Source organism: Oncorhynchus gorbuscha, linkage group LG16, assembly GCF_021184085.1.
Source record: "Oncorhynchus gorbuscha isolate QuinsamMale2020 ecotype Even-year linkage group LG16, OgorEven_v1.0, whole genome shotgun sequence".
In the NCBI taxonomy this organism is placed as follows: domain Eukaryota; kingdom Metazoa; phylum Chordata; class Actinopteri; order Salmoniformes; family Salmonidae; genus Oncorhynchus; species Oncorhynchus gorbuscha.
The window spans coordinates 77,624,302-77,768,480 of NC_060188.1; the positions used below are offsets into that span (position 1 = coordinate 77,624,302).

The 144,179-nt window shown below is 44.0% G+C and overlaps 4 protein-coding genes across 5 annotated transcripts; 2 read left to right on the plus strand and 2 right to left on the minus strand.

Moving 5' to 3' along the window:
• The first annotated feature begins 29,553 nt into the window (after positions 1 to 29,553).
• LOC124000013 (zinc finger protein GLIS3-like) lies at positions 29,554 to 65,698 on the plus strand. The gene is made up of 10 exons (XM_046306095.1): positions 29,554 to 29,983; positions 35,647 to 35,794; positions 35,955 to 37,104; positions 43,157 to 43,318; positions 49,889 to 49,999; positions 50,487 to 50,628; positions 51,916 to 52,048; positions 58,930 to 59,096; positions 64,624 to 64,806; positions 64,912 to 65,698. Exons 2-10 carry the CDS (start codon positions 35,670 to 35,672, stop codon positions 65,043 to 65,045), a joined length of 2,307 nt encoding a protein of 768 aa, XP_046162051.1. The 5' UTR covers positions 29,554 to 29,983; positions 35,647 to 35,669; the 3' UTR covers positions 65,046 to 65,698.
• A 932-nt stretch (positions 65,699 to 66,630) lies between these two features.
• LOC123999104 (transcription factor RFX3-like) lies at positions 66,631 to 107,430 on the plus strand. 2 transcript variants are annotated; one of them, XM_046304516.1, is made up of 17 exons: positions 66,631 to 66,764; positions 83,939 to 84,033; positions 84,206 to 84,297; positions 85,725 to 85,998; positions 86,835 to 86,909; positions 91,503 to 91,684; positions 92,351 to 92,470; positions 93,269 to 93,393; positions 95,680 to 95,795; positions 96,186 to 96,301; positions 98,123 to 98,277; positions 98,386 to 98,483; positions 98,638 to 98,787; positions 99,024 to 99,232; positions 99,384 to 99,537; positions 99,662 to 99,704; positions 102,349 to 107,430. In XM_046304516.1, the coding sequence occupies exons 2-17, from the start codon at positions 83,944 to 83,946 to the stop codon at positions 102,639 to 102,641; spliced, it is 2,292 nt and encodes a 763-aa protein (XP_046160472.1). In that variant the 5' UTR covers positions 66,631 to 66,764; positions 83,939 to 83,943; the 3' UTR covers positions 102,642 to 107,430. The 2 variants fall into 2 exon arrangements, with proteins under 2 accessions (XP_046160472.1, XP_046160473.1); XM_046304517.1 differs by having other exon boundaries at positions 85,725 to 85,992.
• A 3,799-nt stretch (positions 107,431 to 111,229) lies between these two features.
• LOC123999105 (mothers against decapentaplegic homolog 4-like) lies at positions 111,230 to 130,293 on the minus strand. Its single transcript, XM_046304518.1, has 12 exons — positions 129,967 to 130,293; positions 128,909 to 129,306; positions 128,520 to 128,694; positions 128,390 to 128,419; positions 128,089 to 128,295; positions 127,660 to 127,791; positions 126,047 to 126,154; positions 125,705 to 125,755; positions 125,388 to 125,571; positions 123,617 to 123,785; positions 113,939 to 114,077; positions 111,230 to 112,018 (listed from the first exon to the last, which is right to left on the minus strand). Exons 2-12 carry the CDS (start codon positions 129,158 to 129,160, stop codon positions 111,807 to 111,809), a joined length of 1,659 nt encoding a protein of 552 aa, XP_046160474.1. The 5' UTR covers positions 129,161 to 129,306; positions 129,967 to 130,293; the 3' UTR covers positions 111,230 to 111,806.
• Positions 130,294 to 131,048: 755 nt separating this feature from the next.
• LOC123998827 (bone morphogenetic protein 10-like) lies at positions 131,049 to 136,223 on the minus strand. Its single transcript, XM_046304023.1, has 2 exons — positions 135,723 to 136,223; positions 131,049 to 135,144 (listed from the first exon to the last, which is right to left on the minus strand). Exons 1-2 carry the CDS (start codon positions 136,078 to 136,080, stop codon positions 134,081 to 134,083), a joined length of 1,422 nt encoding a protein of 473 aa, XP_046159979.1. The 5' UTR covers positions 136,081 to 136,223; the 3' UTR covers positions 131,049 to 134,080.
• Between the last annotated feature and the right edge of the window lie 7,956 nt (positions 136,224 to 144,179).

A 144,179-nucleotide genomic window follows, 5' to 3' on the forward strand; every position in this document is an offset into this window, starting at 1 on the left:
TAATACCCTCCTGATTAATGCCCTCCTTGCCATATTCTTTCCATTTTTTTTTACAATGGATTTAATGCTGCTCCGTGGGATGTTCAAAGTTTCAAATATTTTTTTAAATCCCAACCCTTATCTGTACTTCTCCAGAACTTTGTCCATGACCTGTTTAGAGAGATCCTTGGTCTTCATGGTGTCACTTGCTTGGTGGTGCATCTTGCTTAGTGGTGTTGCAGACTCTGGGGCCTTTCAGAACAGGTGTATACAGTGCCTTGAGAAAGTATTCGGCCCCCTTGAACTTTGCGACCTTTTGCCACATTTCAGGCTTCAAACATAAAGATATAAAACTTTCTTTTTTTGTGAAGAATCAACAACAAGTGGGACACAATCATGAAGTGGAACGACATTTATTGGATATTTCAAACTTTTTTAACAAATCAAAAACTGAAAAATTGGGCGTGCAAAATTATTCAGCCCCTTTACTTTCAGTGCAGCAAACTCTCTCCAGAAGTTCAGTGAGGATCTCTGAATGATCCAATGTTGACCTAAATGACTAATGATGATAAATACAATCCACCTGTGTGTAATCAAGTCTCCGTATAAATGCACCTGCACTGTGATAGTCTCAGAGGTCCATTAAAAGCGCAGAGAGCATCATGAAGAACAAGGAACACACCAGGCAGGTCCGAGATACTGTTGTGAAGAAGTTTAAAGCCGGATTTGGATACAAAAAGATTTCCCAAGATTTAAACATCCCAAGGAGCACTGTGCAAGCGATAATATTGAAACGGAAGGAGTATCAGATCACTGCAAATCTACCAAGACCTGGCCGTCCCTCTAAACTTTCAGCTCATACAAGGAGAAGACTGATCAGAGATGCAGCCAAGAGGCCCATGATCACTCTGGATGAACTGCAGAGATCTACAGCTGAGGTGGGAGACTCTGTCCATAGGACAACAATCAGTCGTATATTGCACAAATCTGGCCTTTATGGAAGAGTGGCAAGAAGAAAGCCATTTCTTAAAGATATCCATAAAAAGTGTTGTTTAAAGTTTGCCAAAAGCCACCTGGGAGACACACCAAACATGTGGAAGAAGGTGTTCTGGTCAGATGAAACCAAAATGGAACTTTTTGGCAACAATGCAAAATGTTATGTTTGGCGTAAAAGCAACACAGCTCATCACCCTGAACACAACATCCCCACTGTCAAACATGGTGGTGGCAGCATCATGGTTTGGGCCTGCTTTTCTTCAGCAGGGACAGGGAAGATGGTTAAAATTGATGGGAAGATGGATGGAGCCAAATACAGGACCATTCTGGAAGAAACCCTGATGGAGTCTGCAAAAGACCTACGACTGGGACGGAGATTTTGTCTTCCAACAAGACAATGATCCAAAACATAAAGCAAAATCTACAATGGAATGGTTCAAAAATAAACATATCCAGGTGTTAGAATGGCCAAGTCAAAGTCCAGACCTGAATCCAATCGAGAATCTGTGGAAAGAACTGAAAACTGCTGTTCACAAATGCTCTCCATCCAACCTCACTGAGCTCGAGCTGTTTTGCAAGGAGGAATGGGAAAAAATGTCAGTCTCTCGATATGCAAAACTGATAGAGACATACCCCAAGCGACTTACAGCTGTAATCGCAGCAAAAGGTGGCGCTACAAAGTATTAACTTAAGGGGGCTGAATAATTTTGCACGCCCAATTTTTCAGTTTTTGATTTGTTAAAAAAGTTTGAAATATCCAATAAATGTTGTTCCACTTCATGATTGTGTCCCACTTGTTGTTGATTCTTCACAAAAAATACAGTTTTATATCTTTATGTTTGAAGCCTGAAATGTGGCAAAAGGTCGCAAAGTTCAAGGGGGCCGAATACTTTCGCAAGGCACTGTATATACCCAGATCATGTGACAGATCATGTGCCACTTAGATTGCACACAGGTGGACTTTATTTAACTAATTATGTGACTTCTGAAGTTAGTTGGTTGCACCAGATCCTATTTAGGGGCTTCATAGCAAAGGGGGTGAAAACATATGCACGCACCACTTTTCCGTTTTTAATTTTTCTTAATTTTTTAAACATTATTTTTAAAAATTCACTACACCAGTTTGGACAATTTTGTGTATGTCCATTACATGATATCCAAATATAACATCTATTTAAATTACAGGTTGTAATGCAACAAAATAGGAAAAACACCAAGGGGGATGAATACTTTTGCAAGGCACTGTATGCTGCTGGAAGCTCACCACACAAAGTTCAGAATAGTAGCCAGTCGTCCTCACTACAAGCACTCTGCCTCAACAGTGCTGTATTCCTCTGAACCCATGTTCAGCAATCAAGTGATGATTTGTTTTGGCGGGTTTAGTGTGTGAGATAATAAATAGATGGAAAACACTTTTTCACAAATAATCATTATCTCATGAACACATAACAGACAGGTGTTCTAACAACTCAAATCAAAACAGGAGTGAATCAATAAAAAAATCTATAAATCTATATTTTTTCAAAGTGTTCAAGCCTAACATACACCAGTTCATGATGCAGTGGATGTGGTTTACAGTTCCTGTCTCTCCTCAGTTGGGAAAAGCATTTGCTATGTGAAGAGGAAAATAAAGGAGTACATTACTATAACAGTTGAAAAGATAATTAACTAGGTGAGCCTAAGGGCTCTTACAAAATGCATCCCCAAGCAAGATCAGAGAGCAAGAATGACCCCCAGCTCCCGCAGACCTGCTTACTGATACAGAAAATATGATTGCTTTTCATATTCCACCGCATCTTGAACATTTCCTATTTTACCTCCAGGACAAAGTGATGCCCAGAACACATTAAAATAGGTGGGTTGTGGGAAAAGGGGCAGGGCGTGTGGGCGTTATTAGATAAATGTATTTTAATCAACAACATTGAAACATAATGAAACATAAGTAAACATAATGAAGAAATTAAATGCTTGATATAAGAATCCACCGGAAACAGACTGGAGGTGTGTTTGTACAGCTTGTTCAATTTATATGAAAATGATCCTACCAAAAACCATTTGAAGTGCATAATATATTTCACAAACTTGTGTTTCTCTGTGCAACATTCGTTTCCACATGGCACATTTTTTAATGTTTTATTATTCTTTATTTAACCAGTTGAGTTGACTGAGAATACTTTCTCATTTGCAGCAACAACCTGGGGAAAGTTACAAAACATACACCTAGTTACTGTACATACCAAGATATAAGCAAGAAAAACACAATACAATAATGAAATCAATATTAATAAATACATAACATCAATCACAGAATCATAAAAAACAAATACATTGTTTCTTAAAAAGGTCCTCACTTAGCCATCTGAACAGCTTCAGATGCACCACTTCATTCAATTTCAGTGAATTCTGTAGACCATTGACAAGACACATAAAGATGGTCTTGGTCTGGTCTCTCATTGGCCTGGTCTCTCATTGGCCTGGTCTCTCATTGGTCTGGTCTCTCATTGGCCTGGTCTCTCATTGGTCTGGTCTCTCATTGGCCTGGTCTCTCATTGGTCTGGTCTCTCATTGGTCTGGTCTCTCATTGGCCTGGTCTCTCATTGGCCTGGTCTCTCATTGGCCTGGTCTCTCATTGGCCTGGTCTCTCATTGGTCTGGTCTCTCATTGGTCTGGTCTCTCATTGGTCTGGTCTCTCATTGGCCTGGTCTCTCATTGTATGTGTCCATGTGAATGTTGCCAGTAACAAACAAGCTGTTCTGTACACCCTGCTGTACGTGTGAGTGTAAGATAGATTGAGGTTTCCGCAACATGCCACCACTCTCTGTATGACACGTTCTACTGTCACCTCTGTGTAGCCTGGGTTGTACAATGACCTAGTCTGTCACTTTGTCTCTCTTCATTAGAGCCACAGAAGAGGACGACGAGACAAAATACGACATGCTGTTAACGTAAACCCCCTGTGGAGCGTGGTCTTTGACCACATATACATTCTGTAGAAACAATGCAGGCTCACTGACAGACATAGAACAACATCCTGTTGGTGATTTACTTGTACGGTACAGAACACATTCTGTCAAGTACAAGAGTATCTCTTATGAGCTTCTTAATGAGAGGAGCTAGTCTTATTTCTCTCCACCGCAGTGTATGGAGCTTCCCTGGGACAGAGGTGTAATTCAGTCCCACTAATGGTGAGGACTAGAGGGAGTGGAGCCAGAACACCTGTGTCTGTCTGCTGGATGAAAATGAATATGGTGAAGATGGATAACATATTCACTCTACTGGTGGGGAATCATTACAGAAGTCATTTGGGAATCGCTGAGACTGCTGGAGTTATCTGTGCACGGATGTAGATACAGTAACATTGATGTTGCTTATTTCAACTCAAAACCAGATCTACAACAAATCACCGTTGACAATGCAGTAACTAAAGATAATAAAAGCTTGAACAAAAACACACAAGAAATAAACATAAGAATAAGAAATAAGATGATGCACCAATTCAGGGTTAAGGTTAGGGGAAGGGTTAGATGAAATGGTTAAAAGGTTAGGGTTAGGGGAAGGGTTAGATGAAATTATTAAAAGGTTAGGGTTAGGGGAAGGGTTAGATGAAATGGTTAAAGGGTTAGGGTTAGGGGAAGGGTTAGATGAAATGGTTAACAGGTTAGGGTTAGGGGAAGGGTTAGATGAAATGGTTAAAAGGTTAGTGTTAGGGGAAGGGTTAGATGAAATGTTTAAAAGGTTAGGGTTAGGGGAAGGGTTAGATGAAATGGTTAAAAGGTTAGTGTTAGGGGAAGGGTTAGATAAAATGGTTAAAAGGTTAGGGTTAGGAGAAGGGTTAGATGAAATGGTTAAATGGTTAGGGTTAGGGGAAGGGTTAGATGAAATTGTTAAAAGGTTAGGGTTAGGGAAAGGGTTAGATAAAATGGTTAAAAGGTTAGGGTTAGATGAAATGGTTAAAAGGTTAGGGTTAGGGAAAGGGTTAGATGAAATGGTTAAAAGGTTAGTGTTAGGGGAAGGGTTAGATAAAATGGTTAAAAGGTTAGGGTTAGGAGAAGGGTTAGATGAAATGGTTAAAAGGTTAGGGTTAGGGGAAGGGTTAGATGAAATGGTTAAAAGGTTAGGGTTAGGGGAAGGGTTAGATGAAATGGTTAAAAGGTTAGGGTTAGGAGAAGGGTTAGATGAAATGGTTAAATGGTTGGGTTAGGGGAAGGGTTAGATGAAATGGTTAAAAGGTTAGGGTTAGGGAAAGGGTTAGATAAAATGGTTAAAAGGTTAGGGTTAGATGAAATGGTTAAAAGGTTAGGGTTAGGGAAAGGGTTAGATATAATGGTTAAATGGTTAGGGTTAGGGTTAAATGAAATGGTTAAAAGGTTAGGGCCTATCCACAACAGGTCAATTTGATAGAAACACAATTATTATTATTTTTTGTTTGTTTAAAAAAAAAGCACCTTTATTTAACCAGGTAGGCTAGTGGAGAACAAGTTCTCATTTGCAACTGCGACCTGGCCAAGATAAAGCATAGCAGTGTGAACAGACAACACATTTACATTACATTTACATTTAAGTCATTTAGCAAACGCTCTTATCCAGAGCGACTTACAAATTGGTGCATTCCCCTTATGACATCCAGTGGAACAGTCACTTTACAATAGTGCATCTAAATCGTAAAGGGGGGGGTGAGAAGGATTACTTATCCTATCCTAGGTATTCCTTAAAGAGGTGGGGTTTCAGGAGTCTCCGGAAGGTGGTGATTGACTCCGCTGTCCTGGCGTCGTGAGGGAGTTTGTTCCACCATTGGGGGGCCAGAGCAGCGAACAGTTTTGACTGGGCTGAGCGGGAACTGTACTTCCTCAGTGGTAGGGAGGCGAGCAGGCCAGAGGTGGATGAACGCAGTGCCCTTGTTTGGGTGTAGGGCCTGATCAGAGCCTGGAGGTACTGAGGTGCCGTTCCCCTCACAGCTCCGTAGGCAAGCACCATGGTCTTGTAGCGGATGCGAGCTTCAACTGGAAGCCAGTGGAGAGAGCGGAGGAGCGGGGTGACGTGAGAGAACTTGGGAAGGTTGAACACCAGACGGGCTGCGGCGTTCTGGATGAGTTGTAGGGTTTAATGGCACAGGCAGGGAGCCCAGCCAACAGCGAGTTGCAGTAATCCAGACGGGAGATGACAAGTGCCTGGATTAGGACCTGCGCCGCTTCCTGTGTGAGGCAGGGTTGTACTCTGCGGATGTTGTAGAGCATGAACCTACAGGAACGGGCCACCGCCTTGATGTTAGTTGAGAACGACAGAGTGTTGTCCAGGATCACGCCAAGGTTCTTAGCGCTCCGGGAGGAGGACACAATGGAGTTGTCAACCGTGATGGCGAGATCATGGAACGGGCAGTCCTTCCCCGGGAGGAAGAGCAGCTCCGTCTTGCCGAGGTTCAGCTTGAGGTGGTGATCCGTCATCCACACTGATATGTCTGCCAGACATGCAGAGATGCGATTCGCCACCTGGTCATCAGAAGGGGGAAAGGAGAAGATTAATTGTGTGTCGTCTGCATAGCAATGATAGGAGAGACCATGTGAGGTTATGACAGAGCCAAGTGACTTGGTGTATAGCGAGAATAGGAGAGGGCCTAGAACAGAGCCCTGGGGGACACCAGTGGTGAGAGCGCGTGGTGAGGAGACAGATTCTCGCCACGCCACCTGGTAGGAGCGACCTGTCAGGTAGGACGCAATCCAAGCGTGGGCCGCGCCGGAGATGCCGAACTCGGAGAGGGTGGAGAGGAGGATCTGATGGTTCACAGTATCGAAGGCAGCTGATAGGTGTAGAAGGATGAGAGTTAGCTTTAGCAGTGCGGAGCGCCTCCGTGATACAGAGAAGAGCAGTCTCAGTTGAATGACTAGTCTTGAAACCTGACTGATTTGGATCAAGAAGGTCATTCAGAGAGAGATAGCGGGAGAGCTGGCCAAGGACGGCACGTTCAAGAGTTTTGGAGAGAAAAGAAAGAAGGGATACTGTTCTGTAGTTGTTGACATCGGAGGGATCGAGTGTAGGTTTTTTCAGAAGGGGTGCAACTCTCGCTCTCTTGAAGACGGAAGGGACGTAGCCAGCGGTCAGGGATGAGTTGATGAGCGCGGTGAGGTAAGGGAGAAGGTCTCCGGACATGGTCTGGAGAAGAGAGGAGGGGATAGGGTCAAGCGGGCAGGTTGTTGGGCGGCCGGCCGTCACAAGACGCAAGATTTCATCTGGAGAGAGAGGGGAGAAAGAGGTCAGAGCACAGGTTAGGGCAGTGTGAGCAGAACCAGCGGTGTCGTTTGACTTAGCAAACGAGGATCGGATGTCGTCGACCTTCTTTTCAAAATGGTTGACGAAGTCATCTACAGAGAGGGAGGAGGGGGGAGGAGGATTCAGGAGGGAGGAGAAGGTGGCAAAGAGCTTCCTAGGGTTAGAATTTAGAGTGGTAGAAAGTGGCTTTAGCAGCAGAGACAGAGGAGGAAAATGTAGAGAGGAGGGAGTGAAAGGATGCCAGGTCCGCAGGGAGGCAAGTTTTCCTCCATTTCCGCTCGGCTGCCCGGAGCCCTGTTCTGTGAGCTCGCAATGAGTCGTCGAGCCACGGAGCGGGAGGGGAGGACCGAGCCGGCCTGGAGGATAGGGGACATAGAGAGTCAAAGGATGCAGAAAGGGAGGAGAGGAGGGTTGAGGAGGCAGAATCAGGAGATAGGTTGGAGAAGGTTTGAGCAGAGGGAAGAGATGATAGGATGGAAGAGGAGAGAGTAGCGGGGGAGAGAGAGCGAAGGTTGGGACGGCGCGATACCATCCGAGTAGGGGCAGTGTGGGAGGTGTTGGATGAGAGCGAGAGGGAAAAGGATACAAGGTAGTGGTCGGAGACTTGGAGGGGAGTTGCAATGAGGTTAGTGGAAGAACAGCATCTAGTAAAGATGAGGTCGAGGGTATTGCCTGCCTTGTGAGTAGGGGGGGAAGGTGAGAGGGTGAGGTCAAAAGAGGAGAGGAGTGGAAAGAAGGAGGCAGAGAGGAATGAGTCAAAGGTAGACGTGGGGAGGTTAAAGTTGCCCAGAACTGTGAGAGGTGAGCCGTCCTCAGGAAAGGAGCTTATCAAGGCATCAAGCTCATTGATGAACTCTCCGAGGGAACCTGGAGGGCGATAAATGATAAGGATGTTAAGCTTGAAAGGGCTGGTAACTGTGACAGCATGGAATTCAAAGGAGGCGATAGACAGATGGGTAAGGGGAGAAAGAGAGAATGACCACTTGGGAGAGATGAGGATCCCGGTGCCACCACCCCGCTGACCAGAAGCTCTCGGGGTGTGCGAGAACACGTGGGCGAACGAAGAGAGAGCAGTCGGAGTAGCAGTGTTATCTGTGGTGATCCATGTTTCCGTCAGTGCCAAGAAGTCGAGGGACTGGAGGGAGGCATAGACTGAGATGAACTCTGCCTTGTTGGCCGCAGATCGGCAGTTCCAGAGGCTATTTGAGACCTGGAACTCCACGTGGGTCGTGCGCGCTGGGACCACCAGATTAGGGTGGCCGCGGCCACGCGGTGTGGAGCGTTTGTATGTAGGAGAGAACAGGGATAGACAGACACATAGTTGACAGGCTACAGAAGAGGCTACGCTAATGCAAAGGAGATTGGAATGACAAGTGGACTACACGTCTCGAATGTTCAGAAAGTTAAGCTTACGTAGCAAGAATCTTATTGACTAAAATGATTACAATGATACAGTACTGCTGAAGTAGGCTAGCTGGCAGTGGCTGCGTTGTTGACTTTGTAGGCTAGCTGGCAGTGGCTGCGTTGTTGACACTACACTAATCAAGTCGTTCCGTTGAGTGTAATAGTTTCTACAGTGCTGCTATTCGGGGGCTAGCTGGCTACACATGGAGTAAACAATTAACAAGTCAATAACACAGTAAAAAAAAGGGGAGTCTATATACAATGTGTGCAAAAGGCATGAGGAGGTAGGCGAATAATTACAATATTGCAGATTAACACTGGAGTGATAAATGATCAGATGATCATGTACAGGTAGAGATATTGGTGTGCAAAAGAGCAGAAAATTAAATAAATAAAAACTGTGGGGATGAGGTAGGTGAAAATGGGTGGGCTATTTACCAATAGATTATGTACAGCTGCAGCGATCGGTTAGCTGCTCAGATAGCTGATGTTTGAAGTTGGTGAGGGAGATAAAAGTCTCCAACTTCAGCGATTTTTGCAATTCGTTCCAGTCACAGGCAGCAGAATACTGGAACGAAAGGCGGCCGAATGAGGTGTTGGCTTTAGGGATGATCAGTGAGATACACCTGCTGGAGCGCGTGCTTTGTTGCGGGATAGAAAGCCGACTCTTGATTTGATTTTCGATTGGAGATGTTTGATATGGGTCTGGAAGGAGAGTTTGCAGTCTAGCCAGACACCTAGGTACTTATAGGTGTCCACATATTCAAGGTCGGAACCATCCAGTGTGGTGATGCAAGTCGGGCATGCGGGTGCAGGCAGCGATCGGTTGAAAAGCATGCATTTGGTTTTACTAGCGTTTAAGAGCAGTTGGAGGCCACGGAAGGAGTGTTGTATGGCATTGAAGCTCGTTTGGAGGTTAGATAGCACAGTGTCCAATGACTGGCCGAAAGTATATAGAATGGTGTCGTCTGTGTAGAGGTGGATCAGGGAATCGCCCGCAGCAAGACCAACATCATTGATATATACAGAGAAAAGAGTCGGCCCGAGAATTGAACCCTGTGGCACCCCCATAGAGACTGCCAGAGGACCGGACAGCTTGCCCTCCGATTTGACACACTGAACTCTGTCTGCAAAGTAATTGGTGAACCAGGCAAGGTAGTCATCCGAAAAACCGAGGCTACTGAGTCTGCCGATAAGAATCTGGTGATTGACAGAGTCGAAAGCCTTGGCAAGGTTGATGAAGACGGCTGCACAGTACTGTCTTTTATCAATGGCGGTTATGATGTCGTTTAGTACCTTGAGTGTGGCTGAGGTGCACCCGTGACCGGCTCGGAAACCGAATTGCATAGCGGAGAAGGTACAGTGGGATTCGAGATGGTCAGTCACCTGTTTGTTGACTTGGCTTTCGAAGACCTTAGATAGGCAGGGCAGGATGGATATAGGTCTGTAACAGTTTGGGTCCAGGGTGTCACCGCCTTTGAAGAGGGGGATGACTGCGGCAGCTTTCCAGTCCTTGGGGATCTCAGACGATATGAAAGAGAGGTTGAACAGGCTGGTAATAGGGGTTGCGACAATGGCGGCGGATAGTTTCAGAAATAGAGGGTCCAGATTGTCAAGCCCAGCTGATTTATATGGGTCCAGGTTTTGCAGCTCTTTCAGAACATCTGCTATCTGGATTTGGGTAAAGGAGAACCTGGAGAGGCTTTGGCGAGGAGCTGCGGGGGGGCCGGGGCTGTTGGCCGAGGTAGGAGTAGCCAGGCGGAAGGCATGGCCAGCTGTTGAGAAATGCTTGTTGAAGTTTTCGATAATCATGGATTTGTCGGTGGTGACCGTGTTCCCTAGCCTCAGTGCAGTGGGCAGCTGGGAGGAGGTGCTCTTGTTCTCCATGGACTTCACAGTGTCCCAGAACTTTTTGGAGTTGGAGCTACAAGATGCAAACTTCTGCCTGAAGAAGCTGGCCTTAGCTTTCCTGACTGACTGCGTGTATTGGTTCCTGACTTCCCTGAACAGTTGCATATCGCGGGGACTGTTCGATGCTATTGCAGTCCGCCACAGGATGTTTTTGTGCTGGTCGAGGGCAGTCAGGTCTGGAGTGAACCAAGGGCTGTATCTGTTCTTAGTTCTGCATTTTTTGAACGGAGCATGCTTATCTAAAATGGTGAGGAAGTTACTCTTAAAGAATGACCAGGCATCCTCAACTGACGGGATGAGGTCAATGTCCTTGCAGGATACCCGGGCCAGGTCGATTAGAAAGGCCTGCTCACAGAAGTGTTTTAGGGAACGTTTGACAGTGATGAGGGGTGGTCGTTTGACTGCGGCACCGTAGCGGATACAGGCAATGAGGCAGTGGTCGATGAGATCCTGGTTGAAGACAGCGGAGGTGTACTTGGAGGGCCAGTTGGTCAGGAAGACGTCTATGAGGGTGCCCTTGCTTACAGAGTTAGGGTTGTACCTGGTGGGTTCCTTGATGATTTGTGTGAGATTGAGGGCATCTAGCTTAGATTGTAGGACTGCCGGGGTGTTACGCATATCCCAGTTTAAGTCACCTAACAGAACAAACTCTGAAGCTAGATGGGGGGCAATCAATTCACAAATGGTGTCCAGGGCACAGCTAGGAGCTGAGTGGGGTCGGTAGCAGGTGGCAACAGTGAGAGACTTATTTCTGGAGAGAGTAATTTTCAGAATTAGTAGTTCGAACTGTTTGGGTATGGACCTGGAAAGTATGACATTACTTTGCAGGCTATCTCTGCAGTAGACTGCAACTCCTCCCCCTTTGGCAGTTCTATCTTGACGGAAGATGTTATAGTTGGGTATGGAAATCTCTGAATTTTTGGTGCCCTTCCTGAGCCAGGATTCAGACATGGCAAGGACATCAGGGTTAGCAGAGTGTGCTAAAGCAGTGAGTAAAACAAACTTAGGGAGGAGGCTTCTGATGTTGACATGCATGAAGCCAAGGCTTTTTCGATCACAGAAGTCAACAAATGAGGGTGCCTGGGGACATGCAGGGCCTGGGTTTACCTCCACATCACCCGCGGAACAGAGAAGGAGTAGTATGAGGGTGCGGCTAAAGGCTATCAAAACTGGTCGCCTAGAGCGTTGGGGACAGAGAATAAGAGGAGCAGGTTTCTGGGCATGGTAGAATATATTCAGGGCATAATGCGCAGACAGGGTTATGGTGGGGTGCGGGTACGGCGGAGGTAAGCCCAGGCACTGGGTGATGATGAGAGAGGTTTTATCTCTGCACATGCTGGTTGTAATGGGTGAGGTCACCGCATATGTGGGAGGTGGGACAAAGGAGGTATCAGGGGTATGAAGAGTGGGACTAGGGGCTCCACTGTGAACTAAAACAATGATAACTAACCTGAGGAACAGTATACAAGGCATATTGACATTTGAGAGAGACATACAGCGAGGCATACAGTAATCACAGGTGTTGAATTGGGAAAGCTAGCTAAAACAGTGGGTGAGACAACAGCTAATCAGCTAGCATAACAACAGCAGGTAAAATGGCATTGACTAGGCAACGGGGCCGACAGATAGATCAAACAAGCAGAATGGAGTACCGTGATTAATGGACAGTCCAGCGTGCATCAGCTATGTAGCCAAGTGATCAGAGTCCAGGGGCAGCGGTGGATGGGGCAGGGGGGCTGGACTGGCGAGTGTTATCCAGGTTTTAAAAAACTAACAGTGACTAAGTAGCTTGTAGCTAGTTAGCTGGTTTGCTTCTGAAGGTTCTTGAGTGTGTTCTAAAAATAAAAAATAATAGCGATGCCGTATCACATTGGGTGAGGCAGGTTGCCGGAAGGTATAAACAAATTTTTAAAATCGGGAAGAGATGGAAAGTACATATGGGCCACTGCGATGCAGACGGTTAGCAGGCCTGTGCTAACAAGCTAACAGATTAGCAGGCCGGGGTAAACAAGGTAGTAGTTAGCGGACCTGGGTTAAACAAGCTAGCAGTTAGCATGCCGAATTAGCAAGCAAGGAGATAGCGAGGGCTAGAGAGTTAGCCTTTGGAGGACGTCACGATGGGGTGAGTCTGTTTATTCCTCTTCATGCAGTGACATCGATAGACCGGTCGTGGATCCGGGTATAGAAGCCCAGGAGTATGCTAGGAACACAGGAGCTCTGGCCGGGCTAGCTTCAAGCTACGTGGGTGGAAACGCTAGCCAGGAGTAAACAACCAGGGTTGCGGTTTAGCTCGATAGCTAGTTGTGAAGATCCAGCTGAAAAAAATGTTCCGTTTGCGGAGGGAATCCGGGGATAAAAAATAAATAGGTCCGTTATGCTCTGGTTAGCGTCGCGTTGTTCGAACTGGCGAGAGCTTTCCGAGCTAAAGGTTAGCTGATGACCGGTTAGCTGAAGACCGCTAGCATAGCTGGTGGTTAGCTGGCTAACTTCAGTTGAGGGTTCCGGTTCCGAAGTAAATATAAATACTTTAGGAAAAGTAGCTACATTGGGTGAGGCGGATTGCAGGAGAGTATTTGGAAGCTTAGGTTTAGCAAAATGTTTTTAAAGATATGCGAAGAAAAATATCTAAAACGAAAAAGAGACGATATTTACAGATATTTACAGAGAGACGATACGACAGGACGACTTACTGCTACGCCATCTTGGATACGGGGAAATGGGAAAATGTGCGTATTGTTTTTATGCAGATTTTGGAATATTTGCGTAAAAATCGTCAATTGGATGCAAACCTAGCTATTGAGACCCTAAAGACTCTGGCAAGTGTGCTAGTGCAGTGTCATTTTGATTATGCCTGCACAACATGGTTTACCAGCAGCTATGTATCTGTGTACTGTGTCTGTATCTATGTACTGTGTCTGTATCTATGTACTGTGTCTGTATCTATGTACTGTGTCTGTATCTATGTAATGTGTCTGTATCTATGTAATGTGTCTGTATCTGTATCTATGTAATGTATCTGTATCTACGTAATGTGTGTAACGGCTGTCGTAGGTGGAAGAAGGAAAGGACCAAGGTGCAGTGTGCTACATGTTCATTATCTTTTAATTACACTGAACACTAGAACAAAAATAACAAAGGGAACAAACAAAACAGTCCTGTCTGGTATAGAGACAGAGACAGAAAACAACTACCCACAACTCAAGGGCGAAAACAGGCTGCCTAAGTATGGTTCTCAATCAGAGACAACGATTGACAGCTGCCTCTGATTGGGAACCATACCAGGCCAAACACATAGAAATACAAACATAGAACAAAACATAGAATGCCCACCCCAACTCACGCCCTGACCAACCTAAAATAGAGACATAAAAAAAGGAACTAAGGACAGGACGTGACAATGTGTCTGTATGTCACGCCCTGATCTGTTTCACCTGTACTTGTGCTTGTCTCCACCCCCTCCAGGTGTCGCCCATCTTCTCCACTTATCCCCTGGGTATTTACACCTGTGTTTTCTGTCTGTCTGTGCCAGTTTGTAATGTTTGTCAAGCTTACCAGCGTTTGTCCTTTTCGGCTCCTCTCTTTTTCTCGTCCTCCTGGTTTTTGACCCTTGCCTGTCCTGACCCTGTACCTGACCGCTCTGCCTGTCCCTGATCCTGAGGCTGCCTGCCGTCCTGTACCTTTGCTCCACCTCTGGATTACTGAACTCTGCCTGTCCCTGACTCTGAGCCTGCCTGCCGTCTTGTACCTTTGACCCTACTCTGGATTATCGACCCCTGCCTGCCTTGACCTGTCGTTTGCCTGCCCCTGTTGTTACAATAAACATTGTTACTTCACACAGTCTGCACTTGGGTCTTACCTTGATACCTGATAGTCTGACACTGTATCTATGTACTGTGTCTGTATCTATGTAATGTACCTGTATCTATGTAATGTATCAGTATCTATGTAATTCTATATGTATTGATGTAAAAAATAGGGACCACAATGGAAATAAGTCCAGGCTTTATTTGCAATCCCAGTCACTTTTAAAAATCTTTGTACTGTGTATGTACTATATATGTGTATTTTTTCCCCTGACAAATACAATTAATAAATCAATTCAAACTGTGCAGCAGCCATTTGGTGAATGGAAAGAGTCATCTGTTTCAAAACACCAAAAAGTTCAATGACATCCAGAGATTGTCAAGCCAAGCCTTTGATACTGGGTAGACCTACAAGGTAGGGAGAGAGGTTTGTCGAGATTTACATCTATTTATTGTGGTGTTGAAAATGCAAACCATGATATTGTAGTGCCCAAAGTCGGTATGCTTTGTTTATTCGTTGTGTGGTGCATTGGCACAGAAACCTGTTGTCGGAAAATGTGTTGTATACATTTTATATCATGTATAGGCAACTCCAGTCCTGGTGGGTCAGAAGGGAGACACAATCCCCCCCCCCATCCCCAGTAAACACAGCAAAATAAACTACACTGAACAAAAATGTTTTAAAAAACATGCAACAATTTCTAAGATTTTACTGAATTACAGTTCATATAAGGAAATCAGTACATTTAAATGAATGCCCTGGGCCCTAATCTATGGATTTCACATGACTGGGAATACAGATATGTGTCTGTTGGTCACAGATACGTTTTTTAAGTAGGGGCGTGTCATGTTTTGTCATTGATTATCATGTCTTGTCCCTGTGCTTCCCCTTCTATTCGTTTCCCTCTGCTGGTCTTATTAGGTTCTTTCCCTCTTTCTATCCCTCTCTCTCCCCCTCCCTCTCTCACTCTCTCTCTCTATCGTTCCGTTCCTGCTCCCAGCTGTTCCTCATTCTCCTAACTACCTCATTTACTCTTTCACACCTGTCCCCTATTTTGCCCTCTGATTAGAGTCCCTATTTCTCCCTCTGTTTTCCGCTTCTGTCCTTGTCGGATCCTTGTTTGATGTTCGCTGTTCTTGTCCTCGTTCCGTCCTGTCATGTTTTTTGCCTTCTTCAGATGCTGCGTGTGAGCAGGTGTCTAGATCAGCTACGGCCTGCGCCTTCCCGAAGCGACCTGCAGTCTGTGGTCGCATCTTCAGTTGTTCCCCTCTACTGTCTAGAGGGTTTCAGTATTCCTGTTTTGACTTGGAATAAACTCTGTTTCTGTAAAGTCGCTTTTGGGTCCTCATTCACCTGCATAACAGAAGGATCCGACCAAGAATGGACCCAGCGACTACGGATTCTCGCAACACTGCCGTCGAGATCCAGGGAACTATGCTCGGCAGACACGAGCAGGAATTGTCTGCTGCTCGTCATGCCGTTGAGACCCTGGCCGCTCAGGTCTCCGACCTCTCAGGACAGTTTCAGAGTCTTCGTCTCGTGCCACCAGCTACTTCCTGGTCTTCCGAGTCTCCGGAACCTAGGGTTAATAACCCACCATGTTACTCTGGGCAGCCCACTGAGTGCCGCTCCTTTCTCACCCAGTGTGATATTGTGTTCTCTCTCCAGCCCAACACATACTCTAAAGAGAGAGCTCGGATCGCCTACGTCATATCACTCCTTACTGGTCGGGCTCGTGAGTGGGGCACAGCTATCTGGGAGGCAAGGGCTGAGTGTACTAACGATTATCAGAACTTTAAAGAGGAGATGATACGGGTTTTTGATCGTTCAGTTTTTGGGAAGGAGGCTTCCAGGGCCCTGGCTTCCCTATGTCAAGGTGATCGATCCATAACGGATTACTCTATAGAGTTTCGCACTCTTGCTGCCTCCAGTGACTGGAACGAGCCGGCGTTGCTCGCTCGTTTTCTGGAGGGACTCCACGCTGAGGTTAAAGATGAGATTCTCTCCCGGGAGGTTCCTTCCAGCGTGGACTCTTTGATTGCACTCGCCATCCGCATAGAACGACGGGTAGATCTTCTTCACCGAGCTTGTGGAAGAGAGCTCGCGTTAACGGTGTTCCCCCTCTCCGCATCTCAACCATCTCCTCCCACCGGTTCAGAGACTGAGCCCATGCAGCTGGGAGTTATTCACATCTCGACTAAGGAGAGGGAACGGAGAATCACCAACCGCCTTTGCCTCTATTGCGGTTCTGCTGGACATTTTGTCATTTCATGTCCAGTTAAAGGCCAGAGCTCATCAGTAAGCGGAGGGCTACTGGTGAGCGCTACTACTCAGGTCTCTCCATCAAGATCCTGTACTACCTTGTCGGTCCATCTACGCTGGACCGGTTCGGCAGCTTCCTGCAGTGCCTTGATAGACTCTGGGGCTGAGGGTTGTTTTATGGACGAAGCATGGGCTCGGAAATTAGTGTAGTGTCAACAACGCACCCACTGCCAGCTGGCCTACTTCAGCAGTACTGTATCATTTTAATCATTTAAGTCAATAAGATTCTTGCTACGTAGCTTAACTTTCTGAACATTCGAGACGTGTAGTCCACTTGTCATTCCAATCTCCTTTGCATTAGCGTAGCCTCTTCTGTAGCCTGTCAACTATGTGTCTGTTTATCCCTGTTCTCTCCTCTCTGCACAGACCATACAAACGCTCCACACCGCGTGGCCGCGGCCACCCTACTCTGGTGGTCCCAGCGCGCACGACCCACGTGGAGTTCCAGGTCTCCGGTAGCCTCTGGAACTGCCAATCTGCGGTCAACAAGGCAGAGTTCATCTCAGCCTATGCCTCCCTCCAGTCCCTCGACTTCTTGGCACTGACGGAAACATGGATCACCACAGACAACACTGCTACTCCTACTGCTCTCTCTTCGTCCGCCCACGTGTTCTCGCACACCCCGAGAGCTTCTGGTCAGCGGGGTGGTGGCACCGGGATCCTCATCTCTCCCAAGTGGTCATTCTCTCTTTCTCCCCTTACCCATCTGTCTATCGCCTCCTTTGAATTCCATGCTGTCACAGTTACTAGCCCTTTCAAGCTTAACATCCTTATCATTTATCGCCCTCCAGGTTCCCTCGGAGAGTTCATCAATGAGCTTGATGCCTTGATAAGCTCCTTTCCTGAGGACGGCTCACCTCTCACAGTTCTGGGCGACTTTAACCTCCCCACGTCTACCTTTGACTCTTTCCTCTCTGCCTCCTTCTTTCCACTCCTCTCCTCTTTTGACCTCACCCTCTCACCTTCCCCCTACTCACAAGGCAGGCAATACGCTCGACCTCATCTTTACTAGATGCTGTTCTTCCACTAACCTCATTGCAACTCCCTCCAAGTCTCCGACCACTACCTTGTATCCTTTTCCCTCTCGCTCTCATCCAACACCTCCCACACTGCCCCTACTTGGATGGTATCGCGCCGTCCCAACCTTCGCTCTCTCTCCCCCGCTACTCTCTCCTCTTCCATCCTATCATCTCTTCCCTCCGCTCAAACCTTCTCCCACCTATCTCCTGATTCTGCCTCCTCAACCCTCCTCTCCTCCCTCTCTGCATCCCTTGACTCTCTATGTCCCCTATCCTCCAGGCCGGCTCGGTCCTCCCCTCCCGCATCGTGGCTCGATGACTCATTGCGAGCTCACAGAACAGGGCTCCGGGCAGCCGAGCGGAAATGGAGGAAAACTCGCCTCCCTGTGGACCTGGCATCCTTTCACTCCCTCCTCTCTACATTTTCCTCCTCTGTCTCTGCTGCTAAAGCCACTTTCTACCACGCTAAATTCCAAGCATCTGCCTCTAACCCTAGGAAGCTCTTTGCCACCTTCTCCTCCCTCCTGAATCCTCCTCCCCCCCTCCTCCCTCTCTGCAGATGACTTCGTCAACCATTTTGAAAAGAAGGTCGACGACATCCGATCCTCGTTTGCTAAGTCAAACGACACCGCTGGTTCTGCTCACACTGCCCTACCCTGTGCTCTGACCTCTTTCTCCCCTCTCTCTCCAGATGAAATCTCGCATCTTGTGACGGCCGGCCGCCCAACAACCTGCCCGCTTGACCCTATCCCCTCCTCTCTTCTCCAGACCATTTCCGGAGACCTTCTCACCTCGCTCATCAACTCATCCCTGACCGCTGGCTACGTCCCTTCCGTCTTCAAGAGAGCGAGAGTTGTACCCCTTCTGAAAAAACCTACACTCGATCCCTCCGATGTCAACAACTACAGACCAGTATCCCTTCTTTCTTTTCTCTCCAAAACTCTTGAACGTGCCGTCCTTGGCCAGCTCTCCCGCTATCTCTCTCAGAATGACCTTCTTGATCCAAATCAGTCAGGTTTCAAGACTAGTAATTCAACTGAGACTGCTCTTCTCTGTATCACGGAGGCGCTCCGCACTGCTAAAGCTAACTCTCTCTCCTCTGCTCTCATCCTTCTAGATCTATCGGCTGCCTTCGATACTGTGAACCATCAGATCCTCCTCTCCACCCTCTCCGAGTTGGACATCTCCGGCACGGCCCACGCTTGGATTGCGTCCTACCTGACAGGTCGCTCCTACCAGGTGGCGTGGCGAGAATCTGTCTCCTCACCACGCGCTCTCACCACTGGTGTCCCCCAGGGCTCTGTTCTTGGCCCTCTCCTATTCTCGCTATACACCAAGTCACTTGGCTCTGTCATAACCTCACATGGTCTCTCTTATCATTGCTATGCAGACGACACACAATTAATCTTCTCCTTTCCCCCTAACCTCTCATGGTCTCTCTTATCATTGCTATGCAGACGACACACACTAATCTTCCTTTCCCCTTCTGATGACCAGGTGGCGAATCGCATCTCTGCATGTCTGGCAGACATATCAGTGTGGATGACGGATCACCACCTCAAGCTGAACCTCGGCAAGACGGAGCTGCTCTTCCTCCCGGGGAAGGACTGCCCGTTCCATGATCTCGCCATCACGGTTGACAACTCCATTGTGTCCTCCTCCCAGAGCGCCAAGAACCTTGGCGTGATCCTGGACAACACCCTGTCGTTCTCAACCAACATCAAGGCGGTGGCCCGTTCCTGTAGGTTCATGCTCTACAACATCCGCAGAGTACGACCCTGCCTCACACAGGAAGCGGCGCAGGTCCTAATCCAGGCACTTGTCATCTCCCATCTGGATTACTGCAACTCGCTGTTGGCTGGGCTCCCTGCCTGTGCCATTAAACCCCTTCAACTCATCCAGAACGCCGCAGCCCGTCTGGTGTTCAACCTTCCCAAGTTCTCTCACGTCACCCCGCTCCTCCGTTCTCTCCACTGGCTTCCAGTTGAAGCTCGCATCCGCTACAAGACCATGGTGCTTGCCTACGGAGCTGTGAGGGGAACGGCACCTCAGTACCTCCAGGCTCTGATCAGGCCCTACACCCAAACAAGGGCACTGCGTTCATCCACCTCTGGCCTGCTCGCCTCCCTACCACTGAGGAAGTACAGCTCCCGCTCAGCCCAGTCAAAACTGTTCGCTGCCCTGGCCCCCCCAATGGTGGAACAAACTCCCTCACGACGCCAGGACAGCGGAGTCAATCACCACCTTCCGGAGACACCTGAAACCCCACCTCTTTAAGGAATACCTAGGATAGGATAAGTAATCCCTCTCACCCCCCCCCTTAAGATTTAGATGCACTATTGTAAAGTGACTGTTCCACTGGATGTCATAAGGTGAATGCACCAATTTGTAAGTCGCTCTGGATAAGAACGTCTGCTAAATGACTTAAATGTAAATGGAAACATGACATTCCTCTCAGACAGTTAGGGGGAGCCCACGCCCATGTTCGCCTTAGATGGTAGTCTTCTCCCCAGTATCAGATGTGAGACATTACCTTTAACCCTCACAGTATCTGGTAACCACAGTGAGACCATTTCCTTTTTGATTTTTCGTTCACCTTTTACACCTGTTGTTTTGGGTCATCCCTGGCTAGTATGTCATAATCCTTCTATTAATTGGTCTAGTAATTCTATCCTATCCTGGAACGTTTCTTGTCATGTGAAGTGTTTAATGTCTGCTATCCCTCCTGTTTCTTCTGTCCCCTCTTCTCAGGAGGAACCTGGTGATTTGACAGGAGTGCCGGAGGAATATCATGATCTGCGCACGGTCTTCAGTCGGTCCAGAGCCAACTCCCTTCCTCCTCACCGGTCGTATGATTGTTGTATTGATCTCCTTCCGGGGACCACTCCCCCTCGGGGTAGACTATACTCTCTGTCGGCTCCCGAACGTAAGGCTCTCGAGGATTATCTGTCTGTTTCTCTCGACGCCGGTATCGTGGTGCCTTCTTCCTCTCCCGCCGGAGCGGGGGTTTTTTTTGTTAAGAAGAAGGACGGTACTCTGCGCCCCTGCGTGGATTATCGAGGGCTGAATGACATAACGGTTAAGAATCGTTATCCGCTTCCCCTTATGTCGTCAGCCTTCGAGATTCTGCAGGGAGCCAGGTTCTTTACTAAGTTGGACCTTCGTAACGCTTACCATCTCGTGCGCATCAGAGAGGGGGACGAGTGGAAAACGGCGTTCGGTCTCGCTAATGCTCCAGCTGTCTTTCAGGCATTAGTTAATGATGTACTGAGAGACATGCTGCACATCTTTGTTTTCGTTTACCTTGACGATATCCTGATTTTTTCTCCGTCACTCGAGATTCATGTTCAGCACGTTCGACGTGTACTCCAGCGCCTTTTAGAGAATTGTCTCTACGTGAAGGCTGAGAAGTGCGCCTTTCATGTCTCCTCTGTCACATTTCTCTGTTCTGTTATTTCCGCTGAAGGCATTCAGATGGATCCCGCTAAGGTCCAGGCTGTCAGCGATTGGCCCGTTCCTAAGTCACGTGTCGAGTTGCAGCGCTTTCTCGGTTTCGCTAATTTCTATCGGCGTTTCATTCGTAATTTTGGTCAAGTGGCTACCCCTCTCACAGCTCTTACTTCTGTCAAGACGTGCTTTAAGTGGTCCGGTTCCGCCCAGGGAGCTTTTGATCTCCTCAAGAAGCGTTTTACATCCGCTCCTATCCTTGTTACTCCTGACGTCACTAAACAATTCATTGTCGAGGTTGACGCTTCAGAGGTGGGCGTGGGAGCCATTCTGTCCCAGCGCTTCCATTCCGACGATAAGGTCCATCCTTGCGCTTATTTTTCTCATCGCCTGTCGCCATCGGAACGCAACTATGATGTGGGTAACCGCGAACTGCTCGCCATCCGCTTAGCCCTAGGCGAATGGCGACAGTGGTTGGAGGGGGCGACCGTCCCTTTTGTCGTTTGGACTGACCATAAGAACCTTGAGTACATCCGTTCTGCCAAACGACTCAATGCACGTCAAGCTCGTTGGGCGTTGTTTTTCGCTCGTTTCGAGTTTGTGATTTCTTATCGCCCGGGAAATAAGAACACCAAGCCTGATGCCTTATCCCGTCTCTTTAGTTCTTCTGTGGCTTCTACCGACCCCGAAGGGATTCTCCCTGAAGGGCGTGTTGTCGGGTTGACTGTCTGGGGAATTGAGAGACAGGTAAAGCAAGCACTCACTCACACTGCGTCGCCGCGCGCTTGTCCTAGTAACCTTCTTTTCGTTCCTGTCTCTACTCGTCTGGCTGTTCTTCAGTGGGCTCACTCTGCCAAGTTAGCTGGCCACCCCGGCGTTCGGGGTACGCTTGCTTCTATTCGCCAGCGGTTTTGGTGGCCTACTCAGGAGCGTGACACGCGCCGTTTCGTGGCTGCTTGTTCGGACTGGGCGCAGACTAAGTCAGGTAACTCTCCTCCTGCCGGTCGTCTCAGACCGCTTCCCATTCCTTCTCGACCATGGTCTCACATCGCCTTAGACTTTATTACCGGTCTGCCTTCGTCTGCGGGGAAGACTGTGATTCTTACGGTTGTCGATAGGTTCTCTAAGGCGGCACATTTCATTCCCCTCGCTAAGCTTCCTTCCGCTAAGGAGACGGCACAAATCATCATTGAGAATGTGTTCAGAATTCATGGCCTCCCGTTAGACGGCGTTTCAGACAGAGGCCCGCAATTCACGTCACAGTTTTGGAGGGAGTTCTGTCGTTTGATTGGTGCTTCCGTCAGTCTCTCTTCCGGTTTTCATCCCCAGTCTAACGGTCAAGCAGAAAGGGCCAATCAGACGATTGGTCGCATATTACGCAGCCTTTCTTTTCGTAACCCTGCGTCTTGGGCAGAACAGCTCCCCTGGGCAGAATACGCTCACAACTCACTTCCTTCGTCTGCTACCGGGCTATCTCCGTTTCAGAGTAGTCTTGGGTACCCGCCTCCTCTGTTCTCATCCCAGCTCGCCGAGTCCAGCGTTCCCTCCGCTCAGGCTTTTGTCCAACGTTGTGAGCGCACCTGGAGGAGGGTCAGGTCTGCACTTTGCCGTTACAGGGCGCAGACTGTGAGAGCCGCCAATAAACGTAGGATTAAGAGTCCTAGGTATTGTCGCGGTCAGAGAGTGTGGCTTTCCACTCGTAACCTTCCCCTTACGACAGCTTCTCGCAAGTTGACTCCGCGGTTCATTGGTCCGTTCCGTGTCTCTCAGGTCGTCAATCCTGTCGCTGTGCGACTGCTTCTTCCGCGACATCTTCGTCGCGTCCACCCTGTCTTCCATGTCTCCTGTGTCAAGCCTTTTCTTCGCGCCCCCGTTCGTCTTCCCTCCCCCCGTCCTTGTCGAGGGCGCTCCTATTTACAAGGTACGGAAGATCATGGACATGCGTTCTCGGGACGTGGTCACCAGTACTTAGTGGATTGGGAGGGTTACGGTCCTGAGGAGAGGAGTTGGGTTCCATCTCGGGACGTGCTGGACCGTTCGTTGATTGATGATTTCCTCCGTTGCCGCCAGGGTTCCTCCTCGAGTGCGCCAGGAGGCGCTCGGTGAGTGGGGGGGGTACTGTCATGTTTTGTCATTGATTATCATGTCTTGTCCCTGTGCTTCCCCTTCTATTCGTTTCCCTCTGCTGGTCTTATTAGGTTCTTTCCCTCTTTCTATCCCTCTCTCTCCCCCTCCCTCTCTCTCTCGCTCTCTCTCTCTATCGTTCCGTTCCTGCTCCCAGCTGTTCCTCATTCTCCTAACTACCTCATTTACTCTTTCACACCTGTCCCCTATTTTGCCCTCTGATTAGAGTCCCTATTTCTCCCTCTGTTTTCCACTTCTGTCCTTGTCGGATCCTTGTTTGATGTTCGCTGTTCTTGTCCTCGTTCCGTCCTGTCATGTTTTTTGCCTGATCAGTGTGCGCCCCCAAAAAATAACAAGTTAGACAAGCCTACTGGGCTAAAAATGGACCAGCCCATTAGGCATTTGCCAGAAATACCAGATGGCAGGTCCACCACTGCACCTGCATCCCACACAGCTCTACTGGACAGATGGGACATGGAGGAAGAGAGAAATAATAGCCTATGTCTTTATCAAGCCTTATAAGACAAGACCTGTATAGAAAGATACTGTAGTCATCATTCTACTGCTGGAGTTAGAAAGTGATGTAAAGCACAATCAGGGTGAGATACTGAGATAAAGGTAGCTAATTACTGTCTTAAAAGGATAACACAGCTTCCGGTTAATCAGATGAGGTGGATGTCATCAGCAGTACATACACAACTGTGTTATGGGAATGTTCTTTCCAACATACAGTAAGAAGTCTCCACAGTATGGACAGATTTGATTTCCCATCTGACACTTTACCAACTCCAAGTCGATTGCAAATAGGTTTTTAATTCATTCTATGGCCATACAAACATGCTGTCATACTGTCAAGACATTCAAGAAATGTTAACATCCAATCTCACCAAGTCAAATGCTAGTTATTACAGTATGACCTTGGATGCAGATTGTCATTAAAAGTTTGCTTCATCACATGCAATGTGTCTGAAAAAAACCTTTGAACAGGCCTAGCTAGTGTCATTGTCAGGTGGCCTCGTGGGAGTTCCTCCACTCCAGTGAGGGGTAGCTAGTATGACTATATGGTGCAATTAGAGGGGTGATGTGATGGGTGTCCTCCAGGTAGTGTCCCAGTAGAAGTAGGAGGAGGGGGGCTATTAATGACCATCTGCTCAGAGAGCGGCTAGTATCACCTCTTTAATGAAGATGAATGTGTAGATAGGAGGGCCTGACCAGGAGGTGCCATGCAGGGGGCTAATGACACGTGGAGGGTCCACTGCCCAGGCTCCCTAATGAGAGAGATTGGAACCTGAAGACTTAATACAATCAGCATCAGACATAATGTTACAGAGAGATTGAGTAGACCCTGCATGACTTTACACTATTCAGTGAGCATCAGCTACACACTTATCAAACACAACTTTTGATGGCCTGTCACATTTAATGTGATGCCATGTCTATTAGTCAAGAGGTTGAATATGTTTGAAAGTGTCAGATAAGGATGTAAAAAGTGTAAAGTTTTATGTAACGGTGACATCTCTTTTTTAAGTGGTTACGCCTCTAGTTTGAAGTGATGCAGCATTTGTATTATCATTTCAAAGTTCATGCTCAACACTCAACATTCCAAGTAGAACTACTTGGAATGTTGAGACTCATCTCCTATGAGTGCTCATATTTACTCACTGCATCGAGAGGAGTCAAATGAGAACTATGTTCAACCCAAGTTCAATTCAATTCAATCTAAACTTCTGTAGGCCTACCTAATTCACAAGCAAGCCAATTGATCATTTTTTAAAATAATTTTGTTCACAAACTCATCTGGCACAGGTCTTGCTTATTTTCTCAACTACCTCTCAAAACTCACAATAGCTCTGGGAAATTGCAGCTCCAGCTCTTTTATGTTTACACATCCACAGATCACCACTGCAGTGGAAGAAGATGATGAACAACACTGTGCTTCATGTTTCAAGTTACTGGATTTCCATTCATATGTATACAAAGAAGTAATTCCATACAAAAAACATTTCATGAGCTGTGAATGTCAATTTCAAAGCTTTTAAAACAGAACAAATGTCTATTATCTTTTCATTACGTTTTACAAAAATACTAGTTTCCATTGTCTGCCTTAATTTAGGTGTAGTGCTGGCCCGGGAATCCTGTCAGATTGGCAGAGGGAGTAGAGGAGCTGAAGGATGTCCAGTACACTCTTTAAAAGGGTTGCAAAAGGGTTCTTCGGATGTCCCCATGGGAGAACCATTTTAAGTTCCAGATATAACCCTTTTTGGTACCAAGTAGAAAAGTGGAAAGTGTTCTATATTGAACCCAAAATGGTTCTACCTGGAACCAAAAATGTTCTTCAAAGGGTTCTCTTATGGAAACAGCCGAAGAACACGTTTAGGTTCTAGATACAGTAGCACCTTTTTTTCTAAGAGTGTATTAGGCAACATATCAGAGGTCCCATATAATTGTGCTGTTAATAACATCCAAAGAGAAGTGAGTTTACAACACATACCCCCAGGCCTGACCCTGCAGGCCTACTGAAATGAAAAACAAGCCTTTGCCCCGACGGCTGTTTTCAACACGAGCTGTTCTGTCAGCAGTATTTTATTAGAATCATCCTGTTCTCAAAGACAACAGTGAGAACAGAAAACACATGGCCAGAATGAAAGAGTAGCGGCTTCTGTCTATGCCTCTGCATCCATCTTCTGACTGCAATCCATACATTTTCCTCAGTTAGTGGTCATTCTGTTGCCCAGGTTATAAGTGAAATAGAGTAAGATTGATGGATGGAAGTGAGAGACATTTAGAAGCCCATCTCTTCCTCGCTCATCCCTGTCTGGAGGATTATACCTGGAGGGACTGCCTTCAGAGGGCAGAAGGATGGATGCCTTACACTCCTCCTTTACATTGGCATTCACACAGTGGATGGCATCATCCATACTTCAGAGGAGCAGAGAGAGAGAGTTTATGGCCTTTAGAGTGATGATGAGGCATTGTTTCCAGGGAGGCTCAGAGTGCCAGCACTTTTTAACACCTACTCCACACCGTTGTTTACAGTGGAAAGCCACTCATGATGGGCTCTCGAGTGGTGCAGTGGTCTAAGGCACTGCATCTCAGTGCTAGAGGCATCACTACAGACCCTGGTTTGATTCCAGGATGTATCACAACCGGCCGTGATAAAGAGTCCCATAGGGCGGCGCACAATTGGCCCAGCGTCGTTAAGGTTTGGACCAGGTAGGCCGTCATTGTAAATAAGAATGTGTTCTTAATTAACTGCCCTGCCTAGTTAAATAAAGGTCAAAAAGATTACTGTATGTTACAGGTTGTCTGACATGGTATAAAAAAATCCATCCTTTATGTAATGGAGTTTTGTTGGAGTATCTATTGAATATCTCTTAAGTATTCTTGATTTTACATTACAGAAAGAAAAAAATAATGACGGTAATTTTTTAATGTAGTAAAAGGTATGATTCAAATAAATGGATAACTTTAAATCACTACACACATTCCCTCTGTCTCACTCTGCCTACACTAACAGGGTTGAGTCAGCCTGTAGTAACCTTGTGTTTGACTTGTATTGTCATTAGCAAATCAAACGTGGATTAATTAGCCAGCAGTCACGCGGGATGTGCATTACAGTAAGTGACTATTTTAATATAACTTCAAGAAAAATCGCCAATAGTCTTTCACATTGACACCAGTGCTTGCTGCTTTTGGAAGTGCTGCTACTGTCATTAAGTATGGAATGATTGGTTAAGTGTCAAAAAGCCCATAAATGCATTAAGTACAAATGGATCTCTTTCCGGAAATGGTTGTCACCCCTTTCCCTCCTCTACACCCCCCCTCCCCTCTCTCTTTACCAAAGTATACACTCGTTTACACATAAACTGTTACAGTATATACTGTTTACATTCACAAAAGCAGTTTAATGTGTGACACAGAAAACAGCAATATTATACCTAGACCATCGCTAAGCTACTGTATCTACAGTATACAATACACAAATACATGGTTAGAAAGAATGCTGAGTTTACCCCAAGGGTTACATAAACAGTAAATACCATCTACAATGGACATAAACCCTATCGTAGTGTTCCTGCTGTATCAGTGTTTGTAGTGAAGACAGAGTCTGCGTTGTTGCTCTGTCCCCAGCCCTACTGCTGTATCAGTGTTTGTAGTGAAGATTGAGTCTGTGTTGTTGCTTTGCCCCCAGCCCTACTGCTGTTATATTCTGCCACGCTCTGACATTTACAAACCCACCGTAGCTAGCTTAGCCAAGGAAAGGAGAGGGAAAGGAGAGGCCAAATCACAGTGGGATCAACGGAAGGTTGCTGCTTGAAGGAAACAAACCCTGAAAGTACATAGAATTGTCATGATAATCTTGTAAACAACATCCAATCATATAGTTGACCTCCACAGGCTGCAAATGTTGCCATTTCATGTATTTTAAGAGCTATGTCTGTCCAAAAGGGACACTTAAATACTGTACTACTAGACTCCTAAACCATCTCATTGGTGTACTAACAGTAGCCCCTGCTGGTAAGAGGAAGAACTTTTTACATACAAGGATGTTACAGAACAGAAAATCATACATAGCATACATCAGTCCTGTGAGCTGATTAATATTACACACAGTACTATTCATATGCAATTAATTATTAAATGATAAATGGGGAATTCATTAATATTGACAGCAAGAGAGAATAGGGAAAGGGACGTGTGAAATACACAGGAGGCTGGTGGGAGGAGATTTAGGTGGATGGGCTCATTGTAGTGGCTGAAATGGAATAAATGGAACAGAGTCAAACATGTGGTTTCCATATGTTTGATACTGTTAAATTTTTCTATATCGTTGCCATTACAATGAGCACATCCTCCTATAGCTCCTCCCAACAGCCTACTCTGGTGGAATCCTGTTCGTTGAGGATGAATCATACTTCTACACTCCACTAGATATCCTCATCACACTGACTTCTTTCTGAAAGTTGACATCGAAGTGATGAGGCCAAATTATCATTCTGCCTCACTTCCACTCTAATACACAGCCTAAAATTCACAATGCAGTTACAGTGCAAATGCAATATAAGTTATCATTCGACATGTATTTCCCCAGTAATACTCTCATTACTTTACCTGCATTTTCTTCTTGACACTTAAACATGTTAAATCAGAGAGGAAATGGGGGCTGAAAGATGACCCACTGATCATAAAAGGCATACTACATGCCTGTACACCTGAGAATCTCAGAACCTCCCTGATATCACACTGATTTGGCAAAAATTATTCTATATCTATGGTACCCACATACGTCAATGTCCCCAATATAGTGTTTGACCATCTCCCTGTCTGAGACAACATAGAAAATGCATTTATTTATTTGTTTATTCCCCTTACATTTCTCTTGACACTATTATTGACTGTGTTGCCCTTATCCAGAGGGTTCCTCCTCTATACGGGTTACCAAACAGACTACTTTCAAGTCACCCTAGAGTAAACACAATTGTTGCTATGCCAACTCGGAGCAAGATCCACAGGGTAAACACTCGAGACGCCAGGAGAAAAGTAGTTAACAATGGAGCCTGAACTGAGGTTGGTGGGGTTGGTGTGGAGGGAGTTTTTGACTAGATGGGATACAGCTTTTGGTAGATTTGACTTTTCGTAGCAGGTTAGCAGAACTTACGCAGCAGGTTAGGAGAATTAGGTTAAGGTCAGGAAAAGGGTTAAGGTTAGAGAAATGCTCAAATTTTAATTATTTTATGTTAATTTGACAAAAGCTGTATCCATTTATAGCCATGGCCATGGAGGGGTACACTCTTTAAAAAAAAAAGTGCTATCTAGAACCTAAAAGTGTTCTTTGGCTGTCCCCATAGGAAAACCCTTTGAATAACCCTTTTTGGTTCCAGGCAGAACCCTTTCCCCAGAGGTTTTTTTTACGAGTGTGGACTGGGAACATTTCTAGACGGAGAAATTCATTTCCTTATAGCTAAATAAAACAGGCTTAAAAACATTACCTTTATTTAACTAGGCAAGTCAGTTAAGAACAAATTCTTATTTTCAATGAAGGCCTACCCCAGCCAAACCCAGACGACACTGGGCCAATTGTGCGCAACGCTATGGGACTGTCTTTTTTTCATTCATTCTTTCTTTCTCTCTATCACACAAGCACAGAAAAATACAGCGAGAGAGAGAGACAGACAGACAGAGAAAGATGACACTTGTCTTTTTCATAAAACATATTCATCTGACCAGCTCTGACCTGTGAATGAACTCCCATGAATATGAAAAGTAGGCTAGGCCACATCGATCATATGATGTAGCCTAATATTCAGCAAATTGTCAATAATTTGCCCAGTTGTAAAATACTACCAACGGCTTTTGGATTTGCATAGAGCAGTTACAGAACGTCCTCTTCAAAATGGAATCATATCTATCACACACAAGGGCAAAACAGTAACCGATACACGTCCCTGCTGGAGATGATGACTAAAACGAATAGCCTACGTAGACTACAAACAAGAGGAGAGCGCGTGCCACTAACTTCCTCACAATTTCTCAAACTCTCAGAGAACATAGAGGGGTATAATATATCTAAACAACAGCGTGGTGATATCGATAAATTATTGTAGAACCTAGATACATTATTTTATCGAAGTCATCGTCACCTTGCCTTTTCCAGTTTCCAGTTTCTACTGCGCGCGAATTCACAGAAGATAGTTTAAGTGAATACTTTTCAGGTGAGTAAAAATGTCAGTGGCTGTATTTCCAATTCAATGGTTTGGCATTGTCATTGACTTTAGTTGACTTTACTGTAAACGTTAAATCTGCGTAATGTATTAATACTACAAACGTATAAAATAGTAAATTATTTTTCTTTAAAATGACTGTTAATAAATTCTAATCTACCAAATTACACATTTTGCAAATTACGTAACGTTAGCCAACAGTAATTAGAAACTGCAATTGGTTTTGTATACAGTTGTTTTTAATTAAATAACATGTACGATTTTATTGACCATAGCCTGTCATGTGTGTTGGACAGAAAGTGCATTAGTGAATTTATTAGGTCTGTATCACCTCTTGAATACACTTATTTTGCAAATCCTATATTATTATCCTTGTTCATAAACAGTTTGGTCCTAATCACCATATGTGAACTTAGAATTTATATAAGTGTATTACATTGTAGACATGCTTGAAAATGGATGCAATATTTTGCTTTTGTAGGTGAGAGAGTAGAGTAGACTATATGTGACAGGTTGGCTTGATACAGTCTTATGTAGCAACATTTGAAATGGTTTTTTTCATTGGATAAAAGTAGAGACTCAGAGTTAGAAAATGGTATATCAAACACTACAGTTAAGGGAGAATGGGGAAAGTAATTCTGCTTTGAATGTTGATAAACTTGTAACCTCATTTTTGAGAAAATGGACCTGGAATGTTTTGGTAAACCTACTGGAGAGCTCTTTCTTGTCTACACCCATTCAGCATTATTCACACCCTCTTAAGCCTTAGCCCCACCCCTCTTTAAGGATTAACATGAGGCCATCTACTAAACAACCAAAGATTTAAAGACTAAAGGCTGGTTAATACTACGTCTATCGACAGTTGATGCAGTGACATCATGAACATTCTATTGTCGTCCGACATCAAACGTGTTGTTATCGTTATGAAAAAGTATAAACACAAAAACTACAGACTTGTGGTCCAAAATAGCATAGCTAGTGTATATCAGCACCAATAAACCCACCCATTTAAAAATGTATTTAGTATATGTCAATCTAGCAAACCAGGCAACTAAAAGCAACTTTCTAAACAATATTTTGGTTAATTTCTAGCTTGTTAGCTAGCTAGCTAGCTAGTTCAAATAATAGCCATTTCATATAGATGACAACATCTTCACTTTAGCTCAGTTGTCTAAAATATTACAAGAAAATAAACTCACAACAAGATCATTATTTACAAGTGAATGGCCAGCCAATTACAGAAAATAGCTTACCGTTGTGAGTGTGATGAAATAAAAGCAGGGCATTCTACCAGAGAATTTTAGAATTTGGACACTGTCTCGTTGACTTTATATCCTAATTTGATTTTGGTGCAGGTCATGTTCTTCACATTACCGTCTCTGGTAAACACATACTATATCAAATAAAATCAAAGTTATTTGTCACATGCACAGGATACAAAAGGTGTAATGAAATGGTTACTTTCATAAGGGAGTCTTTAGTTTAGACATGTAGCTAGCTAGCTAAACAATTAACCATAATCCCAATTCATAACATTACTACCCTGCATGCATCTGCGGGTAGCTAACTAAACGGGTCCAATGTTAGCTAGCCAGCTAACATTAGGCAATAACTAGCAATGCAAATGTCTTTGAGATATGAATAATATTACTATACAGATCATACATGTCACATTAGCTAGCGAGCCAGCCAGCTAACGTTAGCTAGCTAGCTAACAGTACGCTTTAACTTGAAATGAAAACAACTTTCTGACTAAATCAGAAATATATAATATCTGAAAATGTAGCTAGCTAGACTATCTTACCCGTATACATGGATGGACACTTCTCCCTTTGTCACTGATGCCATGGTTGCCCTTAGTTTTAAGATGTAATCCGGAGACACAACAGCCTTTTGTTTGTTCTCTTTTCGACTCCCTCCACATATTTGCAATCAAACGCCAGAATTTTCTCCATCTCCTTAGGTATCATCCTCTTCTTCCACCAGACATTCCACTGAATTCAAAACTCAGTCCTCCAGAAAGTGGAGAGCAACATGTTCACAGTTATTACCTACACATACTGAGCAGCCCTTTGCTATAGACAAAAGCGTGCTACATGGCAGACCAATCCAAACTCATCTCTTGACAAGTCCAGCCCATTCATTATCTCAGCCGATCATGGCTAGCGGGAAGGTTCCTCTCTTTTTTCCGTGGTTAACAAACTAGGCTTGTAATTTAACAATGCTATTTGTATTTACAGATGGCATACAAGTTTGTTATTAAGGCATATGAAAGTTCACATGTTCCAGAAAGCATTTCTGACAAAAAACACACTTAGATAAAAATAAAAATAAAAAGTTTACATTCAAATGCCTCCCCTGTGAAGTAGTGACGCGTGATATATGCCTAGTTTCCTGAAACGAGTCACATATGGCAACACCTGGGTGGCAGGTAGCCTAGTGGTTAGAGTGTTGGACTAGTAACTGAAAGGTTGCAAGATCAAATCCCTGAGCTGACAAGGTAAAAATATGCCGTTCTGCCCCTGAACAAGGCAGTTAACCCACTAGGCCGTCATTGAAATTAAGAATTTGTCTTGCCTAGTTAAATAACGATAAACCACTACTCCCAAGTACCCCTCAGCACCAGGACAAGCTTTGGTTCCTGCCCTGAGCCTCCGCAAGCAGGTGTTGACCAATGGGAAACAGCCAAATGTTTTGGGTGTCTTATAGATGTCAGGGCAAAAGTTCCTACCACTAATCAGTGCTTGGCGTCTGACTGCTCTGACTGGTGTCAAAGGTAATTTCTTGAAAGCCTTGTAATAAACAACGTTAAATACAGAGTAATACATTGACACATGGGTAAACAGCCAATGATGATATCCTGATCTTCTATGTAAGATAACTGTTATGGACTCGAGCAGTCTCAGATTTTTCCCCATCAGTAGGATATAGTGTGACCTTAATGACCTTAGAGCAGTGGTCATCACTCAGCATGTTAAATGCTGATACACTTGTAAATGAGGATGTCACTCCAAATAAGTTTGAAGTGTCCTATTGAAGTAACCAGTTGTGGTTTCCTACCATAAACTATTATTTAAAACTTAGATATTTTGGATATGCTCTGACAGGACCTGTGATGAGGAACTCTTCTTCCTCTCAACTGAAAGATCCCAGTGTGCACATGTCATAGAACAGTAGACAGGCTCACAGTGATATGTTGTAAGCAGAGTTGTTCAATCAGCCCCTCTCTTCTCCCCTCTCTTCGAAGTAGCACTGATTTACTGTACATTGACCTCTTCATACTTCACTTTACCTGAATATCGTCTGCCCACCCTAACCTCCAACCCACCCTAGACCTCCTTTGTCCCTGGCCTGTTTATTGATAATTAACCAAGCAGAAAGCTTGTTCTCAAATGACCCAAGGAGGAAAAAGAGGAAGAAAATAAATCTCATCTGTAATGAACAGAGCAGAAAGCAGAAAGTGTCTCTGTTCAAGTTTGTTTGGTGGAATTTCAGGATTCATAACCTTCCCCTTACAGAAAAACCACATGATTAAACATGTGTTTTTGGAAAATATTTCACGTGATCACATTTTATTGTGTAGTTTCATGTTATCACGTTGCTTTACATGTTCAAATCTTATCACATTAACTTCGCATAAGAGCACATGTGATCACAGGAAAACATGTTTCTGGAACAATTTACATGTGATCACGTGAAATTCATGTGGTTTTTCCGTAAGGGTCTACTGAACACGACAAAAACCATTAGGTTTGTGTTTGATTTCTGTTGAAGATGTCTGTCTCACGGGTCCCTGGTGTGCAAACACAGGTTGCTGTGTTAATATGGTGAAGTGAACTGTGATGGAGAAGAACAGACCCTGAACCATGGATTCATTGCATCTCTATCAAAGTCAGATACTGACAGTAAAAACTAGAAATGTGTGTCAGATACATTTTAATATATTTTATTGAACCTTTATTTAACTAGGCAAGTCAGTTAAGAACAAATTCTTATTTACAATGACGGCCTACGAAAAGGCAAAAGGCCTCCTGCGGGGACGGGCTGGAATTAAAAATATATTTTTTAATTATAAATATTGGACAAAACACACATCACGACAAGAGAGACAACACAACACCACATAAAGAGAGACCTAAGACACAGTATGATGACTGGTTGGATGCAAATGACAATGCCACAACCACATTGTAGAAGACTGCAGTAGTTCACTACAAATACACACAAGTGAGAGTTCTCCACAACCTTCTTTCTATTATATAGACAAGTTGTCTTGTCTATAATTTACTTAGAAAAGCTTAATTCTACCATTAATTAACTTATGAAAGTGGTTATTTTTAATCTTGTTTCAACCTGTGTTAAAAAATGTTGAATGAAAGACTTTAGCACAAGCAACAACACTGCAATGTTGAGGCTGGAGTGCTCAGATATAGGCTTCTGATTCAATTTGATTTTTGTAATACAGGGATAAAAAGGGATCTTAGGTGGTGAGCGTGGTAGGAGGCGTGTGTCACAACTTCGGTTCCTCTCCTTGTTCGGGCGGCATTCGGCGGTCGACGTCGCCTTCTAGCCATCGCCGATCCACCTTTCATTTTCCATTTGTTTTGTCTTGTCTTCCTGCACACCTGGTTTACATCTCCTACTAATTACATGTGTATTTAACCCTCTGTTCCCTACATGTCTGTGTGGGGTATTGTTTATTGTTGGCAAGGTTGGCACGCTTCCGGCTGGTTTGCGCCGGGTTTTGTTTTATTACCCGTGCTTTGTGGCAGCCGGTACTTTGTACTTGGGTTTTGTACTTTTGCTGCCTCATTTTGTTTCCTTGGGCATTTTGTGTTGTGACACGGCTGGGTTCTGTATTATGATTGCCTAAGTAAAGTGCTTTGTCCATTCATCTCTGCTCTCCTGCGCCTGACTTCCATCCACCAGCTGCACCCACCGTTGACAGCGTGGTAATGGGCGTGGCCGGCACGGCTGAATTTTAGTGTGGAGAAATTTTTGAATTTGCCAAATTCCTGCAATTCTATACATTTCAACATGGAGCTGAGATAACTTTTTTTTATTTATCTCAGCTCCATGTTGAAATGTATAGAATTGCAGGAAATTAGCTTCAAATCTTTTTTTATTTTTGAAGCTAATTTCCTGCAATTCTACAAATTTTTCCATGGAGCTTTGAGAAAATGTTGCAATTCTATGCATTTTGCCATGGATAATAATTATGTGTTAGTTTCCTCAAACATAATAATAAAATCAATACTGCTAAATTCATTGTTTTTTAAATTTTCAATTCCCGCTGACTGTCTAGCTTTTCAAATCAAATCAAAATCAAATCAAATGTATTTATATAGCCCTTCGTACATCAGCTGATATCTCAAAGTGCTGTACAGAAACCCAGCCTAAAACCCCAAACAGCAAGCAATGCAGGTGTAGAAGCACTTTTATTTTGGTGATTGTTAATTCTCAAATAGTATATTATAAAAACATATTTTAGTCGTTAAAGTTTACACTGAAAGTGTTTCTCCAACCCATAAAATGTCATATTTCTTTTCACTGTTTTGATTTGTAAAGCATATGGTCTATTTTCCTATGTACCTGTAGAATATGACCTTGGTGATGAACCCTCAACCCTCTAATGGTGAACTTGTCTCTACCAGGTTACTTTGTCTCAGGACCAAGTATGCAGGTGTTGGGCCAGAGCCTGGGTCCAGTATCTCCTGTCACGAGTCAGTCCTACACCTCTGTGCCTCTGGTACCACACCCCCAACCCCCACAAGGCCTGGTGGTACCGTACACAGATACCAGGTGAGTCAACCTCTGCACCACTCTAGGTGAGGGAGTATACCACCATACTCTTGTCATTACACTGATTTCTGTACTCTAAACAAAGTCAACAGACAGTACTATGTTAAACAGTTGCGTTACTCATTTGTGAGATTCCCTTGTACTTCTATCCTTTCTTCAGGTCCTTGTTCTCCAGAAACTCCCTGGCATCCACCACCCTGAGCCTAGCAGAGACCCACTCAGTTCTGAGTGGCAGACAGGAGTGGCCCTATGGCTACCTTCCTCCACTCTGCCCACAACAGGGTTCCACCCAGGCCAGCAAGGGGGGTGAGCTGCTCATCCTGCCCCCTGGCACTGCCATATCTGGGGGCACCACCATCTCCAACTCTGCCTCCCTGCCCTCCAACCTGTTTGGGGGAGATGCCAACAGCCCCCGGCAGTACTCAGCCCACTCCAAAAAGAGGGCCCTCTCCATCTCACCTCTGTCAGACGGCTATGGCCTTGACTTCAACTCCATCATCCGTACCTCGCCCACCTCGCTGGTGGCTTACATCAATGGCTCCCGGAGCTCTCCGACCTCCCACCACACCCTTTCACCCCTCCAGCCTGAGGTCTATGGCCACTTCCTGGGGGTGAGAGGGAGCTGTATCCCCTATCCTCAGACTCCAGGCCTCAGCCTCACAGCCGCCACGCTCGCTCTGACCCCACTGAGTGACCCCCAACTTGAATTGGAGTGGCTGGAGCAGGGCAGGACGCTGGAGAGCCAGATGGCTAACATGGTGGTGGAGCAGCAGTGTCTCCCAGAGGAGGGAAGAACACCACAGAGGGCTGCCAGTAACACTAATGACCTGGTGCCATCTCTAAACTTTCAGCTTGAGTTGGCCACCATCATCAGATCAGATAGTCCACCGCAGGGCCCCCCACCTCCTTACCACTCTCACTACCAGCACCGCCACCTCCAAAGACCTCCTAGCCACATCCAGGGTCAGCCCCAGTCCCAGGGCCCTGTCTCTCAGCCCCCCCCAGCTCCCCCTGGGCATGGGACCAGCCTCGTGCCACATCCCCTGTCCCTCTTCCCCATGCTGGAGGAGGGGGAGCTGGAGGACTACAGTGGGGGGCACTGCTGCCGCTGGGTGGACTGCAGTGCTGTGTATGACCAAAAGGAGGAGCTGGTTAGGCACATAGAGAAGCGCCATGTGGACCAGCGGAAGGGCGAAGACTTCACCTGCTTCTGGGCGGTGTGTCCACGCAGGTTCAAGCCGTTCAATGCCCGCTACAAACTCCTCATCCACATGAGAGTCCACTCTGGAGAGAAGCCCAACAAGTGCACGGTACATAGCAAATCAATCTCTGGTAAAGGCCTCAAAACTGCCTTTAAAATGCAAGTGTGTATCTGTTTAATCATCCACTTCAGAATCCATTGGCTTTACCTGAACCCAATTTTACCTCAGCTTTACATACCATCCCCCTTATGCATAATGGTTAACATCCTTTTTTCCATAACTCCTGTCTACTGTGAGTCAACCAGCCAGGGAAATAGACATCTTGAAGTACGCATGTTGTACCTCTTTAATGCCTTTGTGTGCTCTGATGTACATTTGAAGGCTAAAGGTTGGGGTCAGAAATTTGGTCTTTCTCCTTTTAACTGTTGCCATGGGCTAATTAGCCAGCTCTGTGAAAATTGACATGAGAGTTGTAGTTATTAAATCAGCACAAAGACAGTGCAGTGCTTAATATCTGGCAGGGTACCAGTCAGTAAGCCTCCTGCTCTCTCTCTCTCCCCGTCTCCCCCCCTCTCTCTCCCTCTCTTGCTCTACCAGGCCTGTCAGTAGCCAATAAGACTTATTAGTGCCAAGTCAGGTACAGACTTGGCTGGGGTTCTGTGAAGGTGATCCCCCTGGCCCGGTTCTGATCGGTCTGGTTATATGGCCAAGCAGAGAGACAGTTGAATGGAGTTAATCTGAAAGCCATGTATCCTTGGACCTGGTTCTGATGAGGGAATTGGCTGGATTCCCCCGAGACAGGTGCTCCCAGGCCTAGTGCTGCTGCTGGTGGTTCTCTTAAATGTGCCACGTTTTGGTTCTCTTCACTAGTCTCTATCGGTTGACAGATGAGTTGTACTACACTGTATATTAGAGCTGGGCGATATGGACTAAAATCCATATTTCGCCCTAAATTACCTGAATTGATGCGATAATGATATAACAATACATGTATAACATTAATATGCATTATCCTTTGAACTACTATGACTAGTTTTATGGTTGTTGCCATCAATTCTAGTACAATCACCCATATTAGCAAACTTATTTCAAACGTATTTACATTTCTCTAGTATAGGCTACTTATTGCATTGAACGATATCAGCAAAATGCCTGCGATAAGTGATTGGTGTCGTTAATTTTCAGTTAATCGTCCTAGCTCTACTGTGTTGTAAATGCAGTTAAAGGTATACTTCAGGAGCAATAGCGGCAAAACATCTATGCACATTAGTTGCAGTAATGAGCTTGGGCTCTGTTTTAGGATCATCGAGCTGGATGAGTAGAGTTAACTAGGTTTCCAAGGAGAGAATATCACACTCATTCTCAAGATCACAGTCTGGATGATTGTAGAGATACCCCACACTCTCAACCCCACTGGGAACATACTTGAGGTTCAGATGAGGAATAGACCAACCATTTTCATTCCTTGTCTTGTTTCGCCGCTTCTTGGTTAGTCAATTATTAACTGGATGCATACCTGTGGTCGACCTTTCGCTCCAAAACACTCACAAAACACTGCATCCCACTGCTTGCTTGCTTCTGAAGCTAAGCAGGGTTGGTCCTGGATGGGAGACCAGATGCTGCTGGAAGTGGTGTTGGAGGGCCAGTAGGAGGCACTCTTTCCTCTGGTCTAAAAAATATTCCAATCCCCCCCAGGGCAGTGATTAGGGACACATTCATCCCCCTCCTCTCCCCTGTAACTATTTCCCAGGTCGTTGCTGTAAATGAGAATGTGTTCTCAGTCAACTTATCTGGTAAAATAAAAAAATAAAATATTAGTGCTAACCAGTCCCGTTGCTATGGAGGCTGCAGCTGTAGTCGGATGGGTCTGTGTACCATGTAATCTGACCCCCTACCCAAAAACAGAATAGACATTGGATGTGTCAGAAATGGTGCCTTATTCCCTATTTAGTGAATAGAGTGCCCTTTTGTACGTACAGATGTAGGATCTTCATTTGACCCGTATTGTCGCAACAAAGTAATTCTGCAGCAACAGGATTTCAACATTTAGTCCATAATGTTGCTTGATCAGTGGTTAGGCTAGCCAAAATTAGACTACATGAAAAGTGGAATACTGTTACTATAACTGTGTGTTATTATGGGTAGAATCTTACATTTATCACCCTGTTGCTGGAGAACTTTCGATGTATTTGAGGTTTAAAAAAGCTTACGAAAAATGTATCAACCCCTACAAAAATGTCCATTAATTATAATCCACATAATAATTCACATTTCCTGTTGCTTCAGGATTATTTTCCTACTGTAGCAAACTGGCTCAAATTAAGATCATACATTTATATCCATAGTACACCATCCCATCATCCCAGGTTTGACTCGGCAGCATAAGATAAAAAAGTAGAAGATGGTCAGTACATTATTGACAAAAACAGTCAGAAAACCAAGACTTATTGAACAAAAACAGTCTAAGCAATGACTTAGACAACAGAGCCTCTCACAGAGAGGGAGAACCAGGTCTTAGATGCCATGCCAGCCAATTGTTCAAGATTTACGCTCTGGCTTATTGTGAGGAATGATTGACAGGAATAGGATTGCAAACAGTAGTCCTATAAATCTACCCCAATTCTTGTATTATTTTTAACTTAACAACATGAATTGGGGTATTTAGAATATTGTATAGGTAGAGAACATTGTAAGGAACAAGTCTGTGTCAATAACTCAGTTTTGGCAAAAATGCAGATAAACCCTTCCCACTGGGCACAGATACAAATTCAACGTCTATTCCACGTTGGTTTAATGTAATTTCAATTTTTTTTTTTTTTGGAAACAATATTGATTCAACTAGTGTGTTGCCAGTGGATTATCATTCCAAGCTCTCGATATGTTGACTGGTGTATATCTGGAGTTACCCGTTTTGATTGATTGGGCCTCAAAGTATGTCACTTACGGTTAACCAAAAAAAGGCCTTCATTCATATGCCATTTCCCTTTCATACAGTAAAAAATCTGATTGTACATTTTATTGGTGTTGGGTGTTCTATTCTGCACCAGGTTCAAATGAGTAATAGGTTCACTTGTGTAATCACAGTGTGCATTTAAGTATATCAGTTGTTCAGTTGAAATAAGACATTCAGACTGAAACCCCAGTAGTTCCGTGTTAATCCACTTAGTTCCTTACAATGGACAGCTTGAAATTCTAGTTCTGCCCACACCACCACAGAATGCAGGCCTGGTGAGATTTCTGGTTTGCCAAGATTTTTAGCGGCATCTCTACAACCGCAAGGAGGGAAATAACTTGGCACCAAAAAAAAAAAAAAAGATTCAGACTTCAAAGTAGTTCAACAACCCAGCTTCTTCTCAAGTTTCTGTTTTTAGCTCTTGTTTTAAAGTAACTGTCCAGTGTTTCCGGAGTTCTATGAAATATGACCTAAAATTAATTACAATATGAGTGAAATAGTTTTTCTATGTAAAAATGGAAGATTTTTCTGTGTTTGAACGGTGTGGGTGTATCCCAACAACAGAATGGTGTGGGTGTAGACCAGTCAGTAAAAATATTTACACGAGTAGACCACTGATTGGCCATCTCAACCAATGAGCCATCATTGTGTTCTATGTGGAAATAGAAAGGATTTTTTAAACGGTCTGTTTGAGATACAAATTTGAGGTTGGGTTTTTTAAGTGTTTTTTCTCCAATGCATGCTTTGGCCACAAATATGAGTGTAGGATGAGTCAACATTATTTGGGTATGAGTTAACAGAATATTAACTTTTTAAAAGTGAGATTTTCACTGGACAGTTACTTTTAAGACCTAAAAATCTCATGCACTAAACTTTTACATTTAAAGAAGATGATAGCAGACAAGAGGATAATTTGATTGAGAATGAGGAGATGATATGTGAGAGTGAAGTGAGACATGAGAGTCTGAAGAGGATAAGAATGGGAGTTGAGCTGTAGATAAGAGTATGAAAAACGCCATTTGAAGATGTGAGATGTGAGAGAGAACAGCGAGAAGAAGTAAGTGAGGAGAAGTGAGAGAGTTGAGATGTGAGAGAGAGAGAAGAGAGATTGGAGATGTGAGAGAGAGGGTGGAGATGTGAGAGGATGGAGATGTGAGAGAGGGTGGAGATGTGAGAGAGTGGAGATGTGAGAGGGGATATGTCAAGAGAGTGGAGAAGAGAGATTGGAGAGAGTAGAGAGAGGCTAAGGCACTACTGTGGGCACTAGACTCACTCTGCTGGCACGATGTGGGCGGGTCATTGCTCCCCAGGGCATAGGCTGTCAGGAGGCTGGCTGTGGCATTTAGCTCCACCGAGGAGCCATGTTGCTTTCTATTCAGACCCTCTGTCTCTCAAAGCAGATAAAAGGGGACTATTAGCTTTATTAGAGGGGGGGGGCACTGCTGGGCTCCTGGCAGTATAGTTGTGTGATGCTAGTTCTTAGTTTTTTTCCCATCCCCAGGTTGAATGACTATTTATCCTGTTCATTCTCCGTGGCCTGTGTTTTTCTTATGCTAGCCGGTCTGAATGGTCCGATGCTGATCCCTTTCTCTACATAGTTGTTTTGATTGTCTGGTCATGGGGTACTTTTCTAGGTTGCCACTGTATTAGACAACATTTGGACAGAATATCCTGCTGTGTGTGAAGAAGACTTGTGTAAGACTGGCTTTCTCCACTTTTGTAATACACAACGGCTGTTAGGTCATGTCCCCAGACATGCAGGGCATGGTAAACACCCACAAGGAGAGAGATCGTCATCGTTGCATGGGAGACTCCATCTGTAAGCATTAAAATGCTGTTGTAAATACCCCCAAATTCACACATTTACTATGATACAGTCATGCAGAATCAATTTTCTATCCCTAATAGATGGTTGAGCACTAATAGAAGGCATATCCGCATCCCTCGATTCCTCTTGAGTTACTTAAGGCTTATAAAATATATCCTTTACTCCATTCCTTTGACATTAAGAACATATGGTTCCCATCAGACGGAGTCATAATGGCTTTACTGGAATTTAGTTTTGGCATAATGACAGTACTCTGCTGGTGGTTGTGGTTTTGCTCTGCAGGGTGTATGTTTGTGCCTGCTGTTTTCCAACTTCGAGAGAGAACATTTGCGAGTGTAGTGTCTCTGGAGTAGGTAGTGCTTTGCCTGTACTATACGTTAGATATGTGAATTTCATGAAGATACTGTCCTGCAAGATGATACCAGCAATGTTGATTCAGATAGAGTTCAGAAGAGAAATAGAGTTTGAAGTTAGCGCTATGTTATTACATTTAATTAAAGGAATGGGAAATATGTCCCATACGAATGCGATGAGTCAAATATTAAAGGAACTGTATTTAGTCAGTTCAGACTGAGGGAGAGGTATAGCTATGCAAGGAATCCAGTCCTGGAGGAACAATAATAAAATGGGTCACGGTTCCGTGACTTTACTCTGTGATGCTGAAGTAAGAACATTCCAAGCACCATGACCGCAGAGAGCGCAAAGTGCTAGGCTTGGCTTACAGTAAGAAACTGTGATGATTCACATGTTTTGAGGGTGAAGTCATTGCAGTGAGGTGGGTAGTACTGCACAAAGGAGAGCTATTCAATTCTGCTGACTTGAGTTAACTACACTACTACTGTATCTCATAGCTTGTGACAGCGAGTGCAGTAGACCTGGGCAGGGAGCAAGTTATTTTGGCAAGGAACAAACCTCTCTACCTTAGCCCTTCTACCAGTTGGTGGTAGCATTTTTCTACAATGAGTTACTCTGTCATGTAGCTCCTACGAGACCCTAGAGACAAGATCGTTTTTACAGACATTGAGGTCTGTTTACACACAGATACTGAACCCTGCTGGTTACATTGACAACCTCACCTCTTATATAGTGTTTGTCCGTGTTGTTTTTTCCCGGATATTGTTTTGTGGTTAGTGCTATCTGCAATCCTTGGGTTGTCCGTACCCTAAACCCTAACCTTAACCCCTACCCTAACCATAACCTAACCCTAACCATTTTAAATGTCAATTTCAATTGGGTATTGTCAGAGTTGGGACATCCCAAGTATCCCAGATAGCCTGAACTATTGATTTGTGGCCCACGATGTACAGTATAGTTTCATGATAGGTATACTAATTGTACACTATCACTCCTGTCCCTGTGCCCTATGTGTGTGGTTGCAGTTTGAGGGCTGTCAGAAGGCTTTCTCTCGACTGGAGAACATGAAGATCCACCTGCGCAGCCACACTGGAGAGAAGCCTTATATATGCCAGCACCCCGGCTGCCACAAAGCCTTCAGCAACTCCAGTGACCGAGCCAAGCATCAGCGCACACACCTGGACACGGTGAGTTGAGTGGCATAACTCAGACAGACACACATATGGTGGGACAATGGCGCCGGAGGAGATGGCTGCCGTTTTACGGTCTCCTAACCAATTGTGTTATTGTGTGTGTTTTTTCGCAACTTATTTTGTACATAATGTTTCTGCCACCATCTCTTATGACCGAAAAGAGCTTCTAGATATAAGGACAGCGCTTACTCACCTAATACTGGAAGAATATTTTTTCTTTAACAAGTCGGATATAAAGGACTTACTTCAGACACCCGACAAGACCCTCATCCCCGTCATTCGCAGGAGAAAGAGACAGCGATATCGGGGACGTAGGTTGTGTTGCCTTGTAAGGATCCGATGGCGAGAGGGTAATCTGCCTTTACCATCAGTCCTATCAGCCAACGTTGTTATCATTGGATAACAAAATAGATGAACTACGACCACATACAGTGGGGAGAACAAGTATTTGATACACTGCCGATTTTGCAGGTTTTCCCTACTTACAAAGCATGTAGAGGTCTGTAATTTTTTATCATAGGTACACTTCAACTGTGAGAGACGGAATCTAAAACAAAAATCCAGAATATGATATTGTATGATTTTTAAGTCATTCATTTGCATGAATTACATACGTACATACCCCAGCCAGAAGCCACGGATTACAGACAACTTGCGCACTGAGCTAAAGGTTAGAGCTGCCGCTTTCAAGGATCGGGACTCTAACCCGGAAGCTTATAAGAAATCACTCAGATAAACCATCAAACATTGTGTGATCTCGCTCTCCGTAGCTGATGTGAGTAATACCTTTAAACAGGTCAACATTCACAAGGTTGCAGGGCCAGGACGGATAACCAGGACGTGTACTCGGAGCATGCGCGGACAAACTGGCAAGTGTCTTCACTGAAATTTTCAACCTGTCCCTGACTGAGTCTTTTACACCAACATGTTTCAAACAGACCACCTTGGTCCTTGTGCCCAAGAGCCCTAAGGTAACCTGTCTAAATGACTACCGACCTGTAGCACTCACATCTGTAGCCATGAAGTGCTTTGAAAGGCTGGTCATGGGTCACATCAACACCATTATCCCAGAAACCCTAGACTCACTCCAATTTGCATACCGCCCCAACAGATCCACAGATGATGCAATCTCTATTGCACTCCACACTACTCTTTCCCACCTTGACAAAAGGGACAACTATATGAGAATTCAATTCATTGACTACAGCTCAGGGTTTAACACCATAGTGCCCACAAAGCTCATCACTAAGCTAAGGACTCTGGGACTAAATGCCTCCCTCTGCAACTGGATCCTGGAATTTTTAACGGGCTGCCCGCAGGTGGTAAGGGTAGGTAACAACACATCCGCCACGCTCATCCTCAACACGGGGGCCCCGAGGGGTGCGTGCTCAGTCCCCTCCTGTACTCCCTGTTCACTCATGACTACATGGCCAGGCACGACTCCAACACCATCATTAAGTTTGCCGATGACACAACAGAGGTAGGTCTGATCACCGACAACGATGAGACAGCCTATAGGAAGGAGGTCAGAGACCTGGCCGTATGGTGCCAGGATGACAACCACTCCCTCAACGTGATCAAAACAAAGGAGAAAAGAGTGTACTACAGAAAAAGGAAGAACGAGCACACCCCCATTCTCATTGACATGGCTGTAGTGGAGCAGGTTGAGAGCTTCAAGTTCCTTGGTGTCCACATCACCAACAAACTATCATGGTCCAAACACACCAAGACAGTCATGAAGCGGCCACGACAAAGCCTATTTCCCCTCAGGGGACTGAAAAGACTTGTCATGGGTCCTCAGAACTTTAAAAAGTTATATTGCTGCACAATCAGGAGCATGGTTGCATCACTGCCTGGTATGGCAACCTGAGTGGTGCAGCGGTCTAAGGCACTGCATCTCAGTGCAAGAGGAGTCAACAGTCCCTGGTTCAAATCCAGGCTGAGTCACATCTGGCCGTCATTGTAAATAAGAATTTGTTCTTAGTTAACTGACTTGCCTTGTTAAATCAAAAAATATACAGTTGAAGTTTACATAGGTTGGAGTCGTTAAAACTCATTTTTCAACCACTCCACAAATGTCTTGTTAACAAACAAATACTTTGTGCATGACACAAGTAATTTTTCCAACAATTGTTGACAGACAGATTATTTCACTTATAATTCACTATCACAATTCCGGTGGTTCAGAAGTTTACAAACACGAAGTTGACTGTGCCTTTAAACATCTTGGAAATTTCTAGAAAATGATGTCATGGCTTTAAATGCTTCTGACAGGCTAATTGATTTGAGTCAATTGGAAGTGTACCTGTGAATGTATTGCAAGGCCTAGCTTCAAACTCAGTGCCTCTTTGCTTGGCATCGTGGGAAAATCAAATGAAATCAGCCAGACCTCAGAAAACAAATTGTAGACCTCAACAAGTCTGGTTCTTCCTTGGGAGCAATTTTCAAATGCCTGAAGGTACCACGTTCATCTGTACAAACAATAGTACGCAAGTATAAACACCATGTGACCACGCAGCCGTCATACTGCTCAGGAAGGAGAGGGGGTTTGTCTCCTAGAGATGAACATGCTTTGGTGCGAAAAGTGCAAATCAATCCCAGAACAACAGCAAAGGACCTTGTGAAGATGCTGGAGGAAACAGGTACAAAAGTATCTATATCCACAGTAAAATGAGTCCTATATCGACATAACCTGAAAGGCGGCTCAGCAAGGAAGAAGCCACTGCTCCAAAACTGCCATAAAAAATCCGGACTACCGTTTGCAACTGCACATGGGGACAAAGATCGTACTTTTTGGAGAAATGTCCTCTGGTCTGATGAAACATAAATAGGACTGTTTGGTCATAATGACCATTGTTATGTTTGGAGGAAAAAGGAGGATGCTTGCAAGCCGAAGAACACCATCCTAACCGTGAAGCACGATATTGGCAGCATCATGTTGTGGGGGTGCTTTGCTGCAGGAGGGACTGGTGCACTTCACAAAATAGATGGCATCATGAGGAAACTAAAACTATGTGGATATATTGCAGCAACATCTCAAGACATCAGTTAAAGCTTGGTAGCAAATGGGTCTTCCAAATGGACAATGACCCCAAGCATACTTTCTAAGTTGTGGCAAAATGGCTTAAGGACAACAAAGTCAAGGTATTGGAGTGACCATCACAAAGCCCTGACCTCCATCCTGAAGAAAATATGTGGGCAGAACTGAAGAAGCGTGTGCGAGCAAGGAGGCCTACAAACCTGACTCAGTTACACTAGCTCTGTCAGGAGGAATGGGCCAAAATTCACCAAACTTATTGTGGGAAGCTTGTGGAAGGCTACCCAAAATGTTTGACCCAAGTTAAACTATTTAAAGGCAATGCTACCAAATACTAATTGAGTGTATGTAAACTTCTGATCCACTGGAAATGTGATGAAAGAAATAAAAGCTGAAATAAATAATTCTTCCTACTATTATTCTGACATTTCACATTCTTAAAATAAAGTGGTGATCCTAACTTACCAGTGGATTTTTACTAGGATTAAAAGTCAGGAATTGTGAAAAACTTGAGTTTAAATGTATTTAGTATGTAAACTTCCGACTTCAACTGTATATTACAAAGGCACTACAGAGGGTTGTGCGTACGGCCCAGTACATCACGGGGGCCAAGCTTCCTGCCATGCAGGACCTCAATAGCTTGCAATGTCAGAGGAACACGCTGAGCTGGCAAAACATGCCCTGGCTGGATGCCCACTCTCGCATGGCACTTGCGGGGGGCTGGCTTATAGCGCACCGGGCTATAGGTGTCTGGTTAGACTGTAAACACTCCTTCCAGACTCACATCAAACATCTCCAATCCAAAGTTAAATCTAGAATTGGCTTCCTATTTCGCAGCAAAGCATCCTTCACTCATGCTGCCAAACATACCCTTGTAAAACTGACCATCCTACCGATCCTCAACTTCGGCGATGTCATTTGCAACATAGCCTCCAATACCCTACTCAATAAATTGGATGCAGTCTATCACAGTGCCATCCGTTTTGTCACCAAAGCCATGTCACCATATACTACCCACCACTGCGACCTGTACGCTCTCGTTGGCTGGCCCTCGCTTCATACTCATCGCCAAACCCACTGGCTCCAGGTTATCTACAAGACCTTGCTTGGTAAAGTCCCCCCTTATCTCAGCTCGCTGGTCACCATAGCAGCACCCACCTGTAGCACGCGCTCCAGCAGGTACAGTATATCTCTCTGGTCACCCCCAAACCAATTCTTCCTTTGGCCGCCTCTCCTTCCAGTTCCCTGCTGCCAATGACTAGAAGGAACTACAAAAATCTCTGAAACTGGAAACACTTATCTCCCTCACTAGCTTTAAGCACCAGCTGTCAGAGCAGCTCAAAGATTACTGCACCTGTACATAGCCCACCTATAATTTAGCCAAAACAACTTCCTCTCCTCCTACTGTATTTATTTATTTATTTATTTAGCTCCTTTGCACCCCATTATTGCTATCTCTACTTTGCACATTCGACCTCAAATGTACCATTCCAGTGTTTTACTTGCTATATTGAATTTACTTCGCCACCATGGCCTTTTTTTCCCTTTACCTCCCTTATCTCACCTCATTTGCTCACATTGTATATATACTTATTTTTCTACTATATTATTGATTGTATGTTTGTTTTACTCCATGTGTAACTCTGTGTTGTTGTATGTGTCAAACTGCTTTGCTTTATCTTGGCCAGGTCGCAATTGTAAATGAGAACTTGTTCTCAACTTGTCTACCTGTTTAAATAAAGATGAAATAAATCAAAATAAATAAATCAGCATTTGTGGGTTTGATTTCAGGCTCAAAATGTCCAGCAACAGAACTTTCTTCTGAAACTCATCAGTCTATTCTTCTTCTGGGAAGTTATTCCATGCTATTCCATGCGAAAGATTGCCAAGAAACTGAAGATCTCCCTTCACTGAACAGCTCAAACTGTCTGTAATCAAAATATAAAGAGGAGTGGAAGGCCCTGGTGCACAACTGAGCAAGAGGACAAGTACATTAGTGTCTAGTTTGAAAAACAGACTCCTCACAAGTCCTCAACTGGCAGATCCATTAAATAGTACCCGCAAAACACCAATGTCAACGTCAACAGTGAAGAGGCGACTCCAGGATGCTGACCTAGGCAGAGTTGCAAAGAAAAATCCATATCTCAGACTGGCCAATAAAAAGAAAAGATTAAGATGGGCAAAATAACAGACACTGGACAGAGGAACTCTGCCTAGAAGGCCAGCATGCCAGAGTTGCCACTTCACTGAGTGTTTTAAGGGGACTATTCAAGGAAGTTACCAGTAGAGGGCTTGTGAAGCGTCTGTTTCTCAAACTAGATGCTCTAATGTACTTGTCCTCTTGCTCAGTTGTGCACCGGGGCCTCCCATTCCTCTATTTATTCTGGTTAGGGCCAGTTTGCGCTGTTCTGTGAAGGGAGTTGCTGCTCCAGATACTCGCTAGTCTGAAGAAGGCCAGTTTTATTGCTTCTTTAATCAGAACAACAGTTTTCAGCTATTCTAACATAATTGCAAAAGGGTTTTCTAATGATCAATCAGCCTTTTAAATTGATAAACTTGGATTAGCTAACACAACATGCCATTGGAACACAGGAGTGATGGTTGCTGATAATGGGCCTCTGTATGCCTATGTAGATATTCCATAAAGAAATCAGCTGTTTCCAGCTACAATAGTCAACATTAACAATTTCTACACTGTAACTCTGATCAATGTGATGTTATTTTAATGGACAAAAACTATGCTTTTCTTTCAAAAACAAGGACATTTCCAAGTGACCCAAAACTTTTGAACGGTAGTGTACATATTACCTCAAATACCTTGACTAACCAGTGCCACTGCACATTGACTCTGTACCGGTACCCCCATTTGAGCACGATTTTCTTCTTCCTCCTCTGAGGAGGAGTAGGAGAGATCAGACCAATGCACAGCATGGTAAGTGTCCATGTTGATAATTTATATCACAAGAACACTAAACAAAATAACAAAGGAGCATGAACGAAACAAAAACAGTCCTGTCTGGTGTAGACACAAAACAGAAAACAATCACCCACAACTCAAGGGTGAAAAACAGGCTGGTATGGTTCTCAATCAGGGACAACGATTGACAGCTGCCTCTGATTGAGAACCATAGCAGGCCAAACACAAAAATACCAAATCATAGAAAAACTAACATAAACAACCTACCCAACTCACGCACTGACCATACTAAAACAAAGACATAACAAAAGAACTACGGTCAGAACATGACACCATTATATAGCCTTGCTACTGTTATTTTACTGCTTGCTCTTTAATTATTTGTTATTTTACATTTTTTACTTAGCCATTTTTTACTTGACACTTATTTTTCTTAAAACTGCATTGGTGGTTAGGCTTATAAGTCAGCATTTCACTGTAAGGTCTACTACACCTGTTGTATTCGGCACATGTGACAAATAACATTTGATTTGATTTGAAAACACACATGGAAAGCCAAAAGTTGTTGGTTTTGTGACAATTTACATTTTGTGTCTGTGTGTTTGTGCAGAAGCCGTACGCGTGTCAGATCCCTGGTTGTGTAAAGCGCTACACTGACCCAAGCTCCCTGCGCAAGCACATCAAATCCCATTCCTCCAAAGAGAGGCAGTTGAGGAAGAAGGTCAGTTTGGAGCTGCCTGGACTCTGCTCTTAACAGTTATACCTGATAATCAGCTCCATCACACTTTGCAGTCAAAGTGTGACTGCAGTCTCAATGTCTATTTAGACTCTTTAGACACACTCTCACTCTCTCTCTTTCACTGCCTCTTAGTTTCCCCTTTTACTGTACGTGATGGGGACACATTCACTCGTACAGTACACTATGCCTACAAGTTAGTTGATTTGCTTTGCTGCGTTGTAATACTCAGACTATTAAAGTTCCTATTGATAAAAATCATCCTCATTAACTCTATCTTCGAGTTAAGGTTATGTAACCATAGATACTGTACAACCAGCCACAGGAGGTGAGTTGTTTCTATTTTTTTTAAAGTACAGTTTACAAATGTGCGCTCCCACATTCACAGCTTCTTTCATTAGCAAGTTACTTTATTCTCTGCTTGCATTTATGCTGATCTCTGTACATCTGTTTCTATGTGATTGATCTTAAGCTGAGGTCATCTATTGACATGAGCCAAGAGGCATTAACGGACTGTCTAACCATCCAACCCCTGCTACCCAGCCTCTCTCCTCTGGACATGATTAACAGCAAGCTGGGCCAATCACCAATACCTTCCCTAGATCTCTACACAGGTAAGCATTTTTCACATGCATTGACGGTGCCTTTAGTACAGTAGTTCTGGAAAATATAGCCTTACTAGAATGTGAAGGCCATGGTTTCATACACTGTACATAAAGAAGTATGTGGACACCCCTTCAAATGAGTGGATTCGTCTTTTTCAGCCACACCCGTTGTTGACAGCTGTATAAAATTGAGCACACAGCCATGCAATCTCAATAGACAAACATTGGCAATAGAATGGCCTTACTGACGAGCTCAGTGACTTTCAACGTGGCACCATCATAGGATGCCATCTTTCAACAAGTCAGTTCGTCTAATTTCTGCCCTGCTAGAGCTGCCCCGGGTCAACTGGAAATGCTGTTTGTGAAGTGGAAAGTCTAGGTCAACAACTACTCAGCTGCAAAGTGGTAGGCCATCCAATCTCACAGAACAGAACCGTAGAGTGCTGAAGCGAGTAGCGTGTATAAATCGTCTGTCCTCGGTTGCAACAATCACTACGAGTTCCAAAGAAGAACTGTTCGTTGGGAGCGTAATGAAATGGGTTTTCATGGCCAAGCAGCCACACACAAGCCTAAGATCACCATGCACAATGCCAAGCGTCTAACTGAGGGGTGTAAAGCTCGCCCCCATTGAACTCTGGAGCAGTAGAAACACGTTCTCTGGAGTGACGCTTCACCATCTGGCAGTCCGGCGGACAAACCTGGATTTTGCGGATGTAACTGTAACGTTTGGTGAAGGAGGAATAATGGTCTGGGGCTGTTTTTCAACAGTTTTGGGAAGGCCCTTCCCTGTTTCAGCATGACAATGCCCCCGTGCACAAAGTGAGGTCCATACAGAAATGTTTTGTTGAGATCAGTGTGGAAGAACTTGACTGACCTGCATAGAGCCCTAACCTCAACCCCATCAAACACCTTTAGGATGAATTGGAAAGCCAACTGCGAGCCAGGCCTAATCACCCAACGTCAGTGTCCGACCTCACTAATGCTCTTGTGGCTGAATGGAAGCAAGTCCAATGTTCCAACATCTAAAGCCTTCCCAGAACAGTAGAGGCTGTTATAGCAGCAAAGGGGGGAACCAACTCCATATTAATGCCCATGATTTTGGAATGAGATGTTCGACGAGCACATACTTTTGACAAGGTGTCCACATACTTTTGGTCATGAAGTGTATGTTCTTATACTCCTTAGTTTGAGTCTGAGTTAGAGGCTTATGCAACGGGTGTGGCTGAAATAGCCGAATGCTGTGTGTAGCATTGTTCGGTGTATCCATATCTCTCCTTTGTTGTCTGTGTTTGATAGATCTGCTGACCAGTGGGCAGTCTAGCCACTGTGTGTCTCTATCCATCCCTTTCCCTCCAGCTGTTCCACAGGGCCAACCCTCCTCAAACAGCTCACACCTGGCTCTGCTGCGCCCCCAGCAGGATAGTTATAGGTATACAGCCACACAGCATAAAGACTGTTATTAGTCTTCTAGTCTTTTTATTTTTTTATTTAACCTTTATTTAACTAATCTATTTGAGTTCACCACATATGTTTTTTCAGCTATGAGGCAATTCTAGAGTTTGTTTATTGTCGTTGCCGGTTTTACATTTATATGGGGAGGGAACTTTTGCATTTAGGATAAACAATTATTATGCGTAAAATTGTGTTTTTCCTATGGTTAGGTTATGAATTTTCATAGGCAGCTGTCACAACCTTGTCCATGCTAAACTTCCCTGACTTCTGTCACTTAGTATATATTGCCGTTGTGGTTATGTCGAAATAATTTTCTAAGACATTTATGGTGAGACCATTTCCATTTTAAAACTATATGTGCCTAATATACTGTAATTCTGTTTTAAATGTAAAAAAGTGTAAGAGACAGTCTTGAACTAGAAAAGTGGATACCATTCATCATAGTCATATTTAGTCACATATTTATATCGCTGTAATGAAGTATTCTCACCATAAATGCAATAATCAATTTATAATAAACCAGTGGATGCTGCTGAGGGGAGGACGGCTCATAATAATAACTGGAATGGAGTTTAATGGATGGAACGGAGTGACTGGAATGGTATCAAACACATGAAAAACATATTTTTGATACCATTCCATTTACTCCATTCCAGACGTTGTTATGAGCCTTACTCCCCCCAACAGCCTCCACTGTAATAAACATATAGGAGAAGGAGTCATGCAAGGATGTCTATAATTGCATTCAATGTTCCTTCCTTGAGACTGAGAATTCAGTCATTTTTCCAGGTCTTGTGTAAAGTTTGAAGAACTTACATTTCATGTGTTTCACAGTTATGACAAGTGCTGGCTAATGAACATTCTGAAGTCATTGCCTTAAGAACTGTCTTTCTGTCTCACTCCCAATGATTTATCAAATCAAATCGAATGTTATTGGTCACATACACATGTTTAGTTGATGTTATTGCGCGTGTAGCGAAATACTTGTGCTTCTGGCTCCAACAGTGCAGTAATATCAAACAAGTAGTATCTAATATATACACTAGATGACTGACAGGGGGTGCTGTTTTGAAGCCCTCGCAGCTCTATCTTGGCACCACCGCCGGTGTAAAAAAAGATTTTGGAAGCTATAGAAATGCATTTTTAATGTCAACATTTGTTTTTGCCATGTTTATTCTATTACAGACACCTTAATGCATACTTTTAAATTATATTATGTAAGATAAACATAAAGATAAAAAAGATATATTCATTTTTTTTAAACTTAGTATAATTTTTTGGAATGTTCTGTTACTGTCCTCACTACAACAACAAAATACTTAAATATATGTACTAATAATACAAAAGTATGTGGACACCCTTTTTAATTTGTGGATTTGGCTATTTCAGCCACACCGGTTGCTGACAGGTGTGTAAAATTGAGCACAAAGTCATGCAATTTCCATAGACAAACATTGGCAGTAGAATGGCCTTACTGAAGAGCTCAGTGACTTTCAACGTGGCACCGTCATAGGATGCCACCTTTCCAACAAATCAGTTCGCAAAATGTCTGTCTTGCAAGAGCTGCCCTGGACAACTGTAAATGCTGTTATTGTGAAGTGAAAACCTCTATGAGCAACAACGGTTCAGCCGCGAAGTTGTAGGCCACACAAGCTCACAGAACAGGACTGCCTAGTGCTGAAGTGTGTAGAGTGTAAAAATCATCTCTCCTCGATTGCAACACTCACTACCGAGTTCCAAACTGCCTCTGAAAGCAACTTCAGCAAAGAACTGTTCATCAGGAGCTTCATGAAATGGGTTTCCATGGCCGAGCAGCCACACATAACCCTAAGATTACCATGCACAATGCCAAGCGTCAGCTAGAGTGGTGTTTAGCTTGCCGCCATTGGAGTCTGGAGCAGTGGAAACATGTTCTCTGGAGTGATGAATCACGCTTCACCATCTGGCAGTCTGATGGACGAATCTGGGTTTTGTGGATGCCAGGAGAATGCTACCTACCCCAATGCATAGTGCAAACTGTAAAGTTTGGTGGAGGAGGAATAATGGTCTGGGGGTGTTTTTCATGGTTTGGGCTAGGCCCCTTAGTTCCAGTGAAGGGAAATCTTAACGCTACAGCATACAACATTCTAAATTCTGTGCTTCCAAATTTGTGCCAACAGTTTGGGGAAGGCCCTTTCCTGTTTTAGCATGACAATGCCCCAGTGCACAAAGTGAGACCCATACAGAAAGGTTTGTCGGTGTTCGAAAAACTTGACTGGCCTGCACAGAGCCCTGACCTCAACCCCATCAAACACCCTTGGGATAAATTGGAATGCCGACTGCAATTCAGACCTAATCGTCCAACATCAGTACCCAACCTCACTAATGCTCTTGTGGCTGAATGGAAGCAAGTCCTCGCAGCAATGTTCCAACATCTAGTGGAAAGTCTTCCCAGAAGAGTGGAGGCTGTTTAGGCAGCAAAGGGGGGGGGGGGGCTAACTCCATATTAATGCCCATGATTTTGGAATGATATGTTCGATAAGGTGTTCACATACTTTTGGTCATGTAGTGTATAATTTTGTCTTTGAAAAATGTAATTTAAATACTGTAGAATTCTATTCATTCTACTGCTCCTTAAGGGGACTTCAAAGCCTCTCACTGACCAATACATAGCATCAGCAATCGAGGCTTTATATACATCATTGCTCTTTCCCCTTACCGATTAACAGCGTTCTTGGTATTCTGCAGGGGACAATTATATTTTTATATAGTGACAGACCTTACCTAGTCCTGTTGAAATCTACAGTCCCTTCAACATATTCTATTGATGGCTCCTGGCAGATACTTTTTTTTCTGTCTCAGTGTGTCTAAGACATTGACGGGCAGATACAGTGGGGCAAAAAAAGTATTTAGTCAGCCACAATTGTGCAAGTTCTCCCACTTAAAAAGATGAGAGAGGCCTGTAAATTTGAATGATAGGTACACTTCAACTATGACAGACAAAATTGGTCCTTCTGTAGCTCAGTTGGTAGAGCATGGCGCTTGTAACGCCAGGGTAGTGGGTTCGATCCCCCGGGACCACCCATACGTAGAATGTATGCACACATGACTGTAAGTCGCTTTGGATAAAAGCGTCTGCTAAATGGCATATATATTATTATATTATTATTATATTATTATTATTATATTATTATTATATTAAATAAATTCCAGAAAATCACATTGTAGGATTTTTAATGAATATATTTGCAAATTATGGTGGAAAATAAGTATTTGGTCACCTACAAACAAGCAAGATGTCTGGCTCTCACAGAAATCACTTTAAGACGCTCCTCTGTCCTCCACTCGTTACCTGTATTAATGGCACCTGTTTGAACTTGTTATCAGTATAAAAGACACCTGTCCACAACCTCAAACAGTCACACTCCAAACTCCACTATGGCCAAGACCAAAGAGCTGTCAAAGGACACCAGAAACAAAATTGTAGACCTGCACCAGACTGGGAAGGCTGAATCTGCAATAGGTAAGCAGCTTGGTTTGAAGAAATTAACTGTGGGAGCAATTATTAGGAAATGGAAGACATACAAGACCACTGATAATCTCCCTCGATCTGGGGCTCCACGCAAGATCTCACCCCGTGGGGTCAAAGTGATCATATGAACGGTGAGCAAAAATTCCAGAACCACACGGGGGGACCTAGTGAAGGACCTGCAGAGAGCTGGGACCAAAGTAACAAAGCCTAACATCAGTAACACACTACGCCGCCAGGGACTCAAATCCTGCAGTGGCAGACGTGTCCCCCTGATTAAGCCAGTACATATCCAGGCCCGTCTGAAGTTTGCTAGAGAGCATTTGCATGATCCAGAAGAAGATTGGGAGAATGTCATATGGTCAGATGAAGCCAAAATATAACTTTTTGGTAAAAACTCAACTCGTCGTGTTTGGAGGACAAAGAATGCTGAGTTGTATCCAAAGAACACCATACCTACTGTGAAGCATAGGGGTGGAAACATCATGCTTTGGGGCTGTTTTTCTGCAAAGGGACCAGGACGACTGATCCGTATAAAGGAAAGAATGAATGGGGCCATGTATCGTGAGATTTTGAGTGAAAACCTCCTTCCATCAGCAAGGGCATTGAAGATGAAACGTGGCTGGGTCTTTCAGCATGACAACGATCCCAAACACACCGCCCGGGCAACGAAGGAGTGGCTTCGTAAGAAGCATTTCAAGGTCATGGAGTGGCCTAGCCAGTCTCCAGATCTCAACCCCATAGAAAATCTTTGGAGGGAGTTGAAAGTCCGTGTTGCCCAGCAACAGCCCCAAAACATCACTGCTCTAGAGGAGATCTGCATGGAGGAATGGGCCAAAATACCAGCAACAGTGTGTGAAAACCTTTTGAAGACTTACAGAAAACGTTTGACCTCTGTCATTGCCAACAAAGGGTATATAACAAAGTATTGACATAAACTTTTGTTATTGACCAAATACTTATTTTACACCATAATTTGCAAATAAATTCATTAAAAATCCTACAATGTGATTTTCTGGATTTTTTCTTCTCATTTTGTCTGTCAGTTGAAGTGTACCTATGATGAAAATATACAGGCCTCTCTCATCTTTTTAAGTGGGAGAACTTGCACAATTGGTGGCTGACTAAATACTTTTTGACCCCACTCTATGTGTTTTAATGGCATCACTGATTGCATAATGTCCGTCTCTCTGACAATGTGTCAGACAATGGTGAATAGATGGTTATATTTCTCATCCATCCTGTTAATGTGGTTTGGTTTTTTAAACGTGTTCACATCTACTTTCTGTGAAGAGAACCTACAGGCCCAGTTGCATCTGTTGGGCAAGCAACTTGCTATTTTCTATTCATTTTGAGTTCCCATTGGCACAGTCCCTGTAGCCATGACTGATTCAAATGCCTCTCCCCTTTTCTCTACTTTTTTCTCATCTGCAACAAATAAGTACTTAAACATCGGTTGTCATGGCTTTATGGCAGTAGCCTCATAGTTAGAATAATCTGATTAAAATAAAGCACAATTTTCTCCCATTGTGAAAGACTCCAATAGGCTTTTTGTGGCACGCTGCATCTGAGCTGTGAAGAGAGTTGTTGAGAAGAGGTTTTACAGGTTGGGAATGGCCAGCAACACTGTTGCTTGTTCAGCTCACAAAAAAACATAACTTCGTCCATGCACTTCAAAGGCGGGGAGAAGGAGGGTTTTCTGTCTTTTTGGGCAGCCAGATGCTCATGGCTTCTCACTGACACTGATTGTCCTGGTAGCAGCGGTAGGCCGCAGCATTCACCACAGGATTCTAGGTACACAATCAGCCATTGAAAGCGTTGGTCATTGGTCTCTAGGGCCTGCATTAGTGGAAGCTATAGGCACCAACTTGAGTGGCTCAGGAATTCAATAAGTGAATCATAAAATCTGAAAAATACCATTCAGAGGCTGTGGGAAGAGAATTGCTGTTATTACCTTTCTAGATGTTAAATCGATTGTAAAATCCCTGTTGACATTTTCTTCACTGCCTTTATGTGATTTCGTTATTCACTCATTCAACCTGTTCATCGTTATTCCCTTAATCAATTGCATTGTAAACACCTCAATTATTTTAATTACACTGGTGCCAGTAAAAAAATGAAAAAGGTTTACAGCTACACAATAAAAGCATTCAACCAACTCATTGTTTTGCCTTCTGAAGCATTTTCTTATCTCTTACTTTCTGATGCTTATTTTGGGGATTATTTTTTTTTCCAGTCTGGGCAACAACAAAAAAACAAACAGGTCATTAAGATTTCTCTCACATTCTGTCTGCTAAATAAGAAACTTCTATCTGTGCTTAGTTCAAATTGGTTATTTAAAGTCAGGGAAGTGTGCTATGTTACTATGCCTCAGTTACGAAGTAGCTGTCAGTAGTTTGAGGCAGAGTGGAGTTCACGGCATCATGATATTGTATGTCTTTTGACTAAAAGAGCTTTCAATGGTTTGAGGCAGAGAGTAGGGTTAACAGCATCATGATATTGTGCAGTCGGTATGCAGATTAAATTATAGTGAGCTCCAAAAGTATTGGGACAGTGACACACTAAAATAATTGGTTGGATGCATTTGCTGTTTCTTTTGGTTGTGTTTCATATTATTTTGTGCCCAATATAAATTAATGGTAAACAATGTATGGTGTCATTTTGGAGTAACTTTTATTGTAAATAAGAACATAATATTTTTCTAAACACTTCTACATTAATGTGGATGTTGCCATGATTACCGGGACTATGATATTTGTATGTCTAAATTTCTCACTCATCATTATTCACAATTCATTCAAGATTATCTGTAGGCTAATCATGGAAACATCAACATTAATGTAGAAGTGTTTAGAAACATGTTATATTCTTATTTACAACAAAAGTGACTCCAAAATGACACCATACAATATTTACCATTAATTTATATTGCGAACAAAATAATGTGAAACACAACCAAAACAAATAGAAAATGCATCCAACCAATTATTTTAATCACAAGCTTGATGTTGTCATTGCATTCTATGAATATGGGACCAAATGCTTAACGTGTTACTTTAATAAACATAAGTGAATTTGTCCCAATGCTTTTGGTCCAATAAAAAGGAGGGACCATGTACCAAAAGTGCTGTAATTTCTAAAAAGTTCTCCCAATATGGATGAAAATACCTTCAAATTAAAGCTGGCAGTATGCACTTTAACCTCATAGTCATTGTATCGTTTCCAATCCAAAGTGCTGGAGTACAGAGCCAAAACAACAACAAATGCGTGACTGTCCCAATACTTTTGTAGCTCACTGTATGTCTCATTTTAACAGCCTAATATTCACTTATATATTTGAAACATTTCAGGTTTGTTGATAGGTCCACCCACCAACTCAACCCCGGGTCCCACCAACACCAACTGCCTGGCCCCTCCAGTTCTCACACTCACCATCCTACTGTCTTATCCCCAAAGACCAGCACACCTCTGAATCATCCCAGTCACACTCCTGTAGTAAACACAGACCAACACCCAGGTAAATGACACCTACTAACTACAGGTACCTCATATGTTCGCTGCATCTATTACTGTCATGTTTTGTCTTATATCATCTTGTCATTTTGCTTTTCCTTCTGTTCGTTTCCCCCTGCTGGTCTTATTAGGTTCGTTCCCTTTTTCTATCCCTCTCTCTCCCCCTCCCTCTCTCTCCTCTCTCTATCGTTCCGTTCCTGCTCCCAGCTGTTCCTATTCCCCTAATCATCATTTAGTCTTCCCACACCTGTTCCCGATCCTTTCCCCTGATTAGAGTCCCTATTTATTCCTTTGTGTTCCGTTCCTGTCCCGTCGGTTCCTTGTTTTGTATTCACCATGCTGTGATTGTGTTTCGCCCTGTCCTGTCGTGTTTTTTGCCTTCATCAGATGCTGCGTGTGAGCAGGTGGCTCTATCAACTACGGCCTGCGCTACCCAAGCGACCTGCAGTCTGTGGCCGCTTCTCTAGTTATTCCCCTCTACAGACTAGAGGATTTTTGTTATTCCCTGTTTGGATTTAAATAAACTCTGTTTCTGTTAAGTCGCTTTTGGGTCCTCTTTCACCTGCATGACAGAAGGAACCGACCAAGTAATGGACCCAGCGACTTCAGACGCTCGTTACACTGCCGTCGAGATCCAAGGAGCCATGCTCGGCAGACACGAGCAGGAATTGTCTGCTGCTCGCCATGCCGTGGAGAACCTGGCCGCTCAGGTTTCCGACCTCTCTGGACAGTTCCAGAGTCTACGTCTCGTGCCACCTGTTACTTCCTGGCCTGCCGAGCCTCCAGAACCTAGGGTTAATAACCCACCTTGCTACTCCGGGCAGCCCACTGAGTGCCGCTCCTTTCTCACGCAGTGTGAGATTGTGTTCTCTCTCCAACCCAACACATACTCTAGAGAGAGAGCTCGGGTTGCTTACGTCATTTCACTCCTTACTGGCCGGGCTCGAGAATGGGGCACAGCTATCTGGGAGGCAAGGGCTGATTGCTCTAACAAGTTCCAGAACTTTAAAGAGGAGATGATTCGGGTTTTTGACCGTTCAGTTTTTGGTAGGGAGGCTTCTAGGGCCCTGGCTTCCTTATGCCAAGGTGAACGGTCCATAACGGATTATTCTATTGAGTTTCGCACTCTTGCTGCCTCTAGTGAGTGGAACGAGCCGGCGCTGCTCGCTCGTTTTCTGGAGGGACTCCACGCAGTGGTTAAGGATGAGATTCTCTCCCGGGAGGTTCCTTCAGATGTGGACTCTTTGATTGCTCTCGCCATCCGCATAGAACGACGGGTAGATCTTCGTCACCGGGCTCGTGGAAGAGAGCTCGCATCAACGGTGTTTCCCTGCTCCGCATCGCAACCATCTCCCTCCTCTGGCTTTGAGACTGAGCCCATGCAGCTGGGAGGGATTCGCATCTCGACTAAGGAGAGGGAACGGAGGATCACCAACCGCCTGTGCCTCTATTGCGGAGTTGCTGGACATTTTGTTAATTCATGTCCAGTAAGAGGCCAGAGCCCATCAGTAAGCGGAGGGCTACTGGTGAGCGCTACTACTCTGGTCTCTTCATCTAGATCTTGTACTACTATGTCGGTCCATCTACGCTGGACCGGTTCGGGTGCTACATGCAGTGCCTTGATTGACTCTGGGGCTGAGGGTTGTTTCATGGACGAAGCATGGGTTCGGAAACATAACATTCCTTTCAGACCGTTAGACAAGCCTACGCCCATGTTTGCCTTAGATGGTAGTCATCTTCCCAGTATCAGATTTGAGACACTACCTTTAACCCTCACAGTATCTGGTAACCACAGTGAGACTATTTCTTTTTTGATTTTCCGTTCACCGTTTACACCTGTTGTTTTGGGTCATCCCTGGCTAGTATGTCATAATCCTTCTATTAATTGGTCTAGTAATTCTATCCTATCCTGGAACGTTTCTTGTCATGTGAAGTGTTTAATGTCTGCCATCCCTCCCGTTTCTTCTGTCCCTACTTCCCAGGAGGAACCTGGCGATTTGACAGGAGTGCCGGAGGAATATCATGATCTGCGCACGGTCTTCAGTCGGTCCCGAGCCAACTCCCTTCCTCCTCACCGGTCGTATGATTGTAGTATTGATCTCCTTCCGGGGACCACTCCTCCTCGAGGTAGACTATACTCTCTGTCGGCTCCCGAACGTAAGGCTCTCGAGGATTATTTGTCTGTGTCTCTTGACGCCGGTACCATAGTGCCTTCTTCTTCTCCGGCCGGGGCGGGGTTCTTTTTGTTAAGAAGAAGGACGGTACTCTGCGCCCCTGCGTGGATTATCGAGGGCTGAATGACATAACGGTTAAGAATCGTTATCCGCTTCCCCTTATGTCATCAGCCTTCGAGATTCTGCAGGGAGCCAGGTGCTTTACTAAGTTGGACCTTCGTAACGCTTACCATCTCGTGCGCATCAGAGAGGGGGACGAGTGGAAAACGGCGTTTAACACTCCGTTAGGGCATTTTGAGTACCGGGTTCTGCCGTTCGGTCTCGCCAATGCGCCAGCTGTTTTTCAGGCATTAGTTAATGATGTTCTGAGAGACATGCTGAACATTTTTGTTTTTGTCTATCTTGACGATATCCTGATTTTTTCTCCGTCACTCGAGATTCATGTTCAGCACGTTCGACGTGTTCTACAGCGCCTTTTAGAGAATTGTCTCTACGTAAAGGCTGAGAAGTGCTCTTTTCATGTCTCCTCCGTTACTTTTCTCGGTTCCGTTATTTCCGCTGAAGGCATTCAGATGGATTCCGCTAAGGTCCAAGCTGTCAGTGATTGGCCCGTTCCAAGGTCACGTGTCGAGTTGCAGCGCTTTTTAGGTTTCGCTAATTTCTATCGGCGTTTCATTCGTAATTTCGGTCAAGTTGCTGCCCCTCTCACAGCTCTTACTTCTGTCAAGACGTGTTTTAAGTGGTCCGGTTCCGCCCAGGGAGCTTTTGATCTTCTAAAGGAACGTTTTACGTCCGCTCCTATCCTCGTTACTCCTGACGTCACTAGACAATTCATTGTCGAGGTTGACGCTTCAGAGGTAGGCGTGGGAGCCATTCTATCCCAGCGCATCCAGTCTGACGATAAGGTTCATCCTTGCGCTTATTTTTCTCATCGCCTGTCGCCATCTGAGCGCAACTATGATGTGGGTAACCGTGAACTGCTCGCCATCCGCTTAGCCCTAGGCGAATGGCGACAGTGGTTGGAGGGGGCGACCGTTCCTTTTGTCGTTTGGACAGACCATAAGAACCTTGAGTACATCCGTTCTGCCAAACGACTTAATGCCCGTCAAGCTCGTTGGGCGTTGTTTTTCGCTCGTTTCGAGTTTGTGATTTCTTACCGTCCGGGTAGCAAGAACACCAAGCCTGATGCCTTATCCCGTCTGTTTAGTTCTTCTGTGGCTTCTACTGATCTCGAGGGGATTCTTCCTTATGGGCGTGTTGTCGGGTTGACAGTCTGGGGAATTGAAAGACAGGTTAAGCAAGCACTCACGCACACTGCGTCGCCGCCGCGCTTGTCCTAGTAACCTCCTTTTCGTTCCTGTTTCCACTCGTCTGGCTGTTCTTCAGTGGGCTCACTCTGCCAAGTTAGCTGGTCATCCCGGTGTTCGAGGCACTCTTGCGTCTATTCGCCAGCGCTTTTGGTGGCCGACTCAGGAGCGTGACACGCGCCGTTTCGTGGCTGCGTGTTCAGACTGCGCGCAGAAGAAGTCTGGTAATTTTTTTCTGCTTCTGCTCCTGGTCTTGCTGGGTCTCAGTCTGTTCCCTGCCATCGCATCTCTCCTGTTCTTGTTCCTGCCCTTGCTGTGTCTCAGTCTGTCCCTAGTTCTCATTTTTTTTTTAGAGTAGTACCCTAGTTTCCCTTTTTATCGTTTTTCGTTACGGTCCTGAGGAGAGGAGTTGGGTTCTTTCTCGGGACGTGCTGGACCGTTTGATCTATGATTTCCTCCGTTGCCGCCAGTGTTCCTCCTCGAGAGCGCCAGGAGGCGCTCGGTGAGTGGGGGGTACTGTCATGTTTTGTCTTATATCATCTTGTCATTTTGCTTTTCCTTCTGTTCGTTTCCCCCTGCTGGTCTTATTAGGTTCGTTCCCTTTTTCTATCCCTCTCTCTCCCCCTCCCTCTCTCTCCTCTCTATCGTTCCGTTCCTGCTCCCAGCTGTTCCTATTCCCCTAATCATCATTTAGTCTTCCCACACCTGTTCCCGATCCTTTCCCCTGATTAGAGTCCCTATTTATTCCTTTGTGTTCCGTTCCTGTCCCGTCGGTTCCTTGTTTTGTATTCACCATGCTGTGATTGTGTTTCGCCCTGTCCTGTCGTGTTTTTTGCCTTCATCAGATGCTGCGTGTGAGCAGGTGGCTCTATCAACTACGGCCTGCGCCTACCCGAAGCGACCTGCAGTCTGTGGCCGCTTCTCTAGTTATTCCCCTCTACAGACTAGAGGATTTTTGTTATTCCCTGTTTGGATTTAAATAAACTCTGTTTCTGTTAAGTCGCTTTTGGGTCCTCTTTCACCTGCATGACAATTACGTGTTAATGTGCTGAGTTAGCGATATCCTTCATTGAAATGTCAAAAGTGATATTCGATAATGCATCACAGAGATCTTCATAGAATTACACCTGCACCTACAAAGGGGCTTCGCTTATTGACTGTGGAAATGTGCCTGGGGAAAGAAAACAATGGTACAATTCCTCTGGGAAACGTATACTCCGCAATGAGAGTTATTGTTTGTTTTATTATGAAAAAGTCTATTAAAGAATTGTGTGGGTGGTTTGACATTCTGTAGGTTGATCTTGGCTTATTTCTATCAGTTGTGCAGCTGGTGGCTGATGTTCTTCTACGTAGGAAAGAAGAAGCAGCTTCACTCTCAATCATAGCTTAAAATAGATATCACTTTTTTCCTACTGGACAGCAGTACTTAATGTTGACGAGGTGTTCACACAAGCACGCTGTGCACCATTTCTGTTGTTTTTATATATCAGGTGAATAATAGTTCTTCAATAAGATACCATGGTGATTGTAATGGTTCATAGAAATTCAACTAACTGATATTACTTTTATCTATACCGTATTTAGAGAAAGATATGAACTCTGGTTTTAATATGTCTATGTATGTATGTTCCCACTGGGCACACACTTGTTGAATCAGCATTGTTTCCACGTCATTTAAATAAAGTGTTGTTGAACCAACGTGGAAAAGACGTTGAATTGACAGCTGTGCCCAGTGGGTTGCCTGTTTGTATATAATGTTTTCATGTTTATTGTTCACCTGCCCGGGGATGTAGATTATGTAAATTAGCTGTTAGCTCTGGTGCAAAGCATCACTTCTCACTTCTGAGACTTTTATGTTTTGTTGTAAATTGTCCCTGTTCAAATCAAATGTATAAATTAAATTAAAATAATGCCAAGTTGCTTCTGAAGAAATAAAAATGAATGAAGATGAAAATAGGGAAACATTAGAGAATGAAAACAGATACTACAGTCTCCCCTTCATCTATTCAGAAATTAAAATAACAAGAAGTACCTGTTCTTTTTTCCTCAGGTTTTAGTGGTCAGATCCAGATGGTGTACTCTCCATTATACAATAATGGTACACATAAATCCACCAAGCAGACAAACTCCTGTCACCTGATGGAGATCCCAGAGTTTGATGATAGCCTTTCTCCAACATTCACAACTCAGAACAGACTAGACATCTCCCAAAGAGCTCTGTCTGGGCTCACAGGTAATAAAGTGACACAAAGGACAATACAGTACATTACGGATCAACATGCATTCATTTGCATCTATCTTATAATAATGACTCTGTGTGTTATTGTTGCATCCACAGTATATGACCTGCAGGGTGCATCACAGGATCTGCTTGCTAACCCAGTACCAGTGATGTCAGAGGACGCTTATTTACATGTCAGTGCAGTGGACCGTTGCCCTAGCCAGCTCTCCTGTATCTACACTGAGGGGTGACGTCAGCAAATCTACCTCTTTTCTAAAACAGATACTCTGTAATACAACACGTACAACAACTATATTGTTCTTCAGCTACATGTTCCTTGACATTGACCTGAGTGTGATGCCCATCTTGGGTGAGAACTGTAGACAAGAAGGGACATTTAGTAGCTTTAATTAAATAGGCAAAATGAACATGTCCACATCACTAATTAACTGATATTAGTCAATGAACATTGTTTTCATCATGGCAAGTCATGATAATTCTGACATCTTTAGATGTTGTCTTCACTCAAGTAAGTATCATCAGATCTCCGAGTCTAAGCCCACAATGAAAGTGCCTCCTAAAGATTGTATACTGAAAACAAATCGCAGTTCTGTGGATGCCAATGATATTGAGATTTGGAGGATGTTTTTATGTTTACATTATTTGAATGCATTTGTACAGTTATATCAAACTATTGTCCCCCCTTTTATGGAATTACACAATGTAAATACCATAAGAAGCACATTGAAGGCATATGTGTGTTCTTTTTCAAATGGGTGTTGTTCTTCGTAGCATATGTATTCATATCATGAAACAGAATGTCCTACGATAAATCAAATATATTTTTGTGCGAATATGTTGAGGAATCTGACTTGAATTGGTTGTTTTTTAATAAAAAATGTATGATGAAGCCTAGAGAATATTTGAGTTTTTTGTAAGAAGTCATGTCTATCTACTGTTATACATAAATGTGTACTGTAAAAAGAAAGCTTGTCATTTATTACATTTAGTTGCATTGGTAGATGATGAAACCCTGACATATTTAATTTGGTCCTAAACAATATAAATAGTTAATTAATGACAAAGTAATTTATATTACAGAAGTAACCCCAGTAAAAAATCAAAAACCTCAACAACAAAAAAAGGCCCTTTATTGGTTGGATGGAATAAAGCAATTATGTATTGAAATGCATTTATGGACCACTATTTAGACAGAAACTATAAAATGTCCCTCAATAACAGACATTTGTCTAATAGTCACATCATATAATGAGATGATATTTATCACTAAAACACAATCTTTTTTATACATGATCTGTCTGTATCTTTCAAGCTTAGATTGTCTTAAAAATCACAGATGTGTGTGTGTGCAACAATGAGAGTGGGAGTTGCCTCCTTTCTTTGTTATCTCAACCACTCTTTACCACCCAGTGGTGCACGGTTGTCACGCTTTGGGAAAACAACTTGATTCAATGAACTAATGCGATTATTAATACTGTTTTCCATGTTGTAATGTGCGCATAATGAACTATTCTATGACAATACTTTTATCCGCAACTTTCATACATTAGATTAAATTACACATGAACAGTACACCCCTATCCACCACAATGTTTCCAGACGTCCCACGCTCTACAGCAGAGCAGATGAGTAAATTGATGATTCCATATATTTATGATAACATCCTCCTTAATTAATTGCAATATCGCTTATAATACTAAAGCTGGTTTTCTTGTATCATATTTTTATTTTCTGAGCAGCACACCCATCCAACACGCCATCATTGTAGCTCCTCCTACATAATACTCAGGTTAGGTTGCGCCCCGTGAGTTTTATAGCAACTGTTGCCCTGTGAGGCAGCGCCATAGTCACCGTAGTCCTGGCGACTGTAACCCACCAACAACAACAACCTCTCGTTCCATCATTACCACCACACCATCCTCATCCTCATCAACCAGTCCTCAGCCCAGGTTTGATTATACTTACTATTTATACCAGCATGTGTTTTCTCTAATTCACGCCAAATGGTTATACTTTATAAAATGTCTACCGTGCTATTTTTGTCATAAGCAAATTCATATCTGCTCTCCTTTATTATGGTTAGCTAGCTGAGATAACGTTAATGTTGTTTCCTTCCAGGTAACGCTAGAAAGCAATGTGCTTATTTGCGAAAGTAGCTAAACTAGCAAGCTAATAAACAACGTTTATACGCAAAATAAATGTTTTATGTTGCTAGCTTGCTAACGTTAGATATTACTATCCGAGTTTGCTGTGGCTCATCGGCCGTGCAATGACAGCTAACGCAAGCTAGCTTGTTTTGGCTAACGCTAGTTAGCAACTAGCTAGATACAGTCAGAGCAGGTGTCTGATTTGTGTGTTTCAATGACCATCGCCAACTTCCTGGTATGATGGCTGTCAAGATACCGCACATTTTCAGTAATATTATACGAAATATGGGTAGTTACTTGCTTTGGCATTTTAAATCAATTCGAGCTAACATGTTCATTCAGTAATTATTGCTAATTGAGGTTAGCAGTAGCTTTTCCCTTTTGTCTTTGCTTGCTAGCATACACTTGGTTAACCAGCTTGCTTCCTTTGTAGCTAGCGTTGCGGAGCAGGTGCCACAAAGGCTTCGATAGCTAACCCTGTGTTAAGCGAGAGCGGCTAGCCAAGTTCGCTAGCTAACTACTTTAGCTAAACCTTTCAATGGTTATTGATTTCAAATTTTTTTAGTTGAATGTGTCGTCACAATCCATTACCCGTTAACCAGCTAGCTAGTTTCATAAGTCATAACCTATCTAGCTATGGCTAGCTAGCCAGTTTGAAATGCCTACGCTATGGCACAGAGCACTATCTAGCTAACGTTAGAATTGTTTAAGCTGATGCAAAAAGTAAAAGAAACGGTAGCTATCACATTGACATTTAGCTACAGTTGTAGTGTGTGTATCAGAGAGAGATGGAATTGTGCTGTGAGCAGGTAGAAGAGTGAAGTTGATACTGTCTTTAAGACAAAGCACAAATAATAAATGCAGTCATCTATCAAATGTATTCAATTGACAAGTTACATTAGGCTAATAACTGCTGTTTGGCAGATCAAAAACAAACTGAACCTGACAATGACAGGTGTTGTTTTTTTAAAGTTTTTTTTTTTTTTGTTACTTGTGGGGTTGGGTAGGTAGCTAACTGATGGGTTAATGGCAGTGTAACCACCCTGTTTCAGCTGCGTTCTGGACTCACTGGCTGTGTTCCCCTGCTCAGATGTTGCATGCATCAGCCAATGGTTGCATGTTATGTCATCGACTGTGTCATTGACTGACAGATTGCTATAACATATGATATGGTTGGCTGATAGGAAAAATACCTATCCAGGCGTAGTAAGATCTGGCAGATGTCAGCAACAGCTGGACAGAAGAACGCACCCACTGATTCCACCAAGCAGGGGAAATGTGGCCTAAAACTTACTGTAAATGACAGTCATGTCTCTTTTTCTCACAGACATTCATGGCACGGAATACGAGATTCATAACTTTTGAATATTAAATTCTAACTGGGATTGTACCTGGGGTTTTCAAATGTCATTTTGTTAGGCCTACATTCTCAGACCCTCCTTGAAAACGGAGAGCAATATAGAGTAGAGGTCGACCGATTATGATTTTTTCAACGCCGATACCGATTATTGGAGGCCCAGAAAAGCCGATACCGTTTAATCGGCCAATTTTTTTACTTTGTAATAATGACAATTACAACAAAACTAAATTAACACTTATTTTAACTTAATATAAAACATCAATAATATCAATTTAGCCTCAAATAAATAATGAAACATGTTCAATTTGGTTTAAATAATGCAAAAACAAAGTGTTGGAGAGGAAAGTAATATGTGCCATGTAAAAAAAGCTAATGTTTAAGTTCCTTGCTTAGAACATGAGAACACATGAAAGTTGGTGGTTCCTTTAACATGAGACTTCAATATTCCAAGGTAAGAGGTTTTAGGTTGTAGTTAATATAGTATTTATAGGACTATTTCTCTCTGTACCATTTGTATTTCATATACCTTTGACTATTGGATGTTCTTATAGGCACTATAGTATTGCCAGTGTAACAGTATAGCTTCCGTCCCCCTCCTCGCCCCTACCTGGGCTCGAACCAGGAACACATCGACAACAGCCACACTCGAAGCATCGTTACCCATCGCTCCACAAAAGCCGTGGCCCTTGCAAAGCAAGGGGAATAACTACTCCAAATCTAAAAGTGAGTGACGTTTGAAACAGTATTAGGGCACACCCAGCTAACTAGCTAGCCATTTCACATTGGTTACACCAGCCATTAGGCTGATAGGCTTGAAGTCATAAATAGTGATGTGCTTGCGAAGTGCCGCTGGCAAAACGCACAAAAGTGCTGTTTGAATGAATGATTACGGGTCTGCTGCTGATCAGTCAGACTGCTCTATCAAATCAGACTTAATTATAAAGTAATAACACACAGAAATACGAGCCTTTGGTCATTAATATGATCGAATCCGGAAACTATCATTTCGAAAACAAAACGTTTATTATTTCAGTGAAATACGGAACCGTTCTGTATTTTATCGAACGGGTGGCATCCCTAAGTCTAAATATTATTGTTACATTGCACAACCTTCAATGTATGTCATAATTACGTAAAATTCTGGCAAATTAGTTCGCAATGAGCCAGGCAGCCCAAACTGTTGCATATACCCTGACTCTGCGTGCAATGAACTCGAGAAATTACACAATTTCACCTGGTTAATATTGCCTGCTAAACTGGATTAGTAGTTATAACTAGTGATTATGATTGATTGTTTTTTATGAGATACGTTTAATGCTAGCTAGAAATATACCTTGGCTTCTACTGCATTCGCGTGACTTGCCTAGCTAAATAAAAGGTATAAAAAATAATCGGAAATCGGTGCCGATTGTTATGAAAACTTGAAATCGGCCCTGATTAATCGGCCATTCCGATTAATCTGTCGACTTCTAGTATAGAGTCGCCGGGACAATGAAAGGGGCAGCAGACAGTCAGGTTCTTAAAGTGGGAATATTATTGTATCTGGAATAGACTGGGTGGCGTTGTAGTAATTATCAGGGCTATATCCCAGTTCTCTCCACCAACGCATCATTAAAAAGGCTTTGAACACCCTTTTTACTCTCTCAAACCTCTGCAATTTGCATTAAGGTGCACCACACGTTTTATTAATCTGCAACATGGAAATATCCTAGTCATCGTTGCACTGAATGCTAGTTTGGTGTTTGCTCAGTCAAGAGCGGTGTATAGGCCTGCTGCCCAGATAAAAAAAAAATCATATATATCCACTCATGCTACTCCTTACCGATAGACAATTTTTTACTTGATCAATTATAGGCTACATTATTTTATACTTGTTCACAGCAAATTGTCAATGAAAGTGTAGAGACACATGGATCTATATAGATTATCAGTTTCCTCCTAGTGATTTTGAGGCTCTTATGTCCTCTTGGATGATCATTATAGATGGATTTCCTCTGCGAGGAAGGAAAAGCACCAGGTTTCTTTATGTTGCATTATCCTTCTTTACAGTCAGGTCCACTGGGAGTTCGCTGCAGCCAGCCGCAGTCCTCTGGCCCTGCTAGGGGAGAGGAACAGGTGTGTGTGGAGATGTGGGTCTCCTGACCCTAATTGTTTGTGAGCTCTCTCACATTACCTTCCCCTGACAAACAAGCCAAGAAACGACTGTTATAGTGCCTTCAGAGAGTATTCACACCCTTGACTTTTTCCACATTTTGTTATTACAAAATTAGATTAAAATGTAGTTGATTTTTTTGTCTTTTTTGTGTGTCCGCAATCGACACAAAATGCTCTAATGTGAAAGTTTGTAAAATTTGTAAAACAGAATAATAATGTGTGTGTGTGATACAGTGGGGCAAAAAAGTATTTAGTCAGCCACCAATTGTGCAAGTTCTTCCACTTAAAAAGATGAGAGAGGCCTGTAATTTTCATCATAGGTACCCTTCAACTATGACAAACAAAATGAGAGAGAAAAAATCCAGAAAATCACATTGTAGGATTTTTGATGAATTTATTTGCAAATTATGGTGGAAAATAAGTATTTGGTCAATAACAAAAGATTATCTCAATACTTTGTTATATACCCTTTGTTGGCAATGACAAGAGGTCAAACATTTTCTGTAAGTCTTCAAAAGGTTTTCACACACTGTTGCTGGTATTTTGGCCCATTCCTCCATGCAGATCTCATCTAGAGCAGTGAGTGAGGTTTTGGGGCTGTTGCTGGGCAACACAGACTTTCAACTCCCTCCAAAGATTTTCTATGGGGTTGAGATCTGGAGACGGCTAGGCCACTCCAGGACCTTGAAATGCTTCTTACGAAGCCACTCCTTCGTTGCCCGGGCGGTGTGTTTGGGATCATTGTCATGCTGAAAGACCCAGCCACGTTTCATCTTCAATGCCCTTGCTGATGGAAGGAGGTTTTCACTCAAAATCTCACGATACATGGCCCCATTCATTCTTTCCTTTATACGGATCAGTCGTCCTGGTCCCTTTGCAGAAAAACAGCCCCAAAGCTCTCTGCTGGGACCAAAATCTATATTTCACTGTATCACAATTCCAGTGGTTCAGAAGTTTACATACACTAAGTTGAGTGTGCCTTTAAACAGCTTGGAAAATTCCAGAAAATTATGTCATGGCTTTAGAAGCTTCTGATAGGCTAATTGACTTCATCTGAGTCAATTGGAGGTGTACCTGTGGATGTATTTCAAGGCCTACCTTCAAACTCAGTGCCTCTTTGCTTGACATCATGGGAAACTCAAAAGAAATCAGCCAAGACCTCAGAAAAAATATTGTAGACCTCCACAAGTCTGGTTCACCCTTGAGAGCAATTTCCAAATGCCTGAAGGTACCACGTTCATCTGTACAAACAATAGTACGCAAGTATAAACACCATGGGACCACGCAGCCGTCATACCGCTCAGGAAGGAGATGCGTTCTCTCTCCTAGAGATGAATGCACATTGGTGTGAAAAGTGCTAATCGATCCTAGAACAACAGCAAAGGACCTTGTGAAGATGCTGGAGAAAAAAGTCACGAAAGTATCTATATCCACAGTAAAACAAGTCCTATATTGACATAACCTGAAAGGCCGCCAAGCAAGGATGAAGCCACTGCTCCAAAACTGCCATAAAAAAGCCAGATTATGGTTTGCAACTGCACATGGGGACAAAGGTCATACTTTTTGAAGAAATGTTCTCTGGACTGATGAAACATAAATAGAACTGTTTGCTCATAATGACCATCGCTTGGAGGAAAAAGGGTGAGGCATCCCAACCATGAAGCACAGGGGTGGTAGTATCATGTTGGGGGTGCTTTGCTGCAGGAGGGACTGGTGCACTTCACAACATAGATGGCATCATGAGGAGGGGCTGAAACCCCACCTCTTTAAGGAATACCTAGGATAGGATAAGTAATCCCTCTCACCCCCCCCCCTAAGTTTTAGATGCACTATTGTTAAGTGACTGTCCCACTGGATGTCATAAGGTGAATGCACCAATTTGTAAGTCGCTCTGGATAAGAGCGTCTGCTAAATGACTTAAATGTAATGTAAATGTAATGTGGATATATTGAAGCAACATATCAAGACATCAGTTAAAGCTTGGTCGCAAATGGCTCTTCCAAATAGACAATGACCCCAAGCATACTTCTAGAGTTTTGGAAAAATGGCTTAAGGACAACAAAGTCAAGGTATTGGAGTGGCCATCACAAAGGGTGGGCCATAAATCACCCAATTTATTTATTGTGGAAGCTTGTGGAAGGCTACTGAAACGTTTGACACAAGTTAAACAATTTAAAGGAAATGCTCCCAAATACTAATTGAGTGTATGTAAACTTCTGACCCACTGTGAATGTGGTGAAAGAAATAAAAGCTGAAATAAATCATTCTCTCTACTATTATTCTGACATTTCACATTCTTAAAATAAAGTGGTGATCCTAACTGACCCAAGACAGGGATTTTTTACTAGGATTAAATGTCAGGAATTGTGAAAAACTGAGTTTGTATCATTTGATGTACACAACTTGCCTACCACTTTGAAGATGTATTTTTTTGTTGTTGTGTGAAACAAACAAGAAATAAGACAAATAAATAGAACTTGAGCATGTTTAACTAACGTGTTTGTAAGTCGCTCTGGATAAGAGCTCTGGATAAAGCATCTGCTAAATGACTTAAATGTAAATGCTTATTTTCATTCTGTAATCAATGGCTTTTTTCTGGCCACTCTTCTGTAAAGCCCAGCTCTGTGGAGTGTATAGACAGATACTCCCATCTCCGCTGTGGCGTTTTGCAGCTTCTTCAGGGTTATTTTTGGTCTCTTTGTTGGCTCTCTGATTAATATTCCACCCACCACTGCGACCTGTATGTTCTTATCGGCTGGCCCTCGCTACGTATTCGTCGCCAGACCCACTGGCTCCAGGTCATCTATAAGTCTTTGCTAGGTAAAGCTCCGCCTTATCTCAGCTCGCTGGTCACGATAACAACACCCACCTGTAGCACGCGCTCCAGCAGGTATATCTCACTGGTCATCCCCAAAGCCAACACCTCCTTTGGCCACCTTTCCTTCCAGTTCTCTGCTGCCAGTGACTGACACAAATTGTAAAAATCGCTGCAAACATTTTCTTTTTCATTATGGGGTATTGTGTGTAGATTAATGAGGGGAAATATCTACATACAATACCCCATAATGACAAAGCAAAAACACGTTTTTAATCTAAAACATAATTTGCTAAATTATTGACCTCCTGAAAGGTGATTTCATCTCCCGCTGTCTGGTGGAAGCAGACTAAACCAAGTATTCCTCTAGGATTTTGCCTAGCTCCATTCCGTTTCTTTGTTATCCGGAAAAACTCCCCCAGTCCTTAACGACGACAAGCATACGCATAACATGACGCAGCCATCACAATGAAAATATGGAGAGTGATACTCAGTAGTGTGTATTGGATTTGCCCTAAACATAACACTTTGTATTCAGGACATTAAGTTAAATTCTTTGCCACATGTTTTGCAGTATTACTTTTGTGCTGCCTTGTTGAAAACAGGATGCATGTTTTGGAATATTTTAATTCTGAACAGGCTTCCTTCTTCTTTTCACTATGTCAATTAGGTTAGTATTGTGGAGTAACTACAATGTTGTTGATCCATCCTCAGTTATCTCCTATCACAGCCATTAAAGTCACCATTGGCCTCATGGTGAAATCCCTGAGTAGTTTTCTTCCTCTCCAGCAACTGAGTTAGGAAGAACGCCTATATATTTGTAGTGACTGAGTGTATTGATAATAATAAAACTTGTGTAATTAATAACTTCACCATGCTCAAAGAAGTATTCAATGTCTGCTTGTTACCCATCTACCAATAGATGCCTTTGTGAGGCATTGGAAAACTTCCCTGGTCTTTGTTTTGAAATTCACTGCTCAATACATAATTGTATGTGAGTGGTACAGAGATGAGGTAGTCATTCATAAATCTTGTTAAACGTTGTTATTATTGCACAGTGTGTCTATGCAAGTTATGTGACTTGTTTACTCCTGAACGTATTTAGGCTTGCCACAACAAAGGGGTTGAATACGAATTACTCAAGACATTTCAGATTTTCATTTTTTATTAATTTTTAAACATTTCAAAAACATAATTCCACTTTGACATTATGGGTTATTGTGTGTAGGCCAGTGACCAAAAACCTAGATATTAAATTGTCCATCATTACTGCAGTGCAAGCCTATTTGGGTAGTTTCTCAAAATAAAATAATTTCAATCTTTCCTTTTATAGCATTGCAAGCTACATCAAGAAATCTGTTACGTCATATTCCACTGAATGTGTTGTGTGTGCCCTGATGCATTAAGAAACCTCTGCAGGCATCAATTCCAAATGAATGGAACGGACTGGCAAAAGCAACATCGGGAAAACAATTCATTTAAATGAATAAATTACAACGAATTAGCTTAATGACTATTTGCACAGCTTGATTTTTAGAAGTTATTGCTGTGATCTGAGGACTCTAGTTCTAAATCATGAACATCTGAAAGTCTGTCTTTTGACACTATTGTTGTTCTACATTGTTAAAGTAGGACCCATTAGTTATACATTTACATTACATTTAAGTCATTTAGCAGACGCTCGGCTAGGCCTATTTCGTAGGAACATGCAACCACTGTTGTTTGTGTGACTCCCTCTCTTGATTTATATTCAGCCGATTCCTCCCTTCTCCATAGATGTTTAAGGCAACACACACGCACCTCTGTGGACAGAGGACAGGATGTCAGAAATGGCTAGTTATCAGATCACATTACCACTTACCTGAAGTCAGGTGTAGGGCAAAAATAGGACCATGCCACCTGTTCCCTGGATCCTGTTCCATTTCCAATCACTTAAAGAGCAGCTGATTCATTCAATTATTCATCCATCCATTTTCATAGCTTAGCAGCATAAACTGTGTGTTTTGTTCTCTTATCTACATGCACAGCAGCCTGTGTACACTACATGTGGATCAGACATTGTTGACCGACCAGGAGACCTTCCCATGTTTAAATAAGCCCACCTCTGTCTGTCATCTCATTGTGTTTTTACATGACAAGGTGTACTGTATCACTGTTCCATAATTGTAAGGGAAAGAGGGAGGCTCGCTCGGGTGGTGCTAGCACATGAGCATATATAATACATTGACGTAACTCCGATTTTAAGGTGTTTACGTGTCCTACTAATTTGAAAAATTGCTCAGAAAACAAGGTGTTTTAATCGGCGCATGCTTTCCTTTGATTATGATCGTACGCCGATTTAAGATGGTTATGTTAACCACCTTATTGTGCTTAATGCCATACTCTGTCTACTACCATAATCATTTTAAAACCAGATTATTGGTGTGCATGGAAACTTACTCATTACCACATAGGTCTAACATGATGCATGCCTCTTTATTTGGGGTTGCCTTTCTTCCACAGTGTTACAACCCCTTTCCCCAAAACATATTGTTTCAGGACATTCATCAATACATTTTTAGGTTTTGGACAATCCACTTGCTATCAGTCTCAAATGGATGTAGGAGGCATCAGTATTTTAGACTTTCAACATAATGTATTCATTTTGGTTACGTCATTCAAGTTGCTCCTTTATTGGCTCTGATAATGTGATGACATCTTGCCCTCCCCATTTCCTCAGCTGTCAGTCAAATTGGGTGAAGGAGCCGGGAAGGGTGAAGGAGAGGCTACGCAAGTCTTGCCCTCCTCAGTGGCCTTTGTTTCTACGTGGCTTTGTAGAACATGCAGTTGCTCAGTGGAGCACAGCGCTTAAGTGGGCCACAGGGGAGTGAGAGCAGGCTGAACAAAGTGCCTAGGGATGGGGGGTGTAAGGGGTGGCAGGTGCCCTGTTTACATCCAGAAAGTCATTCCTCTCCTTGTCTCCTAATCATCAGGGGTCTTGTCAGGAGCAGGCTGCAGGAAGCAGGTGGGCTTTGTGTAGTATAGTCAGACCGGGCCCTGCACTTTAGCTCTCCTTTGGCAGAGTGCATGGAGCAGAAGAAAAACTGGAACCTGTAGAGACTAGAGGAGAGAGCGTGACCTGCAGGTAACCTGGATCCATCACTTAGCCATGTCAGCATCATCTCCCTGGCACCGACTGTCACTGTCAAGTTAGTTTCTGTTGTCTGCTTTATTCCTAGCACCACCCTGTGGTCAGTTACCTGGGCTTTTGGAGATTTTTACACCATGTTGTCAGGCTATCAGCAGAACATATGGAATGTTAACTGAGAGACATTAACAAATCATCAACGAATCAGAGATGGAACAATAAGTGAATGAAGTCATATAGGATTTTCATCTTCACCAGATTCTGAGAGCTCTTCAACATGTTGAAAGTCTTTCTGCCTTGGGTTGTACCAACTGGCTAATACATTACAGAAACAAGGGGAATACTTCAACCCCTGCCGCACCATAAAAGTATAGGCTATGTTCCTTCCACTGAGAGGTTTCAGTTTGAAAGTCATGACTGACGGCAGAACAACAGCAGCAGAATGTTCTGCCAGGTCTCTGGTTCTTTCTGTGAACAGCATGGAACCACCTGTCTGAATCAGTGCTCAACTGTTTCAGTTTTTTAGCAATAAAGGATGGGGGGGAAAATCCTATTGAATCCAGCCTCTTGAGTTGAATGGGAATGATTAGGATCTCTGTGCATTCAGACCACAACACCTGTTAACCTCCGGTATATCACTAAAGATGAACAGAGAGAGAGAGAGATGCTGCAGGCAAGGCAGACCCTGGAGAGATGCAGAGCTATTAGGAGACAGTTTAATTAACCAGGAGAGGCTTGGTCATGGAAACTAAGTTGAGCAGAAGAGGGGGGGGGGGAAGAGGGAGAAGGGGAGGGAGGCACCAGGAGGGGGGAGGAGAGGTGGCTGTTCTATGATTAGCCTACATGCAGCGTTACTGTGAATGTCTCCCTCTGCCCAAGTCCTCATCTCACTATAGCTCTGTGTGTTCAAGGTTTGGTTGTTAGCCAATAAAGGTGGATTCTAAATCACTGACACCCTGCATTTTGGGACACCTATGGATGTGTTCTAATGCAGAGAACAAAGTTTTTTTTAAACGTGGTTTGACAGTGGACATGACCAGATTTTCACAAAATTAACCTAAATGTGTTTGGCAATAAATAAATCAAAAGATATCTGAATGATACAGAACTGTTGGAAGTTGTAAAGAAATCCAGATTTGTGAGAGCAGTGAATGAAAGTGCAGCTCATTAGGGCTGTTAAATATTAACTTGATTTTATTGCTATGAACACAGAGACAGGAACTCGCTGCTTGGACCACTGACTCATACACTACCTTAGTGACCTGAGTACATTCTGTACTGCTGGCCACAGTTGCCTGTTGCATGAGTATAGCAGCTATAATATCACAGGTACAGTCAGTGTGATGGGTTCCTCATACTGTGTGACTTACTGGAGCAATTAGGGTTAAGTGCCTTACTCGAGTACATTGGCAGATTGTTCATCTAGTCGGCTCCGGGACTCAAACCAGCGACCTTATTGGTTACTGGCCCAACACTTTTAACCGCTAAGCTACCTGCCATTTCTATGGTACTGTGAATGTTGTGCATAGACGATTGGCGCAGAAGCTTACTTGCTGTCTTGCCAGGATCGGAATGATCACTGTTCATTAGTCAACCTGTATATTATAATAATCATATTATAGTTATTGTCAAATCATCGAAGATTTTTGTCTCTGTGAGTGATATTGATTTTCAAGTCCCAGACCCGTGAAAACAAAAAGGAGAGCCGCACATTCTAGGAGCTCAGATGCAATAATTGAATAATCCCAGAACCGTGAAAACAAAAAGGAGAGCCGCACATTCTAGAAGCTCAGATGCAATAATTGAATAATCTAATATCCAACATTTGGACAGACAAGCTGTCTTCATCAGGTTATAATGACAAACACTGCGGGTCACTAGTTTATATAGTTTCAGAGGACACACGGGTGTCTGTGATCATGGCCGGGTGTGGCTTGATGTCATTGGTTGATTTACAGATATAAATAGAACATATAAAAAACATAAATGGACAGCATATAGTCATAGATACAGTTGGCTACATAAGCCTACAAATATTTACAATGAATATCAAAATCACAATAATCACAAGAATGGCTTCAGATCGAAGGGTCTTTAAATGAATGATCCAGGCAGCCTCTTGTTTTAACAATAAATTGTCGAGGTCACCCTCTCTCCTAGGGAGGGTGACATGTTCGATGCCGATATAACGTAGGGACAATATAGTGGTTTGCTTTCAAAAAGTGGACCGTCACTGGGTATGTCAAGTTTTTGCACGTGATGGTGCTACGATGCTCCGAGATTTTTACTTTTAATTCGCGCTTCGTTTTACCAACCTCATTTTTAACACAATAACAAGTTCTAAGATAAATAATTACCTGAGCATGTGAGCATGTGATAACACCTTTTGATTGGGATCTCCTCCCCTGTTTTGAAGGATCTACAATGGCTATGCATTGAGCACAGCCATTACATCTGTAGTTTCCATCCAGTAGGGGTGCAAATAGATGTTGTTCAGGGATATTTTCAGTTTACCACCTGATCTCTGAGATTTCTGGAGAATTTCTTGCCATCTTTCGGACGGGACGTTAAACAGGTGTCCTGACTCTGGTCACTAAAAGTTCCAATGGCACTTATTGTAAGAGTAGGTGTGTTAACCCCAGTGTCCTGGCTAAATTCCCAATCTGTCCCTCATACCATCATGGTCACCTAATCATCCCCAGCTTACAATTGGCTCATTCATCCCCGTCCTCTCCCCTATAACTATTCCCCAGGTCGTTTTTTTACCGATTTACCTGGTAAAATAAGGGTTAAATAAATTAATAAAAGTGCCTTACTCAAGGGCACATCGGCAGATTTTTCACCTAGGCGGCTTAGGGACTTAAACCAGAAACGTTCTGGTTACTGGCCCAACACTTTTTTTAACCTCTAGGCTACCTGCCATTTCTATGGCACTGTGACTGAATCAGTGCATAGATGATTGGTACAGAAGCTTACTTCCTGTCTTTCCAGGATCTGAATGACCACTGTTGTTTACTATCATTAAATTGAAGACTTGTAGTTTTTATCAAAGATTCTCTGTAATTAGTATTACGCGATGAACTGATTAATCATGTAATTGTATTTAACTAGCAAGTCGGGCAACCAAGGAAAAATATTCAGATTACAAGATTATAATTTCCTAATATAACCTTTCAGATATTTTCATATCTGATCCATAGTCCTCTGATTAATTAAACAAGGTAAATGTGGTTACAAGAAGTGATAAGGGAATGTGCCCTAGTGGGCTAAACCGGCATCGCGGCTTGTTAGACAAAAGGGGAAGTGGGGGTCAACTGAGATGAGACACTACAACGCTGATAATTATAACAATTGAAATGCTAATCCTTTGCACATGAACGATCACTCATTCGGAACAATTGCAATCAATATATATATATATATATTTACGCTCAGTGTGTCGTCTTGATCGCTGTTGAAAAGTTTTTCTGTTGGAGAGTTTCGTCATCTCTCGCTCTCTCTCTCTCTCTCTCTCTCTCTCTCTCTCTCTCTGTCTTGCTTAGAGGGAATAGTTCAGAGTGACATTCATTCATTTGTTATAGAATGGATGTTTCGGCGGTTGTCGTTCTTTGCGTTCAATGATACCGAATTCCTAGCTGCAGACTAGTAATTAATATCAAAGACTTGTTCTTATTCTGTCGGTATCGATAGTCATAAGAGTTTAACCACGTGGTATGGTTAAAAGATTCAGCAATGGTCTACAACCTTCATCCTCTCCTATTAGAGAAAAACATGGTCTGGTTATAATTTCTCAAAGTTGGGATTTATTCGGAATTGCAGAAAAGGGGCTGTCCCAGGATGCCTGACCCTAACTGGGCTCAGGGGCGGTCCTCTGATTCAGTTAAACTCAAAAGGGAATTGGCGTTTCCTTCATTAAACAGTCCAAAAACACAATGTAAAATTGTGTGAACAGTATCATAATCACTCATTCATCTTATACAACAATTAGATGTAAACCTCACATCTGAGGCTATTATATAAACAGTGTTATGATAATGTGGCCACACCGTCTCCCATGAGCTTCCCCAAGTTGTAACAAACGGATCAGTTCATAGCTGGATTCTTCACCCATCTTTTATACTTTCTCCGGAACATGAAATTTGTTCGTACCTCAAGTTCTGTGAGGTGGAAGAAATTCCTTTGTTCTCTATGAAAATTTACTCTGCCTCTTATACTGTGTGGCCATGTGGCAGGGTCTTCTCCTCAGGAATGTACGACCTCTCTCTGACCACACCAGCCTAGTTGGAGACAAGGGGGAGGCCGGGAGAGGGGGATGGGGCTTGCTATACCCAAAGAGGGCAACGTCATGACACCACTGTTCATTAGTATACAGTGAAGGAAAAAAGTATTTGATCCCCTGCTGATTTTATACATTTGCCCAATGACAAAAAAATTATCAGTCTATAATTTTAATGGTAGGTTTATTTGAACAGTGAGAGACAGAATAACAACAAAAAATCCAGAAAAACGCATGTCAAAAATGTTATAATTTGATTTGCATTTTAATGAGGGAAATAAGTATTTGACCCCTCTGCAAAACATGACTTAGTACTGGGTGGAAAAACCCTTGTTGGCAATCAGAGGTCAGATGTTTCTTGTAGTTGGCCACCAGGTTTGCACACATCTCAGGAGGGATTTTGTCCCACTCCTCTTTGCAGATCTTCTCCAAGTCATTAAGGTTTCGAGGCTGACGTTTGGAAAACTCGAACCTTCAGCTCCCTCCACAGATTTTCTATGGGATTAAGGTCTGGAGACTGGCTAGGCCACTCCAGGACCTTAATGTGCTTCTTCGTGAGCCACTCCTTTGTTGCCTTGGCCGTGTGTTTTGGGTCATTGTCATGCTGGAATACCCATCCACGACCCATTTTCAGTGGCTGAGGGAAGGAGGTTCTCACCCAAGATTTGACGGTACATGGCCCCATCCATCGTCCCTTTGATGCGACGAAGTTGTCCTGTCCACCCCCAAAGCATAATGTTTCCACCTCCATGTTTGACGGTGGGATGGTGTTCTTGGGGTCATAGGCAGCATTCCTCCTCCTCCAAACACTGTGAGTTGAGTTGATGCCAAAGAGCTCTGTTTTGGCCTCATCTGACCACAACACTTTCACCCAGTTGTCCTCTGAATCATTCAGATGTTCATTGGCAAACTTCAGACTAGAGATCAATCGATTAATCGGAATGGCCGGTTAATTAGGGATGATTTTCAAGTTTTCATAACAATCGGAAATCGGTATTTTGGGTGCCGATTTTGCCGATTTTCTGTTTTCTTTAAATACCTTTTATTTAACTAGGCAAGTCAGTTAAGAACACATTCTTATTTTCAATGACTGCCTAGGAACGGTGGGTTAACTGCCTGTTCAGGGGCAGAACGACAGATTTTCACCTTGTCAGCTCGGGGGATACAATCTTGCAACCTTACAGTTAACTAGTCCAAAGCAATAACGACCTGCCTCTCTCTCGTTGCACTCCACAAGGAGACTGCCTGTTACGCGAATGCAGTAAGCCAAGGTAAGTTGCTAGCTAGCATTAAACTTATCTTATAAAAAACAATCAATCATAATCACTAGTTAACTACACATGGTTGATGATATTACTAGATATTATCTAGCATGTCCTGCGTTGCATATAATCTGACTGAGCATACAAGCATACAAGTATCTGACTGAGCGGTGGTAGGCAGAAGCAGGCGCTTAAACATTAATTCAAACAGAACTTTTGTGCGTTTTGCCAGCAGCTCTTCGTTGTGCGTCAAGCATTGCGCTCTTTATGACTTCAAGCCTATCAACTCCCGAGATGAGGCTGGTGTAACCGAAGTGAAATGGCTAGCTAGTTAGAGCGCGCTAATAGCGTTTCAAATGTCACTCCTCTGAGCCTTCTAGTAGTTGTTCCCCTTGCTCTACATGGGTAACGCTGGGTAACGCTGCTTCGAGGGTGGCTGTTTTCGTTGTGTTGCTGGTTCGAGCCCAGGGAGGAGCGAGGAGAGGGACGGAAGCTATACTGTTACACTAGCAATACTAAAGTGCCTAGAAGAACATCCAATAGTCAAAGGTATATGAAATACAGATGGTATGGAGGGAAATAGTCCTATAATTACTGTAATAACTACAACCTAAAACTTCTTACCTGGGAATATTGAAGACTCATGTTAAAAGGAACCACCAGCTTCCATTTGTTCTCATGTTCTGAGCAAGGAACTGAAACGTTAGCTTTCTTACATAGCACATATTTATTCACTCTTTTACTTTCTTCTCCAACACTTTGTTTTTTGCATTATTTAAACCAAATTGAACGATTAATTATTTACTTGAGGCTAAATTGTTTTTTGTAATGCATTATATTAAGTTAAAATAAGTGTTCATTCAGTATTGTTGTAATTGTCATTATTACAAATAAATCAATAAAATTCGGCCAATTAATCGGTATCGGCGTTGAAAAATCATAATCGGTAGACCTCCACTTCAGACGGGCATGTATATGTTCTTTCTTGAGCCAGGGGGACCTTGCGGGCGCTGCAGGATTTCAGTCCTTCACGGCATAGTGTGTTAACAATTGTTTTGTTGGTGATTATGGTCCCAGCTGCCTTGAGATCATTGACAAGATCCTCCCGTGTAGTTGTGGGCTGATTCCTCACCGTTCTCATGATCATTGCAACTCCACGAGGTGGATCTTGCATGGAGCCCCAGGCCGAGGGAGATTGACAGTTCTTTTGTGTTTCTTCCATTTGCGGATAATCTCACCAACTGTTGTCACCTTCTCACCAAGCTGCTTGGCGATGTTCTTGTAGCCCATTCCAGCCTAGTGTAGGTCTACAATCTTGTCCCTGACATCTTTGGAGAGCTCTTTGATCTTGGCCATGGTGGAGAGTTTGGAATCTGATTGATTGCTTCTGTGGACAGGTGTCTTTTATACAGGTAACAAACTGAGACTTGGAGCACTCCCTTTAAGAGTGTGCTCCTAATCTCAGCTCGTTACCTGTATAAAAGACACCTGGGAGCCAGAAATCTTTCTGATTGAGAGGGGGTCAAATACTTATTTCCCTCATTAAAATTCAAATCAATTTATAACATGTTTGACATGCGTTTTTCTGGATTTTTTTGTTGTTATTCTGTTTCTCACTGTTTTAAATAAACCATTAAAATTACAGACTGATCACTTCTTTGTCAGTGGGCAAAGGTACAAAATCAGCAGGGGATCAAATACTTTTTTCCCGTACTGTATAATAATAATATTGGCAAATCATCTAGGATTTATGTAATATTGATTTTATACTCCCAGACCCAGACACACCTTTTCATGAATTGTTCTGGTACTGTGTATGCAAACCAAATTGAGAAGGTTGCTTGTGGAGTTCGTTGCAGTGGAGTTTGTTTAGCCACTGTGGTGCTAGGCCAGAGTTCAGAGCTTGTGGTTTTCTATAGTCCCCTCCATCTATGGCTCTGGTCGTACCCAGTTGACCAATGTGTCCTCTCTCTCTTCTGCAGGCGCCATGCAGACCCCTGAGGCAGGCGCTGAATCCGCCTCCACTGTCCACACCCCTGTGCAGTCTGCAGGCTCCGCCCAGCAGGTGTCCTCTCAGGTGTGTGTGTGTGTGTGTGTGTGTGTGTGTGTGTGTGTGTGTGTGTGTGTGTGTGTGTGTGTGTGTGTGTGTGTGTGTGTGTGTGTGTGTGTGTGTGTGTGTGTGTGTGTGTGTGTGTGTGTGTGTGTGTGAAAGTGAGATTTGTATCTAACGTTTCACTGTGTTGTTGCAGGCCCAGACTGTTCAACAGGTTCAGCATGTATACCCAGCACAACAGGTGCAGTACGTGGAGGAGAACAGTGGCGTCTATACCAACGGGAACATGTGAGTGTTTCGTGTTGTTCACCCATTTTTTTGCCACCCCTCTGCTGCAGTGGCACTATACATAGTTGCTTTAATGTATTCTCTGTAGTCAATGGCAACAGCTAAAGTCACTTCACAGCAGCATTTCTGCCACACAAACATGGCAGGGGCAGTACAAGCACAGTGAAGTACTGTTTGAATATGTGCAGTCACCTGGAGATGACCAGGAGTATCTAGAAGTGCTACAGAGTCTTCTCCTGGGCTTGGGGGACAGGATACACTCTACTGACTAGCCCACGCTGTGCCTGTCCCATAGTGACAGACACACAGTCACAGACAGACAGCGGTCTCTGAGTGAGGGGCTCAGGGAGGGGTACAGCCCGGCTAACAGGCGAGCTGAACACAGTCTCACTTCAGGGCAGAACAAGTGAGCTGAGCACACACTTACACACAATCTATTTGAGTCTGTTAACTGTGTATTAGTACCACATTCTTGTCTCCTCCACAGAAGTAGACTGAAAAGAGTAATGTCTTCTACATGAAAAAGGGCAGTGGATATTTCTTACAGTTCAGATGATTTGTCAACAAGAATCATGCCAGTGCCCCAAACTTTAAAAGTGCAGTAACTGCAGTCAGCTTTATTTTGGACGCAGTAATCGCAGAATAAAAAGTGTTATTTTGGACACCGTAATCGCAGAATAAAAAGTGTTATTTTGGACACAGTAATCGCAGAATAAAAAGTGTTATTTTGGACACAGTAATCGCAGAATAAAAAGTGTTATTTTGGACACAGTAATCGCAGAATAAAAAGTGTTATTTTGGACAGTAATCGCAGAATAAAAAGTGTTATTTTGGACACAGTAATCGCAGAATAAAAAGTGTTATTTTGGACACAGTAATCGCAGAATAAAAAGTGTTATTTTGGACACAGTAATCGCAGAATAAAAAGTGTTATTTTGGACACAGTAATCGCAGAATAAAAAGTGTTATTTTGGACACAGCATACTGCAGTTACACTGACCTCTGACTGCAATTTGTTTTCGTACGATCAGAGTTCTGGCATAAGTCTTATAAAGGGTTGAGAGAGAATATGTTTCTGGTCCATGTGAATTGAGACCTGCTATCATAAAGGGAGTTGTGTCAAGCCACTGAAGGGTGCCATTATATCAGAGGCCAGGTTAATGGAGTGACTGCAGTCAAAACGACAAACACAGAAATCTCTGTCAGCACGGCCACTCCTCAGGTGATTTGAGTAACTATGGAAACTCCACTTTCAATAACACAGGAATATTGCATGCCCACGAAGGCTCAGAATGGTACCGCTAATTCACATCCAATAAGCACTCTAGCACTCTATTGAAACTTGCCTTTATGTAAAGGGCAATTATCTTGAACCTATTGCTCTGGGGGGGAAATGTCTAACTTTTTCCTCCACTATTTTTGCCCAGACGGACATACTCGTACTCCGAGCCCCAGCTGTACAGCCAGAACAGTGGAGGGAGCTACTTTGACACGCAAGGCAGCTCATCCCAGGTGTCCACGGTGGTGTCATCCCATGGCATGGCTGACAACGGAGGGGGGAACGGGGGGCTGACCATGGGTCTGGCTGGGGGGCAGATCATCAGCAGCTCTGGGGCATACCTCATCGGGGGCAACACCATGGATAACTCTGCCCCCCACCCAGCAGCCCAGACCACCCGAGCCTCCCCGGCCACTGTGAGTGTACGGCCCCCCTCCACTTACTATTCTCTGTCCCTCCCTGTCTGTCCCTGTCTGTCCCCGTCTGTCCCTGTCAGTCTCTGTCCCTGTCTCTGTCCCTGTCTGTCTGTCTGTCTGTCCCTGTCCCTGTGTGTCCCTGTCTGTCCCTGACGGCCAGGCCACTCTCTTCTGCCTGTCATAATGCATATCTGAAGCCTTTCTTCAGTAACTATAGCACCACTTAGCTACTTCATGTCGGTGTCTGAGAATGTCTGTAATTGTGTTGTCTCCCTATTTCCTGTGGTCTTCTCAGCTAGTACTTCAGTTTTCTATAGTCATCTACCCATCCAGTACTGTGAAACGGAATTTCCTCTTGTGCTGTGTTTTTTAGCTGAGGTGTAAATAAATAGTAATCTCCTCCATAATATTTGTTGGTTCTGCTTTGCTGTGTAGCAAAGCGTCTAGACTTGAGTGCAGTCCACCGCAGTGGATCTGTGCTACCTTCCGGTGGCTGAATATGGTAGTTTCACAATATGGTAGTTTCACAATATGGTAGTTTCACAATATGGTAGTTTCACAACTTCCGAGATCATTTCTTATATTATTATGGTGTTAACTTTTTTCATTGTTTTGCTTGAATTTCAAAAGAAGAATTATGTCCATGTACAGACAGAGACAGTAAATTGAATTTAAGTTTAAACTGGCTTCGCAAAGCAGGGCTTTTAGGAGTAATTTTGGTGATGCTTGCTTTAGGATCTGTCCTGGATTTTCAGATTTTCTGTTCAGTATTTTCATGGTTCTACTGCAACTTCGTCCTTTGTTGTTTTTCCTTCCATTTTTTTTGCTCCTTGGTCTATCAGATTGAAATGGCGATTGAGACGCTCCAAAAGACTGAAGGTTTATCCAGTCAGAGAAGCTCACTACTCAACAGCCATGTAAGTCACCACTCTAAACGCCTCACCTTGCGTGCACAGCTGTGCTCTCTCTCTTCCAGTATCTCCAGCTCTCCCTCTCTTTTATTATATCCAGCTCTCCCTCTCTTCTGGTATCTACAGCTCTCCCTCTCTTCTGGTATCTACAGCTCTCCCTCTCTTCTGGTATCTACAGCTCTCCCTCTCTTCTAGTATCTCCAGCTCTCCCTCTCTTCTGGTATCTACAGCTCTCCCTCTCTTCTAGTATCTACAGCTCTCCCTCTCTTCTGGTATCTACAGCTCTCCCTCTCTTCTGGTATCTCCAGCTCTCCCTCTCTTCTAGTATCTCCAGCTCTCCCTCTCTTCTAGTATCTCCAGCTCTCCCTCTCTTCTAGTATCTCCAGCTCTCCCTCTCTTCTAGTATCTCCAGCTCTCCCTCTCTTCTAGTATCTCCAGCTCTCCCTCTCTTCTAGTATCTCCAGCTCTCCCTCTCTTCTAGTATCTCCAGCTCTCCCTCTCTTCTAGTATCTCTAGCTCTCCCTCTTCTAGTATCTCCAGCTCTCCTTATCTTCTAGTATCTCCAGCTCTCCTCCCTCTCTTCTAGTATCTCTAGCTCTCCCTCTTCTAGTATCTCCAGCTCTCCTTATCTTCTAGTATCTCCAGCTCTCCCTCTCTTTTATTATATCCAGCTCTCCCTCTCTTTTATTATATCCAGCTCTCTCTTTTATTATATCCAGCTCTCTCTCTCTTTTATTATATCCAGCTCTCTCTCTCTTTTATTATATCCAGCTCTCTCTCTCTTTTATTATATCCAGCTCTCTCTCTCTTTTATTATATCCAGCTCTCTCTTTTATTATATCCAGCTCTCTCTTTTATTATATCCAGCTCTCTCTTTTATTATATCCAGCTCTCTCTCTTTTATTATATCCAGCTCTCTCTCTTTTATTATATCCAGCTCTCTCTCTTTTATTATATCCAGCTCTCTCTTTTATTATATCCAGCTCTCTCTTTTATTATATCCAGCTCTCTCTTTTATTATATCCAGCTCTCCCTCTCTTTTATTATATCCAGCTCTCTCTCTCTTTTATTATATCCAGCTCTCTCTCTCTTTTATTATATCCAGCTCTCTCTCTCTTTTATTATATCCAGCTCTCCCTCTCTTTTATTATATCCAGCTCTCCCTCTCTTTTATTATATCCAGCTCTCCCTCTCTTTTATTATATCCAGCTCTCTCTCTTTTATTATATCCAGCTCTCTCTCTCTTTTATTATATCCAGCTCTCTCTCTCTTTTATTATATCCAGCTCTCCCTCTCTTTTATTATATCCAGCTCCCTCTCTTTTATTATATCCAGCTCTCTCTCTTTTATTATATCCAGCTCTCTCTCTTTTATTATATCCAGCTCTCTCTCTCTTTTATTATATCCAGCTCTCCCTCTCTTTTATTATATCCAGCTCTCCCTCTCTTTTATTATATCCAGCTCTCCCTCTCTTTTATTATATCCAGCTCTCTCTCTCTTTTATTATATCCAGCTCTCTCTCTCTTTTATTATATCCAGCTCTCCCTCTCTTCTAGTATCTACAGCTCTCCCTCTCTTCTAGTATCTACAGCTCTCCCTCTCTTCTAGTATCTACAGCTCTCCCTCTCTTCTAGTATCTACAGCTCTCCCTCTCTTCTAGTATCTACAGCTCTCCCTCTCTTCTAATATCTCTAGATCTCCTTCCTCTCTTCTAGTATCTCCAGCTCTCTTTCTCTTCTAGTATCTCCGGCTCTCGCTCTCTTCTAGTATCTGTAGCTCTCCTCCCTCTCTTCTAGTATCTGTAGCTCTCCTTATCTTCTAGTATCTCCAGCTCTCCCTCTCTTCTAGTATCTCCAGCTCTCTCCCTCTCTTCTAGTATCTACAGCTCTCCCTCTCTTCTAGTATCTACAGCTCTCCCTCTCTTCTAGTATCTACATCTCCCCTGCCCTTCTAGTATCTACAGCTCTCCCTATCTTCTAGTATCTACAGCTCTCCCTCTCTTCTAGTATCTACAGCTCTCCCTCTCTTCTAGTATCTACAGCTCTCCCTCTCTTCTAGTATCTACAGCTCTCCCTCCTAGTATCTACAGCTCTCCCTCCTAGTATCTACAGCTCTCCCTCCTAGTATCTACAGCTCTCCCTCCTAGTATCTACAGCTCTCCCTCCTAGTATCTACAGCTCTCCCTCCTAGTATCTACAGCTCTCCCTCTCTTCTAGTATCTACAGCTCTCCCTCCTAGTATCTCTCTTCCTAGTATCTACAGCTCCCTCCTAGTATCTACAGCTCTTCTAGTATCTACAGCTCTCCCTCCTAGTATCTACAGCTCTCCCTCCTAGTATCTACAGCTCTCCCTCCTAGTATCTACAGCTCTCCCTCCTAGTATCTACAGCTCTCCCTCTCTTCTAGTATCTACAGCTCTCCCTCTCTTCTAGTATCTACAGCTCTCCCTCTCTTCTAGTATCTACAGCTCTCCCTATCTTCTAGTATCTACAGCTCTCCCTCTCTTCTAGTATCTACAGCTCTCCATCTCTTCTAGTATCTACAGCTCTCGCTCTCTTCTAGTATCTAGTATCAACAGCTCTCTCTTCTAGTATCAACAGCTCTCCCTCTCTTCTAGTATCTCGCTCTCTTCTAGTATCAACAGCTCTCCCTCTCTTCTAGTATCTACAGCTCTCCCTCTCTTCTAGTATCTACAGCTCTCGCTCTCTTCTAGTATCTACAGCTCTCCCTCTCTTCTAGTATCAACAGCTCTAGCTCTCTTCTAGTATCAACAGCTCTCGCTCTCTTCTAGTATCAACAGCTCTCCCTCTCTTCTAGTATCTACAGCTCTCGCTCTCTTCTAGTATCAACAGCTCTCGCTCTCTTCTAGTATCAACAGCTCTCGCTCTCTTCTAGTATCAACAGCTCTCCCTCTCTTCTAGTATCTACAGCTCTCCCTCTCTTCTAGTATCTCTAGCTCTCCCTCTCTTCTAGTATCTCTAGCTCTCCCTCTCTTCTAGTATCTCTAGCTCTCCCTCTCTTCTAGTATCTACAGCTCTCCCTCTCTTCTAGTATCTACAGCTAGTATCTCCTCTCTTCTAGTATCTACAGCTCTCCTCTCTTCTAGTATCAACAGCTCTCCCTCTTCTAGTATCTACAGCTCTCCCTCCTAGTATCTACAGCTCTCTTCTAGTATCAACCTCTTCTAGTATCAACAGCTCTCGCTCTCTTCTAGTATCAACAGCTCTCCCTCTTCTAGTATCAACAGCTCTCGCTCTCTTCTAGTATCAACAGCTCTCCCTCTCTTCTAGTATCTACAGCTCTCCTCTCTTCTAGTATCTACAGCTCTCGCTCTCTTCTAGTATCAACAGCTCTCGCTCTCTTCTAGTATCAACAGCTCTCCCTCTCTTCTAGTATCTACAGCTCTCCCTCTCTTCTAGTATCTCTAGCTCTCCCTCTCTTCTAGTATCTCTAGCTCTCCCTCTCTTCTAGTATCTCTAGCTCTCCCTCTCTTCTAGTATCTACAGCTCTCCCTCTCTTCTAGTATCTACAGCTCTCGCTCTCTTCTAGTATCAACAGCTCTCGCTCTCTTCTAGTATCAACAGCTCTCGCTCTCTTCTAGTATCTGTAGATCTCCCTCTCTTCTAGTATCTCTAGCTCTCCCTCTCTTCTAGTATCTCTAGCTCTCCCTCTCTTCTAGTATCTCTAGCTCTCCCTCTCTTCTAGTATCTCTAGCTCTCCCTCTCTTCTAGTATCTCTAGCTCTCCCTCTCTTCTAGTATCTACAGCTCTCGCTCTCTTCTAGTATCAACAGCTCTCGCTCTCTTCTAGTATCTACAGCTCTCGCTCTCTTCTAGTATCTACAGCTCTCCCTCTCTTCTAGTATCTACAGCTCTCGCTCTCTTCTAGTATCAACAGCTCTCGCTCTCTTCTAGTATCAACAGCTCTCGCTCTCTTCTAGTATCAACAGCTCTCGCTCTCTTCTAGTATCTACAGCTCTCCCTCTCTTCTAGTATCTCTAGCTCTCCCTCTCTTCTAGTATCTCTAGCTCTCCCTCTCTTCTAGTATCAACAGCTCTCGCTCTCTTCTAGTATCAACAGCTCTCGCTCTCTTCTAGTATCAACAGCTCTCGCTCTCTTCTAGTATCAACAGCTCTCGCTCTCTTCTAGTATCAACAGCTCTCGCTCTCTTCTAGTATCTGTAGATCTCCCTCTCTTCTAGTATCTCTAGCTCTCCCTCTCTTCTAGTATCTCTAGCTCTCCCTCTCTTCTAGTATCTCTAGCTCTCCCTCTCTTCTAGTATCTCTAGCTCTCCCTCTCTTCTAGTATCTCCAGCTCGCTCGCTCTCCCTCTCTTCTAGTATCTCCAGCTCGCTCGCTCTCTCTCTCTCTCTTCTAGTATCTTCAGCTCTCTTCCACTCTGTGGTGATGGGGATGACTCCTGTGCTCTGATTGAAAATTTTCACTCCTTTAGTTAATTGTGCTTTTAAGGCCAGATCAGTGGGTGATTGGTATTTTACAGACAAGTGGGGGAGGGTGACACATGGGGAGGGTGACACATGGGACTATCTGCTAGTGACATACATTTGTGTAATTGACACCATACACCCCCCCCCCCTCCCAGCTGCAGTGGCTACTGGATAACTATGAGACAGCGGAGGGGGTGAGTCTGCCTCGCTCCACCCTCTATAACCACTACCTGCGCCACTGCCAGGAGCAGAAGTTGGACCCGGTCAACGCTGCTTCCTTTGGCAAACTCATCCGCTCCATCTTCATGGGGCTCCGCACGCGTCGCCTGGGCACACGGTAAGCTACTGAGAGAACAGACACGCTCTAGTATTGACCTCTCTCTCCTCTTCTCTCCTCTTCTTCTAGCCTATCTCTACGTCTCTAGTCCTCAAGTCCTACTCTCTCTCCTCCACTTCTATCCTAACTCTACGTCTCCAGTCCTACTCTCTCTCCTCTTCTCTCCTCTTCTACTATCCTATCTCTACGTCTCCAGTCCTACTCTCTCTCCTCTTCTACTATCCTATCTCTACGTCTCCAGTCCTGCTCTCTCTCCTCTTCTCTCCTCTTCTACTATCCTATCTCTACGTCTCCAGTCCTACTCTCTCTCCTCTTCTACTATCCTATCTCTACGTCTCCAGTCCTGCTCTCTCTCCTCTTCTCTCCTCTTCTACTATCCTATCTCTACGTCTCCAGTCCTGCTCTCTCTCCTCTTCTCTCCTCTTCTACTATCCTAGTCCTGCTCTCTCTCCTCTTCTACTATCCTATCTCTACATCTCCAGTCCTACTCTCTATATCTCCTCGAACTCCTGCAGTTGAGTATTTCCCTTCTCCTTGGCCTTTATTTTGTCCCCATCTGTCTTCATTAGGATTTCTCGTTTGGTATTACAGCATGTTTTTGATTGGTGTAGTGTTCTTCAGTACTGAGAATAGTTAGCTGATCATTCCTGACTGTGTGTGTTGCAGAGGGAACTCGAAGTACCACTACTATGGGATCCGGTTGAAGCCGGACTCTCCTCTCAACAGACTGCAGGAGGACATGCAGTACATGGCCCTCAGACAGCAGCCTGTCCAACAGAAACAGAGGTACAACACACACACACACACATAGCTTACAGGCACACACACACACACACACACACACACACACACACACACACACACACACACACACACACACACACACACACACACACACACACACACACACACACACACATAGAGGCTTTCACACACACACACACACACACACACACACACACACACACACACACACACACACACACACACACACACACACACACACACACACACACACACACACACACACACACACACACACATAGAGGCTTTCACACACACACACACACACACACACACACACACACACACACACACACACACACACACACACACACACACACACACACACACATACATACAGGCTTTCATACACACACATACATACAGGCTTTCATACACACACATACATACAGGCTTTCATACACACACACACATACAGGCTTTCATACACACACACACACACACACACATACAGGCTTTCATACACACACACACACACACATACAGGCTTTCATACACACACACACACACACACACATACAGGCTTTCATACACACACACACACACACATACAGGCTTTCATACACACACTCACACACACATACAGGCTTTCATACACACACATACAGGCACACACACACACACACACACACAGGCTTTCATACACACACACACACACACACAGGCTTTCATACACACACACACATACAGACTTTCATATACACACACACACACACACACACACACACACACACACACACACACACACATACAGTACTGACTGAGGCGTGGTTGTTGTAGGTTTAAGCCGATGCAGAAGGTTGATGGTGTATCTGGGGAGAACTTCTCAGGCGGAGGCCAGCACACCCCCAGTGCAGCGGAGCAGACTGTCATCGCACAGAGCCAGCACCACCAGCAGTACCTGGGTGAGTGAGCAGTGTTTATGCTTACTAACTGACTTGCAGCGTCAATAGATTGATAGCGTATGATGCTCCCAGAAGGTCTATTTATTGACACAGTTTGTTTGATAGTAATTGCTCCTCTGCTGAGTTCTGTAAGCAGTCTCCTAAGTGTTCCTCTGCTGAGTTCTGTAAGCAGTCTCCTAAGTGTTCCTCTGCTGAGTTCTGTAAGCAGTCTCCTAAGTGTTCCTCTGCTGAGTTCTGTAAGCAGTCTCCTAAGTGTTCCTCTACTGAGTTCTGTAAGCAGTCTCCTAAGTGTTCCTCTACTGAGTTCTGTAAGCAGTCTCCTAAGTGTTCCTCTGCCGAGTTCTGTAAGCAGTCTCCTAAGTGTTCCTCTGCCGAGTTCTGTAAGCAGTCTCCTAAGTGTTCCTCTGCCGAGTTCTGTAAGCAGTCTCCTAAGTGTTCCTCTGCCGAGTTCTGTAAGCAGTCTCCTAAGTGTTCCTCTGCCGAGTTCTGTAAGCAGTCTCCTAAGTGTTCCTCTGCCGAGTTCTGTAAGCAGTCTCCTAAGTGTTCCTCTGCCGAGTTCTGTAAGCAGTCTCCTAAGTGTTCCTCTGCCGAGTTCTGTAAGCAGTCTCCTAAGTGTTCCTCTGCCGAGTTCTGTAAGCAGTCTCCTAAGTGTTCCTCTGCCGAGTTCTGTAAGCAGTCTCCTAAGTGTTCCTCTGCCGAGTTCTGTAAGCAGTCTCCTAAGTGTTCCTCTGCCGAGTTCTGTAAGCAGTCTCCTAAGTGTTCCTCTGCCGAGTTCTGTAAGCAGTCTCCTAAGTGTTCCTCTGCCGAGTTCTGTAAGCAGTCTCCTAAGTGTTCCTCTGCCGAGTTCTGTAAGCAGTCTCCTAAGTGTTCCTCTGCCGAGTTCTGTTAGCAGTCTCCTAAGTGTTCCTCTGCCGAGTTCTGTAAGCAGTCTCCTAAGTGTTCCTCTGCCGAGTTCTGTAAGCAGTCTCCTAAGTGTTCCTCTGCCGAGTTCTGTAAGCAGTCTCCTAAGTGTTCCTCTGCCGAGTTCTGTAAGCAGTCTCCTAAGTGTTCCTCTGCCGAGTTCTGTAAGCAGTCTCCTAAGTGTTCCTCTGCCGAGTTCTGTAAGCAGTCTCCTAAGTGTTCCTCTGCCGAGTTCTGTAAGCAGTCTCCTAAGTGTTCCTCTGCCGAGTTCTGTAAGCAGTCTCCTAAGTGTTCCTCTGCCGAGTTCTGTAAGCAGTCTCCTAAGTGTTCCTCTGCCGAGTTCTGTAAGCAGTCTCCTAAGTGTTCCTCTGCCGAGTTCTGTAAGCAGTCTCCTAAGTGTTCCTCTGCCGAGTTCTGTAAGCAGTCTCCTAAGTGTTCCTCTGCCGAGTTCTGTAAGCAGTCTCCTAAGTGTTCCTCTGCCGAGTTCTGTAAGCAGTCTCCTAAGTGTTCCTCTGCCGAGTTCTGTAAGCAGTCTCCTAAGTGTTCCTCTGCCGAGTTCTGTAAGCAGTCTCCTAAGTGTTCCTCTGCCGAGTTCTGTAAGCAGTCTCCTAAGTGTTCCTCTGCCGAGTTCTGTAAGCAGTCTCCTAAGTGTTCCTCTGCCGAGTTCTGTAAGCAGTCTCCTAAGTGTTCCTCTGCCGAGTTCTGTAAGCAGTCTCCTAAGTGTTCCTCTGCCGAGTTCTGTAAGCAGTCTCCTAAGTGTTCCTCTGCCGAGTTCTGTAAGCAGTCTCCTAAGTGTTCCTCTGCCGAGTTCTGTAAGCAGTCTCCTAAGTGTTCCTCTGCCGAGTTCTGTAAGCAGTCTCCTAAGTGTTCCTCTGCCGAGTTCTGTAAGCAGTCTCCTAAGTGTTCCTCTGCCGAGTTCTGTAAGCAGTCTCCTAAGTGTTCCTCTGCCGAGTTCTGTAAGCAGTCTCCTAAGTGTTCCTCTGCCGAGTTCTGTAAGCAGTCTCCTAAGTGTTCCTCTGCCGAGTTCTGTAAGCAGTCTCCTAAGTGTTCCTCTGCCGAGTTCTGTAAGCAGTCTCCTAAGTGTTCCTCTGCCGAGTTCTGTAAGCAGTCTCCTAAGTGTTCCTCTGCCGAGTTCTGTAAGCAGTCTCCTAAGTGTTCCTCTGCCGAGTTCTGTAAGCAGCCTCCTAAGTGTTCCTCTGCCGAGTTCCGTAAGCAGTCTCCTAAGTGTTCCCCTGTCGGTTATATCCTGCACTGAACCATTGATACCATTTTCTCAGCCTTTAGCATTTCCTTGTTAAATATCTACCCTGTTTGTTTCTCTGCTTTTTACTGGACTGATAACGTGAGTTGTTGTTGACCTTGATTTCCATGTGTCCCTCCTGACAGACACATCGCGGGCCCTGCCAGACTTTGTGGAGCTGGACCTGGGAGAGACCAACGTGGACAACGTCGGCCCAGACGACATCAAAGCTCTCCAGTCACTCTACAGAGAGCACTGTGAGGTCAGAGATTATCCATCACCTCTAACAACATTTCACACCAAAGTTTTGTATTATGCTAAATGTGCAAATGAATGGGAGCTTTCTTTGGCATGTATGATATTTCCATGTCTTCATCTCCACTAATCAAATCAAATTTTATTGGTCACATACACGTGGGTAGAAGATGTTATTGCGAGTGTAGCAAAATGCTTGTGCGCCTAGTTCCGGCAGTGCAGTATCTAACAAGTAATCTAACACTTCTCCAACAACTACCTAATACACACAAATCTAAAGGGGTGAATGAGAATATGTACATGTAAGTATATGGTTGCACACCAGATCATCCATGCTAATCAGAATGACTGTGAATGAGCATTGTGTGATGTTGACCATGTCGTGTGTCTCTTGCAGGCCATTCTGGATGTGGTGGTCAACCTCCAGTTCAGTCTAATAGAGAAGCTGTGGCAGACTTTCTGGCGCTATTCTCCTTCTGACTCAGTGGAGGGCGCCACCATCACAGAAAACAGGTCCTCTCTCTGTCTCTCTGTCTCTCTTCTCTCGCTCTCCGTTTCTCACACACACTCTCTCACTCGTTATCTCTCCCTCTCTCTTGTTGTCATTAATCATTGTCCATTAGGGATGGATCGAGATTTACAAAATGGTTACCTGGAGGAAAATGGGAGAGGGTCATGCTTTTTAAATTTCAGTCAAAGGAAAGGTTTAGTATATATTTTTTGTATGTAGTCCAGGGGAGGGTCAGGTAATGTGGAATTGATGAAATTTAAATATTTCTCAGTGTGTATCAGTTTTCTGTGTGTATCAAGAATGGTCCACCACCCAAAGGACATCCAGCCAACTTGACACAACTGTGCGAAGCACTGGAGTCAATATGGCATCCCTGTGGAAAGCTTTCAACACCTTGTCGAGTCCATGCCCCAATGAATTGAGTCTGTTCTGAGGACAAAAGGGGGGCGGGGTGCAAATCAATATTAGGAAGGTGTTTCTAATGTTTGGTATACTCAGTGTATACCTGATGCCACCCCTCACCTCTGATTCTCCGCTGGGTGCCCAATATCAAGTACGCCTATAGGCTACAAAGTCCATGCTCGGAGAAGCATAAGGCAAGTTCTATCTGTAAGATAGCTGCTGGGATGGTGTAAATAAAACTAGGCTGCATTACACCCTGTAATGGATATTCCAACCTTGAGCCCCGGTCTGCTCTGCTCTTGCTGATCAAAAAACATTTTTCTGAGCTGTCTAACCAATGGCTGTGCTGCGTAGGGCTACGGGGGCAGTTCAGGAGGAGAGTCAAAGGCTTTTCCAAAGAAAGTCTTTGACTAGGCATAGTCCACAAAATTCACTAGCTTGCATACCGACTACCTTGTTACTACTAAGCAATGTGGAATTGTTTTAAGGTCATACCAAGGATCATTTTGTGATTTGATTTTGAATTTTAAGACCCCTTGAAATATCCCAAAAATGATTTGATGGATAACATTTTGTGGCCTTACTCATATTAGCCCATAGAAATGCATTAAATAACAGATTCACTACTTGGAACAACAGTCCCCCGCAAAATAAATCTAAAGGAAGTTTGTTCTGAAGGATCTGTCCTACATCTGAGAGATAAGAAAGATCAGGAAACAATGTTTTTTTTACATGTATTTAATCCCTTATTTTTGTCACTAAACTGTCTCCATATACACTGTACTTCCGTAAATTGTTTCAACTGGTAGTGGGGGACCGTCAGACGAATCTTGAGGCTTGTGTGCATCTTAGAGCAAAACCAACATGTTCGTGAGAGTCTCACCTTTACATAGAGAGGTCATATTTGTGTGTAGCCCAAACTGTAGCCCACAATTCCTGTGTTTGCCATGTAATGCTTACTGGACGAAGAACAGTTTTTAAACGGCATATCTCAGGCTGTCTGTCTGTCCATGAAATGAGGGTCACTTTTTTAAGAGTTCAGGGAGGGTTTAGGTCAAATATATTTTGCTGAAGGGAGGGCCATCCATTTTCATTTCAGAGGTCTGATTTTCTCCATGTAAATCGTATTATAAATAACATTAACTTCCTTAAAACATATGTCCATTAGAGAAATATGTCCAGTAGAAACATATTTCATTATAGTAAGCCTAAACTCTTCATCCTCTTGAATGCTTCAAATATCCTTTTGATAAGGAAATGTTTCAAATGTCTTCCAAATGGACAGATGTCTTTTGATTGGAGAGATGTAATGTGGCTGGTCAAAAGTCAACCCCAACCCCGGACAGTAGGGCCAGTGAGAGTGAGGTGAATCTGATCCAGTATATGAGAGTATGTGTAACTCTTGAACCTGGTCTCCACAGTGGTGTGAGTGAGATTGAGGGCCGTCTGCCCTGCTGCAGACTGCTGGTGCTCTGTAGGAACGAGGCTGTGCTCAAGTGGATGAGTTCCTGTGACCACCTGATGTACCAGGCCCTAGTGGAGATTCTCATCCCTGATGTCCTCAGACCCATCCCCAGTGAGTGGCTGTCACACACGCACACTTTCTCACTCGTCCTTAGTTGGATATCAGAATTCAAATGTTGGTCATTAAATAGACTGCTGTGCTTTGTATCTGTCCCTCTAGGTGCCTTGACTCAAGCCATCCGCAACTTTGCCAAAAGCCTGGAAGGCTGGCTTAACAATGCCATGAACACCATTCCACAGAGAATGATCCAGACCAAGGTAAACACACACCTACTTGCTCACTTACTTACACACATTTTGACAAATCAACTAAAATGGCCTATTTTTGTATTATTTGCTTTGATCCTGACATTCCTGTTTTATCTGTTAGTTTTGGTCTGATTCTAATTGGCTGCTGTTTGATTGGCTGCAGGTTGCCGCTGTTAGTGCCTTTGCTCAGACGCTGCGTCGCTACACTAGTCTGAACCACCTGGCCCAGGCAGCACGCGCCGTGCTGCAGAACACCTCCCAGATCAATCAGATGCTCAGCGACCTCAACCGTGTCGACTTCGCCAACGTGCAGGTCCGTCTGTCCCTCTGGCTGTCCTTCCCTCCGTCCGGCGGTCTGGCTATGGTTTTGTTAGATTGTCTGTGTATTTATTTAGAGGGATACATCTGTCCATTGTATTGCCATCTGTCCTCATCTGTTAGTCCTCTCTCTGCTTGAATTAGCTGTTTATTTCATCAAAGGATGTGTGTGCATCTGTGTATTTGCAAGTCCACACTGACCCGTCCCATCTCTCTCGTCTCTCTCTTTAGGAGCAGGCGTCGTGGGTGTGTCAGTGTGAGGAGGGTGTGGTTCAGAGGTTAGAGCAGGACTTTAAGGCCACCCTGCAGCAGCAGAGCTCTCTGGAGCAGTGGGCTGCCTGGCTGGACAACGTGGTCACCCAGGTCCTACAGCCCTTCGAGGATAGGCCCAGCTTCCCCAGGGCGGCACGACAGTTCCTGCTCAAGTGGTCCTTCTACAGGTCAGCTACTGTAACGTCCATCGAAATAGATTAATTTCTATGTTTTTGCCCTCTTACCCAATTTAAGTATTGCTTATCATATTCATTGATTATTAGAAGTTTAGAAGTTTTCCAGTGGTTGATGAGGATCTCCTGTTCATCTCTTTTTCAGCTCCATGGTGATTCGGGACCTGACCCTGCGCAGCGCAGCCAGTTTTGGCTCGTTCCACCTGATCCGCCTGCTCTACGACGAGTACATGTTCTACCTGGTGGAACACCGCGTCGCCCAGGCAACCGGTCAGACACCTATCAGTGTCATGGGAGAAGTAAGGGCCAGAAGAAATGAACACGTTATATATATACAGACACACACACACATAAATGTAACAGTCCCATTACCCTTGGGCTCAGTTTCAGTATGGTTTCTGTGTGATGTTTATTGTATTGCAGTTCGATGACCTCAACGCCATGTCACCTGCTAATATAGACAAAGGTAAGCCAACCCCAAACTGTGTCTACAGGCTTAGTCTCTGTAGGTTTGTGTCTACAGGCTAGGTCTCTGTAGGTTTCTGTGTCTACAGGCTAGGTCTCTGTAGGTTTCTGTGTCTACAGGCTAAGTCTCTGTAGGTTTCTGTGTCTACAGGCTAAGTCTCTGTAGGTTTCTGTGTCTACAGGCTATGTCTCTGTAGGTTTCTGTGTCTACAGGCTATGTCTCTGTAGGTTTGTGTCTACAGGCTAAGTCTCTGTAGGTTTGTGTCTACAGGCTATGTCTCTGTAGGTTTCTGTGTCTACAGGCTATGTCTCTGTAGGTTTGTGTCTACAGGCTAAGTCTCTGTAGGTTTGTGTCTACAGGCTAAGTCTCTGTAGGTTTGTGTCTACAGGCTAGGTATCTGTAGGTTTCTGTGTCTACAGGCTAAGTCTCTGTAGGTTTCTGTGTCTACAGGCTAAGTCTCTGTAGGTTTCTGTGTCTACAGGCTAAGTCTCTGTAGGTTTCTGTGTCTACAGGCTAAGTCTCTGTAGGTTTCTGTGTCTACAGATTAAGTCTCTGTAGGTTTCTGTGTCTACAGATTAAGTCTCTGTAGGTTTCTGTGTCTACAGGCTAAGTCTCTAGGTTTCTGTGTCTACAGGCTAGGTCTCTAGGTTTCTGTGTCTACAGGCTAGGTCTCTAGGTTTCTGTGTCTACAGGCTAAGTCTCTGTAGGTTTCTGTGTCTACAGGCTAAGTCTCTGTAGGTTTCTGTGTCTACAGACTAAGTCTCTGTAGGTTTCTGTGTCTACAGGCTAAGTCTCTGTAGGTTTCTGTGTCTACAGGCTAAGTCTCTGTAGGTTTCTGTGTCTACAGACTAGGTCTCTGTAGGTTTCTGTGTCTACAGGCTAGGTCTCTGTAGGTTTCTGTGTCTACAGGCTAAGTCTCTGTAGGTTTCTGTGTCTACAGGAATGTCTCTAGGTTTGTGTCTACAGGCTAAGTCTCTGTAGGTTTCTGTGTCTACAGGCTAAGTCTCTGTAGGTTTCTGTGTCTACAGGCTAGGTCTCTGTAGGTTTCTGTGTCTACAGGCTAGGTCTCTGTAGGTTTCTGTGTCTACAGGCTAAGTCTCTGTAGGTTTCTGTGTCTACAGGCTATGTCTCTGTAGGTTTGTGTCTACAGGCTAAGTCTCTGTAGGTTTCTGTGTCTACAGGCTAAGTCTCTGTAGGTTTCTGTGTCTACAGGCTGTCTCTGTAGGTTGTCTACAGGCTAAGTCTCTGTAGGTTTCTGTGTCTACAGGCTAAGTCTCTGTAGGTTTCTGTGTCTACAGGCTAAGTCTCTGTAGGTTTGTGTCTACAGGCTATGTCTCTGTAGGTTTGTGTCTACAGGCTATGTCTCTGTAGGTTTGTGTCTACAGGCTAAGTCTCTGTAGGTTTCTGTGTCTACAGGCTATGTCTCTGTAGGTTTGTGTCTACAGGCTATGTCTCTGTAGGTTTCTGTGTCTACAGGCTAAGTCTCTGTAGGTTTGTGTCTACAGGCTAAGTCTCTGTAGGTTTCTGTGTCTACAGGCTAGGTCTCTGTAGGTTTCTGTGTCTACAGGCTAAGTCTCTGTAGGTTTCTGTGTCTACAGGCTAAGTCTCTGTAGGTTTCTGTGTCTACAGGCTAAGTCTCTGTAGATTTCTGTGTCTACAGGCTAAAAGTCTCTGTAGGTTTCTGTGTCTACAGACTAAGTCTCTGTAGATTTCTGTGTCTACAGGCTAAGTCTCTGTAGGTTTCTGTGTCTACAGGCTAAGTCTCTGTAGGTTTCTGTGTCTACAGACTAAGTCTCTGTAGGTTTCTGTGTCTACAGGCTAAGTCTCTGTAGGTTTCTGTGTCTACAGGCTAAGTCTCTGTAGTCTCTGGTTTCTGTGTCTCTAGGTTTCTGTGGCTAAGTCTCTGTAGGTTTCTGTGTCTACAGGCTAAGTCTCTGTAGGTTTCTGTGTCTACAGACTAAGTCTCTGTAGGTTTCTGTGTCTACAGGCTAAGTCTCTGTAGGTTTCTGTGTCTACAGGCTAAGTCTCTGTAGGTTTCTGTGTCTACAGGCTAAGTCTCTGTAGGTTTCTGTGTCTACAGGCTAAGTCTCTAGGTTTCTGTGTCTACAGGCTAAGTCTCTGTAGATTTCTGTGTCTACAGGCTAAGTCTCTGTAGATTTCTGTGTCTACAGGCTAAGTCTCTGTAGATTTCTGTGTCTACAGGCTAAGTCTCTGTAGGTTTCTGTGTCTACAGGCTAAGTCTCTGTAGGTTTCTGTGTCTACAGGCTAAGTCTCTGTAGGTTTCTGTGTCTACAGGCTAAGTCTCTGTAGGTTTCTGTGTCTACAGTACATGGAGTTCTTAAGATCTTTGAGATATGTCCGTCCAGCATGGCTGTGGGTCATTCAGCTTTTAGGAGCCTTAACTCCTATTACCTTGGTCTCAACGTGTTGTCACTTAAAGAGCAGCGCCTTCAATTAATACCCATTGATTTAGTTAAATGTAACATTCAAATGTTAGTAAGAAAAGCTGTTTTTTTGTGCGCAGCCTTTCCTGTCAAAACAATGGTCCCGCAGGACTCCTGAGAATCCTGGAGAATCATTATTTTAACTCTGTATCTCTGGTCTTCCTGCCCATCTGTCTGACTGACCTTGTCCCTCTGTCTAGACGAGGTGAGTGAGATGGACAGTGACCTGGAGGAGGACATGGAGGAGTCCGGGGAGCCGCTGGCCAAGCGGGAGAAGGCTGAGGTGGAACATGAGCACCAGGTGATCCAGGTGATTCAGGTGGGGGCTCTGGAGGACGGCAGTAACCCCGTGGTGGGGGTGCTCCAGCCGGGCATCCTGCACTCCCTGCCCCAGCCCCCCCAGAACCATGCTGAGCACATCCTCACCACCTCCGCCGCCACCACCACCATCCGCCACTGCAGTGCCACCGGCAACACCTACGCCTCCGTCTGAGAGGGAGATGACCCCCCCCCCCCCCCCCCGGGCAACCTCTCTGTCTCTCGCTGTCACGCACGTCTGCACTGTCCCCTCTGTCGTACGCTGTGTTTTCTCTGCACTCGTCTAGACACACTCCTCCCCCCTCCACCCTGACCAGTAAGGGAGCGTGAAAAACATCACGACCACAGCTGGCGTCACACAAGCGGTGGATGGATGAGTAGAGCTAGACGGGAATGTGGATCTGCTGGGGAGTCATGTGGACGGGCTGTCTCTGTCTGTCATGTGGCTGTCCTCTGGGTCAGGGAGGGGGATTGGGAGGTGGGGGGGTTGTACAGGCGTGAGACACTGGCTGACCCTACTGTAGCTGTGTAGAAGGGAAGGTGTCCTTCCTTAGAGATTCACATATTTCCTGATGTTTAAAAGCTCAAATCCAAGCCACCAGCCCCAGAATAACAACGGCATTGATTGACAGAACACCTGGTTCTCTCTTAGATTGGCTTGTTTAGTATATATCTAAACAACCACACAGGTGCTATTCTCTTACACTACCAGATGTTCAGACAGAATTCAGTTGAATGACATAGTATTTTTTTGAAGTCATGAATCTTTCGAAGCATTGTTGAGATATGACATTTGGTGGATTATGATTGCTTATTGCTTGTAATGTGTTGTTTGGCATCCTATGATCTATTGAATAGTGTATAATTGTAGCCATGATCCCCTGATAAGCACTAATGGCTTTTAGCCATGAAGTTAGTTCTGCCCATGAAGGAAGACATTCTGTTATTTATGCTGTTACTGTGTAGAGACCGAGAAACGAGGTTAAACAGACAAGCTGTAGTACACCACTTCTACAACACTGGCTTTTCTACACATGTCATGCATAGTGTGGGGTGTGCTTGACTTTTGGCCTTGGTTTGGTTGGGTTTAGATGCTCGATAGTGTGACAAAATGACATTAGTTGGACTTATTATCTACTGATATGTTCTCAGTACAGTAGGTGTGTTTTTTTGTAGGTTTCTTGAGTTCTGAATGGACCAAAAACCAACCAACCAGAGGAAACTGGCAAAGCGAAAGAGAGCCATCATGGCTGCCACAGTTACCACGGTGAGGGTGATGCGTGTTCTGTTTCCTGTCCCAACCCAACAGTGCCGTGTTGCAGAGCAGAGTGAATGTCAGGGATTCTATGTACCTCGGCTTCATCGTAGTGCCTTAATAACCCTTACTGCAGCTGTCCATGTAGTCCTGACTGATTGTGTGGTTGAGAAAGGATAGCGCGCACACACACACACACACACACACACACACACACACACACACACACACACACACACACACACACACAGACACACACAGCTCCTCTGCATTACTGTCCCAGCAACAACTTTGTGTCTCTGGTGACTTGTGGCTGGATTTGGGCTGGCTCATCAGTGTTACTGCAGGGCTGGAGAGATGCAGGTTCAGAGGTGCTTGTTGGGTTCTCTGTGCTGGTTCTTTGAAATGTTTTGTTTGTTTGTACCTGCTCTCACTCTTTCCACACTCGAGGCCTGCTCCTGCTTTGGCCTCTGCTATTGGGTGAAGTGTGTGTGCATGTGCAGATGGGAGGACTTGATTGAGATGTTGATTATGTGTGTATGAATGAGTCTGAACATGTGTTTGAGCACACCCACTAGTCACCCTACCTCACACCAGTGTTGCCAGCCCGTTGACACGTTACAGCACAGTCACCAAACTTGTTCTGACATACTAACCGTATTACTCCTTCAACACTTCACACTAACATTATACATGCCTGTTACACCACACACAACTAAAATACACAGTCATTTCAGCCCCTTCAGTTCTTAGTCCACAACGTCATCACCCCTTATTATCTCCCTTCTAAAGTGCATATTTGTATAGTGGACCAAAAGTAGATATTTTCTGATATTTAAAGATATATATATATATATATATAAGGATGATACAATGTATTCATTTTGTTTGTTTTGTTTTCATGTGGTTGATCTGATTGTCATCTGTGATTGTTTCTTTTGTAGCTCTTCTGTGATTGGTTGATTGACTGTGAAATGGGTGGGGCATGGGGACCAGCTTCTCTGATGACACTGGATACACATTTTGTACTTGAACTGTTATTGATAGCTTTTAGGAAATGGAGAACACACAGGAACATTGTGTTGAACTGGAAGAATCTTGTTGTTGATACTACTGAAGTTACCTTTCTGTTTTTTAACTCTCATCTGGAGAACTGTCTGCACCAATGCTTTGCCTCGACTTCATTTATTAGTATTCATAGTGCTTTTGTTTTACTATTTGAGAAATTATTCTTAAGTTATGCACATGTATCCATGCGTAAACCAGTCTTGAAAATGGAATTATAACTTCTGAGAAACAAAATGTACCTGCAAAAGGACTGGAATTATGTTTTCAGTGGAAGTGGATTTATTTGATAAACTACATTTTCTTTACAGGTATATGAGAAAGGACAAGTAGAATTATGTTGCCTTTCATTAGTTTTTGCGGAAGATAAAGTGCGTTCACTTTAAACTGAAGGTCATCGACCTTGCTTACAGGTAATTGAAGGCCTTTGGGCATTTGTTTACATGCCAAACTCTGACCTCACAGAAATGACAAGATCTTTCTTAATGACTGTACTGTCACCCAACATGCCGTTAGATATGGCTCTTGGACTTTGACCTTTTTGTCATGAAAATACTGAAGATGTTAAGATTAAATGTGTATTCATTTGTGCCTGGAGTGCAAACGGCTTACAGATGTGCTTTAGAATCTTGAAAGTGCTTTTTTTAGTCTTGCATGCCTTTTCTGTGCTGCTAGAATCTGTTGGTTTATCTATTTATTTAATTTTATATGTGCCAGACAGTAAATGCTGTATTCACTCTGTAACCTCATCAAACCTGCCTGTTTTAACATCAATTGTGTTTTATTCATAGTTGACCATTCACAAAAAGTACATTTATATTTGTTTAAGATTGAAAATATTAGGGCCTTCCCTTTTTGGTTCCTTGATAATTGAGCCCATTTCCAACGTTAAAGGTTAGATCCAGCAACTACAACGGAAAATATCTTGACATCCTGCAAAACATATCAGCTACTCTCAAACTATGTCAGTTGGGAGGGGTGAGAATACGGCAGCTTCACTGATCCACGAGACCCAGTGCCTTTGATTTTGCCCAGGCAGGGGGGCCTACGTCTCTGGTCTGACTCCATGGTTCCAGATACAGGCTCTTTAGACAGGCGTTTTATGGTAGTGAGGTGAAAACGGCTGCTCACAGTGAGAGGAGGATATGTGCCTGAGGGATCGTACACTTCTACCCTTGATCCTGATCTCATCCAAACTATGAGTACTGGTCAACTGTTACTGACCAATGACCACACAGGACAGTTTACAATGGATGGAGCTTTGCTCCAGATATTCTCTGTTGGACTGCGCATTAGGAGAGAACTACTATTGTATAGATTTACTGTATCACTAAACTAACAAAGATTGGAGTATAACTGGACTGGGATATTTGCCAATAGCAACACTGTACTATGACTTTCATTGTTGTCACGATCATTTCCTTTCGTTGTATGATATTCACTGATTGCTGTACGTTTGCTTTATTCATTATGATTTGGAATATTTTCCTGTTCTATTTTAAGTGCCATTTGACAGTCTAGTGAGTTGTGGCCCGCTGTAGCACGCTCTAATGCAAGCACACGCATTTGGCAGTGGATTTATGGGGGAACCTTTTAGTTGAAAACTCCCCAGATGTAACCAAGATGTAAATATAGACAAAATGGGAAGAAAGGATATTTATTTACTGTCTCCTTAAATATTTGTTTTGTTCTTTTTGGATGTTTTATTTCAGCCAAAAAAACATTCATTTCTCTTTTTCCTCGTTTTGGATAATGTATTGTATTCATATACAGGTAACTGCCACGATAATGTTAACACTTCAGTAAATGAGGGATACAAAGTATGTTTAAAAAGTAGGTGGTTCTACAAAGGTGTGGTTCCTGAATTGCTTAAAATTAAGCAATGAACATCCCACCATGCTTAGGATCATGTATAAAAATGCTGGGCAGGCCCTTGTTTTGGCTAGCATGGCTGTGCCCCTATCCACAGGGCATGAGTGGTCACCTGAATGGTTTTGATGAGCATGAAACAATGTAAACCATATGCCATGGCTGTCTGTCACCAGATCGCAACTCAAATGAACACTTGTGGGAGATTCTGGAGCCGTGCCTGAGACAGCGTTTTCCACCATCAACAAAACACCAAATGATGGAATTTCTCATGGAAGGATAGTGTTGCATCACTCCGATAGAGTTCCAGACACTTGTAGAATCTACAGTGTTTTCAGAAAGTATTCACACCCCTGATTTTTTTTCCAAATGTTTTTGTGTTACAGCCTGAGTTTAAAATTGATGAAATTGAGATTCTCTTGACACTGGCCTATACACAATACCCCCATAATGTTAGACATTTTTACAAATTCATTTAAAATGAAAAGCAAATGTTTTGTCAAGTATGGCAAGCCTAAATAAGTTCAGGAGTAATAATGTGCTGAACAAGTCTCACAAGAATTTCCAACAAAGATTCAGCCACAAAGACTAGGGACGTTTTCCAATTCCTCACAAAGATGGGCACCTTTTGAAGTAATTAACTCACCATCAGGCCAATGGTGACTTTAAAACAGTTAGAAGATTGATGGATCAACAACATTGTAGTTACACCACAATACTAACCTAATTGACAGTGAAAAGAAGGAAGCCTGTACAGATAAAAAAAAATAAAGCTGCAAAAAATGTGGCAAAGCGATGAACTTTTTGTCCTGAATACAATGTGTTATGTTTGGGGCAAATACAACACATTACTGAGTACCACTCATCTAATTTTCAAGCATAGTGGTGGCTGCATCATGTTATGGGTATGCTTGTAATCGTTAAGGACTGGGGAGTTTTTCAGGATAAATAGGAACGGAATGGAGCTAAGCATAGGCAAAATCCTATCATATGTTTGTTGTGTAGTAAATATTTCAGCTTTTATTTTAATTTGTTTTTTTTTCCTGTAAAGCACATTGTGTTACATTCCATGTCTGAAATGTGCTGTGTATAAATAAAGCTTGACATATGATTTGATTAGAGGAAAACCTGGTTCAGTCTGCTTTCCCCCAGACACTGGGAGATAAATTCACATTTCAGTAAGACAATAAACCTAAACACAGGCCAAATCTTCACTGGAGTTGCTTACCAAGAAGACAGTGAATGTTCCTGAATGGCTGAGTTACAGTGTTGACTTACATCTATGGCAAGATCTGAAAATGGTTGACAAGCAATGATCAACAACCAATTTGACAGAGCTTGAAGACTTTTTAAAAGGCATAATGTGCAAATGTTGCACAATCCAGGTGTGCAAAGCTCTTAGAGACTTACCCAGAAAGACTCAAAGCTCTTAGAGACTTACCCAGAAAGACTCAAAGCTCTTAGAGACTTACCCAGAAAGACTCAAAGTTCTTAGAGACTTACCCAGAAAGACTCCAAGCTCTTAGACTTACCCAGAAAGACTCAAAGCTCTTAGAGACTTACCCAGAAAGACTCAAAGCTCTTAGAGACTTACCCAGAAAGACTCAAAGCTCTTAGAGACTTACCCAGAAAGACTCAAAGCTCTCTACCCAGAAAGACTAGAGACTTACCCAGAAAGACTCAAAGCTCTTAGAGACTTACCCAGAAAGACTCAAAGCTCTTAGAGACTTACCCAGAAAGACTCAAAGCTCTTAGAGACTTACCCAGAAAGACTCAAAGCTCTTAGAGACTTACCCAGAAAGACTCAAAGCTCTTAGACTTACCCAGAAAGACTCAAAGCTCTTAGAGACTTACCCAGAAAGACTCAAAGCTCTTAGAGACTTACCCAGAAAGACTCATCTGTAATCGCTGCCAAAGGTTTTCTGTGTTGACTCAGGTGGTTGAAAACTTCTCAAGATATATTTGTTTTATTTTTACAAATGTTAGATTTTTTTCTTACGCTTTGACAGACTATTTTGTGTAGATTAACAAAACATGACAAATCCATTCTAATCCCACTTTGTAACAACATTGTAGAGAAAGCCAAGGGGTGTGAATACTTTCTAAAGGCACTGTATGCCAAGGTGTATTGAAGCTGTTCTGGCTCGTGGTGGCCCAACGCCCTATTAAGACACTATGTTAATGTTTCCTTTATTTTGGCAGTTACCTGTGTATACATACTGTACATCTCAAGTGACTTTCTTTTTGTGTGTTGTTTCAAGTTACCTCTTAGCTAGTATATTATATCTTCTTAAATTGGCAAGAGCTAACCAATAAGTGTAGGGTGATTTGTATTGTGTATTTTACATAAAAGATGAGGAAAACTGGGAAACTTTTATATTTATAAAGGCATATATTAACATTTAGTTTGTCGTAATGATGAAAATATAGGAACTATTAAAGACACGTAGTTTGGTTTTCTGAATATTTCAGACTTGAGCTCAGGCTAGCTTAGTGTTGTTTTCTTAAAATTTGTGGCTTGTCTTTTAAATTAATAAAGTTTTTCTTGTTGAAAATAATTGTCATTGCTGTTGTATCTCAATTAAGTTGTCATAGAGAATGGACACACCGAGAAGATGAACGGATAAAAGCAGTGGGCGTGTTAGTGATCAACTGCTGTATGGCGAACGGTGGCGATTCAACTTGTAGAATTGTCGGGAAATTAACGGCACATTCTGGTGAGAGGCAATAGGACAACCACCCGCTGCTTAGAGGAAATATCTACTCAAACCATCTTTTGGACTTTTTTTTCTCCATTATTCTAGTCAATACAGTCCCAAAATGTGTTGAATGTCAGCAGTCAAGTGTTCAATATAAATGATACAAAACTTAATGTGACAAGTGACACTTGTGGTGTGTTCAAGACAACTGGGAGCTCTGAGAAATAATGACGTCAGTGATCTTCACGTTGGAAAGTGAGTTCTAGAAAGAGGTCAGTGTTCCCAAATTGGATGACTGTTAACATGTTTTCCAGTCGGAGCTCGAGTTCCCAGTTGTTTTTGTTAGCTTCTTGAAAATCCTATATCTTTACCATAATGTTTTGCATGTCAGGTTATGTCTTACCAGTGGACTAATATAAAAATACCAAAAGATAATCTGAGTGGATTTTTCCTATAAGGATGCGACCAACATCCCAAAATCTTGCTATGTGATAACACCAAACAGAAATTATACACATTCAATATAATACATTTTATTTCCAGTAATAATAGGTGGAAATTAAGGTAAATAATGAGCACTGTTTCCTTAGCCTACATTTCATTTTCTAACTTTCTTTAAAACATGGTCATAATTAGGTAGCAAAATGAGTATAAAATATTTAACTAAAAACTGACAAGTAATCCAGAACCTAGTCTCAAAAACATGTATTTACAAGTTTCACATGACTGCTATGACCCATTTACAGGTTTCATGTGGGTCTATTTGGTATCAATATGGCTTCAGACTTTCCTCCAATATCTCTAAGGAATGTTATCACAAATCCAGGGCGATAGCAGTATCGCAATACTCGTTAGTGTCATGGCAAGGAAACAAAACACAAAGCAGATTTAACTTCTTTAGGAAAACAGCCCTAGGAAAACACAAACATGTTGTCATCCAGAGTTCTATTTATTTTCTCTCCAAACTATAGCAAAATATTTTCCATACAGCAGGTTTTTTTAAAGATCAAAGAGTTTGCTTCATGTTTTCATTTTTACCATGGGAAAAAAATATTGCGATATTGGTATCATCACAGCCCTTAAGTCAATTCTTCCAAGTCATGAATACAGAACTTCTAGTGGTGGAGATAAAAATGGACCGAAACTGAAATGTACAACCGGCATCTGTCTAGACATTGAGGCATCTGAAATATTAATTTTAAGTCAGTGATGTGAACACCATCTTCCAAAAGCTCTGGCCTGGATCACACTCATTGCTACAAAAGTTGAATATTCTGAGACACACATACCTACTTTCAAATATAAATGTGGAAACCACCCTCACACTGCATATCGAAATACATTTTCTAAACAATCAACAAGACACAACATACTGACAACAAGCACATGAAAAGCAAACCAATAAAGTGCTAATTTAAGCTAATGTCGTTTAAAAAACATAGCATTGACAACTCAAAAATACAGTATATAAACTGACATGAATAGGAAGGTATGAAAATAGATATTTATGAAGAGAAAAAAGAGAATGAAAAGCATCCATGAGTCATGACCGTGTATCCTGATTCTGAGGCGAGTAGAAAACGGATTCATGACCGTGTATCCTGATTCTGAGGCGAGTAGAAAACGGATTCATGACCGTGTATCCTGATTCTGAGGCGAGTAGAAAACGGATTCATGACCGTGTATCCTGATTCTGAGGACCGTGTATCCTGATTCTGAGAGTAGAAAACGGATTCATGACCGTGTATCCTGATTCTGAGGCGAGTAGAAAAAAATCCGGATTCATGACCGTGTATCCTGATTCTGAGGCGAGTAGAAAACGGATTCATGACCGTGTATCCTGATTCTGAGGTATCCTGATTCTGAGCGAGAAAACGGATTCATGACCGTGTATCCTGATTCTGAGGCGAGTAGAAAACGGATTCATGACCGTGTATCCTGATTCTGAGGCGAGTAGAAAACGGATTCATGACCGTGTATCCTGATTCTGAGGCGAGTAGAAAACGGATTCATGACCGTGTATCCTGATTCTGAGGCGAGTAGAAAACGGATTCATGACCGTGTATCCTGATTCTGAGGCGAGTAGAAAACGGATTCATGACCGTGTATCCTGATTCTGAGGCGAGTAGAAAACGGATTCATGACCGTGTATCCTGATTCTGAGGCGAGTAGAAAACGGATTCATGACCGTGTATCCTGATTCTGAGGCGAGTAGAAAACGGATTCATGAGCTGGTATCTTCAGAGCGGAAACTCTGGCTGGCTGTGATGCCAGCGGGTATAAAATATAAATCATATATATATTCTTCTGCTCTCTCATCCCATTCAGCACAGCAGACAGCGGGATGATAAATAGTTAAGATGGACTAGCCTACGGGGCATGGGCAGTCCATCAGTCAGTTCAAGGGTTGGCTGGCTATGGACAGTTCGTGAATGTGTTGCAGTTCTATAACTCAGTCCAAGGGCTGAGGGTCAGCGATGGGCATGGTGTGCAGCACCTCATCCAGTAGCTGCAGGGCCCGGTGGAGATGGATCTCAATCCAGCACGGTGTCTCCTTGATGCTCTGCCGGGGGTAGTCAGGCCCCCAGCCCTTCACAAAGCTCATTCTCAGGATACACAGCCTGCGCAGGTCGTCCACTCCTATACCCGCAGCCGCAGACATACCTGGAGTATGGGGGTTAAAAACACTCAGTGGTTCGAGGTTGTAGTTTAGTGCTACAGTGAGGGAAAAAAGTATTTGATCCTCTGCTGATTTTGTATGTTTGCCTACTGACAAAGAAATGTTGAGTCTATAATTTTAATGGTTTATTTGAACAGTGAGAGACAGAATTACAACAAAAAATCCAGAAAAACACATGTCAAAAATGTTATGAATTGATTTGCATTTTAATGGAGGGAAATAAGTATTTGACCCCCTCTCAATCAGAAAGATTTCTGGCTCCCAGGTGTCTTTTATACAGGTAACGAGCTGAGATTAGGAGCACACTCTTAAAGGGAGTGCTCCTAATCTCAGTTTGTTACCTGTATAAAAGACACCTATCCACAGAAGCAATCAATCAGATTCCAAACTCTCCACCATGGCCAAGACCAAAAAGCTCTCCAAAGATGTCAGGGACAATATTGTAGACCTACACTAGGCTGGAATGGGCTACAAGACCATCGCCAAGCAGCTTGGTGAGAAGGTGACAACAGTTGGTGCGATTATTCACAAATGGAGGAAACACAAAAGAACTGTCAATCTCCCTCGGCCTGGGGCTCCATGCAAGATCTCACCTCGTGGAGTTGCAATGATCATGAGAACGGTGAGGAATCAGCCCACAACTACACGGGAGAATCTTGTCAATGATCTCAAAGCAGCTGGGACCATAGTCACCAAGAAAACAATTGGTAACACACTACGCCGTGAAGGACTGAAATCCTGCAGCGCCCGCAAGGTCCCCCTGGCTCAAGAAAGCACATATACATGCCCGTCTGAAGTTTGCCAATGAATTGTTATGAAAACTTGAAAATCATCCCTAATTAACCGGCCATTCCGATTAATCGGTCGATCTCTAGTCTGAAGTTTGCCAATGAACATCTGAATGATTCAGAGGACAACTGGGTGAAAGTGTTGTGGTCAGATGAGACCAAAATGGAGCTCTTTGTCATCAACTCAACTCACCGTGTTCGGAGGAGGAGGAATGCTGCATATGACCTCAAGAACACCATCCCCACCGTCAAACATGGAGGTGGAAACATTATGCTTTGGGGGTGTTTTTCTGCTAAGGGGACAGGACAACTTCGTCGCATCAAAGGGACGATGGACGGGGCCATGTACCATCAATTTTTGGGTGAGAACCTCCTTCCCTCAGCCAGGGCACTGAAAATGGGTCATGGATGGGTATTCCAGCATGACAATGACCCAAAACACATGGCCAAGGCAACAAAGGAGTGGCTCACAAAGAAGCACATTAAGGTCCTGGAGTGGCCTAGCCAGTCTCCAAACCTTAATCCCATAGAAAATCTGTGGAGGGAGCTGAAGGTTCGAGTTGCCAAACGTCAGCCTCGAAACCTTAATGACTTGGGGAAGATCTGCAAAGAGGAGTGGGACAAAATCCCTCCTGAGATGTGTGCAAACCTGGTGGCCAACTACAAGAAACTTCTGACCTCTGATTGCCAACAAGGGGTTTGCCATCAAGCACTAAGTCATGTTTTGCAGAGGGGTCAAATACTTATTTCCCTCATTAAAATGCAAATCAATTTATAATATTTTTACATGCGTTTTTCTGGATTTTTGTTGTTGTTATTCTGTTTCTCACAGTTCAAATAAACTTACCATTAAAATTATAGACTGACCACTTCTTTGTCAGTGGGCAAACGTACAAAATCAGCAGTGGATCAAATACTTTTTTCCCTCACTGTACATTAGACAGAATTAATCACTCAGTTATTCACCACCTGCTCGGGGGAATATAGAGTTTCATATCTGAGACAGTACATACACTTCCCCATTTCTGTGAGGTCCGGAGATGCTCTGAGACAAGATAAATGAATATATTGCTGGGCAGACAGGTTAAAGGATGAATAGTATGTAGAGAGACTCACTAATGGCGGGCGCGATGCCTCCCACAGAGCCAGGCCCGGGGATGTTTCCAGCCACTGCTGCTGCCTGTGCTGCGGCTGCCACCTGGGCTGTGGCTGCCTGCTGCTGCATCTGCCTGTGGCACTGACGCAGGTCAAACACCTGCACATCACAGGGGGGAAAGGCAGGGTTAGGGCCTACACACAATAGGGTAGAAGGGATAGGGGTTCAACGAGGGATGGGCATCTGAAATAACTTCACTATTCAAATAATATTACATTTTTTCCAGATATCCAGATTGTCAAAATTAGGGCTGTGCCGAGTACTCGAACAAAACGGAGAATGGAGAATGTTACAAATACGATTATGACATGAGTATTTTTGGTAATTATCTGTGTTCAGAAAAAAAGGTCCTTTTCAGCTGCCAGCACACATCTCTTTCACTCAGTGTGAAGCGCTGTGCACTCTAAACAATTATTGGCTAGTTCTTCTGTCTGGGTATCGGATGAGCCTGCTGCAATGATTGGATCAGAACAAGCCATTTTCCCTCTGCTCTCATTTCCCCACAGACACACTGGCGGCTCTGTTTCACCAAATCAAACGTCTCAGGGCACAAGTATCCTCCTCTCCAAACATTGTGTATGAATCAGAATTCGTAGCTAGTCGTTGTTCAATGCAGTTATTTCCTGTCGACTTTGCAGAGGCCATATGGTAGTTTTTGTCTGGCTACTTGACATTGTTCAGTAGACTAGTTTGTCTGTTCTTATAATTATTCCATTGCTGACGATATCTGTATGTATTACGGATCCCCATTAGCTGCTGCCAAAGCAGCAAAATGAAGGCAGTTTATACCATTTTAAAAACAGTACAATACATTCACAGATTTCACAACACACTGTGTGCCCTCAGGCCCCTACTCCACCACTACCACATATCTACAGTACTAAATCCATGTGTATGAATAGTGCGTATGTTATTGTGTGTGTATGCATGTGTCTGTGTCAATGTTTGTGTTGCTTCACAGTCCCCGCTGATCCATAAGGTGTTTTTTAAATCTAATTTTACTGCTTGCATCAGTTACTTGATGTGGAATATAGTTCCATGTAGTCATGGCTCTATGTAGTACTGTGTGCCTCCCATAGTTTGTTCTGGACTTGGGGACTGTGAAGAGGCCTCTTGTGGCATGTCTTGTAGGGTATGCATGGGTGTCCTAGCTGTGTGCCAGTAGTTTAGACAGACGGCTCGGTGCATTCAACATGTCAATACCTCTCATAAATAAAAGTAGTGATGAAATCAATCGCTCCTCCACTTTCAGCCAGGAGAGATTGACATGCATATTATGAATATTAGCTCTCTATGTACATCTAAGGGCCAGCTGTGCTGCCCTGTTCTGAGCCAATTGCAATTTCCTAAGTCCTTTTTTGTGGCACCTGACCACAGGACTGAACAGTAGTCAAGGTGCGACAAAACTAGGGCCTGTAGAACCTGCCTTGTTGATAGTGTTGTTAAGGCAGAGCATCGCTTTATTATAGACACACTTCTCCCCATCTTTTCTACTACTGCATCATTATGTTTTGACCATGACAATCTAAGGTTACTCCAAGCAGTTTAGTAATCTCAACTTGCTCAATTTCCACATGATTTATTTCAAGATTTAGTTGAGGTTTAGCGTTTAGTGAGTGTTTTGTTCCAAATACAATGCTTTAAGTTTTAGAAATATTTAGGGCTAACTTATTCCTTGCCACCCACTCTGAAACTAACTGCAGCTCTTTGTTGAGTGTTGCAGTCATTTCAGTCGCTGTAGTAGCTGATATGTATGCGGATGACTCAACGCTATACACAGACACTCTGGCTTTACTCAAAATCAATGGCATGTCGTTAGTAACAATTGAAAAATCAAGGGGCCTAAACAGTTACTCTGGGGAATTCCTGATTTTAACTGGATTATACTTGAGAGGCTGGAAGTAACACCCTCTGTGTTCTGTTACTTGTCTAACTCTTTATCCACATTATAGCAGGGGGTGTAAAGCCATAACACATCCGTTTTTCCAGCAGCAGACTATGATCAATAATGTCAAAGGCTGCACTAATGTCAAAAGCTGACATTAATTTAATCACCTCTTCCACACTGACTTTACTGACCCGGCATCTGTGGTAGAACAGTCAGAAGCAGCCTTGTTATGTCCTGTACTCGTGCGCCTGGGTAGCACAGGGTTTTTGCCTTGGGGACCAAGATGTTTCTCACCATAGAGCTGCCTATGATGACAGCTGGTGATGTTGAATGGGTCAGTCTCTCAGGCAGCCTCGAGGTCTAGTGAGGCTGGGAGCTCCGAGGATCTGAACCCAAAGGTAGAAGCCACTGCAGAGGGAGACAGAATCGAGGACAAAGATGCAGGTACCTCCGGATCCAATCTTGATTGGGAAGCCACCATGGACAAAGGCGCCAGAACTTCTGGCACCAGGGCAGCAAAGCTGTTTCTGGTCTGTGTCAGTTCCGGGCTCAACATCTCCATGGAGACCCCCGTTGCCAGAGGACGCTTTCTTCGACTTCCACGGCGAGTGATATACCTCCATGGCTGGTTGGTTGGGTCGAGAGCAGCTCTGTTCTCCAGGGAAGGGGGAGACCCCTTTTGGCATGGAACCCTGCCTAGGGACCGGCCAGTCGGCTGTGGAGAGCCGACACGGCAGAGAAACTTTCACCAGACCAGAGCGGCGTCTGGCTACTGGGGTGGAAGAAAAATAAAAAGTAGGTGAGTGTGGGTTCCCCAGTAGTTTATGTAGGTTTGCTTCTTGCTTGCTAAGAGTAGCTACTTCGCTCCTGTAGTCCTCTGCAAGCAAGCAGTTGCTGTCGTTATGTCGTGATACAAGCTCATGCTTGCTTGCTATTATTTATTCTCTCCTAGGCATGTTCACCGAGCGACAGATTATTAGAAAATAGAAATAAAAGTAGATAGTTTACAAATGTGGCATAAGTGTTGGGAGAGAAATGCTTTTCTCCTCTCCAAAGTGAAACAATATAAATAAATAAGTAGTAGCCAACCATGCTATTTATTAGTCTATTTTCTTGATAATTGAATAGGAACAATTAAGTAAATCATGTGCATTTTGATTTGCCGGTGTTGTTTGCAAGGCTTGAGTGGTATACCGTCTATCAGGGTATTTGGAAAAAGCCATGTGATGGGTTTTCAATACCTTCAAAACTATTTACTTTAAGTTTTTCTATTAATTTAGATATTTGTAGCTACTTTTTAAAGTGAATACCTGCATTCAACTTGTGCAATATGTAAGGAGGTAAAGCAGATTGCATTCTTCATGTCACATTATGACGCTTACCATAGTTCTCCAGAACAGTTGAGCCAGTCACCTGCTTGTTTGTAAATAGCACAATGGGAGAAAGCGGAAGCTAGTGAGTCCATAGTGGTCTGTCTATTGGCGATACTAAATCATGTTTGCCATCAGATATATTACAACGGCTTTCTGCCAGAAGTCAAAGGGCTCTGGATGAGTAATTTTCTCCCTATGCTTCTTACATGCATTTTTTTTCTCCTCCTCTGCTCTGTGTAAAGATGCTGCTCTTTCTTCAGAAAAGCATGCATCACAACTTTGTTCATTTGCATAATTTATCTCGTTCACTTTTGCTTGTAAATGTCCACACATTTGGTAGCTAATAGCTACGCTTGTATAACTTTGAGCTGGATGACCATCTTTGCAATTAGTTTGTTCGTTTTTGTGTCTTAGCATTTAGCTATTAGTTTGTGCTAATTTTGATATCATTCTGGTAAATGAGGACATGCGTTTTTAAAGGCCCTTTGTGTGTTATGCCGGTAATATCGTAAATCCTGGCATGAGACTATATGAAAATCTGGATACCTCCCAAGCCTAACATTTACCTTTACAATGTGTGTGAATGAGTGAACGAACACAACGATGCGCTCTGAGTGATAGAGGCACAGTACCAAGTCAAAAGTTTGGATACACTTACTCATTCAAGGGTTTTTCTTTATTTTGACTTTTCTACATTATGGAATAAGTGAACACACAAAAACTATGAAATAACACATTTGGAATCATGTAGTAACCCAAAAAAATATGATACAAATCAAAATATATTTTATATTTGAGATTCTTCAAAGTAGCCACCCTTTGCCTTGATGACAGCTTTGCACACTCTTGGCATTCTCTCAAACTGCTTCACCTGAAATGCTTTTCCAACAGACTTGAAGGAGTTCCCACATATGCCGGTCATCTGGTGCAGCACTCAATCAATCACTCTCTTTATTGGTCAAATTGCCCTTACACAGCCTGGAAGTGTGTTGGGTCATTGTCCTGTTGAAAAACAAATGATAGTCCCCCTGCGCAAACCAGATGGGATGGCGTATCGCTGCAGAATGCTGTGGTAGCCATACTGGTTAAGTGTGCCTTGAATTCTAAATAAATCACTGACATGGTCACCAGCAAAGCACCCCCACACCATCACTCCTCCATGCTTCACGGTGGGAACCACACAGGCGGAGATCATCCGTTCATCTACTCTGCGTCTCAAAAGGACACAGCTGTTGGAACCAAAAATCGCAAATTTGGACTCATCAGACCAAAGGACAGATTTCCAACGGTCTAATGTCCATTGCTTGTGTTTCTTGGCCCAAGCAAGTCTCTTCTTCTTATCAGTGTCCTTTAGTAGTGTTTCTTTGCAGCAATTCTGATTCACGCGGTCTCCTCTGAACAGTTGATGTTGAGATGTGTCGGTTACAATTTCTGAGTCTGGTAACTTCATTAGTTATCCTCTGCAGCAGAGGTAACTCTGGGTCTTCCTTTCCTGTAGCGGTCCTCATGAGAGCCAGTTACATCATAGAGGTTGATTGTTTTTGCAACTGCGCTTGAAGAAACTTTCAAAAATCTTAAAGTTTTCCGTATTGACTGACCTTCATGTCTTAACGTAATGATGGACTGTCGTTTCTCTTTGCTTATTTTAGCTGTTCCTGCCATAATATGGACTTGGTCTTTTACCAAGGGCTACCTTCTGTATACCACCCCTACCTTGTCACAACACAACTGATTGGTTCAAACGCATAAAGAAATTAACCACAATTAATCCACAAATTAACAAGGCACATCTGTTAATTGAAATGCTTTTCAGGTGACTACCTCATGAAGCTGTTTGAGAGAATGCCAAGAGCGTGCAATGGGTGGCTACTTTGAAGAATCTCAAATATAAAATATGTTTGTAACTTCTTGGTGACAGGGGGGGCAGTATTGAGTAGCTTGGATGAATAAGGTGCCCAGAGTAAACTGCATGCTACTCTGTCCCAGATGCTAATATATGCATATTATTAGTAGTATTGGATAGAGAACACTCTGAAGTTTCTAAAATTGTTTGAATGATGTCTGTGAGTATAACAGAACTCATAAGGCAGGCAAAAACCTGAGAAAAATCCAACCCGAAAGTGGGAAATCTGAGGTTTGTAGTTTTTCAACGCTTTGCCATTCCAATATACAGTGTAAATTGGGTCATATTGCACTTCCCAAGGCTTCCACTAGATGACAACAGTCTTTAGAATGTTGTTTCAGGCTTCTACTGTGAAGTGGGGGCGAATGAGAGCTGATTGAGCCAGGTGTCTGGCAGAGTGCCACATGCTCTGAGGCGCGGTCACGAGAGAGTTAGCTCTCGTTCCATTGCTTTTCTACAGACATAGGAATTCTCCAGTTGGAACATTATTGAACATTTATGATAAAAACATCCTAAAGATTTATCCTATACTTAGTTTGACAAATTTCTACAGGCTGTAATATAACTTTTTGAACTTTTTGTCCGATGTTCGGCTGGACCTGAACGAATTTGTTTACCAAACGCGCAAACAAAAGAAGCTATTTGGACATAAATTATTAACAAATCAAACATTTATTGTGGAACTGGGATTTAGAACTACTGAAAGTAACGCGCCAATGTAAAATTTGATGTTTTTATGTAAATATGCACTTTATCGAACAAAGTCCTATGAGTGTAATCTGATGAAGATCATCAGAGGTTAGTGATTAATTTTATCTCTATTTGTGCTTTTTGTGACTCCTCTCTTTGGCTGGAAAAAAATGGCTGTGTTTTTCTGTGAGTTGGTGGTGACCTAACAATCATTAGCGTCCCACATATCCCAGAGAGATTAACACTTTTTTGGTTACTACATGATTCCATGTGTGTTATTTCATAGTTATGTCTTCACTATTATTCTACAATGTAGAACATAGTAAAAATAAAGAAAAACCCTTGAATGACTAGGTGTGTACAAACTTTTGACTGGTATCGTATATGCTTTACCAGCATTTAAAACACATGTCCGGGTTTCCAATCACAAGTAAATCCGATGAGTATCAAGTGTGATAAAACGGATATGATTACAAGTATGACAAGATCAGCACCCCCTAGCCTAAATATATTTTCACTTGTTTTTTAAAAACCTGAGCACTTATTGCTGCAGGAGGGTGAGATGGTGGCTCTCGGCTGCTGTTTCAGTGGGCGGAGGAGGGGCCGCTGTGTGTGAGACGGGGGAGCAGGGCAAGCAGAGAGTAAGAGAGACTTGTAGCTGCCATAGGTTATTTATCATCCCATCTGATAGTGCTGGTATTGACTGCACAGTAGACAAGCTAGCTAAGATAGCCAGCTAGCTACTACATTTTTCTGAGCTTTCTTTCTCCCTGTCCTAGTCTACAAATAAACACCCACAGCCTACCTGTTGGCCTAATCTCTCTCATTTAGCTCACTTTTAATTTTAATTCCATCTTGCATTGATTAAAGATCTCTCACTTCACTTGCTACACATTGAGCCTCTGACTGTAGTGCAGCTTCTATTGGCCAACCAAAACAACAAGATTAAAAGGTTTGTTTTAATAAATTCAAGGCCCAGTGCAGTCAAAAACATGTTTTTTCTGCGCTTTATAAATATTTTCACACTGAGGTTGGAATAACACTGTGAAATTGTGAGAATTATAATGATGCCCTTTAAGTGTAAGAGCACTTTGAAAAGACCACCTGAAATCTTAGTCTGTTTGGTGGGATGGAGTTCTGGCCTACTCACTCAGACCACTCCCAGACACACTTACTTGAGAAATTGCTCTTTGCTAAGAAGCAATTTTTTTTTTTTCCCATTTTGATTTGAAACAAATCACAGTTACCCGGAAATGATTTGATAGACATAAAAACAGCTGCATTTGACCTTTAAGAATTTAAAAGGCTGCGGCAACCCGCCCTGCCGGAAACCACTTTCTCAAAGCTACGGATCACGTTCTGTGCATTTGTTATTTTACGCAACAACAAAAAATATACGTAGCTGCTGCTCACTTCCCCTCCCTTCATGTTTCTCTCTTTACTCTCTACCTCTTCTGAACCATGACGATGTAGCCTACTGTATGTCTCTGCCTCATATTTCTGAACAGCTGAAATAAAAACCCTGCAGCGATTTGAACAAGCATTCAAGGCCATTATGGAGGCTACAAGCTTCTCTGTCTGTTGTGACGGATATTGCAGATGCACATGCAGGACACAGTCCCTACACATTGCATTAGAGAAAAAACTATCTGCATTTTGTGTTATGATGTAGGCTAATCTTTATAATTGCTGTCATATTGTAGCCATTAGCCAGAGTTACATGTCTTTTGTGTACAACATGTAAATAAATAGCTGCATGTAGCCTAACTCCTGCTGAGAAAACAACATGAAATTGCACTTGTGCTCAACAGCCTAATGAGACAAGGAATATATATGCCATTTAGCAGACGCTTTTATCCAAAGCGACTTACAGTCATGTGTGCATACATTCTACGTATGGGTGGTCCCGGGGATTGAACCCACTACCCTGGCGTTACAAGCGCCATGCTCTACCAACTGAGCTACAGAAGGACCAGGAATGCATTAGTTGCAACATGTCGACCATGTCCTTTATGTACAACATGAAGTGTGTAGGCTACACCAGACAAAGGCTTTCATCGCCAACCAAAACGCAGCGGAGCACTGAGCTGCAGCTATAAAGCTGGCGTAAATAAAATCCTGCACTAGAGCAGAAATCTCAATCTCAATCAGAAAATCTGGAACCGAAGTCACTTCAGAATTTTAAATGCCATGGTATATCCTTGTACGTAACAATGGCAAATTGATCATTTAGTTTAGACCAAGCCTTTTCATTGTTGAAATAGACCAATCTTATTTCTCTAAAAATGTATACTTACAGTGCATTCAGAAAGTATTCAGACCCCTTGCCTTTTCCCACATTGTTACATTACAGTCTTATTCTAAATGTTCCTCATCAATCTACACACAATACCCCATATTGACAGAGTGAAAACAGGTTTAGATTTTTTGCACACTTAAAACTGAAATACCTTATTTTACAGAAGTATTCAGACCCTTTGCTATGAGACACGAAATTGAGCTCAGGTGCATCCTGTTTTCATTGATCATCTTTGATATGTTTCTACAACTTCATTGGAGTCCACCTGTGGTAAATTCAATTGATTGGACATGATTTGGAAAGGCACACACCTATCTATAAAAGGTCCCACAGTTGACAGTGCATGTCAGAGCAAAAACCAAGCTATTAGGTCGAAGGAATTGTCTGTAGAGCGCCGAGACAGGATTATGTCGAGTCACAGATCTGGGGAAGGGTACCAAAACATTTCTGCAGCATTGAAGGTGCCCAAGAACACAGTGGCCTCTTTGGAGATTGGAGAACTTTCCAGAAGGACAACCATCTCTGCAGTACCAATTTATGGTAGAGTGGCCAGACGGAAGCCAGACGGAAGCCACTCCTCAGTAAAAGGCACATGACAGCCTGCTTGGAGTTTGCAAAAAGGAACCTGATGGACTGTCAGACCTTGAGAAACACAATTCTCTGGTATAATGAAACCAAGATGGAACTCGTCGGCCTGAATGCCAAGTGTCATGCTTTGAGGAAACCTAGCACCATCCCTACGGTGAAGCATGGTGGTGTTAGCATCATGCTGTGGGGGATGTTTTTCAGCTGCAAGGACTGGGAGACTAGTCAGGATCAAAGGAAAGATGAACAGAGCAAAGTAGAGACAGATCCTTGATGAAAACCTGCTCCAGGGTGCTCAGGACCTCAGACTGGGGCAAAGGTTCACCTTCAATGCGACAACGACCCTAAGTACATGACCAAAACAATGCAGGAGTGGCTTCGGGACAAGTCTCTGAATGTCCTTGAGTGGTCCAGCCAGAGCCCAGACTTGAACCTGATCTAACATCTCTGGAGAGACCTGAAAATAGCTGTGCAGCGACGCTCCCCTTCCAACCTGACAGAGCTTAAGAGGATCCGCAGAGAAGAATGGGAGAAACTCCCCAAATACAGGTGTGCCAAGCTTGTAGCGTCATATCTAAGACTTGCTTCAACAAAGTACTGAGTAAAGGGTATGAATAATTATGGAAATGTTATGTTTATTTTTCATACATTTGCAAAAATTTCAAAACCTGTTTTTGCGTCATCATTATTGGATACTGTGTAACAATCCCTAGGTAACAACAGTCTAAAACTGAATGGATTTTAACCTGTTTTGAAACAATAAACCTTCCCAAGTAGTCAACTCTCAACTTTGTGACAACAATAAGAATAGAAGTATAATAATATTATTATTAATAAATAATAATAAGTACACAACCTCAATGAAATACATTAGAATAATACTGAAATAAAATCTGTCACCTTGATATAGGCGCTGGGGTAGATCTTGTGCACTGCGTCTCCAGGGGCCCGTCCTGCCTCCCTGTCCAAGTAATAACTCTGCACAAATACTGCATGATCGCTAAGGCAACGCACCCACACGTCACCTTCCCCTTTACACTCCAGCTGCACCCCTTTACCAATGTGAAGTCTAAAGCCAGGAAGGAAGGAAAGAAGCAGACGGAGACAAACAGTAAAAAAATTAATGATGTAAAAGCCTTCACATTTTGCTAGGTTATTTTTTCCAAACTATGAATGATGTTCTGCTTCGTCATTTCATTTAGCAAAGACATTAAATCATGACTTGTTCGATAAATCTTTCCTTTTTTTCTATTTGATATGGTAGGTTCATGACTTTGGCCTGAGGGTAGGTTTATGTCATAAATACCTCTTCCCCCTTTTTCTTCTCTCTACCCTACTGATGTGACATTTGAAAACCCCTTGGTTAACATAGAGATTCTGGGAACATCAGAAAGTGGGGGGAAATGAACTATATTCTGGTAATCCGACCAATTGAACATATGCGGTGGTACTTAATGAATATGATGTCAGTTCGGTTGTCATCCGCGACATGACAAACTCTACAGCGGAAAATCTGCACATTGTAGTTATCGGATTCACATGGAATTGTTGTTCAATTTAAATGTTTGAATATAAAATTATTGGTGAAGAGATTAAATGTAATTTTAGCTTCCATATGAGAGATTTGGGTTTTCATAAGGTTAGGGCTCTGCTCATTCAGTGGCCCGCCCCTGTGAAGAGACATGGGTTATAAAACTATGAAAACACATCCTCCTCGCTCCACTATATAAATCCTTGACGATGTATATGTAACCTCCTGTTCCGAGGATGTGAGGACGACGGTCCATACGTTAAAAGGACTAACATGTCAACTACAGAACTAAGCCAACCTCAGCGTGAGCTTTGGTTGCGAATGGGATGAACTTTGAACTCTTATTCACTACAGAAGTGATACCTCCTAGCCGTTGAGTTAGCAACAGCAGCTGCAACCGTGGGCTAGGAAAGAACAGACAGAGTATCCCGTCTACCACACAACGACGTTACTACAAAGTATTCAATTTACCACAAGAGACATTCTTTCAAAGGACAAAGGACTCGGTTGGGCAATACAGCCTTCCATCTACCACCAACTTACCGAAGCGCAGCTCAGAGTAAATATTTATTGCATTTTCCTTTTCCAAATGGGCGGTAATTTAGAATGCATGAAATACTGTATTTACGATAGAGACATCGCTTCTCCCGTTGTTCCTCAGTCTTCCCGCTCTTTCACTCAAACCCATACCATTTTTTGGGGGGTTACCAGCTGTCATATCTGTTCCAACCGCTAGGGACATTTTCCTTCATGATATAAATTGTAATCAAGGCATGATTCATTCTGTGTATATGTAATTCTGTGTGATTAGTTAGGTATTTAGTAAATAAACAATTTTGTATTGCTGATTCAACTTGTTAGCCAGGACTCGTGAAGATAACCAAGAATTTACCATTTTCAGATGAGACTGAAATAAGGTGACGATAAATATTGACTGCTTTTCATGTAAAATATTACTAGGTCTTTAAGAGTTTATTTGGAAGATAAAAGCTCTATAAATATTATTTTGTGGTGCCCCGACTTTCTAGTTTACATAATTAGCTCAATCAGGTAATATTAATTACAGAGAAAGGATTTTATAAAATAGCATGTCATAATATCACTTAATCCGCCATAGCCAAAGACACGACAGTAGAGTACCTCGCTCTCTCGATGGCCTCTGTCCTGTGGACGTTGCAGAGCTGGCCCAGGCAGAAGCGGTCCCCTCCTGAGGGATCCACGTACCCATCCACTGTCACCGTGGGGCAGCTGGCCGGAACTTTGAACGTCTCCCCCACCTGAACATCCATCTCAAAGTAGGCAATGGAGCACCAGTAGTCAGGGGCTGGAACAGAACAACACCACCACATTCTATTCACATGGTCTCTGTACTATTTCACAACACATACCGGATCAAATGGGGACACATACCGTACATACAGAACTAACTCTCTGAGTAACGTTTCACACAGACTCACCCGGATGATTTGAGATGGGGGGCTGGAATGCAATCTCATTGTTGACCATCCCTGGAAGAGAATGTCATGTAATTAAGACAACTGTGCTGTTTGGTGTAGTTTGTACTGCTCGGATCAAAGGAGTACAAATGAATGTTGAATGACTTAACATTGACTATTTGACATTATATGTGCACATTTACATCCTTTCTGGGAAACAGCTCTTTCCTTTTACAAGAACTCCATTTCTGCATTAGTTCAAGGTTAGCTTGTTGCTTTGAGGGATATATAATCTGTAAGGTTCAGATGTTGGCAGCACCCTTAGATATATGCGCAGAGAGGGGGGATAACACAGCCACTCACAGTAGTGTGGAGTGTGGGTCATGGGTTGGTGGTGCTGCAGGTGCCCATTTTGGTGGTGAGGCACTGGGGGGGTGAAGTTCCCATTTGTCGGCCAGCCTGAGGCGGCATCTGAAATCAGAACAATCACCAGTTGCATCAGACCATAAGCACAGATAGAAAATACCATTCCCTAAAAATAACTCAATCACACTAAAGACATACCTAATCAACTATAACAACGGCCTCCTGTCAGAGGGCTGAGAGGTATTCTATAACTGACCAAGGAGGAATTAACCCCCTAGAGAGACAATGTGGTAATGCTGAAAAGCTTTTTGAGAGATCATCCAGATTCTGAGAAGTAAATGGGGTTACGGTGAAAAGCAACAGGGCAGGAATTTGTGGGCTGGCGGAGGTACACTGAGTGTACAAAACATTAGGAACACCTTCCTAATATTGAGTTGCCCCCCCTTTTGCTCTCTGAACAGCCTCAATTCGTCAGAGCATGGACTTTGCAAGGTGTCGAAAGCGTTCCACAGGGATGCTGGCGCATGTTGACTTCAATGCATAGTGTCAAGTTGGCTGGATGGCCTATGGGTGGTGGACCCTTTTTGATACACACGGGGAACTGTTGAGTGTGAAAACCCCAGCAGTGTTGCAGTTCTTGACACACAAACCGGTGCACCTGGCACCTACTACTACACCCCGTGCAAAGGCACTTAAATCTTCTGTCTTGCCCGTTCACCCTCTGAATGGTGCACACACACTCCATGTCAAGGCTTAAAAATCCTTCTTTAACCGGTCGCCTCCCCTTCATCTACACTAATTGATTTAACAGGTGACATCAACAAGGAATCATAGCTTTCACCTGGTCAGTCTATTATTATTTTGTATTTTGTTATTTAACTAGGTAAGTCGGTTAAGAACCAATTCTTATTTACAATGACGGCCAAACCTGGACAGCGCTGGGCCAAGTGTGTGCCACCCTATGGGACTCCCAATCAAGGCCGGATCTGATACAGCCTGAATTCGAACCAGGGACTGTAGCAACGCCTCTTGCACTGAGATGCAGTGCCTTAGACCACTGCGCCACTCGGGAGCAAATGTCATGGAAAGAGTTCCTAATGTTTGTTACACTCATCGTAGGTTTCCATTGTCATGGTCTATGGAAGGCAGATGAATGTGAGTGCTACCTGTAATGATTGTTTGAAAGGGCAGGTAATTTATGTGATTGTTCGTGACATAGGCAGTGTGAGTGCTACCTGTAATGATTGTTTGAAAGGGCAGGTAATTTATGTGATTGTTTGTGACATAGGCAGTGTGAGTGCTACCTGTAATGATTGTTTGAAAGGGCTGTTGGATGCAGGTGCCAACTCAATTTAATGGTGTTTGACAGGGCTTGGGTCAATTCAAATCAAATCCAATTTTTATTTTATTTTGTCACATACATACACATGGTTAGCAGATGTTAATGCGAGTGTAGCGAAATGCTTGTGCTTCTAGTTCCGACAATGCAGTAATAACCAACAAGTAATCTAACTAACAATTCCAAAACTACGGTAAATTCAAGAAGTAAATGGAATCAACCCCAAACTTGGTATTGTATGAAATGTGGAGGGCCATGTGTGGGTGCTTACTGTGATGGGATGTGGCACTCTGTGCCAGGGAGAAGCCGCTCTGCCCCTGTGAAGGCCCTGGGCCTGGCCTTGAGGATAACTGCTGCAGCCCTTCAGTGCTATGGCTCCCTGACAGAAGGCTAGTGGACTGGGCTACAGAGGCAGGAGCAGGACGGGCCAGAGTGAGTGGGTAGGAAAAATATATATGCAAATACACACACACCCAGACCCAAACACTCCACAATACAGAGACACCCAAACAAAAGTGATTAGGAAGGACACCTCAGAAAAAGGAAAAAGTTTCTCAGCATGACCCTGACTGGGGTATGAGGGAGCCACTGTATCCTGTATTTATGTCAGGAGCGTATTCACCACACAATGAAGTGTTACATTTAAGGGGAGTAATGAACTGCAAGACAGGGGAGGGTTCAACACAATGCAGTATCTCACTTGAGGCTCCAGCATCGAGGCTGGAGAAGGCAGAGGTAGAGGCAGAGCTGCTGCCCTCAGGGTGAGGGAGCCGAGCCGAGCTGCTGAACAACTCCTGGGGACCCCCTGGTCTGGAGGGCTGGTGCTGGATGGTCTGGTGCTGGCCATCAGCACCAGAGTGAGATGGCTGGTTCTCAAATTCATACTCATCTTTGACCATGAGTGTGCCTGGTAGGGCAGGGAGGGTGAGAGGGTCAACATTTTGGGGAACTTCATTGTTGTGAACTGCAAATTAATAGTACAGGGCAAGACCCTTCCTTACCTGAGGTTGAAAGAGTCAGTCCTGAAAGGTCTGTGAAGAGAAGTAGAGGGACACAAATAAGATCCAACTTAAAATTCAGAGGGGTTAAACAACAGTATTCAAGAGAGTGGAGAAAACAAATCCCACTCACCAATCCCTGGTGATACCACCCTCTCGTAGTGGTATGGGTTAACACACACATTGTCAGCTTTGAGGTCAAAGGCAAACTGGCAGTATTTCACATGCTTCAGTTCATTCTTGTGCAGGTCAGGCCACCGCCACAATGTGGCATAAATCACATGGGGGAAGCCTTTACGCCCTGCTACCTGAGAGCACAGAGAAGACGTGTTATGAACTAAGCACAGCAGTCATCTGGAGAAAATAGTTCAGCCCGTAATGTGAGTGTAATATCTTCTATCTATCAGCAGGTTGGTATTCATTAGGCACCAATGGGACTGAAACAGGGAGGGACTACCTGAACTTGTCCAATAAACACTTTTTTTGGTGCAATAATATTAAATTACTCAGCTACCCCATTACCTGCAACCGTCCATCCAAGGTGCGCTGTATGGTGACACACTTGCTGGGGTGAGCTCCATTGGTGGTGATGGCTGTGATGAGAGAATCTAGCTCATCTTTCTTCTCCTTCAGTTTCTTGATGAGGCTCTCGATGGCTCGCTTGGCGAATGTCTCGCTCTCTCCACCCTGTCTGTGGCACATCAGGCTGTGCACGATACTCAAGCAAGCGTCGTTGCTTGTGGGGGTGTTTGTGATCGACATCTTTCTCACCATTCTACAGTCTCTATTACTTGATGTTCAATCATATGCTTAATTCTCACTCCAGGAATGAGTCAAACACAATCTCAGAAGCCTTTTTGCTAGGGTGAGAATGGCTTGTGTCCTGTTCACTCTACATACTTCGGGGTGTCCAGGACAGTCTGCAGTAAGGGAGACAGAAAATAATGTTAGTTGTACTAACTTGCTACTATTTCTGTGATTTCACGTCAATGCAGAAAAGCATTGCCCGACAGCAAATTAATGATGCCGATAAACGTTAGCTAGCTACTTTTCTATAAAACCTTAAGTTACAGAAACAAAAATTTCTGTAACTTAACTACAAAAACAAATTAACGTTGCATAAAACGCGTCAAATCGTGTCTAAGAGACTACCAAATACCAAAATCAGTAGTAAGTTAACATTTTGGGGCGACAGGTAGCTTAGTGACTATTACAGAGCGTTGGGCCAGTAACCAAAAGGTAGCTGTATCGAATCCCCGAGCTGACAAGGTAAAAAAAAACGCTGTCGTTCTGCCCCTGAACAAGGCAGTTAATCCACTGTTTCCCGGTAAATAAAGTAATTGTTCTTTAACTGGCTTGCATAGTTAAATAAAGGTTACTTTTTTATGACATCTTGACTTTTTTATGACATCTTGACACATTTCCTAACAACTAGCTAAGTATGCTAACGTTAGTCGTTTACAAACCCAAGGATGATGTGCCCCGTGTGGTTAAATTGTAAGTCAGTGGAAACTACATACAAGCAAAAAATAAGAAATAGCTATCTATTTATCGGACTTAAAAATACACATATTTCTTACCTGGGTGTCCAGTGTTTAGTACAGCCGATTATCACATAGCTAGTTACTTTAGCGACAGCTAAAGCTTGCTAACGGTAGTCGTCAACAAAACCAGTGTTTTCTGAATCGAATTTCGAGCCAATACTCGATTATCTTCTCGTTATGAGATATTATGCGACTGTATTTTACGTTTTTCAATTGTGCCAGTGACTGAACAAAACCAACATGTTTGCAATATACTCGTAAACAATGCTATAGCGCCAACTACAAACATAAACTCCCTGCGACTCCAGTGAGTGCAGTGCCACTCATGTCAGCAGCAGGGGGCGCATGTGTTGTGAGCGCTTTGCTGGATGGAGCTCAGTGGCCAGGCTGGTCGGCTAAAAGTTGGCCCTAGGGCTGATAAGATCAGTTGTGGTTTCATATCGTTTGTATGTGTTCATTCGATATTCCATTCATAACAGACAAATGTAATTCAACATGTTAAACCTGTCTACAAACTCATGTAGAAGTGTTTAGTTCATCAGTTCTGCTCCTTGTTGTGTATAGCCTAGACATTTATATTCCCTTTTTTACCAGGTAAGTTGACTGAGAACACATTCTCATTTACAGCAACAACTTAGGGAAGTTACAGGGTGGAGGAGGAAGAGGATGAATGAGCCAATTGGAAGCTATGGGGGTTTTAGGTGGCCATGATGGTTTAAGGGTGATTTTGTGAAATTAGCCAGGACACCAGGGTTAACACCCCTACAATAAGTGCCATTGGATCTTTAGTGACCACAGAGAGTCAGGACACCCATTTAACATACATCCAAAGCAGCCTACACAGAGCAATATCCCCAATCACTGACCTGGGGCATTGGGATCTTTTTATTTTCAGAGAAAATTGAGCTTCCTACTGGCTCTCCCTCCTACTGGCTCTCCCTCCTACTGGCTCTCCCAGGACCAACCCTGCTTAGCTTCAGAGGCAAGCTGGCAGTGGGATACAGGGGTGGTATGTCATTTGTTTTAAGTAAAGTAAATGTACCATAGGTCTATGTGCATATCCAACACTCTGGAGATTTGATCTGGAATTTAGTTCAACAACATATGCCAACCATGTCTTCATGCTGCAAAACAGTTTATTTTTCCTGAAGATAATTCATTGCCACAGAATTAAATGTCAAATGAAATTGACAAAATAAATAACCATCATAATTCATAAAGTGAGTACTCTGAAATAATATCTGAAACAGCCCCATAAGTACAGTATTGTTGTGATTCACAAATGCATGGCAGTGAAGTGCAAATCTGGACTCAGTCATTCAGCGTTATTGCAAAAAGGTTGTCTCGCCTTCAGTCCACTGACAACAGAAACTGGGTAATGATGTGACATGTGTTTTTCCATCTGTCCTATAGACAAAGCCATGATTAGGGCTGCCGAGTGGCCATGTCAGACAAGGTTAGGTGGGAGGCAGCGGTGGGGTAGAGAGAGAACGTCCAATACAGAGAGGCTGTCTGGGGGGTGGATCGTCCATAGAGATTGTTGGTGTTGAGGCCCAGGAATCTGACAGCACCCACTCCCAACTGCTCACCACTCGGAATGGCGTCTCATCCTGAGTGATGGTCTACAAGTCTCCAGGCCCTGACACCTCTTTATCACCATCACATTGAGGTGGGGGGGGGGGGGGGGGGAGAAAGCGGCTCGCGTGGCATGTGGCTTTAGAAGGAAGTGTGATTGTGGGGAGGGAGTGTGAGTCAGACTGGGGCAAATAGATTACCCCACAAATAAGTGGATAGAATGGATTTGAAACAACCATTTGGTTCTATGGACATGGACAGTATTATGTATTCAGGAAAAATAACATTTAGCAAACAAACTTAATCTATTGCTCTGCATCATCTGTACCTTTCTGCTTCTGTTTTCTACAATTGGAGAGGTTTGATGTATTGCAGAGATAAACGAGATCTGCAATAAATAAAAGTAATGACACTTTTGTATAGTTTTTCTTTGCTTTCACATTCTCTTCTCTGACGTAACACTCTTGAAAGGTTGTCTATATAGCAAGTTCATTGTTCCGTGCCATTTTTGCACAATGCCACTCTATTCAAAGCAATACTCATTTCAGGTTCACTTCTGCTGTAGTGCACTTGTATTCTTGGCTTTTTCAGCATGCCTTTAATGGAGAACCTCAAACAAAGTGTAATCTCTAACACATTTCACTAGGCTATGTCTAGTCAATCATGGAAGCACACAGGGTTGTCTGATTACAAAGAAATAGTAACTGTAATCAGTTACGTTACCAGCAAACATATTGTAACATGTTGATTACAGATACTTTTAAACTAGATCACTTCATGGATTACTTTTAAATCCAGAAAGGGTGTTTGCGGATTTATTCATTTTTTTACTATACGCTATGCCGTCATTGTAAATAAGAATTGGTTCTTAACTGACGTGCCTAGTTAAATAAAAAAAGACACCTTTCTGTTTTCTCAATGACATTCAATTCAGAATTGGAAAAAGATGCAGGTTTAAATTTGTTCCACCTGAGTGAGTCTGACCTCAAGTCAGAGACCTCGGATGACACACCAAATGGGTTTGATGGATACTTTTTGTCTTCTAATGCCACTTAAGGGGAAAATAATAAAAAAGTAATCAGATTACGTTACTGAGTTTGGGTCATCTAGACGTTACATTACTGACTGCAATTTTGGACAGGTTGATAGTAACTTTAACGTATTCAATTTAGAAAGAAACCTACCCAACCCTGAAAGCACTCACATTTGTAATGAACTTCAAACACAATTTATTCTGCTCTGCTGTAGAATACGCCTCTTTGTCTTAGCATGTGGGATATATACGAGTTATCTGTTATAGTTTATCTTTCATTAATAATATACACTTAGTGTACAAAACATTATGAACACCTGCTCTTTCCATGACATAGACTGACCAGCTGAATCCAGGTGAAAGCTATGATCCCTTATTGATAACACTTATTAAATCCACTTCAATCAGTGTAGATGAAGGGGAGGACACGGGTTAAAGAAGCATTTTTAAGCCTTGAGACAATTGAGACAAGGCTGAATGGGCAAGACAAAAGATTGCCGTGTCTTAGAACGGGGTGTGGTTAGTAGACGCCAGGCGCATCGGTTTGTGTGAACATCTGCAACGCCGCTGGGTTTTTCACATTCAACAGTTTCCTGTGTGTATCAAGAATGGTCCACCACCCAACGGACATCCAGCCAACTCGACACAACTGTGGGAAGCATTGGAGTCAACATGGGCGAGCATCCCTGTGGAACGCTTTCGACCCCTTGTAAAGTCCATGCCCTGGCGAATTGAAGCTGGATGGGTAACATTTTGTGTGTGTACTGACCTGGTAAGCGCCAAACTGGGGGCGGCAAGGTAGCCTAGTGGTTAGAGTGTTGGACTAGTAACTGAAAGGTTGCAAGTTCAAATCCCCGAGCTGACAAGGTACAAATCTGTCGTTCTGCCCCTGAACAAGGCAGTTAACCCACTGTTCCTAGGCTGTCATTAAAAATAAGAATTTGTTCTTAACTGACTTGCCTGGTAAAAAAATAATAACAAATAAATACTCTACCAAATAAGCCATACAGGACCAACCATTTAAACCAACAAAGTCTTGTGCATATCTGACGGTACATACCAATATCGCCAAAATGAAATGTATGATCACAAACTACAAAGAACAGCATGATATTCACATTTCACTTTTTCTTTAAAAAAAAATAGATTGCTGGCATTGTAAAATAGCATTTATATAATCTCAATATAATAAGAAATGTACTTTTACAAATGGCAAATGTACATAATTGAATGCACATACAGGCAGGACCCTCTTGCTCTGTCATCTTTCTATTTACGCCTCCACTGTTTATCTTTGTCATACAATGTAGTTGATGCTGCAAAATATAGATATAGAAATGATTCATGCCCTTAAAATGGTTTACACTATATGTCTGCTAATAGCTCACAAAGCAAGTATCCTTAATGTTTGCAGAAATGTATTATTTTCAAATAGGCACTTTTGATCTGATTTTCTTCTTGATAGTGAAATTGATGACCACTCAGTCTACGTTAATCCACAGTCTCTATACCTCTCTCCTGAACCTACAGTCAGTTCTATGACTATCTACAGCCGCATTCTGACACCACCATGCCCTCGTACTTGTGCATGTAGGTGACCACTCCTCCGTCCTCGACATAAAGGAGTGAGATGGGCTCTAGCTTGGTGGGAACACAGCAGGCTGGTGATGCCTTCTGTGGAATCTTACTGCTCAGCCGACTCTGGACAATGGCGTGCTTGGTAGGCGAGACCTCAGAGGTCATAGGGTAGCTGCATACACCATTGCACTCATAAGCTTCATAGCCCAGGGGCTGTATGACCCAAGTATCCCAGCCAATGTCCTTAAACTCCACATAGAGAGGGGTCTTCTTACAGGGGTCACCCTTGGTGTTGCGGCGGATTCGGGGAGGCGTGTCATAAATGAGGTTGGAGTGCAGTTGCATGAGAGTCTCCTCGTCCAGCTCCTCTCCATCAGTGTTCCTAGCTTCGCTCCCAGCCTGGTCCCCCCAATTCACCTGTGGACTCGACTCCAGGTCAGCCGGCAGGTCATTCTCATGTTCTGTAAACTGGTTGAGCTCCCGCTTGTCCTCCTCACGATGGTCTCTGTTCTGATCATCTGAGAACACAATCACCACTGGCATGTGTTTACCATCTGAGCCCATGTCAACATCCACATCGACCAACTCTTTCCTTCCATCCTCTTCTCTGACCTGGGGGGTCTTCCCACCATCAGAACCCAGACTTGCAATGTGGACCTCCAGTCGGTGGGCGAAGCTCTCTGCCTTACACCAAAGGTTGACCTGATGGGTCAGGTCAAAGGTAATCCAGGCATCGTCTTTACCATAGACTTGCCGGGTTGCCAGCACCTCCATTTCCTCCATTTTGTCTGTCTCCTGCTCATTTCTTCTTTCGTCCCTCCCCTCTTTTTTCCTCCAGTGCCCCCCCTCGTGGATCTTGTAGATGGTCACCTTGCGATCAAGGCCGGCGTAGCATCTGCGATCCCTCTGGACCAGGGTGTAGAGGCGGAGCTCGGCGGTGAGGATGTGCTCGTGGTGGGGGATGGAGATGTTGAACAGCAGGGGGTGTGTCCTCACACCCCTGACCGTCACACTGTAGAAGGAGGAATCTGGAATTAAAATATCAATGAAGGTCTGAATTGGGTTTAAACTCAAATTGGATTTAATCAATTTTATATTAAATAATGCATCAAAAATAAGGCTTTTAATTTAGCTATTTTTTTATATGGTTAGAATAAATTGCGATCATATCATGTAATTTGACTTCAAGAAGAGGAAATAAGTAACTGTTAAACCAATTACAATTTAATAAAAGTTTCTTTAAGGGTAAATATCATATTTCATTCTTGTCTAAATTTAAGGCGAACTCCATAACACTTTGAATCATTTAAAGTTAATCTCAGTTATCCAAACAGAGTGATTTACAGTTAGTCAAATCTTAACTTCTCTAAAAGAACAGCTGAGTATCAGTGTACATTTTTAATATACTTTTAACTTGTATTCGTCAATAGATTGTATAAGTGAGTGCTATTGTATAGAGTGCTATTGTTCTCAAGTTAATTTGAGTTGCTTTATAATGTTAGCTAAATAAACAATATATATATCCAAAGATACATTTTTTCAAAATGATGAAAAGTTAAACATTTAAAAAACAATGTCTTCAGACAAATATAAGTACATGTTGTACCTTCATTCTTGAAACTACGCACTTTGTTGGCAGAGGGCATGGCCGTGCGATCGTTGGCAAAGCGGTTGTACAGTTCCAGCATGTATTCTGGTGGCTCTTTACGGGCCTCACGGGGCCTTGGCCGGGGGCCCAGCTCTGTGAGGTTCAATGTGGACAGAAACTGACCCTGAAAGTCCTGCATGTCCAGGTCTTCATTCTGCTCCAACATGGAGGTATCCACCAGACCTCTAGCCCCAGGGCCCCTTCGAAACTCCTCAGGTGACATGATGGGACTGCCCTGGCTCGAACCAGGCAGCAGCAGAGGCAGGAGGCTCAGAGAGTAGATGTAGCCCAGTATGGAGAACACTGGAGTAACCATGACTGCCTGAGTCAAAGGCGGGTTCAGGTCCAAAGGATGAGTATCAAGTATGGAAATAGAATAGGATCCTCAGCAGAGGATACCTGCGGAACAGTTCTACCTTATCCAACGGCAGTTTGTCTCGGGGCTGACAGGGTGGTGTGGGGGTGGAGGGAAAACAGCTTTGTCCTTGTTGATCTTGTGATTGGGTGCAGAGGGCAGGGCGGGATGTGTTGTCCACTTCACTGTGCTGACATGTTGGAGATGTCACTTGGGCTCTGCCTCTCTCTGGGCCAGCCAGCCTGCTGACGACCACTAACTCCAACTCCACTCATCTTCTATCTACCGCACACTGCCTCTCTCTGGGCCAGCCAGCCTGCTGACGACCACTAACTCCAACTCCACTCATCTTCTATCTACCGCACCCTGCCTCTCTCTGGGCCAGCCAGCCTGCTGACGACCACTAACTCCAACTCCACTCATCTTCTATCTACCGCACCCTGCCTCTCTCTGGGTCAGCCAGCCTGCTGACGACCACTAACTCCAACTCCACTCATCTTCTATCTACCGCACCCTGCCTCTCTCTGGGCCAGCCAGCCTGCTGACGACCACTAACTCCAACTCCACTCATCTTCTATCTACCGCACCCTGCCTCTCTCTGGGCAAGCCAGCCTGCTGACGACCACTAACTCCAACTCCACTCATCTTCTATCTACCGCACTCATCCCTGCCTCTCTCTGGGCAAGCCAGCCTGCTGACGACCACTAACTCCAACTCCACTCATCTTCCACACTGCCTCTCTCTGGGCCAGCCCGACCACTAACTCCAACTCCACTCATCTTCTATCCTGCCTCTCTCTGGGCCAGCCAGCCTGCTGACGACCACTAACTCCAACTCCACTCATCTTCTATCTACCGCACCCTGCCTCTCTCTGGGCCAGCCAGCCTGCTGACGACCACTAACTCCAACTCCACTCATCTTCTATCTACCGCACCCTGCCTCTCTCTGGGCCAGCCAGCCTGCTGACGACCACTAACTCCAACTCCACTCATCTTCTATCTACCGCACCCTGCCTCTCTCTGGGCCAGCCAGCCTGCTGACGACCACTAACTCCAACTCCACTCATCTTCTATCTACCGCACCCTGCCTCTCTCTGGGCCAGCCAGCCTGCTGACGACCACTAACTCCAACTCCACTCATCTTCTATCTACCGCACCCTGCCTCTCTCTGGGCCAGCCAGCCTGCTAACGACCACTAACTCCAACTCCACTCATCTTCTATCTACCGCACCCTGCCTCTCTCTGGGCCAGCCAGCCTGCTGACGACCACTAACTCCAACTCCACTCATCTTCTATCTACCGCACCCTGCCTCTCTCTGGGCCAGCCAGCCTGCTGACGACCACTAACTCCAACTCCACTCATCTTCTATCTACCGCACCCTGCCTCTCTCTGGGCCAGCCAGCCTGCTGACGACCACTAACTCCAACTCCACTCATCTTCTATCTACCGCACCCTGCCTCTCTCTGGGCCAGCCAGCCTGCTGACGACCACTAACTCCAACTCCACTCATCTTCTATCTACCGCACACTGCCTCTCTCTGGGCCAGCCAGCCTGCTGACGACCACTAACTCCAACTCCACTCATCTTCTATCTACCGCACACTGCCTCTCTCTGGGCCAGCCAGCCTGCTGACGACCACTAACTCCAACTCCACTCATCTTATCTACCGCATCTACTCTGGGCCAGCCAGCCCCTGACCACTAACTCTCTCTGGGCCAGCCAGCCTGCTGACGACCACTAACTCCAACTCCACTCATCTTCTATCTACCGCACCCTGCCTCTCTCTGGGCCAGCCAGCCTGCTGACGACCACTAACTCCAACTCCACTCATCTTCTATCTGGGCCGCACCCTGCCTCTCTCTGGGCCAGCCAGCCTGCTGACGACCACTAACTCCAACTCCACTCATCTTCTATCTACCGCACACTGCCTCTCTCTGTGCCAGCCAGCCTGCTGACGACCACTAACTCCAACTCCACTCATCTTCTATCTACCGCACCCTGCTCTCTCTGGGCCAGCCAGCCTGCTGACGACCACTAACTCCAACTCCACTCATCTTCTATCTACCGCACCCTGCCTCTCTCTGGGCCAGCCAGCCTGCTGACGACCACTAACTCCAACTCCACTCATCTTCTATCTACCGCACCCTGCCTCTCTCTGGGCCAGCCAGCCTGCTGACGACCACTAACTCCAACTCCACTCATCTTCTATCTACCGCACCCTGCCTCTCTCTGGGCCAGCCAGCCTGCTGACGACCACTAACTCCAACTCCACTCATCTTCTATCTACCGCACCCTGCCTCTCTCTGGGCCAGCCAGCCTGCTGACGACCACTAACTCCAACTCCACTCATCTTCTATCTACCGCACCCTGCCTCTCTCTGGGCCAGCCAGCCTGCTGACGACCACTAACTCCAACTCCACTCATCTTCTATCTACCGCACCCTGCCTCTCTCTGGGTCAGCCAGCCTGCTGACGACCACTAACTCCAACTCCACTCATCTTCTATCTACCGCACCCTGCCTCTCTCTGGGTCAGCCAGCCTGCTGACGACCACTAACTCCAACTCCACTCATCTTCTATCTACCGCACCCTGCCTCTCTCTGGGCCAGCCAGCCTGCTGACGACCACTAACTCCAACTCCACTCATCTTCTATCTACCGCACCCTGCCTCTCTCTGGGCCAGCCAGCCTGCTGACGACCACTAACTCCAACTCCACTCATCTTCTATCTACCGCACACTGCCTCTCTCTGGGCCAGCCAGCCTGCTGACGACCACTAACTCCAACTCCACTCATCTTCTATCTACCGCACCCTGCCTCTCTCTGGGCCAGCCAGCCTGCTGACGACCACTAACTCCAACTCCACTCATCTTCTATCTACCGCACCCTGCCTCTCTCTGGGCCAGCCAGCCTGCTGACGACCACTAACTCCAACTCCACTCATCTTCTATCTACCGCACCCTGCCTCTCTCTGGGCCAGCCAGCCTGCTGACGACCACTAACTCCAACTCCACTCATCTTCTATCTACCGCACCCTGCCTCTCTCTGGGCCAGCCAGCCTGCTGACGACCACTAACTCCAACTCCACTCATCTTCTATCTACCGCACCCTGCCTCTCTCTGGGCCAGCCAGCCTGCTGACGACCACTAACTCCAACTCCACTCATCTTCTATCTACCGCACCCTGCCTCTCTCTGGGCCAGCCAGCCTGCTGACGACCACTAACTCCAACTCCACTCATCTTCTATCTACCGCACCCTGCCTCTCTCTGGGTCAGCCAGCCTGCTGACCACTAACTCCAACTCCACTCATCTTCTATCTACCGCACCCTGCCTCTCTCTGGGCCAGCCAGCCTGCTGACGACCACTAACTCCAACTCCACTCATCTTCTATCTACCGCACCCTGCCTCTCTCTGGGCCAGCCAGCCTGCTGACGACCACTAACTCCAACTCCACTCATCTTCTATCTACCGCACCCTGCCTCTCTCTGGGCCAGCCAGCCTGCTGACGACCACTAACTCCAACTCCACTCATCTTCTATCTACCGCACACTGCCTCTCTCTGGGCCAGCCAGCCTGCTGACGACCACTAACTCCAACTCCACTCATCTTCTATCTACCGCACCCTGCCTCTCTCTGGGCCAGCCAGCCTGCTGACGACCACTAACTCCAACTCCACTCATCTTCTATCTACCGCACCCTGCCTCTCTCTGGGCCAGCCAGCCTGCTGACCACTAACTCCAACTCCACTCATCTTCTATCTACCGCACCCTGCCTCTCTCTGGGCCAGCCAGCCTGCTGACGACCACTAACTCCAACTCCACTCATCTTCTATCTACCGCACCCTGCCTCTCTCTGGGCCAGCCAGCCTGCTGACGACCACTAACTCCAACTCCACTCATCTTCTATCTACCGCACACTGCCTCTCTCTGGGCCAGCCAGCCTGCTGACGACCACTAACTCCAACTCCACTCATCTTCTATCTACCGCACCCTGCCTCTCTCTGGGCCAGCCAGCCTGCTGACGACCACTAACTCCAACTCCACTCATCTTCTATCTACCGCACCCTGCCTCTCTCTGGGCCAGCCAGCCTGCTGACGACCACTAACTCCAACTCCACTCATCTTCTATCTACCGCACACTGCCTCTCTCTGGGCCAGCCAGCCTGCTGACGACCACTAACTCCAACTCCACTCATCTTCTATCTACCGCACCCTGCCTCTCTCTGGGCCAGCCAGCCTGCTGACGACCACTAACTCCAACTCCACTCATCTTCTATCTACCGCACACTGCCTCTCTCTGGGCCAGCCAGCCTGCTGACGACCACTAACTCCAACTCCACTCATCTTCTATCTACCGCACCCTGCCTCTCTCTGGGCCAGCCAGCCTGCTGACGACCACTAACTCCAACTCCACTCATCTTCTATCTACCGCACCCTGCCTCTCTCTGGGCCAGCCAGCCTGCTGACGACCACTAACTCCAACTCCACTCATCTTCTATCTACCGCACCCTGCCTCTCTCTGGGCCAGCCAGCCTGCTGACGACCACTAACTCCAACTCCACTCATCTTCTATCTACCGCACCCTGCCTCTCTCTGGGCCAGCCAGCCTGCTGACGACCACTAACTCCAACTCCACTCATCTTCTATCTACCGCACACTGCCTCTCTCTGGGCCAGCCAGCCTGCTGACGACCACTAACTCCAACTCCACTCATCTTCTATCTACCGCACCCTGCCTCTCTCTGGGCCAGCCAGCCTGCTGACCACTAACTCCAACTCCACTCATCTTCTATCTACCGCACCCTGCCTCTCTCTGGGCCAGCCAGCCTGCTGACGACCACTAACTCCAACTCCACTCATCTTCTATCTACCGCACCCTGCCTCTCTCTGGGTCAGCCAGCCTGCTGACGACCACTAACTCCAACTCCACTCATCTTCTATCTACCGCACCCTGCCTCTCTCTGGGCCAGCCAGCCTGCTGACGACCACTAACTCCAACTCCACTCATCTTCTATCTACCGCACCCTGCCTCTCTCTGGGCCAGCCAGCCTGCTGACGACCACTAACTCCAACTCCACTCATCTTCTATCTACCGCACCCTGCCTCTCTCTGGGTCAGCCAGCCTGCTGACGACCACTAACTCCAACTCCACTCATCTTCTATCTCCGCACCCTGCCTCTCTCTGGGTCAGCCAGCCTGCTGACGACCACTAACTCCAACTCCACTCATCTTCTATCTACCGCACCCTGCCTCTCTCTGGGCCAGCCAGCCTGCTGACGACCACTAACTCCAACTCCACTCATCTTCTATCTACCGCACCCTGCCTCTCTCTGGGCCAGCCAGCCTGCTGACGACCACTAACTCCAACTCCACTCATCTTCTATCTACCGCACCCTGCCTCTCTCTGGGCCAGCCAGCCTGCTGACGACCACTAACTCCAACTCCACTCATCTTCTATCTACCGCACACTGCCTCTCTCTGGGCCAGCCAGCCTGCTGACGACCACTAACTCCAACTCCACTCATCTTCTATCTACCGCACCCTGCCTCTCTCTGGGCCAGCCAGCCTGCTGACGACCACTAACTCCAACTCCACTCATCTTCTATCTACCGCACCCTGCCTCTCTCTGGGCCAGCCAGCCTGCTGACGACCACTAACTCCAACTCCACTCATCTTCTATCTACCGCACCCTGCCTCTCTCTGGGTCAGCCAGCCTGCTGACGACCACTAACTCCAACTCCACTCATCTTCTATCTACCGCACCCTGCCTCTCTCTGGGCCAGCCAGCCTGCTGACGACCACTAACTCCAACTCCACTCATCTTCTATCTACCGCACACTGCCTCTCTCTGGGCCAGCCAGCCTGCTGACGACCACTAACTCCAACTCCACTCATCTTCTATCTACCGCACCCTGCCTCTCTCTGGGCCAGCCAGCCTGCTGACGACCACTAACTCCAACTCCACTCATCTTCTATCTACCGCACCCTGCCTCTCTCTGGGCCAGCCAGCCTGCTGACGACCACTAACTCCAACTCCACTCATCTTCTATCTACCGCACACTGCCTCTCTCTGGGCCAGCCAGCCTGCTGACGACCACTAACTCCAACTCCACTCATCTTCTATCTACCGCACCCTGCCTCTCTCTGGGCCAGCCAGCCTGCTGACGACCACTAACTCCAACTCCACTCATCTTCTATCTACCGCACACTGCCTCTCTCTGGGCCAGCCAGCCTGCTGACGACCACTAACTCCAACTCCACTCATCTTCTATCTACTCATTTGAGTGTGTGCTTTCTCTGGTTGTTCATGGATCATTGCGGATGGGAGACTTGTACACACAACTTTCAGCTTAAATTCTCTTTAACCTACAATGTGATATCTGTTTCTTTAGGATAAACGTTGTATTTATTTATGACACCTGAGTGAGGGCACTGGATATCAGCATTAATGCATTCTCTTGGAAAGAGTAACCTCTGGGATAACCTCTCAATCTCATTGGGTGATGCAGGCTGAAAAGTGAATCAGAAAGGATCATAACTCGTAACACTCATTGACAATCTAATGCAGTGCTGCAGGTGTCCCACAAGAGGTCAGAGTATATCCAGAGACCATAGATCCATGACAGTGCTCTCCTTTCTTCAGGTTACTGTACAGTACTGTACAGAGTCTACCAAACATGTATGCTCTTTCAATAACAGACTGACCAGGTAAATCCAGGTGAAAGCTATGATCCCTTATTGATGTCACTTGTTAAATCCACTTCAATCAGTGTAGATGAACGGGAGGAGACAAGTTAATGTTTTTAAGCCTTGAGACAATTGAGACATGGTTTGTGTATGTTTGCCATTTAGAGGGTGAATGGGCAAGACAAAATATTTAAGTGCCTTTGATATGCTAGTAGGTGCCAGTTGCACCGGTTTGAATGGTCCACCATCGAAAGGACATCCAGCCATCTTGACACAACTATGGGAAGCATTGGAGTCAACATTGGCTAGCATCCCTGTGGAATGCTTTTGACACCTTGCAGAGTTCATGCCCCGACAAATTCTGCTTATCAGTATTTGTCATACTCAACAATAAACATTAGTGTGTAAATACACTTCTTGATTAGATGTGTCATGACATTTCTTGATTAGATAAAAAATGAATGAATTTAATAAGCACCATCTAAAATCTGCAAGAGCAATTACAAAACTTCAACTTCATCTTGATAAACAGATATTATCTATTGATTGACATCTCGTAGCTGATTTTAATGAAGCCCTCTGTGGTGTAGCCTACCTGCTGTGCTACATAACGACAACCTCTGGGGCAGTGGCATTTCATTGGGCAGACACCTTCATAGTGTTCAGTGCAGTCCCTCTGTACTTACAGTACCAGTCAAAAGTTTGGACACACCTACTCATTCCAGGGTTTTTCTTTATTTTTACAATTTTCTTTTTAGAATAATAGTGAAGACATCAAAACTATGAAATAACACATATGAATCATGTAGTAACCAAAAAAGTGTTAAACATATAAAAATATATTTTATTTTAAGATTCTTCAAAGTAGCCACCCTTTACTTTGATGACAGCTTTGCACACTCTTGGCATTCTCTCAACCAGCTTCACGAGGTAGTCACCTGGAATTTCAATTAACAGGTGTGCCTTGTTATAAGTTAATTTGCAGAATGTATTTACTTCTTAATGCATTTGAGCCAATCAGTTGTGACAAGGTAGGGATGGTATACAGAAGATTGCCCTATTTGGTAAAGTCCATATTATGGCAAGAACAGTTCAAATAAGCAAAGAGAAACGACAGTCCATCATTACTTTAAGACATGAAGGTCAGTCAACCATCAAGCGCTATGATAAAACTGGCTCTCATGAGGACCGCCACAGGAAAGGAAGACCCAGAGTTACCTCAGCTGCAGAGGGTTCATTAGTGCAGAAGTTCATTAGTGTTAACTGTGACGACCCTCCCACTCTGTCTGCCGTATTCTCTCTTTGTTCTTGTTTCCTTATTAGGATGCCGGTGGGCGGAGTTGGGAGGGTCGTCAGGTACATGGGAAACACCTGGG

Coding starts and splice junctions, on each gene's coding strand:
- LOC124000013 (XM_046306095.1), top strand. CDS start 35,670: ATGCAGGTGTTGGGCCAGAGCCTGGGTCCAGTATCTCCTGTCACGAGT. Junction 37,105..43,156: donor AGAAGCCCAACAAGTGCACG/GTACATAGCAAA, acceptor GTGTGGTTGCAG/TTTGAGGGCTGTCAGAAGGC. Junction 59,097..64,623: donor AAACACAGACCAACACCCAG/GTAAATGACACC, acceptor TTTTTTCCTCAG/GTTTTAGTGGTCAGATCCAG.
- LOC123999105 (XM_046304518.1), bottom strand. CDS start 129,160: ATGGTGAGAAAGATGTCGATCACAAACACCCCCACAAGCAACGACGCT. Junction 125,572..125,704: donor CCCCATCTCAAATCATCCGG/GTGAGTCTGTGT, acceptor GTTCTGTTCCAG/CCCCTGACTACTGGTGCTCC. Junction 114,078..123,616: donor ACCCCAGCGCCTATATCAAG/GTGACAGATTTT, acceptor TGTGATGTGCAG/GTGTTTGACCTGCGTCAGTG.
- LOC123998827 (XM_046304023.1), bottom strand. CDS start 136,080: ATGGTTACTCCAGTGTTCTCCATACTGGGCTACATCTACTCTCTGAGC. Junction 135,145..135,722: donor GCGTAGTTTCAAGAATGAAG/GTACAACATGTA, acceptor TTTTAATTCCAG/ATTCCTCCTTCTACAGTGTG.
- LOC123999104 (XM_046304516.1), top strand. CDS start 83,944: ATGCAGACCCCTGAGGCAGGCGCTGAATCCGCCTCCACTGTCCACACC. Junction 95,796..96,185: donor TCTACAGAGAGCACTGTGAG/GTCAGAGATTAT, acceptor TGTCTCTTGCAG/GCCATTCTGGATGTGGTGGT. Junction 99,538..99,661: donor CTATCAGTGTCATGGGAGAA/GTAAGGGCCAGA, acceptor ATTGTATTGCAG/TTCGATGACCTCAACGCCAT.